The sequence below is a fragment of the Petromyzon marinus genome, chromosome 5 (genome assembly GCF_048934315.1).
Source record: "Petromyzon marinus isolate PM22_M1 ecotype Great Lakes invasive population chromosome 5, UKy_Petmar_22M1.pri1.0, whole genome shotgun sequence".
Lineage (NCBI taxonomy): Eukaryota > Metazoa > Chordata > Hyperoartia > Petromyzontiformes > Petromyzontidae > Petromyzon > Petromyzon marinus.
Window position 1 is genome coordinate 9,769,690 of NC_133671.1, and position 102,163 is coordinate 9,871,852.

The 102,163-nt window shown below is 45.6% G+C and overlaps 4 protein-coding genes and 1 pseudogene across 4 annotated transcripts; 2 read left to right on the plus strand and 3 right to left on the minus strand.

Annotated features, from left to right (window-relative positions):
* Nucleotides 1–276: 276 nt before the first annotated feature.
* On the plus strand, nucleotides 277–25,866 carry LOC116939286 (uncharacterized). The gene is made up of 11 exons (XM_032947494.2): nucleotides 277–1,101; nucleotides 6,655–6,893; nucleotides 10,381–10,512; nucleotides 11,529–11,602; nucleotides 13,575–13,687; nucleotides 16,812–16,898; nucleotides 17,342–17,438; nucleotides 18,772–19,442; nucleotides 19,559–19,634; nucleotides 20,737–20,931; nucleotides 22,042–25,866. The coding sequence occupies exons 1-11, from the start codon at nucleotides 277–279 to the stop codon at nucleotides 22,950–22,952; spliced, it is 3,420 nt and encodes a 1,139-aa protein (XP_032803385.2). The 3' UTR covers nucleotides 22,953–25,866.
* A 2,403-nt stretch (nucleotides 25,867–28,269) lies between these two features.
* LOC116939287 (beta-1,3-galactosyltransferase 2-like) lies at nucleotides 28,270–45,112 on the minus strand. Its single transcript, XM_032947495.2, has 2 exons — nucleotides 44,192–45,112; nucleotides 28,270–28,284 (listed from the first exon to the last, which is right to left on the minus strand). Exons 1-2 carry the CDS (start codon nucleotides 45,110–45,112, stop codon nucleotides 28,270–28,272), a joined length of 936 nt encoding a protein of 311 aa, XP_032803386.2.
* Nucleotides 45,113–67,235: 22,123 nt separating this feature from the next.
* Nucleotides 67,236–69,415, minus strand: LOC116939288 (beta-1,3-galactosyltransferase 2-like; annotated as a pseudogene).
* Nucleotides 69,416–70,193: 778 nt separating this feature from the next.
* LOC116939289 (beta-1,3-galactosyltransferase 2-like) lies at nucleotides 70,194–70,990 on the plus strand. Its single transcript, XM_032947497.2, is given in 2 exon segments — nucleotides 70,194–70,637; nucleotides 70,639–70,990. Coding segments are annotated over 2 exon segments (780 nt in total). The 3' UTR covers nucleotides 70,975–70,990.
* Nucleotides 70,991–93,620: 22,630 nt separating this feature from the next.
* On the minus strand, nucleotides 93,621–99,650 carry LOC116939036 (beta-1,3-galactosyltransferase 2-like). The gene has a single exon (XM_032946911.2). The coding sequence runs from the start codon at nucleotides 99,193–99,195 to the stop codon at nucleotides 98,008–98,010; it is 1,188 nt and encodes a 395-aa protein (XP_032802802.2). The 5' UTR covers nucleotides 99,196–99,650; the 3' UTR covers nucleotides 93,621–98,007.
* Between the last annotated feature and the right edge of the window lie 2,513 nt (nucleotides 99,651–102,163).

Genomic DNA, 102,163 nt, shown 5'->3' on the forward strand with positions numbered 1-102,163 from the left:
TCATATTCTTGGGTCTTTCGGTAAAGTCACGTAGATAGGTTCAAAGACGTGACTTTACCGACAGACCCAAGAATATGATTTCCTGCAGTCACGAAAGCTTTAAGTCAAGATTTAGCGCTCAATTTGATTTTTAAGGAGCGCGGTATGAATGGGCGGGACCACGCGCGCAGAGGGGCGGGACCTCTCTGATCGAGCGGGAAAGGCGGGGCATGTAGCGGAAAAGGCGGGGCATGTGGCGGAAAAGGCGGGGCACGGCTCTATAGAGGGGCGGGGCCAATGCGCATAGGCGCCTCCTCTGTAAACATGGCGGGCGGCCGAATCGAGCGGCCGCCGCTTGCGCTCGGCGACGAGAGCGACGCGGCCGAACCGCCGCCGCCGCCGCTGGGCGACAACGCGTTGCGCCGCGACGACGACGGCGACGAGGAGGATGACGAGGCGGAGGAGCGCGATCGCCGAGACGGAACGGACGGAATGAACGACGACTACGAAGACGACGACGACCTGGAGGACGAGGAGGACCAAGATGGCGGGCCGGGCCTCGCGCTCGAGCGCTTCCTGGCGGCGCGCGCCACCGAGCGCGAGGACGACGAGACGCGCCGAGAGCGCATGCGCGACGACGACGTCATGCGCGCGCGTGCCGGTGGCAGTGGCGGCGGCGTCCGCGGCAGTGGCGGCGCGCGCTCCTCGGGGGGCGTGGCCTTCGGGGGATTCGTGGGCGTGGCTCCAGGGTCAGGGGGCGTGGCCGAGTCGGGCCCGCGGCGGCGAGCGGGGCCGCGCGGAGCCTCGGCGTCGCCCGTGTGGGACCGCACCACGGTGCTCATCGAGGGCGGCGCCTGGCCGCTGGGCCACGCCGAGGCTTCGGCCCGCGCGTCAGGGAGTCGGCGCGGGGGAGAGGAGGGGAGGGACGACGACGAGGGGGGAGACGACGACGAGGAGGAGGAGGACGACGACGACGGGATCGGTGGCTACATCGAGCACACGATCTCGCAGGACCGCATCCTCATGACGCTCAAGCCCGGCGCCCACACGCCCATGCCCGCCGACATCCAGGGAGCCACGCTCACGCTGAGCGCGCAGTGCCCGCGGACACGGAGGAGGGAGGTGAGGACGGAGTGCAGGGGGGGGGGGGCACAGGGACATGGGGGGTACAGAAGGCATGGGGTGGGGGGTACAGAAGGCATGGGGTGGGGGGTACAGAAGACATGGGGTGGGGGTACAGAAGGCTTGGGGTGGGGGGTACAGAAGGCACGGGGTGGGGGGTACAGAAGGCATGGGGTGGGGGGTACAGAAGGCATGGGGTGGGGGGTACAGAAGGCTTGGGGTGGGGGGTACAGAAGGCACGGGGTGGGGGGTACAGAAGGCATGGGGTGGGGGGTACAGAAGGCTTGGGGTGGGGGGTACAGAAGGCACGGGGTGGGGGGTACAGAAGGCATGGGGTGGGGGGTACAGAAGGCATGGGGTGGGGGGTACAGAAGGCTTGGGGTGGGGGGTACAGAAGGCACGGGGTGGGGGGTACAGAAGGCACGGGGTGGGGGGTACAGAAGGCATGGGGTGGGGGGTACAGAAGGCTTGGGGTGGGGGGTACAGAAGGCTTGGGGTGGGGGGTACAGAAGGCACGGGGTGGGGGGTACAGAAGGCATGGGGTGGGGGGTACAGAAGGCATGGGGTGGGGGGTACAGAAGGCTTGGGGTGGGGGGTACAGAAGGCACGGGGTGGGGGGTACAGAAGGCACGGGGTGGGGGGTACAGAAGGCACGGGGTGGGGGGTACAGAAGGCACGGGGTGGGGGGTACAGAAGGCACGGGGTGGGGGGTACAGAAGGCACGGGGTGGGGGGTACAGAAGGCATGGGGTGGGGGGTACAGAAGGCATGGGGTGGGGGGTACAGAAGGCATGGGGTGGGGGGTACAGAAGGCATGGGGTGGGGGGTACAGAAGGCATGGAGTGGGGGGTACAGAAGGCATGGAGTGGGGGGTACAGAGCACGGGGGCTACCCGGAGCTACGGTGACAGGGGGCATAGTGGGGGTACACGTTAATACAATATGCGGAGGGGGGCATTAACGAAGGGTTAGCCGCTTGTGGGGAGGAGAGAAGGGCACGGGTGTTAGGGGCATCGGCGAGATGAGTGTGGAATGGGAGAGTAAAGTGATAGGGGGGGGGGGGTATTTAAGGAGGCATTGGTGGTTTAGCTACTTCAAAGCGGGGTCTGGGTATGTCAGGGAAGAGAGAAGGGGGGGGCATGGGTGAGAGGAGAGAAGCATGGCTTAATCATCCTTATGGGTGGAAGTAATGAGGAATAGAGGCGAGAGAAGGGCATGGCATATGAGAGGACGTTGAAAAGGGGCATGGCTTTGGAGCAGAGGAACATGGGAGGAGAGGGGACGTGCATTGGAGATGAAAGAGGCAGTGGTTGGGACACTTACGAGGGACACTGCAGAAGGCAGAGAAGGGCATTGTGTAGGGGTCGAGGTGCGGGATAGGAGAATGTAAGAGCATCACCGGTTGTTGCGGTGAAGAGGTTCCTGAGGACGCGTTTGTGGCATGCATAGAGCTTAGCGGCCACCGTTTTTGTGTAAACACAACCAGCGGGACATTCCGTATTTCGCACCATTCGGGTACAATTCCGGAATCATTTGGTTGCGTCGGTGTTTTTGTTATTCAAATGAATGTGGTGTTCATGTAAATGTCCAGGTCTAGACACTCCACTTATGGATGTGACGGCATCTGCGCACTCCGCCGAGGTTATTTGACACATCCTTCGCGATTGTCTATGCGTAGGAGCATAGAAGTTGTGTCCAGAGTGGTCACCTGTGGAAGCATTATAAGTTTTTGCCCTGCCAAGAGAGAATGTTTCCTATTTCGTCAGTTTCCTGAGATTGGTTAAAAGAAAAAAAAAACATTGCCTTGCTTTTTTTGTTCGTGAAATTCAAACTGTAGACTCGCAGAGCTTGGGAGTGTGGGCTAGGGGTTAATTTAAAAGTCCACGGTTGTATCATGATCCAGCGAGCGGGGTGTGGTGGTTGATGGGCGGTGTCTCGTTGAGTTCACTTAACAGATTCCTCTTTCACTGCAAACCAGACGCTAAATCGCAACGATGGGTTAATGATAGCGACAATTGAAAATGCATCAAAAAAAAGTCTGCTGGCTGTCAAATACAGTGTTAAAAAAAAAACCCTCCAAACCATAGCAACCCAGATTAGCCATCTGGGGTTTTCCATTTGCTTTGTCAGTGGATTTTGTAGCACAGTTGGAAATGTTTAATTTGTGCTGGGCAATCACCACATAGCCAATATTTCAACTGGACGGTTCACCAGAAATGGGCAATACGGGAAAGATTGCTGTTGATATAACGTTCATAAGCAAAGTGGTTATAGACTCCCCCCCCCATGGCTCAGAGAAGATTCTCATCTTAAACTGTTTTCCAAATTTGAGGCGATGTCAGATAGTCTGACATCACCCTAGTCAAGGACTTATGGTTGTCTAACCCGAGAAATGTGAATAAAATAGGGATGTGAATGGTTACGCATTTAAAATACAGTTATAAACGGAAAGTAAATGGTTGAACTCAGGTGGCTCATAGCACTGTCAAAAAACACTGAGCCAGCACTCCTGAGATTCTAGGCTCAAGTCTAAGCAACCACCCGTTCGTAAATTTACTGCACTTTATATTTTCACCAAATTCAACTTTAACAACACTTACTGTTGGTTTCTGCAGGGTTAACCACTTTTTATTGTAACACGTAAAAGCCTGTAAGCGTTGTGAAGTGACTGACTAAGCATAGTCCTGCGCACCGCTTCCTCACGCTATGTTGATAGCACAACTGGGATACATTTGGTGATGAAAGATAAAGAGACAACTAAACAAAAATAAATAAAATCTTTGCCCTTTATGTAAACTGTTCTCTCATGGGTTTTTGGGTTGAAGTAACCGTGTGCTGTTGTGCATGATGTCTGACGTTTCGCTCATGTGCTGGGAGCTTCTTCAGAAGCCAAGTAGAGTAGGTCACGTTCTCAATTCTATCAAGTTGCCAGTTGCTGGTGTTGGTGTGATTACAACACCAGCAGCCAGCAGCAGAAGCAGCTTGTGGCAACTTTTTATAATGAAGGAAGAATTTGAGCTTCCCAATTCAGTTCATGAAGAAGCTTCCAGAAGCTTCCAGAATGTTACGTCCAAGAACACGTGGTGCAGCCTGCAGTCACACAAGAGAGAGCTGTACAGCATGACTGAAAACCTACGTCGTGGTGTAGTTTATTTAAGAAAACATTTATAATGGATATTAAACATTGTGACTTTTTCCCGTGTAATGCAGCTCAGCGTCCAAGCACGTAGAGATCCCAGCTGTGTGACTAATGGCAGCGTTTAGCAACACAGGTGACACCCTCCTTGTAATAACATTAGCACCAAGCCAGGGGTCATTTGTTGAACATTCTTCTGTACCACGCTCATCAAATGTAATTAGTGGTAACGTGGCTAGGCTGTTTGTTATTTATTTTTTGCCGCATAACATTTTTGAGCAAGGAGAGCTGTGTTTTATATTTATTTGTGCTTTTGAAGGTTTCATTGGTTGTGTATGATGAGAGAGCAATACATGGATACTGACGGACAAAACATTTAATGTCCAGTAAATGTACAGTCTCCTTTTCCAGTTCACTGCTGGATGAGGGTCTCCCCACATTGTTGTGGCCATTGAGGTTATACTGTATTTGAGAATACTCACCTTGCTGGTCAGTGCGGGTTCGTGGAGGTGGGAAATATAAGAAATACTGTTGGTTCACTTGAAGACCTCGTCCAATCAGTTTTTGGCACTGTAAAATGTACATTTTTCGACATTTAACTCCACTGATCATATCTGGATTCGAATTAGCAGATGGTTGTTTTAAAATAACATAAACACCTAACAGGTGGGCTGCGAGAAGGCTTGCATCTCTCAGCCACTGGGGTCTGCGCTCCTTTGGAGTAGCAAAACGACAAGGACTCTTCCTGAAGCCCCATAGTGACTCGCAGACCTCAACGTTGGCATTTAGCTCCTGAACATATTTCCATGCGCACTTCCCTCTGCTGATTACTATCTAGCTCCTCCTGATTACTATGTAGCCCCACAGCAATGTCAAGCTGTATGTGGTGGTCGCTCATCCAAGCACTATCCAAACTTGGCCTCCAAAATCTGACTAGATTAGGCGCATTGCTGGTGGTGTGGTTATATGCAGAGCTATTCGTACAACAACTGATACTCCAAATGTTACTCATTGAGGTGCGGGATTACACAATTATGTCTGAAATATTAATTCACAGTTTTTTGCTTTTTCTCCGCCGTTTTGAAGTGGAACCACTGCCAAGAATGTTAGCTCGTGATAGAAATTTTAGTTTCAGTTCACTGCTAGTTTATGACAGTTTTGTAAAGGCATATTCATTTGATGTTGACAGGGTAGTTTATATAGAGCTAAGTTAAAATTGTTGCTGCTTTAGTCCATGTACTCAGGTTTATTGGGACAAAAGTAGCAAAAGCCGGATATATTTCTGTCTCTTAGATATGATAACAAGCATTCATCTCTAAGTTTGGCTGGCCCTTGAATATTTGGAACGGCATCATTCACACTTTAGAAAAGTGGTCTTTGGCAAGACACATTGCTAGAAGGGACGTTGCCGATGGTCAAGAATAACGATGAAATGGGAGCCAAGAAATGTATATATCCAAGAGGGAGACCACCAAGGAGATGGAGCGATGATAGTGGCTTTTGTGCAAGTGCTAGGTGGATAGATGGTGGTGGCTTATGGAGGCCTTCATCCAGCAGTGGATTGACCTTTGTCATTCGCCATTTATATCATGTCATGAGACAAATATTCCATTAGGATCTCTTGCGGTGCATTCCTTAATTCCTTTGTGTTAAAGCATGGCCCACGGAAGTGCATATCACAGGACTACCTGTGATAGCCCTTCAAGTGACCTGTGGTCCACTCAGTAAGGGGACGAACTTCCCACCCAATCTTGCCACTGAGAGAATGTTTGTAATGTTGATTCTCTCGGGTGGAATTTTGTGAAATTAATTTGAGAATTAGAATTAACGTAAGTTTATTACGTATAGTGATTGTTGTCCAGGCTGAGACCATCAACGCACTACACATGAGAACGTCGTTGAATCACGGGTGACTAACCCAGATCCAAACCCAACATCTTGGTAGTGCTAGCTCATTGTTCAAGTTGCGATCTGCTTTCAGAGTCTTCTCTTTGCAGGCTCCGACCCATTTCCATCTTCACAGCAACGCTGCATGCTCGCATGTTCTCATTGATAACTTCTCGCTTTATCTTCTTAAGTCTGCCTCCCCTCTTTCTCTTTTGCTCAACCTTTGTCTAAACGTTCATTTCAACATAGTCTACCGAATTGGCCACATATCCGAACCATCTTAGTCTATTCTCACTCAACTTTTCCTCTTTCGACGCTACCTTCAGCCATCATCTCAATTAATCATTGCTCACATAATCTGTTATACTCCATAAATTCATCTCCGCATTCCCATCACTGGCAGCCTCGTAACTAGTACGTCGGCCATTTCTTGAATGCCCAGCACTCCGAGCCATACATGAACCCTGGCATAATCACCATCCTGTTTCCAGACAGCCGCTGAGATGTCTTTTTGTGCACTTGCTTCATGCAGGTGAAGCGCTACCAGTGCGCCTACGAGGGCTGCGAGCGCACCTACAGCACGGCGGGCAACCTGAAGACGCACGAGAAGACGCACCGCGGCGAGTACACGTTTGTGTGCGAGCAGACGGGCTGCGGCAAGGCCTTCCTCACCTCCTACAGCCGCAAGATCCATGTGCGCGTGCACACGCGCGAGAAGCCCTTCGAGTGCGGCGTCAGCGGCTGCGAGAAATCCTTCAACACCCTTTACCGGTGCGCTGGGGTGTTGTTGTAATGTTGACACGAGGACGTACCGTGCGATAGAAGATCCACGCTAATCGCGTTGCTAAAGATCACTGCCACCAATGTAGATGAGCGCTGCCTCCTGCTTGAACAGGGAGATGCTTGTCAAAGCCCGACTTCCAAAGCTTGCTCCTACATTGTCCCACTATCTGGTTTTAGGTTTAGTCCTCGGTCATGGCAAGGATTTGAACCCATGTGGAAACGGACGGCTTCGTAAGTTTATATTTAGTTTAATAGATTGTTGGGACAAGTGCTGTTATCGAGTACTTAATCAGTACCAGAACACTGATGCTGCCAAGATGTAGTTAGCAAACTGGACTTACAATCCAGAGGTCGCTGGTTTGATATCCCGGCATGGCAATTGAAACAATGGGCAAATATATTAAATCCCCCCAACTCTGTCCACGCAGTTGTATAAATGGGTACTCCACAGTCCATTGGCACGTCGCTTGTGGAGTAAAATGTGGATAAAACCATCTCCAAGATGGCTGGCCAGTATGGAAGAGTTGGTCAATTACCTTCTTAATAAAGGTTTTTGGGTTAGATCGCGTTTATTTATAAATGTGTCGTAACCCTCCACCACCCGACACGGCCAATCAGCAAAAAAAGTGTCACGTTGACAAAAGACAAATAATTCACTACTTTAGCCCACCGGTGTGTTGAAGAGTGAATCCACATTTACAGTTTGAGTACGACGTTTCGCTGGTAAATACATCCAGTAAATACATCCAGCATCATCGGGCAATTCGCCAGAATGGTAAAGCCCTCGCTTGCTCCCGGGAGCAAGCGAGGGCTTTACCATTCTGGCGAATTGCCCGATGATGCTGGATGTATTTACCAGCGAAACGTCGTACTCAAACTGTAAATGTGGTTTCACTCTTCAACACACCGGTGGGCTAAAGTAGTGAATTATTTGTCTTTTGTCAACGTGACACTTTTTTTTGCTGATTGGCCGTGTCGGGTGGTGGAGGGTTACGACACATTTATGAATAAACGCGATCTAACCCAAAAACCTTTATTATGAATAATATTGGTCGCGAAAGCCTACGTGTTAATCCAATTACCTTCTGTCAGGGTTCTCCAGGACTCTCTCGTGGAGGCCCTTTTGCCAACAGTGGCATGAGCAAGAAAGTGCGGTGTTGCACTTCTGCCTTTTACACTGCACACTGGGGTGGTGTGGACAGTACCACTACCTATCACCTTTTTTCTACCTTATGCTGGTGTTTGCACACCGTGCTAGGCAATTGCACGTCACTGATGACCCTGACCAGGAATATTACTCGGGTCGTCTTGATCGTAGAACAGTATATGAAAAACCACAGCGCCACTTCCTCACACAGACACACGCACACAGACGAAGACTTGTACAATTTCAGTTATTGCAGTGTTCGTGGTGTTGGCACGAGCTGACAGAAACAGCCTGTGCTTTCAAATGTACACAGTCACTCACACACTTATGCATGTAGACTCGCACATTCACATGTACAGTCTGGAAGGAACACGTTGTTATCTCTTGGCACAAAGAGACTAAAAATACCCTGTGAGTAGGAGTATAGTGGTTTGAATCTGCAATGGAACAGCAGGATTGGAGTGCGGTGTTGAACAAAGTGGCAACGTCTGTTCCCACATAGGGGAGGGGGCGTTTAGAGCTGTGATTATATAATATTTGCATATAATTTATGAGTTTCAATTAATCTCTTAAGTCTTTCCCAGGTTATAACAGTGTTTAGACATATCGTTCAGGTTACTGAATAACCCTTTTCAGTCACACACTTTATTTACATGGTTTAACAATTTTAAAGAAACCCATAAACCGTTTCACTGCTCTTACCAAGCATTAAAAAGGTGTCCTTCGTTAGCTGTGAACCAGTGCTGAAAATTACACATTCCTATGGTAGACAGCAGTCTCCCCGTTTGTAGACCACTTCTGGAATTCCACAAAGTGGCACTCCTAACCCTTCAATTGGGAGTTAATCGCCACTATGAAAGGAGCTAGATCCTGGTTGTTAAACATGATGTAATTCCTGCAGTCACGAATGCTTTAAGTCAAGATGATGTAATTCACTCATCGGTTTTCATACGTGTGGTTTTTCAAACGAGATCCAATAAAACCTGAGTTCTGACTCTCAGGCTGGCTGGAAAATGACAAACGCCTACACGAACGCTGATGTAATTTTACTTGCTGCTATTATTGCTGCTCACAAAACTGCACAATGCCTGCTGTGCATGGACAGCATCCACAGCAGCTCGTCGCTAATCCTCTCGCTCTCCCTTGCGAGTGCACGATTGGAAAAAAGATGGGCTGAAATGAGGGCTGCATTTCATTGGGATGTCATGTGATTCCATGAGTAATTTTTTTTTCCACAAATGTGTGAAGCCTGTAACAGAATTCGGAAAATAATAGTTTACCACCCTTTGTCAATCCAGAATAAGACTTGACAAAAATTCCACGGGTTTTTTTGTTGACTAGAATAAGACTTGACTAATGACACTCGGCTCTAGCACTGGAGCTTTCCTTTCATTTGCAAGATTCCACTTTCTAAGATCCTCACAACTCCAGTCTAGCAGAGAAGGGTTTCTGGAGAAGCTCGCTCTCACGTCAACTTTCAAACCGTGGGAGGTCATTCATTTGCCTCTTCTGTCCCCCGTAGGATGGAACTCCTTTGCCCAACTGTCATTGCTTTAGACCCTGGGTTCTTGTTCAAGTCTAAGTTGAAGATCTTTATTTTTTCCTATTTGCCTATGACTGACTGCCTCTCTATAAAATATGTATGCGCAATATTTATGCACAGCGTGTTGAGATGAAGTTTCGTTCAGAGCTGGGCTATGAATTAACTTGCTCACCATACCAATTGTTTAGATTCCTCGACTAATTGGATGATACAAAAATAGTTGTGGGAAACGTCTCGCCTCTGTTCCCACGTGTTCAGCTAGATAGGATTTGATGACATAATCCGTGTCGTCAGCTGCATTCTGCTGAGTGTGGTGTGTAGGGAGTAAAACACTGTCAGCAGGCAGGGTGTGGGGTGTAGCTGCCAACTTAAAATGTACCTGAGTGAACGACCACAAAACAAAGACTCAACATACGAATATCTATATTTTGTCCATTTCAGACTTAGTTGATGAATCTTACTAATTGATGAATCTTTGCAGCTCTGGTTGCAATTAGACACTACATACCGGTAAAGTCACGTAGGTAGAAAAATGATAGATGACGACGTTTCGATCACAACACAAGCAATCGTCATCAGGTGGGACAACCACAGCAAGAAGAAACTGCTGACTCTCTAGTGGAGGCCCTTTTGCCAACAGTGGCATGCGAAATAACCAAAGAGTGTGGATTCCTGCAGTCACGAAAGCTTCGAATCAAGTGTATTCGCACATTACGTCGTGTAAACTGGGGAACTCGTGGGGAAGTGAACCTATTGGGGCTCCCCTCCATGTGCCCTCCCCGCAGGCTAAAGGCGCACCAGAGGATCCACACGGGCAACACGTTCAACTGCGACTCGGAGGGCTGCACCAAGTTCTTCACAACACTGAGCGACCTGCGCAAGCACGTGCGCACCCACACGGGAGAGCGCCCATTCCAGTGAGTGCGCGTGTGCTGCTGAAACTGAGCAGCGGAAGAGTCGCGTACACTGACGCATTCGAATGAGTATTGGCCGGCGCTCGCCCTACGTTCAGGGTCGTGTTCCAGTTTGTTGGGCGACTGCCGTTGACTTGCCTTCACCAAATTGGTCCTCATTTTATACCACCTGCACAGGAATGAAGACGTTTCCTTTCCAAGGGTGTTGCTGCTGTATCAGCTGTGCCGTAGTTATTAGACATATAACAATCGTACAATTCATCACTTAAAAGTGATTGATCTGTTCGCATTTGTCAAATTGAAACTGACCCAATTCAAACAACGAAAGAGTTGAGCTCCCTGCCATGTTTAAATTGGCATTGGCCAGTCCTCATCTGCATGCGAAGTCGTGTGCCATTTTGTGGGTAAGCCAACCGCTGCTGACTTCCCTGCACCAATACATGCAGCCTGACAAAGTTACTCATCACACTGGGATGATGATAATGATGCTGACAGTTTCTGACTGAGAGTCTTGCTGCTGTTATGAGCAGAGCTATGTGCAATATACGTTTTAATGGTTCCATTGGTTCAGAGGAAGCGCCGTCTGGTAGTAGTTGTGGTGGTGGTGCAGGTGACCAAAACATGTAACTCTGTGGTGCCTTTTCTGGGCATAAATCTTGACTTAAAGCTTTCATGACTGCAGGAGTTCATGTTCGTTTTTCGGTAAAGTTTCGGTAAAGTCATGTAGATAGGTTCAAAGAAAATAACTAAATATATTTTTTTGATTTAAAGCTTTCGTGACTGCAGTAATTCATATTCTTAGCTCTTTCGGCAAAGTCATATATATTTTACTATTTTATTGTTTCCCTTAAACGTGACTTTACCGAAAGAGCTAAGAATATAAATATATTTTCTTTGAACCTATCTACGTGACTGTACCGAAAGACCCAATAATTTGATTTTCTGGGCATATTTCTCTGGTCATGAGACGTTGACCCCCTGACCTGGCCTTCCCCCCCATCATCTTTCTTCCTCTCCAGGTGCAAACACAGCGGCTGCGGGAAGGCATTCTCCGTCAGCCACCACCTGCGCACGCACGTGCGCACGCACACGGGTATGGCCTGCCACTCGCACTTGCTTGTGCAGTATTTGTACACACATACACACTTGAGTCGTGCAGCAGGCGGGTACCCGTCAAGTTGAGTCGGGACTCAAGTCGTTTGTTTGGCTTGCCGTAAGTGTGTGGGTCGGGTAATGACGTGAAGGTGATGTGATGAACATTATCCGACCCGCACCCGAACGGCAAGCGGTAAAGCAACTAAGTTCTGACCAGCCTGGAGAGTCACCCCTGAGTACCTAAACTATCGGTTCGGAACACACTATAGTCATAAAGTCTTCTTCTTTCCCATCACTGCCAACTTGCAGTATTCATCAAGAGGAAGGATTTTTATTGGAGTGAATAATAGAACAAGTATTAATGTGGGAGGTTTTCTGGAATTAGCACTGAACCATAATTATTATAAGAATGCCTTAGGCTGGCTCTGAGCCTTAGGCGTTTACAATGTACACGTATAACCTTTTTTGCTAATCCTGTGCTGGATGAGGGCGTCCACACTTCATGCAAGTCTTTGGGGTTATTTGAGCATAGATGAGGGAGCAAAGTACTGTGAAACATTGGATTTTGCTGCACTACCCTCTGCCACACACAACGTAGACCGACTGCAAGAGTTTACAGTGCACCATAATCATATGAAAGGTCCCTTTGTCTGGCTCTTAATCTCAGGAATTAAAAGTGGGACATAATAATCATACGAATTGTGTTAGTCTGGTTTTGAGCATCAGAAATTAGGAGTGAATCTTAATAATCATAATGGAGCGTTCATCTCTGTCCATTTACATCACAAATTGTCAGTTAATCGTAAGAATGCTTTAACGTCTTTCGTTTGGTTTTGGTTTCTGACGTGCTCCATTTACTGCATTGATATTGTATACAATAAAACGCACATCATTGATATCACAATAATGCCACTCAGACCTGGGGTTAATTACACATGTAATTGCTTAATTCGTAATGAATTGGAATCAGAATGTAATTGCAATTTCAGCTGACAATACTGCTCTAATTGCAATTACAATTGATGTCACTAGGGTGCCTTCGAGGACGTGGTTTGTTGCTTTAGTCATATTTTATTATTTACGAAGCTTAAAACTTGTGGCGGACTGCCCAGGGGGCACAGCCTAGGATATGCCTCTACGAGGTGGGAGCTGTGGGTCACACTATTATTTAATTGGGAATGACAGCTGTTAGTCTTGTCGTCGCTGACTGTTGTTGCTGTGGAAAGCACCAGGGGCGGAGCTGCAGGGGGGGCTGGGGGGGGGCTTAGCCCCCCCTGAAATTTTGGGAAAGTCGGTAATCGGGATAACCGGATATCCGGCTGCTGCAAAATTCTGGCTGCCACCTTGTGCTGCCCTGCAGGCTGCCACCTTGTGCTGCCCTGCAGGCTGCCACCTTGTGCTGCCCTGCAGGCTGCCACCTTGTGCTGCCCTGCAGGCTGCCACCTTGTGCTGCCCTGCAGGCTGCCACCTTGTGTGCTGCCCTGCAGGCTGTCACCTCGTGCTGCCCTGCAGGCTGCTTGAGCGCAGCCTTTCGAACTTATCGAACTTATTAGCCACATCAGCGGCTCCGACCTATTAATGAACTCCGCGTTCAAATCCAATAAAATTAGTTTTATACATTTGTGGCGCCCATTGGAAAACATCAACACTGGATATCTCAGAATATTGAAGTCAGCACCCCCCCCCCTCCCCCAAAGTAAAAATCCTGGCTCCACCCCTGGGAAGCACACATGTGCTTGTGGAGGAGACAAAAATTAAGTAGAGGAGGATATTTTCATCTTCAATGTTTATTCTCATTTGTTAATTATTCGTACTGAATTGTAATATTGTTGGTTTGGAAACATTGTATTTGGTCTGCAATCACTTCCTTACCGAGTCATGATCACAAATACCCTTTTGTGCTGGGCGCCTCAAGTTGTACTACATGGGAGGTGTGGTATATAAATAATAAGTGACGATTCTGATGACAGGAGAGCGGCCGTTCCCATGCCCCAGCGGCGGATGCGAGAGGGCCTTCTCCAGTCAGCACAGCCTCAAGAGCCACATGAAGGGACACCCATCTGGGGCCAGCCTCAAGTCAGAGGTGAGCACCTTCACCTCCATGCAGGAAGTGGGGGCTTAATTTGATTGTCTGTGGACTGCCTGTCTCCCCATCTGCCTACCTTGGACAGTCACCCCTGTCTAGACTACTTAGAGTCACTGCTGTCCTGTAAACAGCCCAAGCACTTTATGTATAAGTATTCTGAAGCAGTAACTTCATGAATATGACACCTATACAGTTTGGTACAGCACATGAGGGGGCGGGTCGCCAGCACCATGTCTGACCGAATTTGTCACCTTTTTGGCGATGTTTACACAATGCACCAGGCATTCATTTAAGGCTGAGCCGACCTGGTGGAGGCTCAGGATCGATTCAGATAATCGTCACCGGTTTTGGCCATGAACGGGAATTGAACTTGGTCGGCGGGTTTGTGGTGCAGTGCGCTAACCGCTACACTACTGCTCCCCACCCTATATGTATGTACACGTATGCACAGACCCATATGTAAGAATATGACCAAATTGCCCAGAATGCGACTGATCTCGTCGAATCTAGGAAGCTAAGCAAGTTGGAGCTTGGTAAGGTCTCGGAATGGGAATCCACCGCACATAAAATACGTTGTAAGCTGGCGCGGTGCTACGTTGTGGGTAGCTCAGGGCAGTGTAACAACAGCCATGTTTGTGCTCCTAATAATTTTTCCACGTGTATGCGGCCCGGCTTTGTCATCTCCCACTGCCAAGCATGGTGAAGTGTGGTCAGCATCGCTTGGGTACGCCTTCAGCAGTGGCTTGACCAAACAGCTGTAAATTATTTGTAGTTTCATAATAACGTTTACACAAATATATTTCTGCAGTTCAGTACTCTGCACATCGGCCCCCCTCCAGCCACCAACAACAATAAGTCATCCATTCATTGCCAAGTCCCATCAGATGAATTCGAGCTGCTCTTATACGAGTCATGTATCGTGACGGGTACCGCAATATCTGACCATTGTCCGTTCATTGCTCGCTGAGCTGCATTGGCAGTTGCTGAACGTATACATTATAAGATCGCACTCATTACATATAAAGTGCTTGCCAAAAATTAACCACAAACCTTGCTGATCTCGTCAAGGAGCATAATCCACGCAAGCTCCGGTCTTCCTCACAGCGGCTTTGGCTGGCCATCAAACAAAGACGGTCACTGCTTCACGCGCTTTCAGATGCGCTTCTGTGGCCATCTGGAATGCTCTTCCATCCGATATTAGGAAGCCATTGGAGCTATGCACTTTCAAATATAGCTTAAAAACTATTTTCTTTAGACTTAAAGCTTTTGTGACTGCAGCAATTAATATTCTTTGGGTCTTTCGGTAAAGTTACGAAGATAGGTTCACCAGGACCATCACTGCCCACTACTACCAGCACCACTAGCAGTAGCCCTTTATTGGTCGAAGCCCACCACCAGCACCATCATTACCCACAACTACCATCACCTCTAGCAGCAACCTCCACCGTCAGCAGTGTGGGTGTGTGGAGCGAGGTTCAATGTTTGCCTGGCGGCCCTTTGATTGGTGGAGACCCACTGCCGGTGTTGTCGTTTTCCCGTACATTAACATCAGCTGCCCCGCCCATGCTGCTGACACACTTGGACTACGCCCATCTTTAAATCTTCATAAACAGTTTGCCTTTAGAGGCTAACTTCCTTTTCCTGATGACGACCGCTTCTGTTGCGATCGAAACGTCGTAGTTTTTTATTTTCTTTGAACTTGTCTACGTGACTTTACCGAAAGACCCTAAAAATATAATTTCTTTAGAACTGCTTTTTTTGTTTAGTCTGTTGGCCTTCCCCCGCACCTCCGATTAGTACGGATGGCTACGTACGAAAGAAGTTCAACATACATACATCCGAGTGAATTTGTTTCTTGGGATGCTGTGCAATAGTGGGTAGATGAGGGCTGGTTGGACATATGTATGTGTCATTGTGAACACCTTTTTAAGCAAGGGGTTTCATCCTGTGGGAGTTCCTACTTGGAATATTTTAATCAATAAAAATCCCAAGGTCATTGTTGAGTGGGAAGGAAATACAGGGTGATCCATTTATAGATACCCAACAAAAACAATAAGAAAAATAATATTATCTATTTTCAACATATGAAAGCCTCTGCATGTCTCCTGTCAGTCTCAATACTCTTTATACCTCTCTCGTCATCGAGTGAGATATGGAGCCATTGCATTCACAATATTTAAACGCCTGTGTAGAAGAGTCTGTGAATGTATCACTCCCTACATAGCAGCAATTCTAGACTTGCTCGTGTATACGAGCATTATTCTCCCTTTTAAGGCGAGTGTTATTGACGAATATGTTGAGTTCTTTTGTTCTTGTGCACCTCTGCAAACACAGCATCAACAAATAAATTATATATGTGATGCATATGTATAATGGGATAAGGCCATAATTATATACAGCAGGGATATTATATGCAGAAACGTTATGATCCAGGTTTCTACAGTACCCGGGCTCGTTTTGTGTAGGAGGATCAGAAAGGCCATTCCATCCCAGCAGGGAGATTACGCGGGAGCAAACGTGAAGGTGTTGTGTAGAGCTGCAGCGCAGAATGTCATCAACTGTACATTAAACAGGGCCGTGTCCTTGAGCAAGAATTTAAATTATTGGGGAAGTAGTATAGAGAAAAAAAGTGGAAATTCCACCTCTTTAATGGCTTACAGGAAGGCACAACCCAGAAAACAAACAGCGATTGTCCTTACTTGCCAAGTCCAGGCTTTGTGGCATGGATTTAAATTGTTCATATGAAAACACTTTTAAACTTTTGTCAATCCACTGCTGGATGAGGGTCTTCCCACACCATGCGGGGCATGTGGGTTATTTGACCATACTTCATCATGCTGGTCAGTTTGAGTTCGTAAGGATAGAGGGGGTATCATTGATAGAGCATAGATATGCAGTACAATGTATGTTTTTGCACTGCCCTCTGCATCTCGGCAATTAGCCCCACAGCAGCCTATGAAAACCACTCTGTATGTGGTGGCCACCCATCCAAGCACTATCCAGGCTCAGCTCTGCTTTCGAGATTGGGCACATGTCGCGTGATTTTGTCAAAGGCTGACGTACAGTTGTCTCATGGATTTTGAATTGTGATCACAACTGGTGTGCTTTGTGCCCCTGACAGGACAGCCAGAACGCATTCTACCTGTCCGACTTCGACCCAATCACCCCAGCCTCCGACATCAGTGAGGAGACCCTGCAGAAGTGCCTGGTACCCACTCCACACACAGAGAACATTATGCCACCTTACCTCTGAACCTTGGGTCTTGCGGCCGGTAATAGCAATTAGGAACAAATGATGAAATAAGATCGTTTCTTTCTTAATGTGAAGCTTTCGTGACTGCAGGAATCCATACTCTTTGGTTCTTTCGGTAAAGTCACGTATGCTTTAGATGCACATTTGGAATCGTGTGTATAACTGTCGACAGTTTGATGTTATGAAAAGGTATCGTTGAATGGCCTAAAATGTATGGGGCAAACGGGGATGGGTATATTCAAGATGGACAATTCAAACAAGACTGTTTAAACAGTCTCGAAAGAACCTGGTTTAACTTTGGATGGTCGCGTGCCCCTCGCTGTGTGCGCTTACGCGCCTTTTTATGAGCACTCCGCTTGTGTTGTGTTGGCGTATTTTGACGCCGCTTCGTGGACCAGGCGGTGGAACCGGACCTGACGACGGTGACTGTGGAGAGCATCTTCGACTCCATGTTCCAAACCGAAGACACTGGCTCCACGGGTGACAGGGACCACGGTAAAGTGCATTTGCGTCGGTCGGCATTTGGGCTCTCAGGTTGCCCGAATATCGTTCTTAACAACGCGCGACATGACGGTCATCTTCTTAGTTTTTTTGGTAAAGTCACGTTGAAGAGAAACAACAAAATAATAAAATATATATAAAACAATAAAAAATTCTCACGACGTTTCGACCATAACTCAAACGGTCGTCTTCAGGTGTTTGAGTTATGGTCGAAACGTCGTGAGAATTTTTTTTATTGTTTTATATATATTTTATTATTTTGTTGTTTCTCTTCAACGTGACTTTACCGAAAAAACTAAGAATATGAATTACTGCAGTCACGAAAGCTTTAAATCAAAATTTATGACGGTCATCGTGTCGTTAGTTTCCCGAAATTTTTTTAAAGTGAATTTCAAAATTTGTATAGTTTTTTTGTGCATTACTGGCAAATCTTTACCCATGGCGCGCAACGAGAATGGCAGTAGAGTCAGGGATATGATGCATTAAAAAAAAAAGAACGGGAAAGTTGAAGGAGAAGAAAAAGAATGAGAAATAATATGAAAAGAATGGAAATGGAATAGAAAATGGGACTCATGCATTAGGAAAGATGATAAGGAGAGGAGGTGAACATAATGGCCTCGATGCTGCACGGTTTCAAAGTTGGGGTTTCCACATGTACGTTTTATGGGAGGATTGAGCTGATTAAGATATATTGTTGTGGATTATAGATGGTAAACTTTCCACGATTAGAACACTTATGCAGACTTATGTTGAGTGAACCACCGCTCCAATTAGCACGTTCGGCTACATACAGTGCGAAAGAAGTTCAACATGCATACAGCTGAAGGTAGCAGTATAGCAAATGGGTTGCTGGCTTCTATGCATGGATAAGTATAAGCCCTAATAGACAGTGGGCCACTTAATAGACGAGCAACACTACCCAACAGCTCTCTCTTTGAGCATGGGGATGCCGTTTCTGTTTTGTTGATTACATTACATCATCCTGGATAAGTAAACATTGCCCTGGTATGGCTATCTTCAGACCCATATCTGTAGCGGTGTCTTGTACAGGTATTACATGTACATGTAATAATGTCATTACACTGCTGGATGAAGGCCTCCCTGAACCACGTCGTTCATGGGGGTTATTTGACGACTTCACCATGCTGGTCAGTGCGGGTTAGTGAATGCGGGGAGAAAAGATGTGAAAGTGTAGGAGTACAGTGTAACGGGTTTTTTTTGCACTGCCCTCTGCTTCCCACAATGCAGCAAAATGCCATCACCACTACACACACGTTAACCGGTGACGTTGTGCCCATCTCTGCCACTTCCCACCCGCCCACTCCAGACCCGGCAAGTGCGGACATCCCAACAGACGCCGGCTTCCCGCTGCCTGTGCTCAGAGTCATTCAACCGCCACCGCCACCGAGTGCCAGCTCCCTGCAGCAGCTCGTGGTAGTGCGGCAAACGGACGGCGGCAGTACCGGAGGTGCCGGTGACACCAGCGCCAACAACGACGAGGGCATTGACGTCCCATACAAGTGGGTGGTGCAGAGCGATTCTGGCGTCATGGAGGTGGAGGGGATGGAGGGCAGCTGTGCCATTGATGGCGTCGTCGCCACCATCGTTGAGCAGGGAAGCGATTGCGCAGGTGTGCCTGACGGAGCGACCGTACCAGCATCGTCGGGGGACGGCGGCAGCGCCAGCGGCGATGGCGTAGGCCATGCCGCTCCTCCGTCGACGATTGTGCTGGATCTCTCGGAGGCTCTGAGCCTAGCGGCGCAGCCGAGGGCCACCACGGAGAGTGCACCCGCTTCCGCGGGCGTCGTCATGGACGAGGCGTCCATGGAGGTGGGCGAGACCCGGCCGGCCCCCACGGGTGACAAAGATGCTGCCGCCGCCGCCGCCGCCGCCGCCGAGAGCATCAACCCCGGCGGGCTGCCCGAGGAAGAGCTGCGCTGGATCCTGGAAACGAGCGGCATCGGCGCCGCCGCCATGACCGCGCCGCCGGGCTCGTGGGTAACTATCGCTCCAGTTCAGGTGGCTGTGATATCAGTTCAACATAGAACGATGCAGATGATGTACAGCCGTACACACAGTATCACAAGTCCTGCTTGGCCATCTCCCCCCTCCAGGTTGCCGGGAAGGACAAGGTGACGGTGGAGAAAGTGTACCTCACCACGGCCGTTGGGAGCCCCGCACAACTCGGAGGTGAGGGTACATTCCTCGTTCCAGAGGAAGACGCAACCCTTTCAAATATGTAACTGTACTCGCAAGTAGTATATAGTTAGTGACGTCGTAGCCTTTTAAGCCTCACCATGAGGTTATGTCACACGATAATGTCACACATTGCCACGGAATGGCATCATAGCTTTAACCTGAAAGGTGAATTGTTTTACGTATTAAAAGTTATAGTTATGGTTGTGCTCTTGAAAGTCACTGAATCTACAAGTGTGTGTGTGTGTCTGTGTAACAGCTCGCAGCTCAGGACACAAACTCTGTATCTGTTGACAGTAAAATAGCCATTTATTTTGGGTTGCATCGTTAAATGAAGATTATCATTATTTACAGGAATTGTCCATGATAGAAATAGTCCATAAAAAAACTGAAATAGAAAATACAGAACTTTGATACAAGCGGTAATGTTTTGATGGTCCGGAGATGTGGGCACAGTGCTTGAAAGGACAGATGAGATTGCTGAGGTGGGGAAATGAGTCTGAACAGGGATTACTAGTTTTCTCATGAAGGCGAGGGAAAAGAGACTTAGGTGGTTTGAGCTTGTGTTGTGAAGAGACTTCAGAAGTTGTAAGCAGAAGGACTTTGGAGATGAGCGATCTATAGACTCGCAACGACCCATAGATGATGAGGACGATGGGGGTGCAGGGAAGGAGTGGAGCAGTGTTCTTCACTCATTTTCAGAGGGGGGGGTCACTTTTCCCCGTAAAACATCAGTGTGAGGGCCGCCACACATTTGAAACCTTTGGGTTTGACAGAATGATGGGATGTTTTCACATTTGTGTATTGTCGGGGGACACACGTCAGGGGCTGCACTAAAGGCCACCAGGGGCCGCCAGTGGCCTACGGGCCCTTGCAGTGTAGAATACTGGAGTAGAGGGAGAGTGAGGAGGGTATGTGGTAGAAAGACTTGTGAGGATGGTGCATGTGATGAGAGAAGAGCTGCAGAATCGAAGTTCATGGACTTCTGACTTGTTTTTTTTACCGCTCTTAGAATATGCGATGGCTTTCCTTTGACTCCCTGTGCCTTGCTCGTGCGCGGTGTGTGTTGGTGACTGCGTCCCGTTGGTTCGCGCAGGTAACACGGCGCAGGTGATGGGGCTGAGGGTGCCCGTTATCATCATCAAGCAGGAGGAGTCGTGCCAGTGTCACTGCGCGTGTCGTGACGCCCCCGCGGCGCCCCAGCCGCCACAGCCCGGAGCCGGCGTTACGGAGCAGCTCGCCGAGGAGCCGGGAGTACCCCCATCGCAGAAACCGAGCGACTGGGGTGATGGTGACCACACCCCGCAAATGAATCGCGCACACGCCATGCGGCTCCTCTGATGACAGTTGCCCCACAACACCTATGCAGGACTCTGACACCAAGTCGGTTTGATGCCTATGCAACACGGCACGGCACGACAGAAATACATTACTTGTGCTCATTCATCATGACTGCAAAGCAACATGAACACTGTGTCAAGACAATACTGGCACACCAACGCAAGAACACAAAGACGTTAAAACATTTAATTTTGAATATCGGTGTGTCACCATCCTCTGGACGTTCTTGTTAGCATGAATACCATTCACAATTTTCTGTCTGGCCTGATAGGATGTAGAGGTTTTTGGGGGGAAACTCTCATAGTGACTCACTCCTGCTCTACACCTCTACAGGTGCAGTGTGGGTTTTGAAGGCCACGAGTTTTAAGAGTTATTTAAAGCAAGAAGTGAGACTAGTACCCCTAACACAACAATTAAAATGCATTATAATATTTAATTTGCTGCCTTTTGTCAATTCACTGCTCAATGAAAGTCACTACGCATTTTGTTCTTCTTGGGGGTTGTTTGATCATATACTTCACGACGCTGGTGGTGCAGGTTGGTGAAGGTGGTAGGTGGGTGATCCGCATCCGTTAAGATATTACTCACTCCTGATATTAGTTGTGGCCGGGAATCGCACAGGTCGCCAGGTTCCGATTCCAGCATGCTAACTGCTGTGCCACACCTCTAACCCGCACAAATGTTACCGCATTAACTCAAAGCAACAGAATAAAACATTAACACAACAGCAACGTGAGAATACAATATTGGCACAATACCAACACAGCCAGCAAAATGATGACACAAAATCGATATGACCGCAACATGGACACGATATCAAGGCTGACCTGAAAACAACCTTGCACCTTCACAACTCCCATCACAACACCAGTGACTTCATGAATGTGACACTTCGCATCAACACAGCACCATCTCAAAAGTGCACAAGTGAATCCATCGGAACTTCCCAAGACTTCTCAACAATCCCAGACTCCCCCAATCTGGGCAATCTGGACGGCTTAAGTTAAAGGCAGCGGGTCCCTTTCTTAATCCTTACGCTCTGTCCATCGCTGCCACACAGGGAACGAGCTGCCACTGGGTGCAACGATTCCAGCCGGCACGCCCGCGCCGCAGCTCCCTGCTGCAGCGGTTCAACCACCGCTGCTGTCTTCTCCGTCCACGCCGCAGCAGAACCAGCTCGCTGCAATTGTGCAGCAGCTCGTGGCCGCACAGCCTCCGAGCGAGGAGAAGCGTCTCTCCAGCCAGACTCTGCAGGCGACGGCGACCGTGGAGCAGCCCCTGCTGGGCTCCGCGCAGCTTGCAACGATCGCCGCGCAGCAGCTCATTATCGCGCCGTCATGCTCGCCCAAGGCCGATGCGGCGGGCGCGTCGCTGCTGCAAGAGCAGCAGTTCTTGCTTGAACAGCTACAACAGCAATCGATTCAGCAGCAGCAGCAGCAACAGGATCCATTTCAGCAGCAGCAACTTCAGCAGCAAAATCAGACATATCGGCAGCATTTGTTGCAACATGTGCCACCAGTTCAGCCACTGCAACAGCAACAGCCGCCTGAGCAGCTGCTTCAGCAGCAGCAGCAACAACAGCCGCAGCTTGGTCTGAGTGCCACACCACACAGGAGAGGCACAGGCACAAAAGATCCTCCTTCGCCCACTCCCCTCGCGAACGTGTCACTCAACAACCGCACAGACCCCTTTGTGCTGGTGCACAACGAGCTGAACACGCAGCTCTCGCATGGCCTGGGGGGCACGGCGCCAGCCGGAGGCCCACTCATCACGGCCGACGGTGGCGGCGGAGGAGGAGGAGGAGGAGTGTTTGGCGACGCCGGGAGGCCCAGCCTCGTTAGTCCCGCGGGAATGGTCTCGTTGGCACTGGCGCTCGCCAAGAACGTGTCTGGTAGCCGGGTGGGCGTGACGGGAGAAGTGGTGCCGCGCCGGTGTTGTGCGGCACAACCATTTTGTCAGGGGACGCACTAATGGGGTGGATGGGTGGATTGGCAGGAGCTTATTGACACCAAAAGTGAAAATGCCATACTTAGAATAAGAGAAGGATAGACTGTTAAGGGACATACTACACTAGCCAATTGGATGCTAGCCCGTCCCCAATCCCTGATCTTAACTCCACTTCTAACCCTTAACCTGGCCTCCATTTCCCTACCGAGTTGCTTTACAGTTTCAATGTTAGTGTTCTGTGAAACCCCGGAAGTGAAAAGCATATCGGAGGTGAATAAGGTGTGAAAAAAGCAGGTAGGAAAACTAATTTTGAATGCTCAGTGAAATTCTGGGTAGAAAAAAAAAATTAATGTTACTGTATTTTATTACTTTAATTTATTCCTACAAAGAAACAGGTGTGTTTATAGCCGTTTTCTATAGCTGAGCAATACGTGATGAGGGCAAGGCAAAATAAATGGTAGTTTTGTGCGCAAATGCGGCTAACACGTGCATTGTGTGTGATGCATTTAATAACATTTGATTGTCGTGTTTATGAAATTACCAACTTTTGGCGATTCCACAGGGGAGTGGAGGTGTCTGTGCCCCTGTAATGAATAGTGGCCCCCCGCTTCCCCCCCCTGCCTTGTGCCCCCCATCCTAGAGGCAGCTCCTCGGGATGGCTGTGGAAGCACTCGAGCTTTAGTGAAGGATTTCATCACAGCCATTGCTGCTGATATGCTACCGCATCTCACAACCGCTTATTTTTGTTTACCATGCTCTGCAGCGGTTACATGGTTGACATCTGACTGCCAAAATCAGCTCTTTTGTCTTGGTCTCTCTTAGGGAGTTTTACTTTGAGGGTGTGAACATGGGTGGTCCCACTTTAAGAAGGTGGTCCCGCTGTTTACCGTGTCCTGGAATTGCTCCTGTGACCAACGCACATGTAATGTAGAGGGCGAAATATTTACAGCAATTCTCTATTTGTTCATGGGGCAAAATTAGGAGAGGTTATAAAAAAAAACACTACCTATTTTTGCAAAGGTATGAGTTAATATAACTTGAAAGTGGGGCACACCTTTTTTGTTTATGTCCGTTTTAACATACCTGGAGAGATGGAGGGAGGGGCGATTGCAGTGTAACTGCATTCTTGGGTAAACATTTCAAGTAGGTTAACATTACATTTCGGCAGCACCATGTGGATCCTGAATTGGCATTGAACCGTTGTGGCTATTGTACGAGTGGTACCGGTTCAGTGGGTGACAAGTTTCCAAGCCCATTGGAACCATAGTTAATGGGACATGTACAATGGAACCAGTGTATTATTAGATTTTTTTTTTAATTAAAGGCAGCATTCTTTACAAGCACTTTATGGTTTTTGGTTAGCGTGTGTTTATTTGTTTTCATTAATTTATCTGTTTTCCTTAAAGTCCAGTCTGCCATTTTGGAGCTTTTTTTGTGTTCGTCTATCCTGCAACTAAAAAAAAGTAAAAAAAAAATATATTTAAAATATTGGTAATTTCTTGCGCATTGTGGTTCAGTTATATTTTGTGATTTGGCAAGATTCCATGGTATAAATTAAGCCGTGATTTTAAGTCATGTTTTCGTTCTGAGCACATTTCGTGGACGTCGCGCTGGGATCAAATAATCAAGGCCAAGAAATTAATGGCCTCAATCCGCAGGTTTATTCTTTACTGATGCAATATCGGCATTAAGGTGTACTGCACGAAAACATCAAGATGTTTTGTGCTCATGAAAAGCAACCCACGGTGTTTGCAGAAGTAGGCCATTGCCTGTGTTGTGGTGGAATTGCCCACAACATATAAGTGACTGGTGTCTCTACCTGAAAGCTTGCTGTGTAACATCATTCCTCTATTTAGCTTGGTGGGTGATGGACTCTAAATTGCTGCAAAGGGAATAAGCTTACAGGAGATAATGATAATGCAATATCATGCTTTAAATTTCCTCCTGGTATTCTCCACAGAATCTATTGTTTAATCTTACTTGGTTCCCTGTTTTATAACAATTATATTGAAAGATTGATAAAAAAAATAGTTAACAGCCCCACATACAATAACTGGATTACTTTAAAAATATCTTAATTTTTGTAATATTTCCCCAATTTTATCCCAATTTTCCTATCGTGTCATGTGACATACCCATCCAAAGCAGTCAACCCTTCGCATTCGAGACTCGCAGAATTCCTTATTTCAGAGCTACATCCAAGATCACCTTAGAGTGACTAGACACATGACTACCTATTTTATCCTTTTCTTCTGGTGCACAATGTAGAAAATCACTCGGTGGTAGTGTCATTTAAGAATTGTAAAGCAGTTGTATTCTGAGGCAGTTTTTTTTTGTTGCCTCATTTGAGAAATCAATTTTGCTCGGTTGAAAGCATCGGGAATTTGTGGCGGCCTTTACCGTGGGAAGCATTGTGGAGGGGAGTGACAACAGCTTGCTGCAAGCTCCGTGTGACACGCCATGCGGTCGTGTTCATTTGAATTATTTTAAGGCCAGCATAGCCACGTTACATTATCTCCCGCAGTACATCGCAACCTCCCATGTGGCTGATGCATTCTTTCAGGTTCGTTGTAATTTTTTAATTCTGAAAGTCGAGGAATCGAAAGCTCTGAAATATTTGTGACTTGAGCTTCAACAACAACATATCGATGCGACGAGGGGCAGGTGCTGCTGAGAGTTTTGTCCACATGGTGGCACCGTTGAGTTTGAGGTCTGTTGCAGAAAATGTACATCCCCCCCCCCACCTTAATTAACTTTTGAGGCATTAAGAGTTTGTTGCTTTGATCTCGATGGAAGTGTTTTCTGTAGGAACTTTAATTTTGAATTTAACAAATTAAATTATATAAAATGCAGTAAATGTAACATCTTAAAAAAGTGCTTATTGATTATATATGTAAATATTGATATTTGGCAATAAAACTATTTTCACCAAATAATACTTTGTTGTCCTGGCCGCTTTAGATTTAATATTTCACAAGATTGGTGTATGAATACATACACAGTGAAGTCATGTATAATGGTGCAGTGTATTTAAGTCGTACACATGAAAAGCTACATCCTATTATGCCTAAAGAAAGTTTTAAATGTGTGCGTGCTACCTGCTATGACGTACAGATGAGAAAAATATGGACTCAAAATAAAGGATTAATTTTGCGTGAAACAGCATGTAGCTTGGAATTAAACTGAGACGAATGATATGTATAAACTAAAACTATGAACAAATCAAGTATGAACATTTTATTTCACCAAGGCCCACTGAACTATTTAGCTCTTTTTCGGAAGCTACCTGGCCAAAAATAATAGCTCAATGAAGTGGCTTTTGTGGAAATTTATCGCAGCCAAATACTCTTAAACATGTTTTTAAATGTAGAGAGAAAAAACTGTTGGACCTAGAGAAAAATCCACGAGCACAGGGAGAACATGCAAACTCCAAATATACGGCAGCAGGCATCAAGGTTGGAATCGAACCCTACGACCTCCTGTATGCCAGGCGAGGTAGTTAACATCTCACCACGGCGGCATCTCGCCATTAATGCGCGAGTGGTGCACGTGTGGTTTGCACAAAATTTAATGTTGCTTAATCCAGGAGAATCGGAGGTTTTACTTTCGCATTCAGGCTTAGGCGAAAACATTTGTGGGAGGATCGGGCGTGGCGCTCGCAGACTGCAGGATTCTGTTTTCTCGTCATCGAAAAGAGCCTCTGCACCATACAAGACCAGAATGTCGTTTTATCGCCACGTGCAAAATATAGTCGGGTCCCGCAATTTTCATATCAGGGCTCTGCGACACATTTAACCACTTGAGTCGTGACATAGCCAACACGGTGGTCGTGTAGCATATAGTCCTCGAATATTGCAACTCACTGCTCGACGTCGGGCAAAAACATTACCAAGCTGCGCTGCATGTACAAAATAATTTGGCACGTGTCGTGACGGGTACTGCAAGATCCGATCGTGTCCGTGCAGTGCTCGCTGAGCTGCATTGGCGGTTGCTGAATGAATACATTATAAGGTCGCACTCATTAAACAAAAAAAATCTCTTGCCACAGATGAACATTTGCTGATCTCCACAAGGAGCATTAACCATCACGCAAACTCCGGCCATCCTCACAGCGGCTTTTGGATGAGCCATCGAACATAGACGGTCACTGCATCGCGCGCTTTCAGATCTGCGGCTGTCTGGAATGCTCTTCCATTCGATATAAGGAAGCCATTGGTCATCCTCGCATTTGCTCTCTGATAACCATCAAACAAAGACGGTCACTGATTCGCGCACTTTAAGATGCGCTTCTGCGACTGTCTGGAACACTCTTCCTACCGACATTAGGAAGCCACTGGAGCTATGCACTTTTAAATATAGATTGAAAGTTAATTTCTTTAGAACTGCTTTTTATGTTTCATTTGTTGTGCTTCCCCCGCACCTCCGATTAGCGCGATTGGCTACATACGGTGCGAAAGAAGTTCAACATCCATGATTGAACACACCGGTAAACCGCAGACACAGGAGCATAACTTTAATCCAAGCAAGTCTTTTCTTTATTAAATGCCAGAATACCAGTCATTAATACACACCCGGTGGTCAGTACAACGTAAAATACTGTTATGAAGGTATATATTAATGAAAAATCAAATCAATCAGGCAATGCTCTATGTAAAAGCAATCAACATTAAACTGTTAAATATATTTAATATATCAATAGTACTGTACCACATGTAACTGAGTTGCTCTTTCAATATTCAGATTAAAATGGTGCCTTTAGAAAGAAAATGCATTGTTAGGAGGATTAAGAAATGTTTTAAAAGTGAACTAAAACCACCAGACTTTGTATTTGACAGTATTTGTTGTGTTCATATATAGTTCATGGACCAAAGTATGAAAAAATAAGAGGTCTTACCCTTTCTGGCAGTAAAACAGGTGTTAAAATGTTTAAACACCAAATATAAACCTTATGCAAGGAATCAAGTCTGCATTAACCACACGTACTTGTGATGAACATGCAAACACATTGATAATATATTCATTGTCTTTGAAACCGATTGGCCTACACAAGACACTCTTTATGGCCTAGTCTTACCAGTATCAGGCCAGTGAACGCCAATCATGCCTCTACAACCCGCTGTTGTCTTGGGTATACTGGACTCTTGAACAAATTAGTTGAGGACGAAATAATGTATTATTTGCTGTGGTTGCATAACATTTTTATGTAACTATCTTGAGATGACCTGAGGCCACAAAGCAGAGCACAAACTGGCCTTAGAGTCACAACGCAATACAGCATTGAGAATTGACTGGGGCACAGAGGAGAAAGAAATTCCCCTTTGCCGACCATGAAGTGAATGGCTCACAGGAACGCATCCTGGGTGTTAACCGGGGTATGCCTGAGTAACACCCTGATTTATGTGTCCTCCTTTCATGTCGTTTTGCAAATACGTTACTTTGGTAACACCACGACTTGATTTGCATCGCCTCAACTCACACTCATTTTTTTGAAAAAAACAATCATGAACATTATTTTCACCTTCTAAACTCAGAAGTTAAAATGTTCAGAATTTCAAAGGGTATCTTTAACAAGTGTCACTGTTACTTGTAATTAGAGCTCAGAATAGGGAATTCGCGTTCATCAGACTCATCAGCAGTCATGCCATGAAAAAATACCACGCAGTCATTTTTTATTGACACCATTAAGCATACCCTTTGGTACTTTCGGTACAGTCACGTAGGTAGAAATAAAATCAAATAAATCACGACGTTTCGATCGCAACACAAGCGACCGTCATCAGGCGGAACCGATACAGCAGGACAACTGCTGATTTAGGAGAAAGATCTGCCTACAACAACAGCTTATAAAGGGTTTTGGTGGACTCAACCCCAGGGGTAAGTGGGCCGAGCTAGAGAAGGCAGAAAGGGGGGAGGCAAGGAGGGAGAGGAGAGTTGGGCACAGGTAATTCTTAAGCATGTCCATTAGTGGGGTTGCTACAAAATAATTTTTTCACGAAACGATAAAATGTAAAATTGTTATGACATGGCTAGTCTTGCTTTTAACTTTCTAAGTTTTATTTAGCATAGACAAAGTGCTATATTTTATAAAAGCTTGGCGTTCCATGTGTCCATTTGTGCGTGTCTGTTTGTCTTGTCAACTAAGTTATAACGGCCTTTTATGAGGCCTGAATCAAAGGGTTTTCGAAAGAGGACCCCCCCCCCATCCAGATGTGGGGGTAAAAAGTTGATCCAACAGATTTCCAAAAAATTGTCGACCCCCTTTTGTTGGCATATATGCACTCACGAGTTTTATCATCGTAAAACAAGGTTTCCAATTGAGCTTTTAGCTTAAATTGTTGAGGTCGAGCTCCCCTTTTTATGCATTTGGTGGTTAATTTATTGCCGTTCTTTACTAAAGGGTAAGCCAGTTTTACTATTATAGTATGCAATAATGCGAGTTAATGATTTTGTCATATTTATACTATACTTGTATTTTTGAAAACCCTTTAATGGGCGACTCACGATACGATGTTACATACAAGCATACGCATTGTCTTGTAATGTACACGATGGCTCATTCAGGCATTCGTTCATTTAAATATTTTTAAGACAAAAACACCCCCCCCCCCTTTCTTATTGAGTTATAAAATTAGATCAAAGGTTGAGCTGTACACCCCCTCGGCAGTCTATTGGAGACGGACCCAGGAGCGAAGGGAGGTTGTCACATCCGTCCATAATGTATGCGAGTTTTTTGTTTTTACGATCCGTAGAGCGTTCCTTTACTGCCCACCCCCTCTGCCCTTTTACACCCTCTACCCCTGGTTTCCCCTTACGTGACTCGTGCCCACTATGCCTCGATCGTTATCGAGGACACAGGGCGGTCATCAATAAATGATTAAATAAAAGTTTTGCTAGCACTCTGCGTTTTATTCATTGGTTCTGCTGCGTGATCCTCCTCCTTGTCAACTGTGACACGAATCGCTCTTACGCCCAACACCGGCCACGTACGCCCAAGGACTGACGTCCTGCTAACAACACACAGGTACGCCAACGGACCTGTAACATGAACGTGCTGGCGTCACAATTGGCCGCCCGATACAGGTCTCCCTCTCTTCAAAAGCCTTCTCCAGTCGACACTTTGGCAAATTGAATCACGTGCCTGCCTATTCTGAGGGGTTTACGAAGGACGTAGTCGAACGTACCACGCATTTATCCTAAGCCAATCGTGACCCAGTAACATTCACAAGGTTTAACAACTGATTCTATTGTAGTGCGAGTATATGCACCATTTTATTAGTAACACAACCACACTGGTTACATTCACCCCCCCCTCCCTAAATGGTCCTTATTTCACGATACCCGAACTTGGCAATTTATAACCCAACCATTACTATTAACCAAACAAATTGAGGACACGGCCCTTTTGTCTCTCCTGGGACAGTCCAGCATCTGGGCACAAGTATCCGCCGAAGGAACATCCTTCATAAACAGCTTCTGAGCGACCTGCATCTGCAGGTTTAGAGAACACTCTGAGTGGCCAACTCACGTGTCACCCCCTTAGTTTAGCGTGGTACCGTTTAACCACACTACACTTGCCCCTTCTCCTTGCTCTGTGCTACACAGAAACTAGTCAAATGAGTCCTCTTTCATTTAATCAGATTCCTGCAATTTATTACTTCTAGCGCACCTGTACGCTGAACAGTGAATGCGCCATCACGCTCCATGGATGAATAGTATTCACCTTCGTGGGGCGCTGAGTCATGTTCATAATCAGTCTTGTCACAAGCTTCACAAACTTTCCCGCTCTAGCTTGATACGATGTCCCCATTTTCAATGTTGCCAAAAGTCGCTCTTGGTTGTCTCCTGTCAGACCAAATGAGCAGGACGGGCCAGGAATTTGTAAAGACGACGATCCAAGCGGCGCATCCAGAGACACACGAACAACGGAAACATCCAGATTCCCATCGCCATGTCCAGAAGTACGTCCCGGCACAAACCACGTTCATCATGCTCTGCAGTCGAGCCTTCCTTAGAAAGTCTGCGAGTAGAGGGTCACAGCATCTGGTGACCTCCGCAACACCCAGGGACCTGTTACGCTCTTTGGGATTCACACTCTTCGATGGTCCCAATCTGTCCCTCCCAACTCCGTGGACAGCTGACTACCTATGTCACCCATGCGGGATTCCCCATCCTGGGATATCACATCGCAAAATTACGTCGGGCCACTGTCCGCAGAGGGCTGTTCCACGATTTTAACATGAGCGGCAAGAAATTAACCCCAAGAATCAAGTTCCAGTGCAGTACTTGGGTAGTACGCCTCTGGGTCTCCGATGTCGTACATACGCGACTGAGGGTTCTTGCGGATTACTGTGTAAACCACCGGTTCCCACTTGTCTGCCAGTTTCTCCTTTCCTCGTTCCCCTTTATTGACCGGAGGTACGCGGTCACCCTCATTCAACGATGAGCCTCTTGCTCACCGGTCGAATCACTTAGCCTGATGCTGCTGCTCCCTCGAGGCCTACTTCTGAGCAATGTTGACAGCCATCTGAAGGTCCGATGACAATGGACCTCACATAGTTGCTGTATTTAAAGCTTTCGTGACTGCAGTGATTCATATTGTTGGTTCTTTCGGTAAAGTCACGTTAAGAAAAACAATAAAGTAATAAAAAATATATAAAACAATAAAATTCTCACGACGTTTCGACTGTTTGTGTTGCAGTCGAAACGTCGTGAGAATTTTATTGTTTTATATATATTTTATTATTTTATTGTTTCCCTTCAACGTGACTTTACCGAAAGGACCAAGAATATAGTTGCTGTAGTCAACCAAAATTGGGTCACCCAACACTTGTTGGAACAGGTGTTGGAACAGGTAAAATAACGAATTTGTTTGACATCAGTAACTACCTTTAAAAATGTACATTTGCGTGTAGTTTCCCCAATTTTATCCAGATTGTGCTATTGTGTCATGGTCGAAGTGCCCATCAGCTCTCTTTGTAAAGCAATGCAACATTTCGTGTTAGAGAAAGGCCCACAAAATCAGATATTTTACAGCCAGATGTGAAAGCAACTTCCAGTGACAAGACACCTGAATATCTATTTAATAATTTTCCCCTCGCGTTCAAAGTAGAACATTCCTCAGTGGCAGAGTGTGATTTAAGGATAACACAACAATTGCATTCTGAAGTAGTTGAAAGCGTAGGAAATTTGTGACAGCTTTTACTGCGCGAAGCTTTGTGCTCAAGTAGAACATTACTCTGCTTTAATAGAGGGGAGCGGTAACAGCTGCTGCAAACTCTGCGGCACACATCATAGTCGTGTTCATGTCAATGATTCCAAGGCCAGAACAGCCACGTTTGCATGATGACACGTAGCACATCACAACTTCACTCATGCCAACGCATTTGATCAATATCGTTTAAACATGGAGATGCTGAAACTGGCGCATTCCATATTTATTGTAACTTGAGCAAAAACAAAAAGTCGATGTTCCAAGGGGCATTGCCACCTGACAGTTGTCCACATGGTGGCGACGGTGAGTTGAAATCTATTGCACAAACTTGTCACCTTCTTTCCCCAAACAGACAGTCCTCGACTTTCGAACGTCCGACTTATGAACACACCTGTACTTACAAAACCAGCTTCCATGAAATATAAAACAAATTATATTGACCTAAAACGCGAACTCGCAATTGTAAACTGAACCGCGGAATTATTTTATTCAGAGGAGCAATCCTCCGCGAGATGTAACAAGTTAATCGAGCGCTGTGTGAAAATGTGTGTGAGGAGCGATCTGGACAAAATCCCATCGGTGAGCTCCTCCGGTAGGCAAGGCTGCGTTGGCTGGGTCATGTAGCCCGCATGCCCAGCCACCGCATGCCCAAACAGCTTTTGTTCGGCCGGATTGAGGGGGCTAAACGGGCGCGGTACGGGCTAGAGAAGAGATGGAGTGACGTGGTACAGGAGGACGTGGAGCTGAGTGAGCTTGCCGATGACTGGTACCAGCGGTGTCAAGATCGGCCTCTGTGGAGGAGGCTCGTGAAGGACGCTACTGGGCAATTGGAGGCAGTCGCCCTCCAACAACAACGGAGGGCGGAGGAGCGATGCTCACAACAACGAGCAGAGCGCCGGGTGGCTAAAGCACAGCGGGTTGGCACAGTAGGGGGCACAGGTGGTGCATCAGCCAGTCATCTCAGTCAGTCGACCCGTGGCACCTGGGTCTGCCCCGTGACCTCCTGCCAGCGGGCGTTCGACACTTCACGTGGCCTCAAGGTGCACGTGGCCTGGCACAAGCGTCGTGGTAACGTCACCGCCACTTAGTGGCGAATGGTGGTTGTTGTTTGTTGTTATTGGGGAGCGGTAGTGTAGTGGTTAGCGCGCTACGCTATTAAAGCAGAGACCCAAATTCTATTCGTGTTCACGGCCAACACCAGTACCTGGTGTGGTGTGTTAACATCTCCACTGGGGAGACAAAGGCGGCCTGGCGTGGTGTTGGCCACTCACCCCCTCGTGTGCCATATCGGCCTTCATAGGCATTGGGGGCCGTTCATAAAAGACGTCACGCACTTAGGGGGGGGGGTCAGACATTTGTGACAATGTGTGACGGGGGGGGGGGGGGGTTTGAGCAATGACGTCAAATCAAAATGCGCAACTTTAAATAAATATAGACAACACGTTCTACTTAATTAAATAGACTTTTTTTATATATAAATGTTTTCTCCTCCAACATCAGAGTGCAGCGTCACATTAAATACGCACTACAATGACATTAGTTTAAAGCGATTTGAAGCATGTTTTGTTTTGGGGGGGGGGGAGGGGGCAGAGCTTTGTGACGTCATATTTGAGGAGGGGTCTGACTTTTTGTGACGCCGTGTGACGATGGGGGGGGGGGGGTAAAAATCGTCAAAAATCGCGTGACGTCATTTATGGACGGCCCCCTGCTTGCTAACAGCGCCTGCCCCAAGAGTCTGTTGGAGCCATTCGGGCGGTGGTTCTTAAGCTGGGTTCGATCGAACCCCAGTGGTTCGTTGAAGTCACTCTGCGGGGTTCGGCAGGGGTCAAGACACACACAAAGTGTAGCAGCCCGGTTCGCACTCGCAATGTCGGGCCCGTTTTTGTCGGCCGTCAAAAAATTGGCAACACACAATTTTTCTTCGCCGTGTTAGATTACAAATATTTAGTTGCACGGTAAAAATGTGTCACGCAAAATCAATTCTGCCCACTTGTATTATTCGTGACGTCACGCTCCGCTTGGCCATCATTGGCTGCAGCTGATCACGCCACGTTGCGTGATCAGGAACTTGGTGCGCTCAGTAGTCGACTTGTGGCTGTTGTGATTGTACGTCATTTGTGATTTTCTTTTAATCTTTCAATCCATTCATACTATGTCGAGCAAAAAAATAAAGTGGTTGGACGGATACGTACAATATGGATTCACGTGTTTAAAGGAACGTGATGGGAGTCAGCGTCCTCAATGCATGATTTGCAATGCCAAGTTGAGCAATTCTAGTCTAGCACCGGCAAAACTGAAGGAACACTTCCTAAAGCTGCATGGAGATGGGAAATACAAGAACACAACGCTCGCTGAATTCAAGGTGAAGAGAGCCAGATTCGATGAAAAGGCTACTCTGCCTGTTCTCGGCTTTGTACCCATCGACAAACCGATCCTCACAGCATCGTACGAAGTTGCGTACCTGATCGCAAAGCAGGGCAAACCACACACCATTGGTGAAAAACTCGTAAAACCAGCTGCGTTGAAGATGGCGAATATCATGCTGGGAAAAGCTGCTGAAGATAAGTTATCTCAAATTCCTCTTTCAAATGACACTATCAGCAGCAGGAGAATAGACGACATGAGCGATGACATCTTGTTTCAAGTAGTTGCAGATCTGATTTCAAGCCCAGCAAAGTTCAGCCTCCAACTCGACGAGACCACCACGTTTCCAATCTAAGCCAGCTTGTTGTATTCGTGCGCTATATGAAAGACGACGTGATAAAGGAATATATATTTATTTATTTTGTAAGCCTCTTACAACAACAACCAAGGCAGTCGATGTGAAGAAACTCGTGGATGACTTCTTCAGCGACAACAATCTTTCATGGAATATGGTTTCTGCAGTTTGTTCGGACGGAGCTCCAGCCATGCTGGGACGACACTCTCGTTTTGGAGCGCTGGTGAAAACCGATGCACCATACATCATTGTTACGCACTGTATTCTGCACAGGCATGCGTTGGCAACAAAAACCTTGCCTCCAAAACTGGCAGAAGTATTAAAAATTGTAGTTGAATGTGTGAACTACGTGCGAAATCCTGCTATGAAGCACCACATATTCAAAGAGCTGTGTAAGGAAATGGGCTCTGAATTCGAGGTACTTTTGTACCATTCTAACGTACGGTGGTTATCCCGGAGAAAGGTGCTGAATCGTGTTTTTGCCATGCGTGTGGAATTAGCCCTGTTTTTGCGAGAGTACCAACACTGTCACGCAGATTGCTTCGAAAATTCTGAGTTCATTCTCATTTTGGCGTACATGGCCGATATTTTCAATGCTCTCAATCATCTCAATCGACAGATGCAGGGCGGTGGAGTCAACATCATCGAAGTGGAAAAAAAACCTGAAGGCGTTTAAAAAAAAGCTACCTTCATGGAAACGACGAACAGAGAATGATAATTTCACAAACTTTCCCCTGCTGGACGACTGTGTAAGTAAGGTCGAAAACGTGTCTGGAATTGGAGACATTTCTGTACCTGGGGAGCTGAAGCAAGCAATTGCCATGCACTTAGATGAGCTCGCAAAGTCTCTCGACGGATACTTCCAGCATGGGTGAGACAGCAGTTCACGTTTAGTGTTGCGACAGCAGATGTCAACGATGAATACCTCGAGGAAATCATTGAACTGCAGCAAAGCCAGCTTCAACAGCAACTCTTCAGAACAACAACGCTCTCAACGTTTTGGTGTCACCAAATCGTACCATACCCTCTTATTGCTAAGAAAGCCCTGGAGATACACCGTTTGTTACAACGTATCTTTGCGAGCAATCTTTTTCGAGGATGGTAGACATAACAACTAAGAAAAGGAACAGACTTTTTTGCGAAAATGATGAGAGTGGCACTTGCCAAGGTGAAGCCGCGCATTTCTGAACTTGTATCTGAAAGGCAACAGCAAAAGTCACATTTATTTGCAGTAAATATTCATTGAACTATGTTTTTGTGTGAAATTCATGTTTTGTTGGTTTTGTTCTTTGAACACAGTGATTTTGTGTGCAACTGATGCATGGTTCATTTTGTGCACTAATACAATATATACCTATGTTTTGAAGAAATAATATTTTATTTTTCCAATTACGAAGGTTTCGGTGAATGCACTGATGAAGCTTGCAGAGTTCACAGTACCTCCAATAAGGTTAAGAACCACTGCATTAGGGGGATCGTCTTTGCCTTTGTGTGTGTCTGTGCGCGTTGCCCGTGTGTGTGTGTGCAATTCTGGTGACTCATTTCCCACCACTTCCGACGAAAAGCTAGCATCAGGACTCAAAGCAAGTGAAAATACAAGTTGTTTTTCTATTTGTTACTTTATTTTATGTTTTACTAGCTGTACTACCCGGCTTCGCCTGGGACTTGGATCCACTACGCCCGACCGCCTTTGTCTCCTCAGTGGCGATGTTCACACACCACAGCAGTTACTCGTTTGAGGCTGAGTCGACCTAGGGGAGGCCCAGAAGCGGTTGAAATAATTGTCACCGGTGGTGGCCGTGAGCGGGAATCGAACTCGGGTCGCCGGGTTCGTAGAGCGGCGCGCTTACCACTACACTACAATGCGTTACGCTTCCACACACACACAGACAGACACACACAGAGACAGACACACACAGACATATACACAGCACGCTAACCACTACACTACAATGCGTTACGCTTCCACATGCGCGGGTCACGTGACAGATTTGACGTCACAGCTCACTTGTCGTGCAAAAAATAAATGCATTATTGAGCTCCCCCCCCCCTCCCCAAAAATAACCAAAAGTGTATTTTTATAATTTTTGCACGGTGTACAGTCTGGAAAGTACCCACATGGCAAATTTCCAGTTTGTTGCATGTCGGGAAGTACGCTAAACATTTTGAACAGAGACACATTCACAACTTTGCCTTTTATATATATGGAGATTAACTATACAGAATTTGTTACAGTGTTTAATGCAACTGTACAAAATTTCCTCTTAATAAGTTTAACAATGCTTCCTTTTTGTTGAACCGTATCACATTACATAACACTGACTGTATGGGCATTTAAATACAGTAAATTATTGTGTTCCGACTTACGAACCATTTGACTTACGAACGGGTCTCAGGAAGTAATTAGTTTCGGAACCCGACTGCCCAAAATTAACTTTAAGGCATTAGAGCTTGTTGCTTTTATCTCGCATGAAACTTTTGTTGGAACGTTAATTCTAAATTCAACAAATTTAATTATACAATATCCACTCCAGCGCTGTCCTACCAGACAGTCTCGTCCCTTCACCTGATGAAGGCCGCTTGTGTTGTGGCCGAAACGTCGTGAGAATATTATTGTGTTATTTTATTTTATCAATTTATTATTTTATTCTCATTCTACGTGACTTTACCGAAAGAACCAAAGAAGATGAATCATTGCAGTCACGAAAGCTTTAAATCGAAAAATGCAGTAATAACTTTTAGAAATGCTTATATACGTGTGTAGTGACATGAAATACTGTCACTGTATTGTTAGCCCAGCCAGCCACTATTTTAGAAGTGCTGCTGAGCGCCGGGATCTGGAGGGACACGTGACAGGGAGCTCCTTACTTGATACAGCAAGGGGCGTGACCGAGGGCGGGGCGTGGCCGAGGGCGGGGCGTGGCCACGGCCAGGGAAATAAAGGTGGAGCCCCAACAGGGACCGGTGCTCGTTTGTGGGGATCGTTTTGGAATTCTTGGCTCTTCGGTTGGACCTCAGCTGGGAATCGTGGGTCAGACAGCGTGCGTGCTGACTGGCCCGTTCGCTATGGTTAACTCGCATGCACGTAGCGACAGTATAGCTACACCTAGCTACAGAACCCAAGTGTTTATCGGAGGTTGTGTATTAAGCGTGTTGCCTCCCAGTTAAGTGTGTGCGCCTAAGTGTATCACACAATACATATGTAAATATTGACATTTTGTCATAACCTACAACTATATTTTATACGGTATCTTAGCCACTGTACATTTTAATCTTTTACTAAATTTCTTTCTCATGAATACACAACTTGTACGCCATGTACAATGGAGTCAAGATGTATATATAAAATGTATACGCTGAAGAATGAAAATCTACATCCCAATGTGCCTAAATAACGTTTTTAATTCGTGTGTGCTACCTGCAATGACGTGAAGATGAGAAAAACATGGACCACGATAAACAAAATAATGGATGAATAATGCGCAATTCCAAGAATTGAAATTACATCTGGATCTAAAAAGCATGCATGCTAGAGAAAAATTAACCGAGATGTTTTGTTGAATGCATGCTGGGAATTATGCCGAGGGACAAAAAAGAAAGACATTGATTCGACGACGTATTCAAGTTAAAGACATCATTTTTATTGATACAAATGGGCTTGGGCAGAATATATAAATGGTAAAAAATATTGCTGGTGGTCAAGGATGACGATGGAGTGGCAGCCAAGCGGGAGAACACAACTGAGGACGTTGGCAGTGGAGATGGGAGTGATAAATTTGGCTCATTTTGAAATTCTAGGTAGGTTAACCAATACACCTCTCCTACCCCTAATAATTAGGGCCAAGTGCAGGCCCGATCGTGTACACAAATAACTAGGCCCGAGTGCAGGCCTGACCCTAAGGCTTGACCTTAGGGTCCACCAACTAGGTCAGACTCAAGCCCTGCTCTATGCGAGATTAACACGACCCCGATGGCCATCCACACAGTTTTTGAACAACGTTATGAACATATACATTAGAAGTGAGTGAGAATGTGTATAAAACCTGTTATGACGTTAAGCGATCGCACTGGGTCATGACACGGTCCGCAGACACAGCCCACGTCCTTCTCTGCTCCCTAAGCAAAGGACCATGCCCAATTTTGTAGATTTTATATACTGCGTTACATTAAATTACGCAGTAAAAAATGCATATAAAACTTTAGCTCTTAGATTTACGATATAAAATGTATAATGTGTGAGTTGCTTTCCTGTGATCAACGATGGTTATAGATTAAAATTCAAATACCCAGCTCCGTGTGCACACTTCCTCACCTCTCGGCGCACCACGTGACGCTGGGCTGCGAGTCACGTGCCCCACTTTATGTGTCCAGAGGAAGGGGCGTGGCCTAAAGTCTCCCACATCTGCCCTAAGTCAATTGTGACCCAGCACTCTACAGGCTACTCGTGTGTACTTATGTGTCCTAATTTGTCCTGATATCAACAAAACGTCTTATTGCATGTGTAGTGACTGTGAATGTCACTGTGTGGTGCCGGGCTTGCGAGGCTACGGTGGATAATACGTTGTCATTACGCGCAGCCCGGTTACAGGGCGTAGTACCAGCCCTAGCGGGGCTTGGGTGAGCGCTGGTTAGGGCAGAGGCACCACGTACAGTGTGCGGTGCGGGCTCCCGGTGAGGGAGCGAGAGAGAGTATCATCCAGCCAGGGTTATGTTGGGGCATGATACGCTGGTTGACCTGCTGACACGTGACCAGATGATATTGTAGGGGGGCCACAGGTGGACGGGGGCCGCTGGGTGGTCACGTGGTATAGAAGAGCTCTCGGGAGCCTTCAGGAAGGAACTCGAGAGATCTAGACGGTGGGCGGGGCGAGGGGCGGAGCCAGCCCCAGCCCAGGCCGATATAACGGGGGCCCCCGTGAGGGGCTCGAGGTTCTTGACTGTTGGTGAGTGAAGATCCACGTCGGGTTGAAGAAGCCTCTAGCCACGCGGTCCGGGACCCAGCTCGTGGTCCGGACCGGGATAGCGGGACCGTGTCTAGTTCTGCCGTAGCGTGGTTAGATGCGTGTTCAACACCTGAGTGTAGGTTACATTATGTTGTGTTGAGTTGATGTAATAAAACGTGTTGCTTCGAAGACAAGATCTGCAACTCAGTTGGACTCACTAGACATGGATCGCAATCCACGTATTGGCTACAAATGATGGCGGGTTTCTCAACACCGCCAAGGTGAACCTTCATCTTCACTTACCTGTTACCATTCCACCCTTAGAACCCATCTCTTCTCTCTAGTCCATCTTGTTACTGCTACTCCCTGCCCTCTCCCCCCCCCCCCCCAGCTAACACAAGGCCTACCCCAACCCCTCCTTAACCACTCCCACCTGTATTTATGTCCCCATAACTACACCACCACTTTGAATAACTCCACTCTTTTATGTAAACCACTATCAGCTTATGTAAATTTTTTTGTTTGTTTTAAGTTGCCTTGGAATAATGCACCATATAATTCGATATGAGATGAGACAAGAAATCCTGGCTCGTGATGCTTCGTTAAAATTAGCGGTGACTGGCAGAGGGAAAGGGCCCCTGAATTCGAGTGCTGTCAGTTTGGCAACTGACTGTTAGGATTGAACTAAGTATAGAGAGTCATATTCTTGGTTCTTTCGGTAAAGTCACGTAGAAGGGAAGCAATAAAATAATAAAAATATAAAACAATAAAATTATTTTCGACTGCAACACAAGCAATCATCATCATCAGGTGATGATTGCTTGTGTTGCAGTCGAAACGTTGTGAGAATTTTATTGTTTTATATTTTTATTATTTTATTGTTTCCCTTCTACGTGACTTTACCGAAATAACCAAGAATATGAATCCCTGCAGTCACGAAAGCTTCAAATCAAGATGTAAGTATGGAGAGGTTGTGTATTTGAGAGCTCCATGGATCAGCTATTTGAATTATACAAGTTCGTCTTTAACATTTAAGTATGTCACGTTACTTGTTGAACACTTAAAGTGTATCTTTTTATAGTAGTTCATAACTTGACAATAGATCATTTTATTGCTTCATTAAATTGTTCTGCCCATTTCGGCCTTTCTTGAAATTTCGTGTCCTATTCTTGCATTTTCGGTTAGTCTTTGTTAGACCAACATTACACGTTAACCATGAGTGAGTAGATTTGCACATGCCAATCAGTGCATTCAATACACAATTTAACGGGAAACAATGACTGATTCCTGATTGTGAGAACCAGCAATTGATTCTGAACACGGTCACCGGCTTATCGGCTACATTTTTTAAATATTAATTTTATTTTTGACCACATAAGGCCCCTGAGCGATATCGCTAATTTTCATAAACGACCTATGATTTAGCAACCATAATTCTGAACAGTGTCTCACTTGCTTGAGTTTACCATTCAAACGGAGACAACTTGTGATGTAGCTGGGTAACGTTCCCCAACTCCAGCTAACCCTGGTCGCATCTGGTCATCAATTCAACTAGAGACAAGGAAGTGAAAGTTACATTTAATTCAAAAGCAGTCTCGCATCACATTCAAAACTCACTTTTTCTTTTATATATATAAAAAAAACATCAACAACATTGTTTTGACTTTCCAAACTCAGAATTAAAAATGTTCATGATTTCAAAGAGCATAGCATCGTTAAGGTTACTTGATTGTTACTAGAACTCAGCATAGAGAGGTAGCGTCAATCAGACTTGTCAGCAGTCATGACATCAAAACAATACCATACAGTAGAGATGTATTGACATCATCAACCACTCAAATAATTTTCAGCATGTTCATTACTGGGTTGACTGCGATATAATTTTTCATGATACTATAAAATGTAAATTTTGGCGAGACGGATATGATTGCTTTTAACCTTGATTTTGAACCTTCATTTCTATTCGAAGCTTCACTTCTTTACTTTACTTCGAATAGAAATGAAGGTTACTTTAATGTGCTTTAACCGCAGTTCACTCAAGTTAAGCCTGAACCTTCACGATTAATGTTTACAACCCACATTGCTGTCAGTTACACAAGAAAGACGTCGTAAATGTAACGACTATTCAACTTAAAGTTATATTCTTGGTTCTTTCGGTAAAGTCACGTAGAAGGGAAACAATAAAATAATACAAATATAAAACAATAAAATTCTCACGACGTTTCGACTGCAACACAAGCAATCATCAGGTGTGAAAACCACAGCAAGAAAATCTATTATGTTATTGTTTCCCTTCTACGTGACTTTACCGAAAGAACCAAGAATATGAATCCCTGCAGTCACAAAAGCTTTAAATCAAAATTCAACTTAAAGTTGTGATACAGAAAATATGCACAATGGGTAACTGTAATAATATATATTTAAAAAACTTTAATTACTGTATTTATTTCACGAATGTTCGTCAGAAAATAACATATAAAAAGTGTAAAAGATCACAAATATTCAGATATTCTGCAAAACTGATAGTACAATTATCATGGTATTTACATTGTACGCTGCATGGCAGTCGGTATCGTACAGTGTGAGGAAACATAACATGAAGGAGACTATTGTCTGCATATCTGTTTTTTTTAATATATATTCTCCACAACACGGCTAATGATTATTATTTAGTATCATATCATGGTAATCTTATTAGTGGCGAAACCCTTCAAAATATGGTGTTCTAGCTCATATCCTACACGCATTGGTTTGTGTACGTTGGTGCTCTACATGTGTGTGTAGGTAAAAATAATAATGATAAAAAATGTATGAATCACCCTTATACAATCGTTCTCAGGGCACAATGCATGCGAAGGCGGAAATAGTTAACATCAACCAAGGAAAAAATAAGTGAGAAAGACGTTTGAAAATAACTAAAGAGAGGAAGCCATTTTAAACATATGTTCTTAGTGGGAATTTTAAACATTTTAGTGTCTCGGAAGTCCTAACTTCGAATGGCAAGGAGTTATAGAGTTTGGTTGCTGCAATTGCAAAAAAGGCACCGTCATCACCAAGTGTGAAGCCGAGACTGTGAGGCAGTGAGCAATGCACAATTTGATGATCTTAATGATCTTGATGGAATATATGGCTGAAGGAGGTCATGGATGTAGAGAGCAGCAAGTCCATTTAATGCCTTGAATACCAGCAACAGAATCTTAAATTCAATACGGGTACAGACAGGGAGCCAGTGAAGGGACAGGAGCACATGTGTGATGTGATCCTTAAAGGGTTTACCAGGTAGCACCCTGGCAACCGCATTTTGAACATACTGCGCAGCCTGTTTAGGAGCTTCTTCGAGGTTCCAAAAAGCAGGGCATTACAGTAGTCAATGCGAGAGAAAACAAATGCGTTGATTAGTCCTTCAGTGTCTGCAGTGTTAAGGATATGATAGAGCCAGGATATGTTTTTCAGGTGGAAAAAGAGGTTCTCACGGGTCTGTTGACATGAGACTAAACGGAAAAAGTTTGATCTGGGACACCAAAATTGCTGACCTCATGTGTTTAATAAACGTTCCAACCATCAAAAACCAAGTTAAGAGGGATTGATTTGGGCACCTGATGGGGTGTACGCATTAAAATAAACTGTGTTTTATTAGAAATGTTTAGGAAGTTTTGAGACATCCAGGTTTTGACATGATAAGTTGACTATGCTAATAAGGAAAATGTAGATATACCATCCAATCCAAACTGTAGGTAGATCTAAGTGTCATCTGCGTAACAGTGATAGCTGAGCCCAAGGTGTCATAAGAAAGCTCCAACTGGGGCCAAATAGACATCTAATTGAATGGGGCATCATACTGACGTATCTCTGATGAACACCGTGAGGAACTAAGTTAGTTGTGTATTTATAGGTGCCAATCGTGACAAATTGCCTGCCGTCTCGGAGATAGGAGTTCAGCCATTTCAACGTGGTGCCCGAGATCCCCATCAAGACTTCCCATCGGTAGCGTAAGATATAGTGATCAATTGAGTACGCGTGTATCGTATGTGTCCATTTATCTATGCAAGTATCCTTTATATCTAGGTTATAGACAATCGAGGGAACAATTGTTTAGCAAGAAAGACGCACATTTATGGACCGACCACATTCAGTTTTGCAAAACATCTCCAATATGTTTTCGGATTGTCCAGAATGATATCTGACGTTCTGCTCAACATGCTGAGAGCTTTTCAGGAACTTAATCATTTATTATTTAGTTATGTAGAATGTGGAGTGAAAAGATCCGATATTGTGCTGTACAACATGTAGTATAACCCAAACATGTCAGAGAGCTATACAGCTACGGAGTCAGTTGTGTGATATTTTTCTTTAATGCTGCTTTGTGATTTCCCCGTGCAGGCAGACTCACGCGTCTTCGGCGCTTTGCTGTTCCACACGTGCTGTTTTTGTTCTGCTGCAGTTGATCCCAGTAAAGACGCAACTCGGGTGGGGAAACGCGATGGGACGTCACAATTTGCTTGTATTTACACACGGAGAAAGGTACTTTGAGCGTACTGAAAGAGACACCTCGGGGTGGAACGACCGGCTTGACATTTAGCTTCTCCAAGCAGAGTCCCACATAAACGTCCTCAAAGTTAATTCTTGGAACGACACGAGACGTCCTGTACATTTGCGATGCCAACCACCCCGAGAAGACGTACCCTGCGCCAGCGCAGTACGGAGCGTATTTCTTTCCTGGGAACTCTTCGGGGGATATGTACCACTTGCTCTTCTTGTTCCGATTCGGAGAGATGCTCCACTTCACGTGTCCCGTGAAATAATCAGGACGAGGTGGCAGCTCAGGCTTGAGAACGACCTTCACCAGGACCTCGAGATTCACGAACATGTCACTGTCCGTCTTCATGACGTACGCGGCATGCGGGCAGTGAGCGTACACCCAGTGCAGGCCCATCATGGTCTTGAGCGTCAGGTTGTCGTAAGCGTCCACAAAGTTCTGCTGGAGCAGGTCTCTGTGCTGATGGCTCTCTTCTTTGAGCTGCTGCTGTAAGTCGAGTGGGTCGGCCTTGGTCAAGGCAGGTATGGACCCCAGCAGGAAAAGTATCTTAATCACAATGCCTGGCAATAGCGTCTCATTGGCCCAGGTTTCTCGGATCACCTGACGTTTTTCCAGTTCTCTGGGCACTGAAGTGATGAGCACCACAAGGAAGGGATCTTTAATCCGGCATTTCTCAGGCTCATTCAGGATGTACTCATACTCTGGGTCACTGTCCAGATTTTTACCTTTGTCATGAATGTTTTTAAGGGACATTTCAAGAGTCCTACTCGCCATGGTTGAGTCCGAATTGTCCCTTGTGCTTAAAGCACGACGTCTATCAAACAAACGACTTAAACTTTCGACTTGAGGCTGCACAAGCCACTCTGACAAAGTCACATAGACAATCACGATCAGACAGAATGCAGACAGTAGGTAGACCGGACACCCACAGCCCCATGGCCAGACCCTTCCAATGCTCTTCCTCAGCATGACAGTCAAACTTCACGGTGTGCTTCTCAATAAACAAAATATCACAATGCAGATTCAATGAATACGATCACAACCAGTGCTATTGAATGGTGAAACGCTCGTAATACAAAGTTGCCAATGGAGCTTTTCGTTGAAATTGTTGAGGGCGAGCTCTCATATATATGCATCTGGTTGTTCATTTATTGCTGTCAACTGAGGGCAAAACAGTATTAGTCTTATAGTCTGCAATACTGCGAGTTAATGATTGATTTTCTAAAATTAAACACGATACTTGTGCTTTTAAGACCATGTTAAGAGCAATAGTACCATGTCACGTACAAGCATTAGTATTGTCCTGTAAAGTACAAATGACGCAGCCTTTATTTAAAGATAAAAATACCCAAATATTCTTATTTAAGCTACAAAAAGAGCATCAGCTACTTTATATCAAGCAGATAAATAAACATGCTCTCTCACACGTAAGATCTGTCATATAATGGAATTTAGTGAAATTCTATACCTTAACATGGAGGAAATTGGGTTAGGCAAAGGAGAGCTGAGTATTTCTAAATACTTAGGATCCAACATTATTATAGTAGTATACAGGGGTGTATCGATAAACGAGTGAGATACATTCCGCGAAAATTGCTTATATAGCGAATATTCGTTAAAGGATAATCGTTTTCCCATTGACTCCCATGTTAAAAGGTGAGATATGTTTCACCCACAATATATTCCACTCTTGTACAACTTTTTTTAACATGAGACATACAAATTACTTAATAATTAAAACATAAATTGCACACACAAACGCACGGGGGCATTTACGCGCATTCGTGCGTGCACACCAACAATCCCTCGTAAAGCCTTAGCAGACTGTTGGGGTAAGTGTTGTTAACAAGCAGCACCTATAAAGACCGACACGGCACACGATGGGGTGGGTGGCCAGCGCCATGCTCGAAAATATCTCCAATAATTCTCCAGTGGAGATGTTTTCACACCATACTAGGTACTCTTTGAGGCTGAGTCGACCTCGGGGAGGCCCAAGACCCATTCAGATAATAGTCACTGGTGTTGATCATGAGCGGGAATCAAACTCGGGTGGCCGGGTTGGTAGCACCGTGTGCCAACCGGAGGTACACGCACAAAACAACAACCTCCATTGGCTACGAAGTGGCGATGATGTCAGCACATCGCTTGTGCGAGGCTATGTGCACTTTGAGGCCACGTAAAGTGTCGAAAGTGTGCTGGCAGGAGTGCATGGGACAGATCCAGGTGCCATGGGTTAACTGACTGAGATGACTGGTAGATACACCACCTTGTGCCCCCCTATTGGTGCTCTGCTCGTTGTTGTCATGAGCATTGCTCCTCTGCGGTTCGTTGTTGTTGGAGGGCAACTGCCTCCAACTGCTCAGTAGCGTTCTTCATTAGCCTCCTTCACAGATGTCGGTCTTGACACCGCTGGTACCAGTCATTGGCAAGTCTACTCAGCTCCATATCCTCTTGTACCACGTCATTCCATCTCTTTTCTAGCCTTGCCACACATGTTTAGCCTCCTCTATCCAACCGTAAAAAAAAAATATTTCGGCATGCGGTGGCTAGGCATGTGGGCTACATGATCAAGGCAACGTAGCATTTCCTGCTGGAGGAGCTCACCGATGGGACTATATCCAGATCTTTCAAAGATTTGTGAGCTTCTCACAAAATCCAGCCTGGTTAAAACTAGGATGAATCATAGGCAGGCCAGCCTGAATGTTTCTAACCAGCAAATATGTTCCATTAGGCGGGTCCACATTTCGCAAGCATAGAGAAGGGAAGGCATGACTATGGCCGAGAATACCCGAAGCTTCGTGTGGAACGACAAACCAGGTAGCGTTACACAGCCAATGAAAAGATGTCGCTCGATTCGGAGTGAGACCTCTGTTGTCAAACTGGCACTGCTCATAAGCACACTGCCTAGGTATGCAATCCTCTCCACTCTCTCCACAACTGCCCCGTCACCAATGGGGAGTTGAGGGAGTGGAGTGTTTGATGACACAAAATTCCCAGGCAGATGGTTAGATTTAGAGGATCTGGTGATAAGGCCCCACCTCTTAGTAGCATGCTCCAGGTCAAGCAGCAGCAGCACCTCCAACTCATTCTCTGGCTGTTAAAGTCACCAATGTATAGGGTTGGAATTGTTACACTTGGGAGCACTGGCTTTGGCCATTTTGAATTAGAGGTTTTGCACACGTTGGTGATATGATCCTTATGGCAGTACTCCGGGGTACCAAATAATACAAAATGGCCAAGGCAATGAAATATTTCATTTCTGGGACACCATTTTTTCCAGGGGTGAACCAAACGGCAGTAAATTATTACTGATGTAGTGACTGTGCTTGTCACTGTATGGTGCCGGGGCTTGCGAAGCCATGGCTGGTAATGTGTTGTCATTACGGGCAGCCCGGGTTACGGGATGGAGTACCGGCCCTAGCGGGGCTTGGGTGAGCTCTGGTTAGCGCAGAGGCATCACGAGCAGTGTGCGGTGCGGGTTCCCGGTGAGGGAACGAGAGGGAGCATCAGTCAGCCAGGGTTACCTTGGGGCATGATACGCTGGTTGATCTGCTGTCATGTGACTGGACGATATTGGAGGGGGCCACTGGTGGATGGGGCGGTCACTTGGTCCAAAGGAGCTCTCGGGAACCTTCGAGACGGAGCTCGAGAGACCTGGAAGGTGGGCGTGGTGAAGGGCGGAGCCAGCCCCAGCCCGGGGGCATATAAGGATGGATCCATGAGGAGCTCGGGGTTCTTCTTGGGCTGGTGTTATGAAGATCCACGTCGGACAGAAGAAGCCTCTAGCCACGTGGTCTGGGACCCAGCTTGTGGTCCGGACCGGGATAGCGAACCGTGTCTAGTTCTGCCGTAGCGTGGTTAGATGGGTCATTCGAGACCCGAGTGTAGTTCGTGTTGTGTTGCGTGTCAATGTGGAATAAATAGTGTTGCTCCCAAGATAACGTCTGCGACTCCGTTTGGACTCACTACACTGGTTTCATAACATTTACACAGACTGCTGCAGTTTAGTGCTCTGCACGATTACGTATTGCCGCCTACAGCAATACGTAATCCGTCATTTCCAGATCCCATGAGAGTAATACGAATTGTTCTTATGAGACATTCGAGTGCATTTGTATCTTGGGATGCCATGCAATAGTGGGGTCATTCATACAGGTCATGTGTTTGCTATTGTAGCTGGCCCACCCCTCTCCTGTGAATTGGAACAAGGGGACAGGTCGGCTAAATAAACAATAATAACGTTCGAAGACAATGAGTAAATACTCTGTGTTGTGTTCTGCCCTCCTGAGAAGTCGACGACTCCACAAGAGACGAGCACCATAGGTTTGTGAAACGGCAACGCTTTATTTAAAAGTTGTCTGCCGATGACCATTTGCGTGCCTGCTATGACCAGACACATCCTCATCACCCTCCACATCACACAACACCTCAGCTCAATTCCTCAGCACGGAGTCCATCTAAAATCTCAATAACAACCGCTTATCGAGAACATTTAACATACGTATCATTTAAGAAATATTTAACAAGAAACATTTAACACACATCTTACAAAAACATTTGTAGTGCCTCCTAAATGTCCTACTGTCCATGATAATACTGCATAAACGAAACAAAACTTAATAATAGGGTTTATTTTCTCCCTTTTTTCTGGCAACAAAACTGAAACCTTTTTACAAGGATTCATGTCTGCATTAACCACAATACCTGCAGTCAAAATACAAACAAAAAACACACTATGATAATATGATGATGCATTGTCCTTGAAACTGATTGGTCCACACCAAGGGACGGCTTTCTTTTGAGCCTCGACGCCTTTTGGCGTCATCTGGTCGAGCACCAATTGGGTCGAGGCTCAAAAGAAAGCCGTCCCTTGGTGTGGACCAATCAGTTTCAAGGACAATGCATATATTATCATCGTATGTTTTTTGTTTGTATTTTGACTGCAGGTATTGTGGTCAATGCAGACGTGAATCCTTGTAAAAAGGTTTAAGTTTTGTTGCCAGAAAAAATGTAATAATAGGGGGAAAAACCCCCCTATTATTACATTTTGGTACTGGCAAAGGAGGTCTAATGATGAAACAAAACTTGCTTATATAATTAATAACGAAGCAATATTTAATATTAAGTTATATAAATAATATGTACATTTTGGAAATCATTTTTACTGCCAATAAACATACAAAATATTTTAATATTTGAATCAAGAATGCAGCCGCCGCCAAAACCCCCCATTATTCTATACGTTGGAAGCGCAACGTAACACAATAACACTAAATGTCGCAAAAAAATCTCATATCTGCATCACCAAAACATTCTAAATCATCTTCCAACTACATTATATCAATTAATTCGATTTGGATTGAGCAAATAAGAAAGCATATTAACACCCGTGGATATAATTTAATAATTATCACCACGAGGGTCACTCCACCTTTTTAGATTTTCCATGCAAAAAAACGGCAAACTACCACAACTCAAAATAAGTGAATGTCTCATAACTGCACTCATGACCAAACACACCCTTATCACCTTCCAGGTCACACAACCCCTCAGCTCAGTCACTCTTGATGATAGTTATAGTATTTATTATAACATAGTATGTGGTTGTTTGGGGGTGCCTATGGCGTCCCCCAACAACCACAGCCTGCGGCACCCCCCAACAACCACAGCCTGCGGCACCCCCCAACAACTACAGCCTGCGGCACCCCCCAACAACCACAGCCTGCGGCACCCCCCAACAACCACAGCCTGCGGCACCCCCCAACAACCACAGCCTGCGGCACCCCCCCCCAACAACCACAGCCTGCGGCACCCCCCAACAACCACAGCCTGCGGCACCCCCCAACAACCACAGCCTGCGGCACCCCCCAACAACCACAGCCTGCGGCACCCCCCCCCAACAACCACAGCCTGCGGCACCCCCCAACAACCACAGCCTGCGGCACCCCCCAACAACCACAGCCTGCAGCACCCCCCAACAACCACAGCCTGCGGCACCCCCCCCCCAACAACCACAGCCTGCGGCACCCCCCAACAACCACAGCCTGCGGCACCCCCCAACAACCACAGCGTGCGGCACCCCCCCCCCCCAACAACCACAGCCTGCGGCACCCCCCAACAACCACAGCCTGCGGCACCCCCCCCCCCCAACAACCACAGCCTGCGGCACCCCCCAACAACCACAGCCTGCGGCACTCCCCAACAACCACAGCCTGCGGCACCCAACAACAACCACAGCCTGGGAATTTTGTAATTTGAACCGTGCGCATTGTTTGTGTGATTTAATTTTAAAGACCTCACCTCAACCACTTATTAACTTGATGGCTTGAGACACGATCGGATGTACGTGTGATAGTGATTTACGATTAAAAAACAAAAAAAGGAACGCGAACGGCTTCGCTGTACTTGAGGACTTTCAATAAGAGCGGCTTCACGCGGCTTTCACTTAAAACTTTCACTCTACATACCTTTATTTGACGATCCCGCGATGGGACTTATATGTGAATGAATGAAAACGTATCTAAACTTTAGTTGTGATATTGACATTAACTTCTAAGAGCTGTGACTTATTAATCAGTGGAAGAACTGTTATGATTATTTGGAAGCTCTTAAGGGGTCTTACGTTACAAGTTTAATTGATTAGGTATAGCCCTGTGAGTCGGGTGCAACCGCAACAAACAAAAGAGAGCACGGGGCTCCCTCAGGGCAGCAGTGGAGAGAGCACGGGGCTCCCTCAGGGCAGCAGCGGACGGAGCACGGTTCTGCCTCAGGGCAGCAGTGGAGAGAGCACGGGGCTCCCTCAGGGCAGCAGTGGAGAGAGCACGGCTTTGCCCCAGGGCAGCAGTGGAGACAGCGCGGCTCTCCCTCAAGCCAGCAGTGGAGAGAGCACGGGGCTCCCTCAGGGCAGCAGTGGATGGAGCACGGTTCCGCCTCACTGTCACTCACCCATCTCCCTCAGCGCAGCAGCGGACCGAGCAAGGCTCTGCCTCAGGGCAGCAGTGGAGAGAGCATGGCTCTGCCTCACTCTCACTCACCCGTCTCTTGCTCGTGGTCACGTGATGCACTTTAACCAATCCGTGCCGCGTTAATCACAGTCACAGAATGACAGCAGGACAGATCTGGGCTATTATATATGTGTATTTTAAAATTAACTTTAATAGTCTTAAATCTTCACCACTACCAATACATTATATGAATTGCATCATTTTATTCCTAGAAGTCATGGATGATGCAATCATAACTAGCCTTACATCCCTCTGCTGAACAAATTGCCCTATATCAGCTCGAGAAATCATACAGTGTCGTGCTCTCTTATTTGTCAGTGTTTGATTTTGCAAAGGTGTAGTGTTGACAAAGGAGGCAGAGACTTCCTTGTAGGCAACACTTTTTATTTACTCTAACGTCAGAGAACGTCCCTAACACAGAGAGGCCACGGCCTCTCCCACCCGATAGCCTAGAGGATACGTCCTCATACTTAGTGTGCCCTCCTCTCACTATACTCTGCTTAACAGGTACCGCCACTGGGCCGTTCGGACCTGGCACTGCCAAGGGCCGGAGGTCGGAAGCCCCAGGGCACTATCTCGATGTCTTGAGTCTTGAGGTGAGTGCGGACTGACTCATGCTGGGAGAGCTGTTGCCCTTTATATCCTTCCTCTCCCAACCTTCCTGTCTCGAGAGGGTCTGGGTCCAACCGTTGCCCCCCCAGCCTCCCTCCCTCAGTGGGCTGTGGCCCCCTCACCCCTGGTCAACGGTTATTGTAGTCGTGACTCATACAATACTGCTATGCAGGTAAGTATACATGATGCGCGTAACAATGCCGCTACAAAGGGACACATTTCTGTTTCACCAATGTGAGCAGAGATGCCTCGTACTTGTGTGAACAAAGCAGATAACTTCTGCTATGTTTGTGAAGTGACTTTGCATCACAAAAGCACAGTATAACCACTATGGTTAAGAAAGCCTATGACCTTTATTTTGACTGCAAAATTGGACATCAGGACAAGATGTGGGCCCCACACATTTGCTGCAACACTTGTACAACAAATCTTCGCCAGTGGTTGAACAGGAAAAGGAAATCAATGCCTTTGCAGTGCCAATGATTTGGAGAGAGCCAAAAGATCATATCAGCGATTGTTACTTCTGCATGGCGCCTCCAGTTGGGAAAGGTGTGTCAAAGAAAAAAAAGTGGACTGTGCATTTTCCAAACATTCTATTAGCTAATCGCCCATTACCCCACGGAAAAGGATTACCGCTACCTGATGCACCAGAATCATTCTCACTTGAGTCAGACGAGGAAGAGAAAGAGGATGAAACTTCTGGTCCTGAATCATCAAAGTCACATGACCCAGATTTTCTCCTATCCTCCTCCTCTGAACCACACCTCATAACACAAGGTGAACTGAAAGACCTTGTCAGGGATTTGGAACTGCCCAAGAGTAAGGCAGAGCTGTTGGGCTCCAGACAACAGCAGTGGAATCTCCTGGCAGGTGATGTTAGGGTTTCCATGTTCCATGACCGTCAAAAGGAACTTGTCCCATTCTTCTTCATGGAAGGTGATCTTGTAGCCTGCAACAACATCGATGGTGTGATGGCAGCCATCAATTCCAGTTGGTCATGCAGTCCATATGAAGGAAACCTATGACAAAATGAAACAACTTTTGAGGTGCATAAACTATGACCAACATCAGTGGCAGCTTTGTGGCGATTTGAAGGTTGTTGCTCTCTTGCTTGGTCTGCAGACTGGATGCACAAAGTACTCCTGCTCTTTTCTCTGCGAATGGGATAATCGTGCGAGAGATTCCCAATACATCAAAACAGATTGGCCACTCTGACAGTCATAGGAGCCTGAAGGAAAAGTGTTCAGCATCCACCACTTGTTGAATCAAGGAAGATTTTGTTACCACTCTTACACATCAAGCTGGGTCTGATGAAGAACTTTGTCAAAGCCATGGACAAAACACAAGCAGCTTTCAAGTACCTCTGTTGAAAATTTCCAAGGTTAAGTGAAGCTAAGGAAGGTGTCTTTGTTGGTGTTCAGATTCGTGAACTTCTTCGAGATGATGCATTTGACAGTGCACTGCGTGGCAAGGAAAAGACGGCATGGAAGGCCTTCCAGTTAGTGGCAACACATTTTCTCGGAAACAACGAGGCAGGCAACTACAGTGAGTTTGTGGAAAACCTTTCTCAAGGCATACAAAAGCCTTGGTTGCAACATGTCACTAAATAAAAAATTTTCACTCTCATCTGGATTTTTTCCCATCGAACTGCGGAGCAGTGAGCGACAAGCATGGCGAGCTATTTCACCAGGACATTGCAATAATGGAGAAACGCTATCAGGGCAAATGGAACCCATCAGTGCTTCCAGACTAATTTTGGAGAGTGACAAGAAATACTCGATTTAATGAATACAAGAGACAAGCCAAGAAGCACCAAGTAGACACTTAATAAGGACTGAACTATGCACTTATATATACATAATCGTGTTGTGCCTTTTGTTTCATAATACATTTTACTTATATAACCCTTTTGCTGATGTTTAAAGTGTTACATAAACAGGACAGGTGACATGTTTTCCCGTACAGCAACCATAAACACATGAAAAGACCTAGGTTTACAATTTATGAGCAAAACTCTCCAATCTACACAATATACATAGACGTAAAATGAAAAACTTAAATATCTTGGGAAGAGTAGCCAATCAGTTGTTTTGTCATATTTGAATTCAGCACATCAAAATCCATAATAAACAGCACATTTCATCTCTGAAGCAGACGACGTCTAAAACACTGTAGATCAGTGTTACATGTGTAGTGACTGACTTAAAGACACTAAGAGTAGGAGGCACTCTGTTTATTAACAGCCTTAACGGTTCACACTTTAGCAACTACGGTTCACAGTCAGGACAGCTGGCAGACTGCTTGACTGGTGACACCGAGATGGTGAAGATGGAGACGGCGGCGAAGACTCCTGCAGCATGACGGGACCCCACTCCAAACGACAGCTCCGAGGCACCTTCCAATGGGCCCCTCTTATACTGTCAGCGTGGCCTGGCTCCGCCTCGGCCACGCCCCCCTTCTGGAACCTACTAGCAGGTTATCGATGTGCCTCTCCCGTAACCTTTTCCCTCCATCCCTCTCCCTGGTCTATCACGTGACCTGCTGTCAGTCAGGGCTGCTGTAAGCTGCAGATCCCCTTCCCTGCCAGCAACCAGCGCTATGCTGCTAAGTGACCGATTCTCTGTCACTACACACGTAGTGTGTGTACCACACCAGCAGCGGAATCCACCCCAAATCTGAATTGGGGGTGTGCCCCGTACTCTGAATGATCTATACCCTGCTGGCCTCAGTCTGCTGTGGACATGAGGCTTGCAGTCCCATACCTGTCAACCCCTTTTCAGTGCCTACCTTATTACAGACCAATTTAGAACTTATTGGTCACCCTGTGCCCTTATAAATCCCAGCCTTCATTCTACAAAGTCCCATCACAAGGGAGAAACACAAATAGACAAAAAAAATGTGTCCATATTGAAACGGCTGTACGTTGTATGGACCTGAAAACTCTATTTCCCTGTACAAGTATAAAGGTAAACCGCATGGGTTGACAGGTATGCAGTCATATCTCTGACCATTTCCTACACTTAAAATTTAAAAACGCACCTGGCTATCCGTAGAAATGCAACAGCTAAAATGGTAAAAAAGTGCTTAATTTATCTATATTGAACTTTTCTTCGGATAACGGCAATTATACGGTGTACAAAACTGCTACTGAGTTTGCCATATGCTGCAACATGTTTCAGAGTGCACAATTGAATGTGCGATTCATCACAGGTAAGCCTACAGTATGTAGCTGGTGTGAGCTCACCCATGTGGCTTATGGGAACCGAATAAATAATTTTGCATCGTTACAGGTAGCCAGGTGCGTTTTATTGTAAGTAAAAGTTAATGCAATGGTGATCAAGGATTGGACCCAGAGCCTCATGTGCCAAGTAGAGGGCGAGACACGTCCAATTTAGATTTGGAGTGATTTGGAGCTGGTAAGCTGCATGCCACATTAGCTCCAATAATATATAGCTGTTAAATTGATATTACTTGAATGTCAATCGACTGACAGGAACTCGGAAATGTTAATTGACCGTTGATTGAGTTATTGATGGAAATGAAGATTGGTGTAGCACTTCCGAACTGTAGAGCGTATGTCCAGTCCGGTGGCTACACATGTGTAGTGAGTCCAACTGAGTAGCAGACGTTGTTCTTTAGAGGCAACACATTTATTTAACATCAACACGTTAACACAAAGGGGTAACTGCCCCTTTACCAGATACAGCCGTGGGTGGTGACCACCCAGCTAACTATACTATACGTAGGAGTTACAGCTACAAAGGGTTGGACCCTCACTCGGATCCCCGACCACGTGTTGATGCCTCGCAGGACGTAGAGCCTCCAGCTTGTAGACATAGAGCAGGGGTGGGGAACCTTTTTTCTGCCAAGGGCCATTTGGATATTTATAACATGATTCGCGGGTCATACAAATGATCAACTAAAAAATGTGCCTGTTTTCTTTGGTCAAACATTTTATTAACTCACCTCTAATGTGACGGCTGGAACTGCTTCTCTTTGGTGAGGCGTGTGATGATGTTAGCTGGTATTGATGATGTTGCTGCTACTCGCAACTGCTTTTGCAGGTTTGCTCCTAGATTTATTGAATTTCGAGTCCCGCCTGCAGTTGCCTTGGCAGGGCCACACCAAATGATTTCGCGGGCCTCGTACGGCCCGCGAGCCAGACGTTCCCCACCCCTGCCCTGCAGAGACAACCTGCATGCCCTACGTGAAATATCCTATGATAGTTTAGAGCTTCTGAAATTTATTGAGGAAAATGAACCCAAGCTGATGGATGCACAAAGAGAATCCTACACAAAAATCTTGGAAGACATTGAGACTAAAAATGGAGGCATATTTTTCCCTTGATGCACCTGGTGGTACTCGGAAGACCTTTGTTCTCAACCTGCTCCTCGCTAAGGCTCGCCAGAGGGAGAAAATTGCCCTGGCTGTGGCATCATCGGGGATTGCGGCAACTCTGCTTACTAGAGGAAGAACTGCCCATTCCACATTTAAGCTTCCATTGGAAATTTCCCGACAATAAAACCCTGTTTGCAATATTTCAAAGGGGACTGCCCTTGCACAAGTCCTACTTAATTGTGAAGTAATAGTTGTGGGATTGTTGTATATGTAGGTTATGAAAATTTGATGTAAATAATAAAAATGAAATGAAATTTGGAAAGTTACGTAATTATCTGGAATTAAGTTAATTGTTGTAATTATGTGCATAAATTATGCGAATTTGACAGACAATCGTAATAATTTATGCGAGTGTATGATTATGCTAATGCGAGCCATTATGATAATTGGGCCCCGCCTCGCTGACGAGGCTCATATTATCAATCGGGATCATACAATTGATCGTATGAGATTATGCCAGTGTGATGCGAGTATGCCAGAGTAAGCTCCGCTTCGTTGTTTAATTTCGTATTAACGCTCGGCAATACAATTATTCTCACTTTAACATTTACTGAGTGGATTAGTGTGTTTATATTAGGTCTACAAGTTCAGATCTCAACGCAGGATACAGCTCTTATGCATGGAATTCCAGGAAAGAAACACCCAACTACTTCTGCATTAATAAATTTATTTTCTAACTAAACCATAACTCTGATCAAATATGTGAACTGTAAATCTTGGAATTTGCAACACAGTATCACGATAGTATCATCAACGACTGCGTTGTTTCACTTTGACAACGGCACATGTGATTCATTCCCCCGCGTAACGCGAGCTCAGTTGGTGAGAGAGTCATTAAAAACATGCACACGCTATTCTAAACAAAAACCTTAACTTTATAATATGCAAATTTGTATACTTGAAAATTGCCCACACCGTCCTGCATTCATTCATAGATCCATAAGCAACCCTCAAGGCAATTCTTATCACGTTGTTTCACTTTGGGTATCAGAGCAATTCATTCTTATGCAGCGTAACAATAATAACTGTTTTGATTGTCGAAAAGACAATCAAAACAGTTATTATCCCCAAAGGCACAAATATATCACTCGGTCTGCCGCCGATGCCTTCACGGCCACTGATGTTCACGGATTTGCTGATCAGGCTTCTTGCTAATGACTCGGGTATGTTTTGAGTGATCTGGATTATGCTGAGTAGGCCAGTGTTCGGAATTAATTCTTCGCGTCAAGCAGACGCCTGGTTTGTGGTGTGGTGGGGGGAGGATATACGACCGATGGTTGGGTTGAGCTCTCGCTCGGCGTCTCACGCCGCTGGGTGATGCGCTGCGCCGGCACGCTGCCCTCTCCTCGTGCTTCTCGAACGCTCTAGTGCTGGCCCGCAGGCGGCTGCAGGCTCCTTTCACTGCTGGATGAGCTGCGCGGCCGCTCCCTCTCCTTGCTGGTCCGCTGACAGCAGGCTCTCTCCGCTGCTGTAGCAGCTGCGCCGCTCGCGCTCTCTCTGTGGAGGCGTTCGAACGCGCTCCCTCTGGGTCGCTGACTCTTTTGCTCACGGGCAGCTGGTCAGGCTTTTTCTTCGGCTGGATGAGTCAAGTCGGCACACGCTTGGCCGCTGGTTCTGGCACTCTTGCTCGGTGGCGGTGATGGCTGATCTTCTGATGGTCGTCGTCTTCTTCTGCCGGCTGATGATGAGCTGGTCGCCGAGCTTGTCCGCTGGCTGATGAGTTGATTTCAATGCTGGAGCGTCCTATTTTTATGTCAAAATCTCTCTCCTTGGCTCCTCCTTACAAGGCGGAGCTCCTTTTGATTTAGCTGTGTGTCGTGGTCTGGAGTGTGTGTGTCCGTATGTATGTCCGTATGTGTGTCATTTACGGCCTGGTTCTCTTCGTTGTCCTCCTCTTTCCATAAACCATAAAAAAAATATGCTTCAAAAGCATCCCGAAGGCGTCCCTCTGTCTGTGTTACACAATCTGGAGGGAGGGGCGAGATTCCCCCCTGTATGACATTTTCCGATGCACAAAGGAAGGGTTAAGGTTTGTAAAGTTAACATTTATTCCATCATAGTTTTTGGTACCGTACCACTCGCAGTTAGGATTCTGTCTGTGACTCCAGGTATCTGCTTTTCATTTTCACGAGGATAGGATGCTCTCTTGAGCGTATGCATATTCTCGTCACGTGCTGCGGGAAAGACAAAGACGGCCGGGAGGCTCTCTCTCTCTCTGGCTAGCCCTCGGTTTAACGTCGCTCAAATATAATTTGGTTTAATGTTTAACAAGGTTGTGTTTTACCCCGTTATCCTGGCTGCTCCTCAGTTTTTATTAATTTCCGTCATTCTGTGTGTAAGTTTGATCATTTATATATATTTTTTTCCGATATCCTGAGCCAAGAGATAACCTCTCGGTTGTTGGAATTTCGTACTCTTTAGTGTCTGCAAGGTTATATAAACGGAATATAGTTTACGGTGAACCACGTTAGCATTAATGTTCTGTGTGATATTATGTGATTAATATTATTTTTCTTTAACTTAAAACTTGCTCGCCTGAGGTTTTGCTGACGCACGCTGCGCATTCTAAGGAATTCCCCTCCCCGCCCCCTTCTCCCCTTATCCCTCTCTGCTTGTGCGGGGTGTGCAGTCTGTGTCTGGCGTGTGGTTGTTTATTATGTCATTGCGCAGATGGCCTCGATAATTATTTGGCTCTGTGTTATTCTGCTCTCCCGCGCTGCGGGAAGACAAAGGCGGCCGGGGTCTCTCTGTCTGTAGTTTATCCTGGTTTCGTAAGCTTGAACCGTTTGATTAATCCCTTCTGGATAACCTTAGGTTTAATACTGCATCATCGTTATTGTTAATGCTCCCCAGGATTTGTGTTTTAACATTATATTAGCTTGCTCTCTGTCCGTACCCGGTTGGGACTGTGCTGTTATGTCATCATTTACTTTATTTTATTCTTGATGTCCTGAGGTTAGAGAATTCGTTTGGACTTAGGAAAATTCTGATTGCCATACGCTTCGGTCAGGTTGTGTAGAAATTATTAAAGATGAAAATAACATTTAGCATTGAATCAATAAATGGGTAATGATTCATTGATGTAGCTTGTGGCCTGGTTTTTAATTGGAGTGCGTGTGAGGATCGATAATGTTAGCTCATTCTCGTTGTTGAATTTTGAACTTTAACGTTACTTTAATAGGAATGAAGGGGGAAATTCTTTGAATCTATGTGCTGGCGTCCTATGTCTGCGGCTGACGGAAGGAGGGGCAAACTCTCGGCTGGGATTTCCCCGTACCTCTTGGCGACCCCGGAGTTTATGCGTACCGTCAAATTTTGATGTTTGTTTGCGAAATCGTCCCCTGGCAGTCTGGCGATTCCACCGATAGCCGTTAACCTTTCCTTCGCCCCCGAGTCCATTTATTTATATATTTTTATTGGTCTTTTTACGATTTCCATCTGTGTTTGCTGCGCTTGTCGTAGCGGTTGTTATTTATTTATTTTAAAAAACACACATCTATCGGCAAATTGAGGCTGTCAACACAACTTTGCAGGCTCTCCGCCACAATTCCAGGATTATGGGTGGTGTAACTTTTCTCATGGCTGGTGACTTCTGACAAACCTTACCTGTTGTACTTCGAGGAACCAAAGCTAATGAGTTAAATGCCTGCATCAAGTCATCATTCCTATGGAGGCACGTGATGAAACTGAGACTAACTACAAACATGCATGTATATCTCCATGGAGACGAAGAGGCAGGCAACTTTCCTGAAGCTCTTCTTGACATTGGAAATGGCAGTATTGTTGCTGACGGCGCATATGGACTTACCACCATGTCTAAAGGCATCCTTTCCACTTCGGAATAGGAACTGGAGGAAAAAGTGTACCCAAACATGCAACAACACTTTCAAGATGTTATCTGGCTATGGGAGAGGGCCATTTTGCTTCAAAGAATTAATGCTGTTCACAGAATCTATTCCATGCTGTTGCAGAAATTTCCTGGAGAGAGCAAGTCCTGCAAATCTATTGACTCAGTGTTGGACCATGATCAAATTGTTCACTATCCAGTTGATTTCTTGAATTCTCTGCAGCTCCCGGGTGTTCCTCCACACAACTGACTACAAAAAATTGGGGCACCCGTCTTGCTATTGAGAAACTTGGACCCACCTAGACTATGCAATGGCACAAGGTTAACTGTACATTCAAATGTTATCGAAGCCACAATCATTACAGGCAATTCTAAAGGTGAAGACGTCTTTCTCCCACGCATACCTATAATCCCAAACGACACAGTCTTTGAATTTAGGCTTCAAGCCCCCATCCAGCTCAGCTTTGCAATGTCCATGAACAATGCGCAAGGACAATCTTTAAAAGTGTTGGGACGGAATTTGTCAACTCTGTGCTTTTCTCATGGCCAGTTTCATGTTGGATGCTCTCGTGAAGGCAATGACAAATATTTACATGACTTTCCACCAGCAGGCAAGACCAGAAACTTTTACAAAGAGGCTCTTTTATAGCGGGGTGCGGCTCAGCAATAAGTGGCAGTTTCATTATTTTGTAGAGGCCCTATTTTGAGTTTCATTACTTTAGCGAGGCTCTGGCTTTGGTTGGGGGCGCGACTCCCCTCCCACGTGTGCTGCTTTAGCCCACGCCTGCTGGGGGGGGGGGCGGGGGGGGGCAGTTCGGCTGTCGGCGGGTGCTTGCTGAGCCGCGTCCACACCTCGCTGCCCTGTGTGGCCTTCACGTCGCTTCCTTCCCGGGTCTCCTGCCTGCACCCGCGCCTGCCGGCCACGATTTTGGCGGCCTGGCTGCCAGCGACTCTTGGCGATGGCGCTCATGCAGCGCGGCTTCCTCGCCGTCCCACAATCTCAACGCTCCATCCCCAAGTCTCCATGCCTGCCTCCGTGCCTGCCAAGTGTCTTGTCGGCGGTCTGGCTGCCAGCGGTTGTTTGTGGCACCGCCCGCGCGCTGTTCTTATTTCGCCACGGCCATTACCTGCCCTTGAAGAATGGCAAGTCGAAACACTTGTCATTGCCTGGAGAGGAGATGAGAGGAGAGGAGAGCAGAGAAAAGGAACAGAAATTACTGCAGAGCAGGGGAGAGGAAAAGAGATGACTGGAGAAGAGAGGAGAATATAGGAGCAGAGGAGAGGAGGAGAGAGGGCTGGAGAGGAGCAGAGGAGTGGAGGAGAGAGGGCTGGAGAGGAGCAGAGGAGAGGAGGAGAGAGGGCTGGAGAGGAGCAGAGGAGAGGAGGAGAGAGGGCTGGAGAGGAGCAGAGGAGAGGAGGAGAGAGGGCTGGAGAGGAGCAGAGGAGAGGAGGAGAGAGGGCTGGAGACGAGCAGAGGAGAGGAGGAGAGAGGGCTGGAGACGAGCAGAGGAGAGGAGGAGAGAGGGCTGGAGACGAGCAGAGGAGAGGAGGAGAGAGGGCTGGAGAGGAGCAGAGGAGAGGAGGAGAGAGGGCTGGAGAGGAGAGGACAGGAGAGGAAAGCAGAGCAAACGCCTTGGCCACAATATCTGGACTTGTTTTCATATAACAATGTATATATTTATGTTTATATGATTGTGGTTATGGTTGTACTTTATTAATTCCTAATTTCTGCCATTACATACAATACAATGAAACAAGAAATGGTAAAAAAAGAAAAACAGAGCAATGTAATACAATAACACTATTAGACATTATTGTAAAAAAAAAAAGTTCATCCCATGTGTTAGTGAGTTTTTAAAATATTTTAGGCAGGAAATTAGTTTTAAAATTAAGATTTTTTTTTTATTCTGGAGGGGGCCCAGTCCCCCTGGAAGATTTTGTCCCCCCCAATGTTGACTCCATGGCTACGGCCTTGTTATATTGTATCCGTGACATTTACTTTGATCAATCCAACTCGAATCAAGTTGATTAAAAGTGGTGTTTTGTTATTATTGTGTTACTTTGTACTGTTCATTGGCAAGGCACGAAATGGCTGAGGAAGAGGTTAATTTTAACATTGAGTTAATGGGATTAACAGGACAGGTATTTTTGCAGAGGTTACGTTCCCAATTCGGGTATAAGAAAAAATAATTGTTTTATATGTTTATTGTCAGTAAAATATGATTTCTCAAATTTACATATTGTTAATATAATTCCATATAAAAAAAATATTATGTATTATTAATAATATAAGTCATATTGTCTCGTTTATGCAGCATTATCAGGGGCTGTAGGAGGTACTACAGATGTTTTGGGCAGATGTTTGATGTTAGATATCAAAATGTTTCTTGTTAAATGTTCGTTAAATAATACGTAAATGACATGTTTCGATATGATAAGCGGCTGATATCACAAATTAGATTTGGGCTAACCTCCAGACCGAGGAATTCAGCTGTGGTGTTGTGACGTCGAAGGGTGTCTCTGATCGCGATTGCAGATACATAATTCTGAAGAGGTCTTTTGAAATAATAGTTTTGCCGTTTCACAGACCCCTGGTGTTCAGCTATTGTGGAATCACCAACTTCTCCAGAGGACAGAACAAAACGCAGAGTGTACTCATCGTCTCCGAACTGTACTCTTTTTTTCCCACACGCTTTCATTTAAACTCAACAATGTGTCTTGTTGTTGTAGTATCCTCAAATCTTGTAACTCAATTTTAACCCACTTCCCAACGTGGTATCGACTGCAAACTTGGTATACCTATGTCATACTGATGACAATACTATATTCTATCATAAAAAATTACAGATATATATTTTTAAACATTATTTTTTGTGTGTTATGTTTCGGTGGTGTAATTGTCCACGCTCAACTGACGTTGGCTGTAAATCACCACGGCCCCCTTACGTTATGGCAAGCTTCGGGGCCACTTCCTGGAGCCGTGGAGCTCTTCCATTACCAGTACATTTCATGAAAGCGTGTTTAAAAATACAGTTTTTTAAAAAAAATATTACTTATTTACCACTGTTGTTGCTGGCTATTTAGCCGACCTGTCCCCCCGAGCAAAGATTCACGATGGGAGGAGAGGGGACAGGGCAGACCGGCTAAAAGTAGCAAATAATTACCATTTTATCTTTAGCTCTAGATTTACGCTATAAAAACTAAATGTGTAAGTGATGTTACTCTGTGATCGCTCATAGTTGTACATGACAATTCAAATATCCAAGCTCCACGTGCAGACTTCATCAAATCGGCGCACCACGTGACGCTGGGCTGTAAGTCACGTGCCCCACTTCATGTGTCCAGAGAAAGGGATGGGGCCTAAAGTGTCGCCAATCTGCCCCAAGTTTCAAGTTTTCAAGTTTCATTTATTAGGTATAGCCCTGTGAGCCATGCGGCTCTTAAGTCGGGTGCAATCGCAACAAACAAAATATGATTCTACATTGCAGAAAACTATTACACCACAAGCAGACCAAAAAAAAGCTATAAAAACAATGTAACAACTGTAATCATAGGAACTGTGATTTTAAATTTAACAATAAACGATATACATAACACGTACGACAAAACCTGCAGCCATAGCTGGCAGCACGACACTCCCAGTGTATGATGTGTGAGTGAGTCAGCAGCAGCGTGAGTGAGTGTATGATGTGTGAGTCAGCGTATGATGAGTGAGTCAGCGTATGATGATTGAGTCAGCGTATGATGATTGAGTCAGCGTATGATAATTGAGTCAGTATTATGTTGAGTGAGTGTATGATGTGTGAGTCAGCGCACGATGTGTTAGTCAGCGCATGATGAGTGAGTCAGTGTATGATGTGTGAGTGAGTCAGTGCATGGTGTGAGTGAGTCAGTGCATGGTGTGAGTAAGGCAGTGTATGATGTGTGAGTGAGTCAGTGGATGATGTGTGAGTGAGTCAGTGTATGATGTGTGAGTGAGTCAGTGTATGATATGTGAGTGAGTCAGTGTATGATGTGTGAGTGAGTCAGTGTATGATGTGTGAGTGAGTCAGTGTATGATGTGTGAGTGAGCCAGTGTATGATGTGTGAGTGAGTCAGTGTATGATGTGTGAGTCAGTGTATGATGTGTGAGCCAGTGTATGATGTGTGAGTGAGTCAGTGCATGATGTGTGAGTGAGTCAGTGCATGATGTGTGAGTGAGTCAGTGTATGATGTGTGAGTGAGTCAGTGTATGATGTGTGAGTGAGTCAGTGTATGATGTGTGAGTGAGTCAGTGTATGATGTGTGAGTGAGCCAGTGTATGATGTGTGAGTGAGTCAGTGGATGATGTGTGAGTGAGTCAGTGTATGATGTGTGAGTGAGTCAGTGCATAGTGTGTGAGTGAGTCAGTGTATGATGTGTGAGTGAGTCAGTGCATGGTGTGTGAGTGAGTCAGTGTATGATGTGTGAGTGAGTCAGTGTATGATGTGTGAGTCAGTGTATGATGTGTGAGTGAGTCAGTGTATGATGTGTGAGTGAGTCAGTGCATGGTGTGTGAGTGAGTCAGTGTATGATGTGTGAGTGAGCCAGTGTATGATGTGTGAGTGAGTCAGTGTATGATGTGTGAGTGAGTCAGTGTATGATGTGTGAGTGAGTCAGTGTATGATGTGTGAGTGAGTCAGTGTCGGCTCCCTCTGCTCGTACCGTCGCCCCCCCCCCAGCTCCGTCGCCCCCCCCCCAGGCTCCGTCGCCCCCCCCAAGCTCCGTCGCCCCCCCCAGGCTCCGTCGGCCGCCCCCCAGCTCCGTCGGCCCCCCCCCTGGCTCCGTCGGCCCCCCCTGGCTTTGTCGGCCCCCTCGGCTCCATCGGCCCCCCCCTGGCTCCGTCGCCCCCCCCCCTGGCCCCGTCGGCCCCCTTGGCTCCCTCCGTCGGCTCCCCCAGCCCCTCACAAACGGCCCCCGCCAGCCGCTGCTGGGAGCGTCCCGGGAGCGACAAGGGAGCCCCCCGGGAGTGTCCCGGGAGCGTCCCGAGAGCGCCAAGGGAGCGTCCCGGGAGCGAGCGCTCCTCAGGCGTATGACCGTATCAGCCTGAACACGCCCCATTTCGTCCGATCTCGGAGGCTAAGCAGGGTCGAGCCTGGTTAGTACTTGTGACCCAGCAATCCACGTGCCACTCTCATACACTCATGTGTTTTAATTTTACCTGATATCAACAAAACATCAATTGCATGGATCGAAATTCACGTATTGGCTACGAATGGTACGAGGGTTATTATCCCTCATTTTCTCTCACCTCCTTCCCTTCCTCCCTTAAAATCCATTTACTCTCATCTTGTTCCTGAATCTCCCTGCCCCCACCCCCCAGCAACGATGAGCCCTACCCCAAACCCTACAACTACCCTAACTCTTATCACTACTTCTACATCACTACCTCAAACCCATCAGTACTGCTATCACTACTACCCTTGCTGCTACTCCCTGCCCCCCAGATACCACCAGGCCTACCCCAACCCCTCCTGAACCAGTCTCACCTGTTTTCCTGTCACCATAACTACACCACCACCACCATGTTTAATAACCCCACTCTTTATCTGAAACACTATCAGCGTATGTATTATTGTGCCCTGGAAGAAAGGCATGATACGCATCTATTCAAGATAAGAAATCCAGAGAAGAAAAATTTGCGGTTACTGGCAGAGGTAAACGGCCCCTAAAACCGAGCGCTATCAGTTTGATAGGTGACTCTTTGGTCTTGACTTAAAGCTTTTGTGACTTTCGGTAAAGTCAGGTGAGGACGATTGCTGTTTTTTTGCGATCGAAACGTCGTGATTTTTTTGTATTGTTTTTCTATCTACGTGACTTTACCAAAAAGACCTAAAGAGCTGACTGTTTGGTTTGAACAAAGTAGTGAGACACGTATTTTGGAGCGCCATAGATGAGCTATTTGAATGATACAAGTTTGTGTTTAATATTGAAGTATTTCGCGTTACTTGTTGAACATTTGAAGTGTATCTATACTTTTGATTTAAAGCTTTCGTGACCGCAGGGATTTCATATTCTTGGTTCTTTCGGTAAAGTCACGTAGAAGGGAAACAATACAATAATACAATTTTTATTGTTTTATATTTTTATTATTTTATTGTTTCCCTTCTACGTGACTTCACCGAAAGAACCAAGAATATGTATCTATACTCTTTGGTTCTTTTGGTAAAGTCTCGTAGGTATAAAATAATTGATTTATTTTAAGTGATTTATTTTATTTTACACCTATTTTATGTTACACCTACGTGACTTTACCGAAAGAATAAATAACTTATTTTATTTTCTACCTACGTGACTTTACCGAAAGAACCAAAGAGTATGGATTCCTCTAGTAACGAAAGCTTCACATCAAGATTGCAGTGTATCTGTGTATTGATAACAACGTAACAATATATCATTTATTATATTTTCAGCCTATTGGGGTTTGATTAGAAGTTTAGTGTCAGAGTCTTGCATCTTTGGTTAGTCTTTGTGAGATCGACATTACACGTTAATCATGAGCGAGTTATCTCTCCACACAGTTTGTAGATTTGTGCGTGTCAATCAGTGCATTCAATACACAATTCTACTGGAAACAATTACTGATACCTGAATTGCAGAACCAGCAATCTATTCTGAACACGTTCACTGCTACTTTTTAAAATCTTAATTTTATTTTACCAGGTAACGCCCACTGAGCTATATAACAAATTTTCACAAACGACCTCTGCTTGAACGTTTTGGTTATTTCGGTAAAGTCACGTAGAAACAAAAATAAATAATAGAATACGACGTTTCGATTGCAACACAAGCAATTCCTGCAGTCACGAATACTTCAAATCAAGTTTGACCTATGGTTTAGCAACCATAATTCTGAACAAAGTCTCACTTGCGTGAGGTTACCATTCAAACGTCGACAACTTGTGGTGTACCTGAGTGTGTCCCCCAAATCCAGCGACCATTTATCGCATATGGTCATCAAGTAAACTAGAGGCAAGGAAGTGATTACAAAAAAATGTTTAATAAAAAATCGGTCTCATTATCTTACATCCAAAACTCACGTATTTTTTTAAAATAAAAACAACATTGCTTTCATTTTCAAAACTCAGAATTTAAAATGTTCATAATTTTAAAGAGCATCTTGAACAAGCGTCAAGGTTACTTGATTGTCATTAGAGATCACCATAGGGAGTTAGCGATAATCAAACTCATCAGCAGTCATTACATGAAACAATACCATACAGTAGATATTTATTGACACCAACAGCTCAAATCATTTTCAGCATGTTCATTGTTGGGTTTACTGCGATATCATTTTTCATGATACGATCAAATGTCAATTTTCACGAGATGGAAATTATTGCTTTTGATCTTGTTGCATTTTTATTATTTTCATATGATATACTTGGAACAAAAAAAGGTTACTTTAATGCGCTTCAGCCGCAGTTCACTTAAGTTAAGTCTATACCTTTACGATCAGTGTTTATAACGCACATTTGCTGTCAGTTACACATTTATCCTGGTATTCACATTGTACTTTGTATAGCAGTTGGTATCGTACGGTGTGAGGAAACAGAATATATTAAAAACACTTGTCTGCTTATTTTTATTTATTTAAAGCTTTCGTGACTGCAGGGATTCATATTCTTGGTTCTTTCGGCAAAGTCCCCACAACGTGATATATTCCAGTATAGCTATTTCATGGCAGTCTTATATGTTCGTGAAGTTTTAATTTGGGAAATTATAAACCCTTTAAATATGGTATTCTAGCTCAAACTGCACGAACAGGTTAACGAACGTGTGTGATCTGCACGTGTGGATGTAGGTGTTATGTAGGCAAGTATCTACCGTATGTATGGAGCTATGAAAGTATCCTTTATACCTATGTTATAGACAATCGATAGAACAATCATTTAGCAAGTGAAACGCACATTGATGCACGGGCCACACATTCAGTCTTGCAAAAGATCTCCGATATGTCCAGAATTGTATCTGACGTTTTGCTCAACATGCTGAGAGATTTTTCAGGAAATTAATCAAGCAGAATTTGATTACGTAGCACGTGGAGTGAAAGACTGGACATCGCGCTGAACAACACGCAGTATAACTCAAAAAATATCGGAGAGCTATACAGCTACAGAGTCAATTGTGTGATATTTCCCTTCAATGCTGTTTCAGGATTTCCCCGTGCACGCAGACTCACGCGTCTTTGGCGCTTTGCTGTTCCACACGTGCTGTTTTTGTTCTGCTGCAGTTGATCCCAGTAATGACGCAACTCGGGTGGGAGAAACGCGGTGGGAGGTCACAATTTGCTTGTACGTACACACGGAGAAAGGTACTTTGTATGCGCTAAAACGACCTCCTCGGGGTGCAACGACCGGCTTGACATTGAGCTTTTCCACATAAACGTCTTCGAGGTACATTCTTGGAACGACACGAGACACCCGGTAAATTTGGGATGCCAACCACCCCGAGAAGACGTACCCTGTGCCTGAGCAGTACGGAACGTATTTCGTTCTTGGGAACTCTTCGGGGGATATGTACCACTTGCTCTTCTTGTTCCGATTCGGAGAGATGCTCCACTTCACGTGTCCCGTGAAATAATCAGGACGGGGTGGCAGCTCAGGCTTGAGAACGACCTTCGCCAGCACCTCGAATTTCACGAACATGTCGCTGTCCGTCTTCATGATGTACGCGGCATGCGGGCAGTGAGCGTACACCCAGTGCAGGCCCATCATGGTCTTGAGCGTCAGGTTGTCGTAAGCGTCCACAAAGTTCTGCTGGAGCAGGTCTCTGTGCTGATGGCTCTCGTCTTCGAGCGGCTGCTGTTAGTCGAGTGGGTCGGCAACAGCGTCTCATTGGCCAAGGTCTCCCGGATCACCTGGCGTTTTTCCAGTTCTCTGGGCACATAAGTGATGAGCACCACAAGGAAGGGATCTTTAATCCGGCAAATTTGCAGGCTCATTCAGGATGTACTCACACTCTGGGTCACTGTCCAGATTTTCACCTTTGTCATGACTGTTTTTCAGTGATGTTTCAAGATTATTTCTCGCGTTGGTTGAGTCTGAATTGTCCCTTGTGCTTAAAGCACGACGTCTATCAAACAAACGACTTCAACTTTCGACTTGACGCTCCACGGGCCACCCCGACAAAGTCACATAGACAATCACGATCAGACAGAATGCAGACAGTAGGTAGACCGGACACCCACAGCCCCATGGCCAGACCTTTCCAATGCTCTTCCTCAGCATAGCAGAGTGAAACTTCACGGTGGGCTTCTCAATTGACAGACGATCACAAGGCACACCAACCAGTACCAACTAATGGTGAAAATTGCGCACTGCGACTTGTAGCTACGGAACAAAGTTGTCCGCAGAGCTGTTAACTGAAATTGTTGAGGGCGAGCTCTCTTCTATGTGCACTAAAAGGTAAAACGTGTTAGTGGTATTGTCTGCAATACTGCGAGTTAATCATTGATTTCCAAAAATACACGCAATACCATGTGCTTTGAAAGACCCTGTTATGGGCGACTTTTTTAAAAATTATTGACAGCAATAAATCAAGGACCATATATATAGGCGAGCTTGCCCTCAGCAATGTTTAGCTAACAGCTCGTTAATGCAACTTTGTTTGACGACTATGACTCGTGTCGTGCCGTTTTCACCATTAGTTTTCGCTGGTTGTCGTGCTTTCATGGAGTGTGAATTGTGAGCTTTTGCAAATTGAGACGCCCACGGTGAGCTTTCACTCTGCCATGCTGAAAGAAGAGAGTAGGAATGGCCTGGCCATGTGGCTGTGGGCATCTGATCTCCCTTCCTGTCTGCATTATGTCTGGTCGTGATTGTCTACGTGACTTTATCGGCGTGGTCTGTAGAGCAGGGAATTTACAGTTTGAGTAGTTTGTTTTATAGACATCGTGCTTTAAACACAATAGACAAGAATAACGATGACAAAGGTCAACATCTGGGCAGTAACCCAGAGTATGACTACATCCTAAATGAGTCTGAAAAATGCCGGATTAAAGATCCGTTCCTTGGGAAAACGCCAGGTGATCCGAGAAACCTGGGCAAATGAGACGCTATTGCCAGGCATTGTGATTAAGATACTTTTCCTGCTGGGGTCCATACCTGCCTTGACCAAGGTCGACCCACTCGACTTACAGCAGCAGCTCGAAGAAGAGAGCCATCGTCACAGAGACCTGCTCCAGCAGAACTTTGTGGACGCTTACGACAACCTGACGCTCAAGACCATGATGGGCCTGCACTGGGTGTACGCTCACTGCCCGCATGCCGCGTACGTCATGAAGACGGACAGTGACATGTTCGTGAATCTCGAGGTGCTGGCGAAGTTCGTTCTCAAGCCGGAGCTGCCATCGCGTCCCGACTACTTCACGGGATGTCCGATGAACGACTTCTTACCGATCTGCGACAAGAACAGCAAGTTGGTACATATCTCCTGAAGAGTTCCCGGGAGAGAGATACCCACAATGCTGCTCAGGCACAGGGTACGTCTTCTCGGCGTGGTTGGCGTCGCAAATTTACCGGGTGTCTCGTGTCGTTCCAAGAATTTACCTTGAAGACGTTTGTGTGGGACTCTGCTTCGAAAAGCTCAATGTCAAACCGGTCGTTTCACCCCGAGCGGGCCTTTTCAACTTCAACAAAGTTCCCTTTTCCGTGTGTAAATACAATAACCTAGTGACGTCCCATCAAATTCCACCGCCCGAGTTGCGTCGGTACTGGCAACAACTGCAGCACGACAAAAACAGCACGTGTAGATAAGCAAAGTGACGAGGACGCGTGAGTCTGCCTTCACGGGGAGATCCCGAAGCAGTATTTAAGGAAAACAGCACAACATGGATTACTACGTAGGTTTTTATAGGTGTGCTGTACAGCTTGCCAATGTGTTGAACCACGTGCTGTTTAACATGATGGTCGATGTTTTGCTCTATGTGCTAAATCATAATGTTCTGTATCATTCAGCTTCTAAAAAAAGCTCTCAGCATGTTGAGAAAAGCGTCCAATATTCCGCACTACACACGGTACAGCCAGAAATCGCATTGGAGGTCTTTCGCAAAATGCATTGTGTGGCTATGTGGACTGTACATCAATGTGCGTCTCTCTTGACAAATCATTATCTCAATTAACTGTCGCATAGATACAGAGCATTTTTTCACGTATTCGGTACGTTCATATCTACACCACTAATTTTCTACTTTTGAACTGTAATCTCAAGCAAGTGAGACACTATTCAGAGCATACCTTCCTTTTGCCAAGTTAAATACTGAATATGCTTAAATAAACAAACGTCCATCTCTTCATATAAAACAAAAACACCTCAGGGTTGGAGTGGGTGAAGTCTCCGTTTGTAGTGACGGCCACCCCACATTTTATTCGTGCAGAATTCAGGGACTTCAGCAGTGCAGTGCGGTTATCTTGGTCGCCAGCTCTGATTAAAGGCGTGTTTCGCATAACGAGTGAGATATGTTCCGCTAACATTACTCGGTAAGTGGAAACTCGCTAAACGATGATCATTTTCGCAATGACTCCCATGTTAAAAGCTAAGCAACGTTTCGGCCCCAAAATGTTCCACTCTTTAACACATTTTTTTAAAGATGCGAAATACAAAAAAAACATTTAAAAATTAATGTAATAACAAATCGCATGTAATCCTTACCGCACATGAAAACCAGAGTGCTTGCAGGTGCCTGTCATCACCGTCTGCCATTAATTAGCGCTGACTCCACCCCCCCACCCAACCCATTACAGTGCCACCACGAGGCCCCCCCTCTCCGACTTGACGACACGTGTGGGCATGCCGCGCGGCACAGCTGGTAAACAAACAGCTGTGGGCCCGTGCACCCCCTGTGGCCACGGGACGCATTCGATCGATCGGACTCCGCTTGCTAAGTGAACATTTTGCTCGTTTTGCAAACGAATTGGTCTAAATTCAAATTGCTCTTAGTGGCGAACTCTCTCAAAAAAAATATTCTTGTTAAGTGAGACACGCCTGTTAAAAAGAAAGTTTACATTGTTGCGTAATCGGTCATGAACTAAACAGACCTCATTTCCGCATCGGACAAATATTATCTCGCGAAATCTCCTGAACAACTCAACTGTGGAGATGTTTCAATATTTTGGATCGCATCAGCAGAGTCGGGCTTGTTATTATTCACCAATGGGTTTTCAGTTGTTGATGATGAAAGATTCCTAGGTTACATAACGCCACTGTAAGCACACATAATATTGAAGACAATTTAAATTGAACACATTTTAAATATCTTTAACAATAATTTCATAAAATGTTTGGGAAATGAACTTATACATTTTTGAGTGATGTTACACATACAGCAAGGCCTCGCCAACTGCGGGGGGGGGGGGGGGTTAGGTTCCATGGTAGGCAAATCCATGGTTGGTTAAACTACAGGGGTCTATGGGAAATAGGGGCTTAGGGGAACCGCGTGGCTAGAGGCTTCTTCAACCCGACGTGGATCTTCAATCACCAACAGTCCAGAACCCCGAGCCCCACACGGGGTCCCCGTTGTATCAGCCTAGGCCGGGGCTGGCTCCGCCTCTCGCCCCGCCCACCTTCTAGATTTCTTCAGCTCTTTCCCCAAGGCTCCCGAGAGCTCCTCTAGACCACGTGACCCCCCGGCGGCCCCCGTCCACCGGTGGCCCCCCACCAATATTATCCGGTCACGTGTCAGCAGGTCAACCAGAGTATCATGCCTCAACGTAACCCTGGCTGGCTGACACTCTCTCTCGCTCCCTCACTGGGAGCCCGCACCGCATATTGTACATGGCACTCACCCAAGCCCCGCTAGGGCTGGTATTGCTCCCAGTAACCGGGTTACACATAATGGCAACATACTATCCGCCGTGACCTCGCAGGTCCGGCACCACATAGTGACATACCTAGTCACTACACCACCGCTCAAATATAACAACACGCAACAACGCCGACAACCACAGGGAAGACAAACCCACACACGACTGTTCAAGCACAACGACAAAGATGGAGGTGTCTCCTTCCACGCAGCCGCGTCAAGAGCTTCAGAGCCAACCCTAGGCTACGGTGAATCGGGACGACCGCCTCGGTCCCCGAGCATTGGGGGGGGGGGGAGATGGGGGGGGGGGCGCATTTCGAAGTCACAGTGTTAGATGGAGTACATTCGGTTTAGTTTGAAGGCGTCGGTGGGTGAGGTGGGTGCACACAGTATGGGATTTGCCCCGGGCTCCGCATCCCCCCACTTGTGGACGACCCTGCAGAGAGTGATGTTGGACCACGGCCGCTCGGTATCTCACAGAAATGTGCGCATCCTCTGTGCATAAATCCTCTATGGAATCAGAAATGGGAGAATCTGCGGCCCTACGCACTTTATAGGATCGAGTACGCCGCTCGGTATTTGGGCCCCTCGCCTTCATAGGTGCTCGATGACAGCACGTGCCCCAACAGTCTATTGAAGGCTACATGGGGAATCATGTCTTTTTGTGGTGTACGTAGACAATGTGCACGGCTTCGTCGTTATGGGCAGCAGCAATTTACATGAGATGGTTAGCTTAAAATGTATCATTTGCCTCAGTGTACCTTAGTTAATAAAGCATTTTTTGAGCTTTGTTATTCACGATTTTTTTTTTTAGTTTTATTGAGAGTAATAGAAGCACAACAGTTCAACAGCAGTTCTGTCTCGTGTGCTTGCTTACACAGCAGTTAGCCTCATGCTTGCATTGTCTTTGTACTGTTCGCCTTTTGGCCTTCTCTGGTCTAACACTGTTGAGACAAGGCCAAAAAGAAGGCCGTCTCTGGTGTAGGCCAATCCCTTTCAAAGACAATGCATATAGTATCAGAGCTTGTTTGCATGTTTTTCCACAAGCACGTGTGGTTATTGTAGACATAACGCACTGCAAAAGGTAACTATTTGACGTTTTAACATCTTAACACCTATATTTTTGGTTCTTTCGGTAAAGTCACGTAGAAGGGAAATAATAAAATAATAAAAATATAAAACAATAAAATTCTCACCTGTTTTATCGCCGGAAATGGTAAACACTATTCTTATTATATTCTTGGTTCTTTCGGTAAAGTCACGTAGAAGGGAAACAATAAAGTAATAAAATATTTTTTAATTATTTTATTGTTTTATGTTTTCATATTTTATTGTTTCCCTTCTACGTGACTTTACCGAAAGAACCAAGAATATGAATCCCTGCAGTTACGAAAGCTTTAAATCAAAAGCTATTCTTATTTTTCATCATTTTATAATCTTCAAATTCCCATCTTCATTGGGCCATCTTATAAAGTTAGAAACGAACTGCAGCGGTGCATTTTTTTAACAGGACGCAAAAGTGTGCATTGCATGTGTTGTGACAGAGTTACAGGGTTGAATTGTGACGGCCATAATGATGCTGGTGACAGATGTGATGAGGATGATTCGATGATAATGGGGATGTTGATGTGAGGGGACAATGTTTTTAATGGGCTGATGATGTGTGGCTGTCATTGCGAGGCGCTTCAGCGTGTTAGTTGCGCGCGAGGAGACGGAATGGCCTATTTGTAAAGAACGTGAGAGTGTTCTGAGTTAGTACACTCGCGTCTTAGTAATGTTACCAGATATCACCACGTATTTGAGATAGCTTACGTTGTTTTACACGTTTTATTTTAACAGTGAGCGATTAAACACGAGAAATTGAAGAATGTGCGCCATCGATGAATTCGCTTTGGATTACTCACCAACGATATCAGCCACTGAAAGGCGGATATGATACAACGTGTACTGAATGTGTGGTGGCCATTTTGTCGTTGAGACCACCAACTCAAAGAGTTGACCTATGGGGCTCCTAGAGGCGTATTCGTCACACACGCACATACCAACATACAACGCAACAACCACAAAGAAGATACACACACAACTGTTAAAGCACAAATACTACTTGTAATAGTTACAAATTGGAAAAAAAATATGGAAGCAGCGAACATTGTTGACTATTCTGTACTCATTGAGAAGGAAACCGGTCTAGAGTTGTGTTTTTGTTTCACTCCTACCTGTTGGTTCCATTTATTTTCTCCACTCTTTAAGCTGATGGTCTAACACACAAAATCGCCACACTTTCAGTTATTTTGAGCTGATGGTGGGAAAACATCTGAGAGCTTTAGTGTGCTTATTTTTGTTGATAGGGTTTCTTGTTATTCACAGATTTCATTTAACATCATACGCTATTTTCCTGTCTCCGACTTTTTGCCTCATCCCTGAGCTCTAATTTGTCTACCGGCCCATTGTTTTGATCCCAGCGAGATATTGCTTTGCTTGGCCACTGTGTTCGCTCTGCCTTCTGGTTTCTAATTCATCAATACTTATTCCTCTAGACTTCTACAACCTGCACAGGTCTACATTTTGGCCAGTGCGATATCCATCAGGAACTTCAGCCGATGCTGACAGACGCGTCGTCTAGCAGAATCCCTGCCTCATCAACGTACACTCACATTTTATCCCTCACACACAATTCCTCCAGGTATTACAGAATTGAGGGGCAAGTTATTCTAACACCGTATATACAAATGCACCGGGAGCAAGGTCCTTTGGCCAACTCTCAGCATACGGTTTATGTACATATATGGGGATTTGTGAGCCGTCCATAATCAGTCGCAGAATCGTTTAACAAGTCACTGATTGTGGAACCAATGATCGATTCTAAAGTTAGATTATTTTGGTACATTCCCAAATGTATTCCACTACTCTATAAGTATCATGCTATGAAACACTGGTGACTCATAATAAGAATAGAACTGCAAACAATGTATAAACCTGAGGATAATTATATTTTTTGGGTCTTTCAGTAAAGTCACGTAGATAGGTTCAAAGAAAATAACAGAAGTAACAAAAACTACGACGTTTCGATCACAACGCAAGCGATCGTCATCAGGCTGAAAATAAAGAGAGGAAAGCTGCTGAGGCAGACTGTTGTAAAGCTTTGAAATGGGTGTAGCCCAAGGGTCATGAACGAAGTGGGCAGGGCTATTTATGTTAATGTGAGAAATTAGCATTGTTAATGTAAGATCGGAGGGCAGCCTCCACGACGAGCGCGCGGAGGTGGCTATGTTAACGTGATAGACATGAGCATGTTATGTAAGATGGCAGAGCCGCAGCTATGTCGGCACACGAGGTGGCTGACAAATTTAACCTGTTAATGTAAAGTCAGAGAGCCGCAAATAACAAATAACATCGGAAGGTAGGATGGAAACATCACAGCCAGTTATGACTTAAACTGGTTCATAACGTCCTTCCAATGATTGCTCAGTAAGTACCCATCTTATCGGTTGAAATTGTGTCTGTGTCTATAAATATGGATGGCTTCATGAACGAATCTTTGTTGATAGCCAGTGGGTTTGCAAAGTACCTTCGTCTTGGAGAAATCAATTTCGTGTGAGCCCACCGCATTAAAGCAGTTATCAGCCACGGCTGAGGTGTTGGTCCTACCGTGTTTCAGATCTGCCTTAGGTTCATGAACACGGTCCGAGACATGTCGCTTAGTTTCCCCAATATAACTACTGCCGCAGACACAGCTTAGTTTGTAGACGCCGGGGTATTGCATGTCAGGGATTACACCCTTCACAGATAGGATCAGATCACGAATTTTATGTACTGTGTTAATACGAACCTGGATCTTGTGTTTGTTCATGATTTTGGAAATCTTTTTAGTGAACCCTGCTTTGTATGGCAAGGTGATGGTTTTGATCAGGTCCTAAGATGGTTCTTTCCCAACGGTTGGGGTGATAGCTTTACGGATTGTGTAGTCTGAATATCCATTAATCTTGAGAGCTTGGTGTACGTGTTCCAGTACACTGGCTAGGTGATGATGGTCGTAGATACAACGAGCTCTATGTTGTAGAGTTTTGATGAGATAATTTTTCTGGGATGAATGGTGGTGGGAGTCAGGTTTTAGGTAGGTATCCATATGGGTGGCTTTCCTGTAGACAGAGTATCCCATTGATCCATCTGGTCTCTTTTCGATTAAAATATCCAAGAATGGTAACTTGCCATCCTTTTCTACCTCCATGGTGAATTTGATGGCTGGGTGTATGGAATTGATGTGGTTGAGGAATTCGTTCAGAGCTGGTCGGCCATGTGGCCAGATCTACGTACCTCTTCCACATGGATGGGCGTAGAGTGGATATGCCTGGATGGCATATGTCTCAAAATCTTCCATGAAAACATTGGCTACAACTGGAGATAAGGGAGAACCCATTGGGGTACCTGCAACTTGTTTGTAGAATGTTCCATTCCAGGTGTTGGTGAGGCAGTGTCTCACCAGGGCCAGTACATCAGCATTCAGTCCTTGTTGGACCAAATGTTCAATGATTTCAATGGTGTCAGGCACAGGAACTTTGGTAAATAAAGAGACCACATCGAAACTAACGAGCAAATCACCTGGAGATAGTGAGATGTCCTTAATTAACGATACCAAGTGAGCTAAGTACAGCTGAGGTGGTCTTACCAGTGAATGGTTGTAAGGTCTCAGACAGAAATCGGGTCAGTTTATAAGTGGGTGAGTGAATGGTGGAGACGAAAGGACGAAGAGGTGTCCCTTCTTTATGGATTTTTGGGAAGCCATACAATCTGCGTGGTCTAACAGCAGAGGGTTTTAAGGAAAAGCGCTTGGTTGGTTCGATTAAAGATATCGAATCATTGATGAAATTGTTGGTTTTCGTAACAAGGGGTTGGTGGGATCTCTTTTAACTTTGGTGCAGGTCCTGAATTTTGTTATTGTATGTGGTTTTGTCCATGATGACTGTGGCATTGCCCTTGTCGGCTGAGAGGAGTCCAATGGTTTTTTTTTAATCCGCGCAGAGCCAAGCTACGCACTGAACATCACCACTGCAAACACAAGGCACTGCTGACGTGCATCATCTGATGACCTCTAATGTCATCAGATCTCATTAGCTAAGCAGGTGTTGGCATATAAAACGCACAAACAGGTTATCCGAGTGCTTTTGGGGATATTTAGCTTGGACACCTGTGAAAAATAGCTTCATAGCCCATCGGGATCTTTCAGCTTAAATAGGATGTAAAATTGGTTTGCAGGGGAATTTAATAGTATGAGTAGACGCTGAATAGTTTTTTTTTATATGCATTGATCACTAAACGCACAATATATAGTTTAACAAATTAATTACAAAAACATGAATAATAAGAGTAATATTCAATGTGATTGTCTAAGCAAAATATGCCTTGGGATGATTGTAACGAGTACATGTTATAAATATACTTGAACAGAACACCTTTCATGAAGGACTCTTTAGTGTGATCTTATAGTCGTTTGGAAGATAAAACGGATGACCTTGGGACTTTAGTCCATTGCAGGTCGTTGTACGCCAAGTAATAGATGGTGTAGATCAGTGGTTCTTAACCTTATTGGAGGTACTGAACCCTGCAAGCTTCATCAGTGCATTCACCGAAACCTTCATAACTGGAAAAATAAATATGATTTCTTCAAAACATAGGTATATATTTTATTAGTGCACAGAATGAACCATGCATCAGTTGCACACAAAATAACTGTGTTCTAAGAACAAAACCAACAAAACATGAATTTCACGCAAAAACATAACTCAATGAATATTTACTGCAAATCAATGTGACTGTTGCTCTTGCCTTTCAGATACAAGTTCAGAAATGCGCGGCTTCACCTTGGCAAGTGCCACTCTCATATCATTTTCGCAACAAAGTCTGTTCCTTTTCTTAGTTTTTATGTCTACCATCCTCGAAAAAGATTGCTCGCAAAGATACGTTGTAACCAACGGTGTGAGTATCTCAATGGCTTTCTTAGCAATAAGAGGGTATGGTACGATTTGGTGACACCAAAACGTTGAGAGCGTTGTTGTTCTGAAGAGTTGCTGTTGAAGCTGGCTCTGCTGAAGTTCAATTATTTCCTCGAGGTATTCATCATTGACATCTGCTGTCGCAACACTAAACGTAAACGGCTGTCTCACCCATGCTGGATATGACTCTCTGGTGGGGAAGTATCCGTCGAGAGACTTTGCGAGCTCATCTAAGTGCATGGCAATTGCTTGCTTCAGCTCCCCAGGTACAGAAATGTCTCCAATTCCAGACACGTCTTCGATCTAACTTACACAGTCGTCCAGCAGGGGAAAGTTTGCGAATTTATCATTCTCTGTTCGTCGTTTCCATAAAGGTAGCTTTTTTTTAAACGCCTTCAGGTTTTCTTCCGCTTCGATGATGTTGACTCCACCGCCTTGCATCTGTCTATTGAGATGATTGAGAGCATCGAAAATATCGGCCATGTACGCCAAAATGAGAATGAACTCTGCGTGACAATGTTGGTACTCTCGCAAAAACAGGGATAATTCCACACGCATGGCAAAAACACGATTCAGCACCTTTCCCCGGGATAACCACCGAACGTTAGAATGGTGCAGAAGTATCTCGAATTCAGAGCCCATTTTCTTACACAGCTCTTTGAAGATGCGGTGCTTCATAGCACTATTTCGCACGTAGTTCACACATTCAAATACAATTTTTAATACTTATGCCAGTTTTGGAGGCAAGGTTTTTGTTGCCAACGCATGCCTGTGCAGAACACAGTGCGTAACAATGATGTGTGGTGCATCGGATTTCACCAGCGCTCCAAAACCAGAGTGTCGTCCCAGCATGGCTGGAGTTCCGTCCAAACAAACTGCAGAAACCATATTCCACGAAAGATCGTTGTCTCTGAAGAAGTCATCCACGAGTTTCTTCACATCGACTGCTTTGGTTGTTGTTGTAAGAGGCTTACAAAATAAAAATAAAATCTTCCTTTATCACGTCGTCTTTCATATAGCGCACGAATACAACAAGCTGGCTTAGATTGGAAACGTGGTGGTCTCGTCGAGTTGGAGGCTGAATTTTGCTGGGCTTGAAATCAGATCTGCAACTACTTGAGCCAAGATGTCATCGCTCATGTCGTCTATTCTCCTGCTGCTGATAGTGTCATTTGAAAGAGGAATTTGGGATGACTTATCTTCAGCAGCTTTTCCCAGCATGATATTCGCCATCTTCAACGCAGCTGGTTTTACGAGTGTTTCATCAATGGTGTGTGGTTTGCCCTGCTTTGCGATCAGGTACGCAACTTCATACGATGCTGTGAGGATCGGTTTGTCGATGGGTACAAAGCCGAGAACAGGCAGAGTAGCCTTTTCATCGAATCTGGCTCTCTTCACCTTGAATTCAGCGAGCGTTGTGTTCTTGTATTCCCATCTCCATGCAGCTTTAGGAATTGTTCCTTTAGTTTTGCCGGTGCTAGACTAGAATTGCTCAACTTGGCATTGCAAATCATGCATTGAGGACGCTGACTCCCATCACGTTCCTTTATACACGTGAATCCATATTGTACGTATTCGTCCAACCACTTAATTTTTTTTTGCTCTACATAGTATGAAGGGATTGAAAGATTAAAAGAAAATTACAAATAACGTACAATCACAACAGCCACAAGTCGACTACTGAGCGCGCCAAGTTCCTGATCACGCAACGTGGCGTGATCAGCTGCAGCCAATGATGGCCAAGCGGAGCGTGACGTCACGAATAATACAAGTTGGCTGAATTTATTTTGCGTGACACATTTTTACCGAGCAACTAAATATTTGTAATCTAACACGGCGAAGAAAAATTGTGTGTTGCCAATTTTTTGACGGCCGACAAAAACGGGCCCGACATTGCTGGTGCGAACCGGGCTGCTACACTTTGTGTGTGTCTTGACCCCTGCCGAACCCCGCAGAGTGACTCAACGAACCACTGGGGTTCGATCGAGCCCAGCTTAAGAACCACCATATTGAGTGGTTAATCAACACACCTTAAACAATCGTATGTCGGACTATTTTAGTCGCCCCCACCGCTTGGCTTTCAAAAGAAACCGGTCGAGCTTATCAACTTGGTATAAGCTTTAACCACCCCAGAGCCATATTGTACTTACTCTTTGGTTCTTTCGGTAAAGTCACGTAGATAGAAAACCATTAATAGATCACGACGTTTCGATCGCAACACAAGCGACCGTCTTCTCTCACCTGAACAAAAATAATTCCTATGGGTACGCGAACAGCACGGCCTCAAAATTATGACATTTTTAAATAATGCCTGGCCACGTGGGGGGATGAGGCCTTTGGAGGGTGAGGCGTCAGGAGGAATTATAAATAAATCCCAGTATGCAGGCTTTCCATCATGATGTACCATTCTGTAGAAATAAATGCCACAGAGCAATTGATCGTGGCTGATGATGGTGACCGTTATATTACAGTAAAATTACATCAGAAAAGCTCCACAAATGTATGAATTAGAATTATTTCAATTGCGCAACATTTTATGAAAATACTCTAACTTTACATGTACTAATTTATAGAAAAAAAACAGATTTACACAGTTAAAGCTTTATTGACATGTATCATTTTTCACTGCTGTGACAACGCGCTGTGCGCTATTAATATAGCAATTTGCATGCATTATCATTTTAGAACTTTGAAACATTTCTATACATACGAACGGAATAATGTGTGTATAATCCTAAGAAGAAGAAAAAAAACAGCTTTAAACGCATTGGAGTGCAGCGCATTCATTTAAAATTGATGGCAAATTCGTACAGCGCTTTGTCGTCGCTGTGTGTATGAAAAATTCAAAACAGTGTGTGGCTTATTCATGGGCGGAGTTTGCAGGGGGGGGTGGGGGGGGGCACGGAGGGCGATGCCCCTCCTCCCCCCCCCCCGAATAGAGAAGTCAATGTCCACCTATGGCCTTATTTTTGTTCCGCTCCGAAAGGAAAGCTGAGTCGATGCGTGCGAAATGAGGTGCTTGTGACGCTACCACTGGAGTGCGGCGGATGTGTGCGATGCAGATTCGCAAGGAGCTGGAAATGCGGCAATCTTTGTGTGCACGAGCGGCGGTAGCGACACTTTTTTACCTTTTTTTCAGCGCGCGAACAAAAGTGTCGCTCAAAACAGGAATTGGGAAGAGGGCTTCACGTTCCCATGCCTGCGCTGCCCTGTTTCACCAACCAGTCGTGGATCAGCATGGTGAAGTATGGTTAAATCATCATCACGAGCCACACGACCACGGGCGGGCCCTCATCCGGCTGTGTAATGGCACCATAAATGCGCATCCCATTCGTGACAATGGGGTCAAATCTGGTACACGGTTGAGATGTAGCACCGATGATTCCAAAAGGGCGCAACTATTGTTGAAATACCAGGTTGCTTTAATCCTACAAAATTGAAAAGAAAGGGTGTTCGTACTTTTGATGGACCCTAAATAATTGCTGCTCTGCATATGCAAACTAATTATATGGAACAAGTGCTGTGTTTTCCCACCAAAAAAAATATATATAACATTGAAGTCCATCATTAAATAAAAGTGTATTTGTTTACACATCCCACTTGCCGCACGGCCTTCTGGAAACGAAAGATTTCAGCAGCATTGGTTAAATACAAGCAAGCTCTGAACCGTTTGAGACGGTGTAGTCATAAGCAGGGTCCAGACTTGCTCCATGAATTCAGACTGCCAAATGCTTCCAGGCAAAGCATTTGCCAGTGCTGCTGAAATGTTTATTTCGAGAAGGCCGCGTGGCTGATGGGATATGTAAAACAACAACAACAACAACATTTGTATATTTTTTTACATGTAGAGACAAATATGCGAAAGTTATATTGTCCGATTAGGACCCCCACCTCCGATTAGCACGTACGGTGTGAAAGAAGTTCAACATACATACAAATACATACATTTCCCCATAGGTGGAGTTTGACGTCTATATTTGGTGGAGTAGGGGGGGGGGGCGGTTCGCTTTATCCCTCACATTAGGAATCACGGGTACATATAATTAATGTTCAATCTTAATTGTAAACTACTGAAAATAAATGCATAAAGGTATCCAGTTTGAACACGTAGTGGGCTTTCACGAGCAATATCATCCATAATACAGGTTTTTTGGGGGGTTAGTTCGCGTAAATATATAAATGTGTCGTTAAACCCGCCACCACCCGACACAGCCAACTAGTAAGGTTTGTCACGTAAACAGAACGCGACCAATTCGTCACTAGTACGGCACCACCGGTGTGTTGGAGAGCCAAGCCACAACATTTACAGTCTGAGTACGACGTTTCGCCAGTAATTACAACTAGCTTCATCAGGTGACAGCCAGATTTGTGGAGAAATCCTCCTGTTTCATTCCTTAAATAGAGGCGTAGATGTGGTGACGTCACTTGTGAGCCCTTCTTGCGCGAAGTCGGGGGGGGGATTAATGAATGGAAATAAATGACTGTGGGTATCCATTGCCGTTTTGGGTATTTATGGTAATCAACGTTCATTATTACATTATACATGAGCATTATACAAACCCATTGTGCTTGCACTTCCTGTCGATTGTGTATGCACGATAATCCCTACTTAAGTATGGTGGTACAATAAAACCTTGGATTGCGAGCATAATTCGTTCCGGAAACGTGTTTGTAATCCAAAGCACTCGTCTATCAAAGCACTCGTATATCAGTTGTGATCACGTGACGCTCGGCAGACAAAGCGTATACGTACACTACTCGTATTGCAAGACCCTCGCTCGTTTATCAAATTAATATTCATTTTAAAATGTTGCTCGTCTTGCAAAACACTCGCTGACCTAGTTACTCGCAATCCAAGGTTTTACTGTATACTCATGCCCACTTCGAGGCCACGTGCAGTCACCTTGTGACAAAAGAGACAGCTGACACTGCGGGTGCCATTTCAAATATTTGAGATGAAATGTGATGTAAGTCGGTTAATACCAGTAAAGTAACATGAAACGCTCCTGTAAAAAGGGTGCGCTATATATGTAACAAAACACTTATCTTTGTATTTTTGGGCCATAGCTTGGCGGACCACTCTCAGAGCCTTTGTCCCATGGACCTCCAGTTAAAGAATCCTGCCGCAATGTATAACATGAGACCGAGTTCCGATTTTAAGCTTTCGTGACCGCAGGGATTCATATTCTTGGTTCTTTCGGTAAAGTCACCACGTAGAAGGGAAATAATAAAATAATAAAAATAAAACAATACAATTTTATCTACGTGGCTTTACCGAAAGAAACAAGAATATGAGACTGAGTGTACAGCTACTCTAACCGGCAATCTAAGATACATTTTTAGGGTGCCTTATGAATCTAAATTATTAATATTGTTACTGCCCAGCAGAGAGCAAAGTAGATGCAGCATCCATAAGTTTTATTGACAAAAGGACGGCAAATGACCGTGTTTAGTTTAGTTTTAAGAATACTGCATCTCTTAGAGATTGAAATACAACCCTTTGTATATACACTGTTGATAAGACTACACCCAAACTGTGTCGGCCATTGGCTGTTTCACTTTGCTGGTCAGTCTGGGTTTGTCAGGAGGTGGGGCCAGCCTCACCAGTGGCAAGAGTTCACCACCTTGGTATCCTACCAGGAGCGTCGTAACTAGCGTGGGAGTAGGGGGTACCTATGCCCTCCCCCCCTCCCACCATGAGATATTTTTCTACAAAAGTGTAAAATAAATAAAATGTATTTTATCATGTGATCAAGCAAGAGGAGCCGCGCTATATAATGGCCGAGGTGCGAACCGTGCGAGACAAATCAAAGATGGGAGCCCCACCTGACCGATTGCCGCACCTGCCGAGCTGATCATGTAGTTTACTACGCCGCTAGCTGGTATCTTGCCGTCGTGGTGGAGCGTGTGTGCTTCAATTACCTGGAGATGCATGCCACTGGGAGCTTAGGCTTCCAGGTAGGGTTCACCTGACTGAGAAGAGTGCCGGGTATTCTTTTGGAAGGGACATGACCAAACTGCCGCGTGTACAAAATTTCTCTGGCGCGTGTCGGGGCACTGCAAGATCAGAGCGTGCCCGTGCAAGTGCTCGCCGAGCCAGCATTGGCTTCCGGTTTTGCCGAACGAATATATTCGAAGGTCGCACTCATTCCCACACAAAGTGCTTGCCACAAACGAACCACAATACCTTGGCGAACTTGCCAAGGAGCATAAACCGTCGCGCGCACTCTGGTCATCGTCGCGGGGGCTTTGGACTAACCATCGCACAAAGACGGTCACTGCATCGCGCGCTTTCGGATGCGTTTCTGCGGCCGTCTGGGACACTCTTCCTTCCGATATTAGGAAGCCACTGGAGCTGTGCATTCTCATTACTCTCATAGTGCATTGCCTTTGTGCTGTACGCCTTTTGGCCTCTTCTGGACTAACACCGTTTTGAGACGAGGCTCAAAAGAAAGCTGCCTCTGGTGTGGATCAATCAGTTTAAATAGACAATGCATATATTGTCAGAGTATGTTTTTTTTGTTTGCATTATGACCACAAGCATTGTGGTTAATGCAGACATGATTCCTTGTGAAAGGTTTCAGTTTGGTGTATTAACATCTTAACACCTGTTTTGTTGCCAGAAAAAAGGGGAAAACATATTTTCATATTTTGGTACTGACAAAGGAGATCCCATGATGGAGCAATGCACTTTCAAATCTAGATTGAAAACTCATTTCATTAGAACTGCTTTTTGTGTTTAGTTTGTCGTCCTTCCCCCGCACCTCTGATTAGCACGGGTGGCTTACGTACGGTGCGAAAGAAGTCCAGCATACATGCATATATGAACCAATCCTAGGATTTCGCCTCCCCCACCTTCACCCACTCCTTCACCAACCCACACGTGGTGAAGTATGGTAGAGCAATCTTCACGACCGACACGGCGTGGGAAGACCTTCATCCAACAGCGCATTGAGAAAGGGCCGTGAAATTATTACATCGTGATTATAAGAGACAGTCCCCACACGTACACACGTTTCACATAGACCGCTGCTTCGTGACGTTTAATTTGTCGTCCTTCCCCCGCACCTCCGATTACCACGGTTGGCTGTGTACATACAAAACAAAACACGCGAAGCAGGGGCTACTGGGTTTTGCTATCAGAAACATTCTTGTCTCTCGCCTGGTGAGCCTGCTAGCTGGCATAAATAACAGACCGATAATGCTTCGACGCTACATGTTAGGTGGACATTATGCCACGCTGATCAGTGTCTACACACCATAAATGACCAATCCTGACGAGGTCAAGGAGCAATTCTACTCCAGGCTGAATGATATGATCCGGTCGATCCCCTGTGGGACATTGCAATGCCCGCGTTGACTGTTGAGATCCTACGAGGTGCAAAGTACATGGTGAGCATTGCATTAGCAAGATGAGCAGCAATGGTTTGCTGTTACTACAAACACGTGATAAGCTGCAATTTGTCATCACAAATACTGCTTTCCGACTTCCGGACAAGCACAAAACGACCGAGATATATCCTCGCTCATGTCACTGACATTTAATTGACTGCGTTTTGTTCCGATAACGGGATCTACGAGATGTGCGCGTGAGCCGCGGACTACGGCTCAGCGGATTGCCGGACGGATTCGGCCGCCTTGTTCGATCGAAAATCGCCCTCTCGATTAATCCAGAAAAAAACAAACATACAAACGCCAGTGAGCGAAGTGTCTTTACACCGCTCGTTTGAAAGACCGATAAACCCGCAAAGAGTTTATCGACACAGCTTACTTTGCAAATGTGAGAGAATTACAGGGGCGCAGTGACGATGTAAAAAACCACTGAATGAGCCACCCACTGCATGGCGCGATCCGCACGGTGACTGATGCAGAGCGTCGGTTTCAAGAGACGTCGTCACGCAGTGTTTCGATGAAATGTAAACATTGAGATCTCAAATTTCTTTGATGTGAAGGCCAAAGCGCATTGTACACTTTTACATGATCCACCAGACGTATAATGTCCGCTTCCACTGTAAAAGCCTTCGAACTGATAACGTTTTCTTATTGACACAATTACAGTACAAGGGGGTTTAACAATGCCGTTAAGGCCATACGTTGTACCTGGTCCCACCCATTCCTTTAACAAGTGCTGAGGATTAGCATCTCATCAGAGATTGCAGTGCCAGCCGCAAACATTGGCATGAACACCTCATTAACATATGTAACTGTCCATCTGCTACAATAGAGTTGGGTTAGATCGCGTAAATATATAAATGTGTCGTTAAAACCCACCACCCGACACAGCCAACGAGTAAGGTTTGTCACGTGAGAACATGCCAATTCGTCACTAGTACAACACTAGTGTGTAGTGTATAGTGTAGTGTATAGTGTAGTATACTAGTACAGCACACCGGTGTGTCGGAGAGCAAAGCCACAACATTTACAATGTGAGTACGACGTTTCGCCAGTAATTACAACTAGCTTCATCAGGCGACAGGCTGAAAGCCTACAGTGAGGGAAAAAAGTATTTGATCCCCTGCTGATTTTGTACGTTTGCCCACTGACAAAGAAATGATCAGTCTATAATTTTAATGGTAGGTTTATTTGAACAGTGAGAGACAGAACAACAACAACAAAAATCCAGAAAAACGCATGTCAAAAATGTTATAAATTGATTTGCATTTTAATGAGGGAAATAAGTATTTGACCCCTCTGCAAAACATGACTTAGTACTTGGTGGCAAAACCCTTGTTGGCAATCACAGAGGTCAGACGTTTCTTGTAGTTGGCCACCAGGTTTGCACACATCTCAGGAGGGATTTTGTCCCACTCCTCTTTGCAGATCTTCTCCAAGTCATTAAGGTTTCGAGGCTGACGTTTGGCAACTCGAACCTTCAGCTCCCTCCACAGATTTTCTATGGGATTAAGGTCTGAAGACTGGCTAGGCCACTCCAGGACCTTAATGTGCTTCTTCTTGAGCCACTCCTTTGTTGCCTTAGCCGTGTGTTTTGGGTCATTGTCATGCTGGAATACCCATCCACGACCCATTTTCAATGCCCTGGCTGAGGGAAGGAGGTTCTCACCACAAGATTTGACGGTACATGGCCTCGTCCCTCGTCCCTTTGATGCGGTGAAGTTGTCCTGTCCCTTTAGCAGAAAAACACCCCCAAAGCATAATGTTTCCAACTCCATGTTTGACGGTGGGGATGGTGTTCTTGGGGTCATAGGCAGCATTCCTCCTCCAAACACAGCGAGTTGAGTTGATGCCAAAGAGCTCCATTTTGGTCTCATCTGACCACAACACTTTCACTCAGTTGTCCTCTGAATCATTCAGATGTTCATTGTCAAACTTCAGACGGGCATGTATATGTGCTTTCTTGAACAGGGGGACCTTGCGGGCGCTGCAGGATTTCAGTCCTTCATGGCGTAGTGTGTTACCAATTGGTTTCTTGGTGATTATGGTCCCAGCAGCCTTGAGATTATTGACAAGATCCTCCCGTGTAGTTCTGGGCTGAGTCCTCACGGTTCTCATGATCATTGCAACTTCACGAGGTGAGATGTTGCATGGAGCCCAGGCCGAGGGAGATTGACAGTTCTTTTGTGTTTCTTCCATTTGCGCATAATCGCACCAACTGTTGTCACCTTCTCACCAAGCTGCTTGGCAATGGTCTTGTAGCCCATTCCAGCCTTGTGTAGGTCTACAATCTTGTCCCTGACATCCTTGGAGAGCTCTTTGGTCTTGGCCATGGTGGAGAGTTTGGAATCTGATTGATTGATTGCTTCTGTGGACAGGTGTCTTTTATACAGGTAACAAGCTGAGATTAGGGGCACTCCCTTTAAGAGTGTGCTCCTAATCTCAGCTCGTTACCTGTATAAAAGACACCTGGGAGCCAGAAATCTTTCTGATTGAGAGGGGGTCAAATACTTATTTCCCTCATTAAAATGCAACTCAATTTATAACATTTTTGACATGCGTTTTTCTGGATTTTTTTGTTGTTAATCTGTCTCTCACTGTTCAAATAAACCTACCATTAAAATGATAGACTTATCATTTCTTTGTCAGTGGGCAAACGTACAAAATCGGCAGGGGATCAAATACTTTTTTCCCTCACTGTACGTGTTAAACTGTCCATTGGCTGTTTACGTCTCCAAATATCCCACATGCAACGTACTTGGCTACCTATCCATGTAGGTTTAAGTTCTAAATAACGTCATCAAAGCTGTGAAAAACAACAAAGCTCCTGATCTGGATGGCATTCCAACTAATGTCTTCAAACACAGTGGAATTTTTTTCGTTGAAAAATCACTTGAATTACCACCGACAATGCTCTATTTAAATCCCAGAATGACTTTCGCGCTCAACGGAGTATGATGTGACGAGACAAATTCAGGATTTTGCGCGTGAAAAATACAAACCTTTGTATCTAGTATTATCCAAGTTTCGATGCCCCCATAAATGTATGAGCATCATCCAACAATTCCACGATGGCCCTGTACTGGCAGAATCGGTGTCAATGGAAATCTAACAGACGAGTTTAAAATTGGGTGGAGCAATAACGAATCATCGCCTCCAGTCTTTTGGGTCTGTTCTTCGCTGCTCGAGGAAGCACTACGCGGCTCTTCCAATGGTGTCTACAAACGCTTCTGCACCGATAGGTTCTTCAAACTGTCTCGTCTACGTGGACGCCACTGGAACTGTGTGTTTTAAAATCTAGATTGAAAACGAATTTCTTTAGAACTGTTTTTTTATGTTTAGTTAGTTGTCATTCATCCGTACCTCCAATTAGCACGGATGGCTACGTACGGTGCAACAAAAAGTTAAACATACATACATACATGCATGGAACACCGAGGTACCTGAAGTATTGATTCAGGACCTACTTTGTGCCGATGGCACCGTGGTGGCGCAATCCGGAAAGGGACCTCAATAAGTTACACACTCATTCACCGCAGCAGCCCGAAACTTAAGTCTTCCCATGAGTCTGACAAAAAAAACCGAGGTCATGTACCAGCTACCAAGACCCATCAATACATCTGAAAAGCACCACGCTTAGGGCCATCAAATAATGCACTGACCTGGGCAGCACTCTAAACAATTAAGCCGTAATCGATCAAGTAGACACACGAATGAAGAAAGCCAGCGCTGCCTATGGCCAGCTCTACCATCGTGACTGGAAGCAACGTGGCATCCGTTTAAATAACAACAATTAACGTTTACAATTCTGTAATCCTTACAGCACTGCTAGACGGGTGCAAAGTATGGACTCGTTACCGATGGCACATCAACAGATTTGATGGCTGTGACACCTGTGAAGAATGCTGGGCAACAAATGACAGGACTGAGAGGCTGGTTCGGTTAGAATCGAGGCTTATCTGACCTGCGCCCAGCTGACGTGGACTGGTCATATCATTCGAATGCCTAAGAGCCGCCTACCGAAACAATCCTGTACTCTGTACTAATATTCAGGAACCACGAGGAGGCCGGACGAAACGTTTCAAGGACACCCTGAAACAGAAACCGAAAAAAAGCTAAAATCCACGACTCAAGCTTCCAGCAGCTACCAACTGACCGCAGGGCATGGCACCGTGTCGTGAAAATTGCGCCACGGTTAACTACCTCGCCTGGTATACAGGGGATCGTGGGTTAGATCCCAACCCTGACGTCTGTATATTTGGAGTTTCCATTTGTCTCTCCCCGTGGTCACGTGGATTTATCTCCGGGTCCTCCGGTTGTTTCCTCCGCATTTCGAATCAACATCACGTGTTCAGAGTATTTGGCTGCTATAAATGTCCACGTGAGCTTGTCGAGCTCATTTGTTGCCAGGTCGCTTCTGAAAAATAGCCATGTAGCTCAGTGGGCCTTACCTGGTAAAATAAAAAAAAATAGTTTCGTTTTTGTTTAGATTCAAGGTGGTCATGCAAGATTTAAAAAAAAACGCTTGCGTTTCACGGTTTGGAGATGGGGCGCCGAGAACAAAAACAATGAATCAAAGTGAATTCCAAGCGGGCCTGTGGCTCCATAGTCAATGCGGCAAACACGAAGCACGTGCTACAGGATGAGGCTGCGGCAACGACTTTGACGATTGTCAACATTGTCCTCGAACCCGAGGGACAGGAGAGGGGGGCATGGGAGTTGCACCCGAACTGATGCACAGCAGAAATGTCTCCACTATTATTCTTGGTTCTTTCGGTAAAGTCACCTCCACGTAGAAGGGAAACAATAAAATAATAAAAATAGAAAACAATAAAATTCTCACGACGTTTCGACTGCAACACAAGCAATCATCATCAGGTGATGATGAATCCCTGCAGTCACGAAAGCTTTAAATCAAAATGTCTCCACTATTCTTTGGTTCTTTCGGTAATGTCAAAAAAATAAATAATGAAAGTAAGTAAAATAAAAACTACGTGGTTTCGAACACAACACAAGCGATCGATTCCTCCTGATGACGATCGCTTGTGTTGTGATCGAAACGGTCTTAGATTTTATTATTATTTTATTTACTTTTTTCTATCTACGTGACTTTACCGAAAGTTTTAAGTCAAAATGTCACGAAAGTTTAAAGTAAAAATGTCTCCACTAATTCAGGTGACATAGATCGGTTCTTTGCAATCCATTACTGATTATACTGCCATCGTGCAACGGTTAGCACACTCGACTTGCAATCCAGAGGTCGCCGGTTTTATATAATTTTCGGGTGCGCCGGTGGAAATGGTAAACTATGGGGCAAGTCTATTAACATTGTCGACCCCCCCCCCCCCCAACAAAAAATGTTTTTCACTCCTCCCCCAAAAAATGAAATTTATACTGGTAGGAACGAAGTTGTAAACTGAGTGTACCAGCCTGCAATAGATTAATGTGTCCGTCCGTCCCCCTTCAATACTTTAACGAAGTGAAATCTCGTGCTGTTGGGTGTAATAAAATTTCGCAAAATTCCAATGTTCCTACCAGCCCACCCTGCAGGGACCTGTTTTGTAGGCATAAAGGCGTATATGCCTGCACACCCTACATACAATAGAGTTAGTAGTATCTGCACATTGCGGGGGGGGGGGGGGGGGGAAGAGGGCAGAAGGAGACATCAGTGGAGGCGACGGGCGAGGCGTAAAGTACAGAGAAGCCCTCCCATAGGCCGCCGAAATTCCATAGGCCGCCGAAATTCTGGTTTCATAAAATCCCCTCTCTCCCCCAAAAGGCCTAAACCCTGTCCACTCAGCAGTATAAATGGGTACACCTTCATCGGCATGTCGCGTGTGACGGGGTAAAGTGTATGTACGCCCACCTCTTCCAAGAGGTTTGGTCAATGTGGCAGAGGAGTCGACCAAACATTCTCTAGAGCTCCGTCTAGTGGGTGTTCTGTCAAGAGTGGTGTGAGCAAGCGATTGCAGGGCTGCATCTTGATTTTTTACCTTCATAGGACAAGATTGGTGAATGAATTACCAGTAAAAAGGATGCGTATAACTTCAGGGCACTCATTGGCTTTGCCTAATGAGACCACACGAGTTTTACTGTATCTCAAAATCAGTCCAACAGGATACTCATTGGAATTTTTTTTGTATCATGGTCACAACTTGTTAAAACCAGTCCGGGGTTCCTCACAAAATGTACGACACGGGCACTAAGTAGCCAAGTGGCATTTAACCATAGTACCACACCTTGCTAACGATAGCAATAAATGTAACCAGTAAAAATTAGTATTTGAAAAAATGAAAGCAACTATGCGTGTCATCGATCGTACATTACAGTATATTTACAATGTATTCAACTTTTTTGCGTGTATCTGGTTCATATCATGGATTGCCACAAAGACAGACACGTACCTCCATTGACAATTCTAGTCGCATATACCAGGCACCCTCTCTCCCACTTGAGCCTTGCAAATGCTAATTTACAGGCAATTCCGCAGAGCGGCATTCGAAATGTGATGGTCCTAGTTCAGATTGGAAATGGAGCTGTGTATACAACTCATTGCTGGTCAGATCTGGCATTCACCAACATCGGTTCAAGCAAGCCTGACTGACGATAGGACACTGTTGAAACCAGTCCAGAGTTTGCTTTGTGTTGAGCCAATGTTGCCCAAGTTATGCCTTCCCAAAACATATTGTGGCTGATGGAATGTGAATAAAAAAAAATATATATATTTTTACGTGGACGTAGGATATGATTAGTATTGTCTCATTATTTATTTTGTGTACGTATACAAATGTTAAATCACACGTCCCTCGTCCGTGCCTCGTGCGGTGTCTAAATGTCGCCGCTCGGGAGACGAAGGCGGCTGGGCTTGGTGCTGATCCCCCACGCCCCCTTGTGTGCTGTACCGGCCTTCATAGGTGCTCGCTAACAACACTTGCCCCAACAGTCTGTTAAGGCTATCAGGGAGATCTGTGTCTTTGCTTGTGTGATTTTTTTGTGCGTCTGTGACCCGCACCGCCGATTAGCACGGAAGCGCGGATTAGTTCAACATACATACAGTAAATTTTGATTTAAAGCTTTCGTGACTGCAGTGATTCATATTCTTGGTTCTTTCGGTAAAGTCACGGAGAAGGGAAACAATAAAATAATAAATATATATTGTTTTATATTTTTATTATTTTATTGTTTCCCTTCTACGTGACTTTACCGAAAGAACCAAGAATATACATACAGTATTTGCCATTCGTGACGGTGCGACCTACAGTAGCTTCCCCAGACACAATGATTGACAATTTTGCTTGGGAGAACCTGTTTTATACCAACGCCGTGACATTTGGAAAACGAATTGCTCTACCATGCATATTTTAAGCAGCAGTCTTCGTTGATATATTTTGACTTTGCATGCTGCATCTAAATGCGAAACTCACATCCTCTTATTTATGGGACCGTTTTTGTCGGTGTCAAGGTGATGAAAAAATAATAGGCTTTACCCTCTCCGTGAAAAATACAGGTGTTAAGATGTTAAAACACCAGAGAGACACCTGTTGCAAGGCATCAAATCTGCATAAACCACACATGCTTGTGGTAAAATATGCAAAACAAACATGCTTCTATAACACTGTGTAACATTATTTTTTGTTCCTGGGTAGTGTTATTTCCTAATTGCATTTGCCTCAAAAGTACAGAAAATGGCTATTATTCCCCACAAACTTTGCTTTTGTGACCAGGACAGTGATATTATGAAATGTACCTATTTTACAGAACATTCCAGATAGATTCAGTGCTGAGCAAACTTGGAGTAACTTCGAGAACATTCTACAACTTTCCAGTAATATAAATAGTAGTATTAATAGAGGGACCTTAAGCCCACCAGTTCAGTTTAGTTTGCCTTTGCCTAAGTGGATACATATCTGCATTTTTTTGAGATGGCATCAAGAGGCTGCAAGCATCCGGCAGACACATTTTGCTATGTCTGCGGCCAATTTATCAAGACAAGAGCGAAACAGTACTCTGTGGAAGCATCGGCTAAGACAGGGGTGGGCAAGTTTTTTGACGCGCGGGCCACAATGGGTTCTAAAATTTGACAGAGGGGCCGGGCCAGGAACATATGGATGGAGTGTTTGTGTGAACTAATATAAATGACATGTAAAAATCATTACATGAAAGGATTTGGCCTTTAACAGGTAGCAAAGCATTTATTTGCAAGGCAATTTAACAAATTGCACGAACATGAACAATACAAAACATATTCTTAGTTTTTTCGGTAAAGTCACGTTGAAGAGAAACAACAAAATAATAAAATATATATAAAACAATAAAAAATTCTCACGACGTTTCGACCATAACTCAAACGGTCATCTTCTGGTGTGTTGGTTTGCATAAATTTATTTTTAAACGGCGCATTTATTTATTTATAAAAAAAACGTTAGCGTCACGCGCAGCGATTTGGCAGTTTACCCAGGACTAGTCCATCTATATTTTGAAAAGAGGAGGGGGGAGACGAAATTTTTTATAATGTATGCTGTCTGAAAGCCACTGTAAGCGTGAACAATCAATTAAGAACTGAAATGGTTTATCAAATCTTTCCAATGATTGCTAAGATAGAATCCATCTTCTCGGTTGAAATTGTCTCTGTGCTTGTATATGTGGAAGCCTCATGAACGAATCTCTCATGGAAGCCAGATGGCTTACAAAGAACCTCTGTCTTGGAAAAGTCAATGGCATGTGAGCCTACTGAATTAGAACAATGATCTGCTACGGCCGAGGTGTTGGTCCTACCGTGTTTAAGGTCTGCTTTGTGTTCACGAATGCGGTCCGAGACATGGCGTTTGGTTTCTCCAATGTAACTACTACCACAGAGGCAACTTAGTTTGTAGACACCAGGGTATTGTATGTCCGGAATCACATCTTTTACAGACGGAACCAGATCACGGATTTTATGTAATGTGTTGAAACGGACCTGGATCTTGTGTTTATTCAAGATTTTGGAGATCTTTTTTGTGATCCCAGCAATGTAGGGTAAAGTGATGGTTTTGAAAAAACAAAACATGTCATAACTCCCGGTCAAAGTGCGCCATCTAATGGGGAAATGGGGGCATTACAGGAGAAAGGTAAAATTTAATAATAATAATATTTGGACAAGTTCGGCAGGCCGGATTAAAAAGCCCAACGGGCCGCATACGGCCCGGGGGCCGTACTTTGCCCATGTCTGGGCTAAGATGTGTGAGGCCTACAGCTACAAGGCATATTTCGGCATGCCTGTCGGGGATCAAGACAAACCCTGGGCACCTCATTTCACCTGCGAGCAGTGAAAAAAACTCTGGAAGGTAAGATAGACAATTGTTGCTCTGAATTTTATGTTACAAAAAAATCATTTTTTTATGTTTTACATTTTTAAAATTTTCAATGTTATTGGAAAAATATATCATACATGAAAAATGTTGGGAGAATCTCTTACACATTAGTCATGGGTGAAATAAATGTATTTTTGTAGGATGGTACAGAGGGGAAAAGAGAGCCATGAAGTTCGCTATCCCAATAATTTTGCGGGAACCCACTAACCACTCAAGCAACTGCTACTTCTGCATGGTGGACCCTCCCAAACGTCGGACTGGCATGAATGCACCTGCTTTCGCCGCGGTGCCACACTGCCATGAGCTCCCCGTACCCACCCCTCCGGAGAGAGCAGCCGTCTTTAGAAGAGAGCAGCAAGTCAGAGAGTTAGGAAGACGTTGTAGATCCAGATGACAATTTCAGAGGTGAAGCTGAGGAGAGGAACCCATACTACCCCAACCAAAGAGACCTCAACGACTTGATCAGAGATCTTGGTCACACCAAGTCCAATGCCGAGCTTTTGACGTCTAGGCTCAAGCAGTGGAACTTGTTGGATTAAAGTGTGCAAGTCGGGGATCAGAGGAAGACGTCACCAGCCTTTTTTGCAGCTTCTTTACATACAATGGCAAGCGTGTCCCAGTTCCAATCCCTGTCAGAGGGTTGACTCTGCTCATTACAATTTTTTGAGGTCGAAAAAATTTTAAGGAGCACGTGTGAACAGTCAGCAGCGGGCTGTCCAAAAGCGAGAGAGGAATGTTGAATTTCCACGTCGGCTCCCAGAACGGCCGAATGGTTTAAATGAACCGGAACGAGTGGGAGCCCCCATAGCGGTGGTGAACTACAGTTTTGAAATCCGACTGCATTCCAAAAGAAACCACCGACAAGTATAGTGGCGGGTAGCCTATATCGTACACACACACACACACCTGTCAACCCCTTATCAGTTGCCTACCTTATTACAGACCAGTTCAGACCTTATTGGTCACCAGGTGCCCCTTATAAATCTCAATGTTCATCCTACAAAATCCCATCATAAGGGATAAACACACAAAAAATGACAAAAAAAGTTTTCACTCAATTTCCCTGCACAAGAATACGGGTAAACCGTACGGGTTAACAGGTATGTATACAGTATCGATATCATTTACATGTGCCCGTGGTTCGCGCTGTCGATCTCCCATACATTCAATCGTTTAACAATATACCTATGTGATTGCAATGAATGTGCTGAAACAACACGTAACCAGTTGAGTTATTCAATTCTGCCGTCCGTCGCCCCCCCCCCTCGCCACTCCGGCTCAGTTGATATGACTCAGCTCTCGCGGGGAAGGCGTGAATTGACATCGCACGCAGCGCCAGTGGTTTCTCACCAGGGTTCTGAGAAATAAACGGACGAATAATGAACGCGTGCCCCCGGTTGAGAACCACTGACGTAGCCCGACCTGCTGCTTGGGAGTCTCAGAGCCAACGGCGATCTCTGCATGATCCACCAACCTCGCCTCCCAACGCAAGGACGAAAACCAGCACCACATCCACATCGCGCCCAGCCAATCAATGTTAACCGCGAATGGCTTTAAATATCGATCACTCCAGATATCAATATCGTTGGACACTCCCGTGGACTCAATATCCAATCAAATAGAGTATCTATCGATTGCGAGCACCTGGTGCGTTGTGTAAACATCGCCACTAGAGAGACAAAGGCGGCCGGTCGTGGTGCTGACTACCCACTACCTCGTGTGCCACTCTGCCGGCCTTCATAGTTGCTATTCGCTAACGGCACGTGCCACAACAGTCTGTTAAAGGCTACACGGGGGATATTTGTCTTTGTAAATGGGGAAGGGGGGGGGGCGTTTAGTTATTAGTTGTACCGGGGCCAATGCTTGTCAACCACGTTGTAAGCCACTGTAATAGTATCGCAAGACCGCTTCCACTGCAGTATTAACTTCCAGTCCCCGGCCCACCCCATTGAGCCCGAATTCACACCGACTATAATCTCCGTATCCCTACCAATTGCTCGATTCAAGACACGTATTAATTCCTGGTTATTATTAGTATCATTATACATTCAACAGTGCTAACTTGTCATTTCAGACTTTTGAGCCTGTGCTCTGCAAACCGCAAATGTTCGTTTTTAAAAAAAAAAACAACAACCACGGAGTAATCTCAAGCTCACAGCCACTCTGATCAACTCGGCGATACCTTTTAACTCTACCCCAGTGCGCACGCAGCCCGGCCCAGCCAAGCCACAACAACTCCAACTCCACGCCGCCGTGCTAACCGCACGGCTTGTCCCGGTGCAGCTGCAGGTCACCCCAATAGTGGCGCAGCTCGCTGGGCGAGAACGCGTGCGAGGTGACGATGCGGCTGTACTGGCAGGGCGAGTAGGACACCCGCCAGTGGTTAAAGTGAAATTCGTACGGCGGGAAGACGGGCTCCACGCCCAGGCTCTCCAAGCACACCCCCACGTAGACGTCCTCCAGCCGGAGCCGGCGGATCGCGAGGGACGCGCGGTAGAGGCGAGAGGCCAGCGTGGCCGACATCACGTAGCCTGTGCCTGAGCAGAACGTCGGGTAGGTTGCCCCAGGGTACATGTCCTCGGGCATGTACCACTTGCTCGCGGGGTTACGGTTCGGCAGGAACCCGCGCATCACGTAGCCCGTGAAGTAGTCGCGGGGCGGTACACGCCGACGCTGCGTGATCTCACTCCCATCCTCCTCCTGCTGCTGCTGCTGCTGCCCCTCGTTCACCTGCTGCTCGAGGACAGCTTTGACCAGGACCTCCAGGTTCACGAACATGTCGCTGTCCGTCTTCATGACGTACGAGGCGTGCGGGCAGTGCACGGACACCCAGTGGAGGCCCATCATGGTCTTGAGCGTCAGGTTGTCGTAAGCGTCCGTGAAGTTCTGCTGGATGAGATCCCCGTGCCGTCGGCTCTCCTCCTCGATGCGCCGCTGCGCGTCGCTCGCGGGGCTCGCGGTGCCGAGCAGGAAGAGGCGCCTGAATGAGACGCCGCGCAGCGCCACGCTCTCGCTGGCCCACGTCTCGCGGATGGCCTCGCGGGCCTCGAACTCGGTGGACTCGGACGCGACGAGGACGACGAGGAAGGGGGCCCGAGGCCGGCACGTGTCGGGCTCGTTGAGCAGGTACCGAAACTCGGGGACGTTCGTCGACGGTTCCCTGCCGCGAACGGCACGCATTTGACCGACGTCAAAACCACGTCTATCGTCAGCATCATCATCAGCAGCAGCAACACCACCACCACGGGCTCCCACGTCACCACGTCCGCCACCCTCGCCTTCAACCGCGTTGACGTTGGGCTGCAGCAAAGGTCCCGCGTGCTTCCACAGCAGCTCGTTGAGGCTCGCGAATATCGGGTGCGGAATCGCGGTCAGCAGAAGGGACAGGGCGAGCAAGACGAGCAGCAGTTGACATCGCCGGATGAGCGTCGACCGGAGACCCATTGCTCACACTCCTGGGGCCCTACTCCACGACGACTGGCTTGGCTCAGGATGCCGTGCGCTGAAACTTGTGTCGTTGTTACCCCCCTGCTGCGGTTGACGTATCGCAAATACGTCTTCTGTTGCGGTCACTTCCTCGACCGCCGCTTCTTTTGTTTGTTTGCCGCTGCCGTTACAGTAACTTATTGTCGCCGTCACTGCGCGCGTGTTAGCCACTCTCGCTGCGGCCACCGTTACTGCTGAACGGCTGTGGCGAGACAACTCTCAGCGCAAGCCGCTGCAGTGGCGGCTAAGCCCCCCGGGAGAGCTCAAGAGAGACGTGGGAACTCTGTCCCCGACAAAGTTTTAATGCGCGGCGTCGCCGCGGTGCGGCGGATCGTGGTCCCTGAGACAGAGGAACGAGCGTCCCGTAACCCCTTTACGCGACCACGCGCACCCCAGGGTAGCCCGATTGGGCAGGGCGCTTCTGCTTCACGTGATTATCATAAGTGAGGGCGCGACACGTTGGCGAGATGTTCACTCCCTCGTCTGCTATGCAGGAGGTCGTGGGGCTCGATCCCGATCCTGACTCTCATACCTGTCAACCCCCTATCAGTTGCCGATCTTGTTACACAACAATTCAGACCTTATTGGTCACCCCGTGGCCCTTATAAATCTCAACGTTCATCCTACAAAGGCGCATCACAAAGGAGAAACAGACAAACACATCTTCTTGGTTATTTCGGTAAAGTCACGTAGAATGAGAATAAAATAATAAATTGATAAAATAAAATAACACAATAATATTCTCACGACGTTTCGGCAAAAACACAAGCGGCCTTCATCAGGTGAAGGGACGAGACTGTCTGGTAGGACAGCGCTGGAGTGAAAGAGCCACGTTCAGATCACGGCCTTTAAGCTGTGTGAGAGGAACAAAGCGCCTTAACAAAGGAATTAGCATATTATTTAGCATTGAAATGGCTGAATGATTAGCTTGTGACTGGTCACAGAAATAGCTATGTTAAAAGTTAAAGCATACACATCCGCAGAGGCACCCCTTGATAAAGGGATTAGCATAGAATTTAGCATTGAAATAGCTAAGTTAAAGCATACACATCCGCAGAGGCACCCCTTGACAATGGAATTAGCATAGAATTTAGCATTGAAATAGCTGAGCGATTAGCTTGTAACTGCTCACAGAAATAGCTACGTTAAAGTCAGAGCATACACATTCACCGAGGCACTTAGTACAAATCAAACAGGAGAATTTAGCATTGAAATAACTAGGCGAATTTAGCATTGAAATAACTGAGTGATTAGCTAGTGACTGGTCACAGAAATGACTGTTGAAGTCACATGTTTTTGTCCGTATGCAAACGGATTGAAAGCCGCATGGGCCTGGAAACTCAATTTGCCTGTGCAATAATACGGGTTCAAACGTATGGGTTGACAGCTGTGGACTCCTGCTCGATAATATTTGGAATTTTCATTGCTCTCTCCCCGTAGTCGAGTGGATTTTTCTCCGGGTTCCTCCGGCTTATCCCACGATCGGCCACTTTGTTGAGCTATCGTTTGTGGCCAGGTCGTCGCTTCTGCAAACAAACAAAAAAGAGCTGTAACATCTCAGTGGGCCTTAACTGGTAAAATAAACATTAACAAAAGATCGTTTTATCCTTTCCATATATCTACGTCGTCTTCAGCCTAGACAGTGTTTGTTATGGGTGACCGCCATAGCACAGCAATGTCGTATTCTTAGCTCTTTCGGTAAAGTCACGTTGAAGGGAAATAATAAAATATATATTAAACAATAAAAAAAATTCACAGCAAGCTCGTTGTTGGGCTGCTGTCGGGGCTGTGCGGTGGGCAGAAGACGACGGTGCAGCGACATCTGTTGTTGTACTCTATCTATATGCTCCCACGACTATGCAGCCCGATCCCACCAACCTGCACTGCCCAGGACAGTGTCATATCGCCAAATAACGACCAACGAACGTGATACTGGCGACAGGGTTGGGGGGCCGTCCATAAATTACGTCACGCGATTTTGGACGATTTTTGACCCCCCCCCCTCGTCACACGACGTCACAAAAAATCAGACCCCCCCTCAAATATGACGTCACAAAGTTCTGCCCCCCCCCAAAAATAAAACATGCTTCATATCGCTTTAAACTATTGTCATTGTAGTGCGTATTTAATGTGGCGCTGCACTCTGACGTTGTAGGAGAAAACGTTTATTAAAACGTCTATTTAATTAAGTAGAACGTGTTGTCTATATTTATTTAAAGTTGCGCATTTTGAAGTGACGTCACATTTCTCAACCCCCCCCCCCCCCACCTCGTCACACATCGTCACAAATGTCTGATCCCCCCCCCCCCTCCTCTAGGTGCGTGACGTCATTTATGGACGGCCCCCTATCAATGGTGAGAATATGCTAATTATATATGCAATGTGAGGGAGAAAACATATCACCACCGGGGTGCCCATCCAGCAATTTGAGAATAGTGTGTAGTCACAACCAAAAATTGCTCTGGGACCATTCATATACCGTCAGTAAGTTAAATAACTAATGAAAGAAATATCGCTGTCGTACGGACAGCTGACAGGGCGCACCAGATTGGTGGAATTTTGATTTGAAGCTTTCGTGACTGCAAGGATTAATCTTCTTTGGTGACTTTACCGAAAGAACCAAAGAAGACAGATTGATGGAGTTTTTTTTAAGGGTAAAGAGTTGGAAAATGACGTCACGCATGATGTGGTTTTCACACCTGATGATGATTGCTTGTGTCGTAGTCGTAGATGGAGACGGAGTTGTAGTAGGAAGCAATACTTTTATTTATGTCTTTAACAACGACTCACTAGGTCCTTAACACGAAGGGGTAACGGCCCCTTCTACCCACAACCTGTGGAGGTACAGCCTCCGTGCTATTTGTACCCTAGCCGTTGGCCCGACTACTGCTATAGCCCTACGGCTAGCTGGACCTAGGGGAGGCTG

Excerpts from the sequence above, each read along its gene's own strand:
- LOC116939286 (XM_032947494.2), top strand. The coding sequence starts at position 277 with ATGCGCATAGGCGCCTCCTCTGTAAACATGGCGGGCGGCCGAATCGAG. Across the intron at positions 6,894-10,380 it reads TCCTTCAACACCCTTTACCG|GCTAAAGGCGCACCAGAGGA; the intron begins GTGCGCTGGGGT and ends CCCTCCCCGCAG. Across the intron at positions 19,443-19,558 it reads CCGCGCCGCCGGGCTCGTGG|GTTGCCGGGAAGGACAAGGT; the intron begins GTAACTATCGCT and ends TCCCCCCTCCAG.
- LOC116939287 (XM_032947495.2), bottom strand. The coding sequence starts at position 45,112 with ATGGCGAGTAGGACTCTTGAAATGTCCCTTAAAAACATTCATGACAAA.
- LOC116939036 (XM_032946911.2), bottom strand. The coding sequence starts at position 99,195 with ATGGGTCTCCGGTCGACGCTCATCCGGCGATGTCAACTGCTGCTCGTC.